The 121896-nt window shown below is 42.3% G+C and overlaps 2 protein-coding genes across 6 annotated transcripts; both read left to right on the forward strand.

The window, feature by feature from the left end:
* Nucleotides 1-10654: 10654 nt before the first annotated feature.
* LOC125466832 (Na(+)/H(+) exchange regulatory cofactor NHE-RF3-like) lies at nucleotides 10655-54577 on the forward strand. Of its 5 annotated transcripts, none has more exons than XM_048561911.2 (12): nucleotides 10655-11020; nucleotides 20520-20547; nucleotides 25509-25670; nucleotides 28183-28247; nucleotides 30819-31030; nucleotides 36407-36608; nucleotides 38338-38474; nucleotides 42298-42502; nucleotides 44143-44339; nucleotides 48806-49042; nucleotides 50643-50970; nucleotides 53556-54577. In XM_048561911.2, the coding sequence occupies exons 1-11, from the start codon at nucleotides 11005-11007 to the stop codon at nucleotides 50928-50930; spliced, it is 1749 nt and encodes a 582-aa protein (XP_048417868.1). In that variant the 5' UTR covers nucleotides 10655-11004; the 3' UTR covers nucleotides 50931-50970; nucleotides 53556-54577. The 5 variants fall into 5 exon arrangements, with proteins under 5 accessions (XP_048417868.1, XP_048417869.1, XP_048417872.1 ...); XM_048561914.2 differs by lacking the exon at nucleotides 10655-11020 and adding an exon at nucleotides 11526-11882; XM_048561912.2 differs by lacking the exon at nucleotides 25509-25670.
* A 5467-nt stretch (nucleotides 54578-60044) lies between these two features.
* On the forward strand, nucleotides 60045-120401 carry ube4a (ubiquitination factor E4A (UFD2 homolog, yeast)). Its single transcript, XM_059638909.1, has 20 exons — nucleotides 60045-60157; nucleotides 69073-69234; nucleotides 75317-75499; nucleotides 76376-76488; nucleotides 83441-83593; nucleotides 83739-83898; nucleotides 84966-85168; nucleotides 86729-86920; nucleotides 88166-88499; nucleotides 90301-90427; nucleotides 91171-91478; nucleotides 92955-93087; nucleotides 102318-102502; nucleotides 103971-104071; nucleotides 107087-107200; nucleotides 107889-108063; nucleotides 112101-112281; nucleotides 113191-113338; nucleotides 114374-114531; nucleotides 114902-120401. The coding sequence occupies exons 2-20, from the start codon at nucleotides 69111-69113 to the stop codon at nucleotides 115038-115040; spliced, it is 3231 nt and encodes a 1076-aa protein (XP_059494892.1). The 5' UTR covers nucleotides 60045-60157; nucleotides 69073-69110; the 3' UTR covers nucleotides 115041-120401.
* The last annotated feature ends 1495 nt before the right edge of the window (nucleotides 120402-121896 follow it).

The raw sequence follows: 121896 nt of genomic DNA on the forward strand, positions 1-121896 counted from the left end.
CCATAGGTACTTGGGTCTCCTTGTTCCCAAGTTATGAAATCTAGCATCACAGGTGCAGAAAGCTATCAGGAAGGCAAATAGTCTGTAGGCCTACATTATGATTTAAATACAGGAGTAAAGGGGTCTTGCTGCGGTTGTACAATGCCTCAGTGAGGCCACACCCTGACAATGTGTAATAGTAGATAATAAGGTGTGGAGCTGGATAAGCACAGCAGACCAAGCAGCATCAGAGGAGCAGGAAAGCTGACATTTTGGGTCTGGACCCTTCTTCCGAAATGGGGGAGGGGAAGAGGGTTCTGAAATAAATAGGGAGAGGTGGGAGGCGGATAGAACATGGATAAGGGAGAAGATTGGTGGAGAGGAGACAGACAGGTCAAAGAATCGGGGATGGAGCCAATAGAGGTGAGTGTAGGTGGGGAGATAGGGCGAGGATAGGTCAGCTCAGGGAGGATGGCCAGGTCAAGGGGGCGGGATGAGGTTAGTAGGTGGGAGATGGGGGTGGGGCTTGGGGTGGGAGGAGGGTATAGGTGGGAGGAAAGACAGGTTAGAGAGGCAGGGATGAGTTGGGCTGGTTTTGGGATGCAGTAGGGGGAGGGGAGATTTTGAAGCTTGTGAAATCCACATTGATACCATTGTGCCGCAGGGTTCCCAAGCAGAATATGAGTTGCTGTTCCTGTAACTTTCGGGTAGCATAGTTGTGGACATGTCATCTGCGGAATAGGGTGGGGAGTTGAAATGGTTCGTGACTGGGACGTGCAGTTGTTTAGTGTAAACTGAGCGTAGGTGTTCTGCAAAGCGTTCCCCAAGCCTCTGCTTGGTTTCCCCGATGAAGGGGAGGCCACAATGGGAACAGCAGATGCAGTATACCATGTTGGCAGATGTGCAGGTGAACATCTGCTTGATGTGGAAAGTCTTCTGGGGGCCATGGATGGGGGTGAGGGGGGAGGTGTAGGAGCAAGTGTAGCACTTTGCACATCTCTTTAAAAAAAGTTCCAAAATTACCTTAACCATTTCTGTTGATAAATGCTATTGTAAACATAGGTATCAACAACTCTTCTCAGCAGTAACATTAAAACAACAGTCCCCTTTCCGATGTAAGGGGTGAACTAACCTCTTGGATATAAATTCCTGGCTCATCCGTGATGCAGTAAATTTGAAATCCATACCCTGACGAGCCCTTCACCAAATGGCAAAGCCTTGCTTTGGGGCCAGTAGCTTGTTGAGCTGTTGGGTGGCATGGACGAGGGGATGCTTGCTCAGCTGGCAGGCAACTTTCAGTTGTCTGATTCGATTCCATTTGTTCTTCAACATAATCATCTTTCATACAAATTAGAGGAGACAAACCCAACTGCATTGGACAAATTAAAGGGTTTGTTAGCTGACATTATGTTCACTAGTCTCCTAGTACTCACCAATATAAAAAATAAGTACCATAATGATAGTATCTTAGTATGGTACACAAAACCAAACAGGATGCATACTGATAAAGGCAAAACACTGCAGATGTTGGAAATCTGAAATAAAAACTGAAATTTCTGGAGAAACTCGGCAGGTCTGGCAGCATCTACGGAGAGAGAAACAGAGTTATTGTCTCAAGTCATGGGGATGACTTCAGCAAAACTGGTTCACTTGCAAACTCCGCTATTGTGTTCACTTCCCTCATCCAAGTCATTAATAAATATTTTAAATAATTGTGGCCCTGGCTCTGATCCCACAGTTACATGTCACCAACTTGAAAATGCCCCCTTACCCCAACTCTCTGTTTTCTATTTGTTGGTTGATCCTCTATCCGTATTAAAACACTGCCTCAACAACATGGGCTGTCATCTTATTATGTGCCATACCTCATGAATGCTTTTTGAAGTCTAAATATATGACCTTTACCGATTTTCCACTCCTGCGTTAGCAACTGAAATCTTCATCCATGCCTTTGTCACCTTTCAGTTTGACAATTCCAACATGCCCCTAGCTGGCCTCCTACCCTGAATTTGAGTTCATCCAAACTTCCGCTGTCCATGTCCTAACTTAAACCAAACTCTGGGATCTTTCTGTCGGCAGGATAGGTGACCCAAAGCTTAGATAAAGTGATACATTTTTAAGACTAAAAGGAGGGAAAAAAAAGCTTTACAGTGGAAATTCCAGAAGATTGCAGGCCAGGCAGCTGAAGGCATATCCCAGTGGGGTACAGCAAAGACACACAGGATGCACAAGAGGTTAGAATGATCAGTTGGCTAATAACTACTGCATCAGAAAGGTACAGAAGGACTACACTTGATTATCTATTCACACCCAAATTACAACACATTCATGAAAGATGTGGAGAAACCGAGAAAGAAAGACCAATGTGCATTTATTAAGGGTAATGTGGCTTTCATTATTTGTTAGCTGTTTGCGTTAGTTAATCAGCACAGTTCAACATTTTCGCAGTTTACTCAACCACTTTCTAACTGAAAAAGCCTCAAAGTCTTCTGAGATTGTTACCAGTGTCTGAAGGGGGAATTGCTGTCTGTGTCCTTCTAGGTGGTAGGAATTGCAGTTTTGGAAGGTGCTGTCGAAGGAACCTTGGTGAGTTGCTGCAGTGCATCTTGTAGATGGGACACACTGTGGCGCTGTATGTTAGTGGTGGAAGGAGTGGATGTTGAATGGTTCCTCATTGGCTGCAATAAAAATACTCATTTGGTGTAAATGACCACAGTGAGCATAAATACTTTACGGAGATTGTCTACAACATGAGGGAGCAATCTCATTTCAAACTCTAGAATTTAAGGCATGTTTTGATCTATGGGTCAAGCAATTCTATAATGTCAATTTTTCTAATTCTTCAATGTTCTGGTAGCTGTGGTAAACAGGAAGCTGCTAGTAACACAACAGGAAATGCAGAACTCCTGTACATTAACAGGAAATGTCTGCTTTGATAGATTGCAGTGGGACAGTATCACAGTATGGTTACAGAGCAAAAGGAGGCCATTCACCCCATTTTGAATTCTTTATCATTATCTCGCTTCTTCATTTGTTTATTCCCGATGAATTAAACTCTATAGCTTTGTACACTGTAGACATTTACAGAATTTCGCAGCATGAAATCAATCAATGAAGATCTGCAGCAGCAACTTTGTTCGATAGCAGTGTTCAAAAAACTGGTACAAACAAATATCGCCTAAGGAAGGGAAGGATGGAGATAAAAATTATGAGCCAGCTTGCACTGAGTATGTTAAAATTGATAGCAGACCAAATGAAGCTTGCAAATTTCTGTGCAAACCTTAGGCATTGATATGGTATTCTGAGGGGCACTCATCATCATTAGGCCATATCCAGGAACTCCCTTCCTAACACGAAGGGCAGCATCCCCACCAACACTGCAATGATTCACAAGAGGGTTCACCACTATCTTCTCAGAGACAACTCCGGAGTGAATGAAAAATGACAGCTTTGCCAGGGATACCCCCCGACCCTGGGAAAGAATTGTTGGATTTTTTTCTTTGTCTGCTCAAGAAATCCTTCATCATCCACACAGGACTACATAGAATTTTTTTCATTCATTCATGGACTGTAGACAACACTACCTAGGCCAGCATTTATTGCCTGTCCTCTTAAATCACTGCATCTATTTTCTGTGCGCAAACCCACAATGGCCTTAGGGAGCAAGTTCCAGGATTTTGATCCAGTGACACTGAAGGAAGGGCAATATATTTCCAAGAGAGGCTGGTGAGTGGCTTGGAGAGAAACTTGGAGGTGGTAGTGTTCCTATGTATCTGCTGTCCTTGTCCTTCTAGATGGAAGTGGTCATGAATTCAGAAGGTGGTGCCTAAAGAGACTGCTTCTGTATCCAAGGAGTCATGAATGGTGCTGAACGTTGTGCGAACATACCCACTATGGCCTCATGATGGGGGAAAGATCATTGAAGAAGCTGAAGACGGTTAGCCCCAGAACACTACCTTAAAGAATTCCTGCAGAGATGACCCGGAGTTAAGATGACTGACCTCCATCAACCATAACCACCTTCCTGTATGCCAGGTATGACTGTGACCACGGGAGCATTTGCCCCCTGTTACCCATTGATTCCAGTTTTGCTCAGGCTCCTTGATGCCATGCTCAGTCAAATGTGGCCTTGATATCAAGGGCTGTCACTCTCACCTCACCTCTGGAATTCAGCTGTTTTGTCCATGTTTGAACCAAGGCTGTAATGAGGTCAGGAGCTGAGTGGCCCTGGCAGAACCCAAACTGGGCGTAGCTGAGCAGGTGCTGCTTGATAGCACCCCGATAATATCTTCCATCACTTTACTGATGATTGATAGTAGACTGATGGAGCTGTATCTGGCTGGTTTAATTTGTCCTGCTTTTTGTATGTAGGACATATCTGGGGAATTTTCCACATTGTTGGGTAGATGCCAGTGTTGTAACTGCATCTTAAATACATTGACTTCCAAATTAATTGATGACGAGGTATGGTAGGTCAGGGTAGATCTGATTGTCCAGAGGGCCTCTTCTATGCTGTATGAGTATAAGGTAATGCTGGAAAGCATGCTTACTGAAACCAATGAGGATTGGTTAGGAGTGTTGGGTGGAGTTGAGGAGATATAACAACAGAACTTCCTTGTTCATCAGCTCTTGGATTTTAATCTCCATAAGTGATTAGAAATTATTCTGAATTTTTATTAAGCCTCTTGCAGACTGGGTGGATCTGAAAGAGTTGGCGTTGGACAGGATGGGTAGGGTTGTTTATCATAGATCATGGAATCCCTACAGTGTGGAAACAGGCCCTTTGGCCCAACAAATCCACACTGACCCTCAAAGCATCCCACCCAGACCCATCCTCCCCTAACCCCCCTACCTAAAATACACACTCCTGAACACTACGGGCAATTTAGCATGGCCAATCCACCCTGGCCTGCACACCTTTGGACTATGGAAGGAAACTGGAGCACCTGGAGGAAAGCTACATAGACACGGGGAGAATGTGCAAACTCCACACAGATAGTCGCCGGAGGGTGGGATCGAACCTGGGTTCCTGGCGCTGTGAGGCAGCTGTGCTAACCACTGAGCCACCGTGCCACCCTACCGATCTGATAAAGAGATCTATAAGATCCTGTGCGAACTGGATCAGGTGAAGCTCAGACAATGGTTTGTTCTGTGGAGGAGGCTAGAACCAGACGATGTCATTTAAAACTAAGATGTCATTCTTTTAAGATAAAGGTGAGCAGAAACAGGGGATTGTTAAAGTGTGAAATTCTTCAGATAGCAATGGAGTCCAGGTTATCAAACTGATTCAAGACTGAGTTCGATAGATTTTTGATAGACAAGGGAATCCAAGGTTTTAAGTGGAGCTGAGAGCATAATCAGGAGAATCATGTTAAATGGTTGCTGTGACCTAGCTGCTCAATCTTCAAGGTTTAATTTCTGCTTCAAAGAATCCAGTGAAAAGATCAGCTTTAAAAATTCTAATTGTTTACCCCCACCCCAGTCTCACACTTCCAATCTGTGGGCCCCAGTGGTGGGCAGATTAAAATCAAAGATGTGCCAGCCAGGTAGAAAGGAGAGCATTCCAAAATCTGAGAAGATTGTGGGACGTGAATTTCTGACTCTGAGCTAAGAGTCTGATCCAGTGACCCAGGGCTGAAATGATTTCCAGTTGTACAGTACTTTCTCTTTATTGAAAAGCTGTGCACTTATTGAACTACAGTGACGTGTGAATGACACTTACAACAAACATAGATGAGCTCAGCAGCAAACTCTCTGTACAAGTAACCTCTTCTCCCCCAAGGAAACATGTTAAATATTAACCACAGCACTGGCAACAAAAAAGGAGGAATTCCTCCGCTTCTATCTGATCAGGTAGGCTGCTGTTAGACTTGTCTGACCCAGACCACGAGACAATACCAACACAAATGAGTGCTCCTATTCATCGAACCTTGGACAGCACCGAAAGTGGTAACATGTGGTCATTGAAACAAACATCTCAAGCAGGAATAAGGCATCTTCACTATGCATCTAAGCTCAATTTCATTTACACCCATATCCTTCTGGTTGAGAATGGAGTGCACAGGGAGGTAAAAGTGACCACAGTGACGCACTTAGCCCATCCCTCATTGACCTCCCACCACCCATTATTATTACAGGCACTCTCAGACCAGACTGGGCGATCCTTGCACTTAGCAGCTGTCAAGTTACCAACTCTGTTACTGAGATAGTAGGAACTGCTGATGCTGGAGATTCTGAGATCACGAAGTGTGGAGCTGGATGAACACAGCAGGCCAAGCAGCATCAGAGGAGCAAGAAAGCTGATGTTTCAGGTCAAGACCCTACTTCAGAAGTGTGGGAGGGGAAGGGGATTCTGAAATAAATAGGGAGAGAGGGGGAGGTAGTTTCCCCGATGTAGAGGAGGCCACAACAGGAACAGTGGATACAGTTTACCACATTAGCAGATGGGCAGGTGAACATCTGTTTGATGTGGAAAGTCTGCTTAGGGCCTGGGATGGGTGTGAGGGGGGAGGTGTAGGGGTGGTGGGGTCAGATTGCAGATGGCAGAAGTGTCATTTCGTACAACCAAAACAGAATCCCTGCCCTCACGTACCACCACACCAATATGTCGGCATCATCCTCCGACACTTCCGCCATCTGCAATCTGACGCCACCAGCCAAGACATTTTCCCTCCCCACCCTTATCGGCGTTCCAGAGGGACCACTCTCTCCATGACTCCCTTGTCCACTCCACACTCCCCTCCAGCCCCACCACACCCGGTACCTTCCCCTGCAACTGCAGGAAGTGCTATACTTGCCCCCAAACCTCCTCCCTCACCCCCATCCCAGGCCCCAAGATGACTTTCCACATCAAGCAGATGTTCACTTGCACATCTGCTAATGTGGTATACTGTACCCGCTGTTCCCGTTGTGACCTCCTCTACATTGGGGAAACCAAGTGAAGGCTTGGGGACCGCTTTGAGGAACACCTACGCTTGGTTCACAGCAAACAACTGCACCTCCCAGTCACAAACCATTTCAACTCCCCTTCCCATTCCATTGACGACCTGGCCTCCTGCAGTGCCACAACTATGCTACCCGAAGGTTGCAGGAACAGCATCTCATAGTTCCATCGGGAACCCTGCAGCCCAAGGGTATTAATGTGGATTTCACAAGCTTCAAAATCTCCCCCTCTCCCAACGGCATCCCAAAACTAGCCCAGCTCGTCCCACCACTGCAAGCCCCACCCCCATCTCCTACCTACTAGCCTCATCCCGCCCCCTTGGCCTGTCCGTCCTCCCTGGACTGGCCTATCCCCTCCCTATCTCCCCATCTACACTCACCTCTACTGGTTCCAATCCTTCCTCTTTGACCTGTCTATCTCCTCTCCACCTGTCTTCTCCTCTATCCCTCTTCTATTCGCCTCCCCCTCTCTCCCCAGTTATTTCAGAACCCTCTCCCCCTCCCCCTTTTCTGATGAAGGGTCTCGGCCCGAAATGTCAGCTTTTGTGCTCCTGAGATGCTGCTTGGCCTGCTGTGTTCATCCAGCTTCACACTTTGTTATCCCAAATAACGTTGAAGCCTGGTTTGGGTGGAACACTATGTAGCATCTGTTTAGTTCAGACCCAAGAGATGAAACGGCTCAGGTTTCATGTTATTGATGTGATGTGAGTTTGACACTCATGGCTCAACTCATGGCCCTGACCCTGAAAATAATGTCCCTCCACACTGATCTCACCTCTATCCCTCATGAAACAGCAGGCTGCAATGAGTCAAGTGCGACTCCCATGAGAACTGCAATCTTGGAAAACATCAGAATTAACAAATTCACCAACAGTTAACGTTCATAATGTGAGTCAATTGGACAGTTATCTACCACCTGACCCTTTGATGTATACAGTATACAATAAAATAAAGTCACCATAATCCCACTGGAACACAGAGTTGTTCTCTCATTAGAGAGAAATGACTAATGGTGATTTAAGCTGAGGATCACCACACCTCAGGTAAAGGGGTGAAGTTGTGATGGGTGAATCCTTCGTGGTAACCTCAGTCAGTTTGGGAAGTGAACCCAGGCCACAATCGTCAGACTGCATTGCGAACCAGCTGTCCAGCCAACAGAGTTAATCAGTTGCCTCAGCAGAAAGTATAAGGCACTAGAAATGGTGCTTTTAATACATCTGAAGATGTCGAGAAAAGAAATATATCAGATGTGCTATACTTATTCCTAAAAGGATCTCCACCAAAATGTGATGATTGTGGTAGTAATGAACTGCCGTGTGCAAACTTCCCAGCAAAGAGCAGATGGTACATGCAGAGTGCACACACTCCAGTCCAAGAAACAAAATACACTTTTTTAAAAAACATTCATTTCAGCACCTTTCTCATTTCTTGACATTTTCTCCAAGTTTTTATTCTTTTCTCCAAAAGCTGTCCAACTTGCAATTGTGAAACGCTACACGCAATGGTTTAGCAGAAAAGCAAATACTCAAACAATGAAGTCACCAATAGCGGGAGTTTATTCTAATGCATAAACATAATTTATTCACTAATTAATCCTTTTAGGAATTTGGGAGCAGCTTCTTTACCCAGAAAGTGGTGTAAATGCAGACTTTGCCACCTCAGGAGATGAATGACGTAACTTATAAACATATGAAATAGGAGCAGAACTAGGCCTTTCAGTCCCTTGATCTATTTCACAGGAGATATTAAACTGAAGCCCCTCTGACCTGCTCAGGGGATGGGAAAAATCCCATAGTACTATTTTGAAGAAGAGCAGGGTTTATCCCCAATGCCCTGGTTAAAATTTATTCTTATTCAATATTACAAAACCATGAATTTCTAGTGATTGTCACATTGCTTTTTGTGGAGTTTACTTTGTGCCATTTGATTTCCATGTTTCCAATATTACTTCAGAGACTACACATTTAAAAAATCTCCTTTGCTGTAAAGTATTTTGATTGTTATGTAAATCACAGTATGAATGCGAGTCTTCCCCTTTACTCTCATTGGTGTATTGAAGGAGAAGCTGGATAAAGACAATGGGTAGAACGAAATCTTACTGAAAATAGAGACATGTTGCTGAAGATTTTTATCTTGCCATCATCAGGACAAACACAAGAATGCCAAATTTCCAACTGTCACAACAATCTTTACTGCAGGTCAAAGAGTGCCAAGTGGTTAGTAAGTCAACTGTCATTGGTCAAGGTGTTGTCATGAAGCAAACAATGAGGAATACTCAGCTCCACACACACATACCTACACACACCCACATACACAACACACACCACCCATACACACACACACACACACACACCCCACTCACATACGCGCACACACACATACACACACACCCCACTCACATACACACACACTCCACTCACACACACCCCACACACACGGACACACGTACACCCCAACCCCGGCTCCAGGGTAACTCTAAACGCTGTGTTTATTGTACATGGAGCAAGGAACCTGCACAGGAATGCAACATTACACTGACATGTCAACCACCTGCCTCAACACTAGTGCTGCTGCAATGGTCAAGTGGCATTATCACTGGACTGTTAGCCCAGAGACCCAGATAATGTTCTGGGGAGCTGGGTTCTAATCCCGCCTGGGCAGATGGTGGAATTTGTATTCAATGAATATCTGGAAATAAATGTCTAATGATGACCGTGAATCCATTGTCGATTGTTGGGGAAAATCCCATCTGGTTCACTAATGTCCTTTAGGGAAGAAAACTGCCATCCTTACCTGGACTAGCCTACATGTAACTCCAGATTCACTGAAATTTGACTCTTAACTACCCTCTGGGCAATTAGGGATGGAAAATAAATGCTGGCTGAGCTAGCGATGTACACATCCCATGAACGAATAAAAGACAATCATTCTGTGAGTGCACTCACTGAGATCTCAGCTCATGGAGGCTTCCCCTCCTCCTGAGAGGCAGCTGTCTCCCACAGGGAACGAAATAGATCACACGGAACACACCAGCCCTGTCAGCCTGAACTCAATCGGTAGGACACAGTAACGTGGGAGGCACATGTACAGATCCCTTGTGAAGTCTGTCATGGTTAGTCCAGTTGGTTGAAAGGTTAGACTGCAATGAGGGGTGATGCCAACAGTGTGGGTTCAGTTCCTGTGCTTACCACTCAGTTCCTGCTTTCTCACAGACTACAGCTGTGCCATAGTGACCGTCGGGTTAAACCAACCCCAGTCAGTGCAGGACGATAACAGCCTCACCGTGTGCTTATTTTAAGCATCGACTGCAGCCACACACCGCCCACCCCCCGACTAATGCAAAGAAGTGAGACGGTGGAAAAGAAACGCTTGCATTTGTATAGCACCGTCCTTGACCTCAGGTCGTCACAAATCTCTTCACATCCAAGGAGGTCCTTTTCAGGTGTCTCTTGGGCACAGCTCCCACAAACTGCAGCTGTGTGGAGGCCCAGAGAGTCTACAGTCTGTGGCGTGAGATGAGGGGTGAATGTTGGCCAGGAGACAGCAGAGAATTCCTCTCCGGGAGGGGGGAGAGGGTGTGCGCTGCGTCCGAAAGGGAAGCGGTACCTGCGACAGTGTAGCTCGCCCCCTGTGGGCTTGGGGGGGGGGGGGCTGCCGTGGGACCGGAACCCCTGGACTGAGCCTTGGCTGACACTTGCCGCTGGAAGGCGGAGTCCCTGTGGGATCAGCAAACGGCTGGTTCACGGCAGGAGGCTGCAGACAGACATCCAGAGAGGGGTCTGAGCTCAGCGCCACCTCCCTGGTCTGCGAGCAACTTTACAAATCCCTGTGTTGGTGGGTGGAATGAAGGAACCGAGGGGCCAGGCTCACAGGCACAGACTTATCCAGCCCTTAGCAAGAGGAAGCCGAGCAGCGTAAGGTGTAGCAGAGGGAGCCTGTGTAATCTGACGGTGTTTAAACATTAAACATCCCGCATTGGAGCATCAAACTTCGCTCCGTTCATGTGATAAGAGGTTGCTTTATAACCACGCTGTACCTTCAACCTTCCGGATCTATAAACATCTCAGACAGCAGAGGTCCAACATGAAGGAACAGAGCGGTATGTACAGAGACTCTCATTTAATAAAACACTGCAGCTCCTGAGAAAGCACTTTCTTTCTAAATGAGATTTGTGAATACTTACCGTGCCGCTGTGTGAGTCAGCAGCGACTGGAAAAGACACGCTGTTTTGTTTTTCTAATCTGCCCCTAGAATGTAGGGCTCTTCTCATCCCGCCCTGTTCTAGGATTTCAGCCGAACAATTTTATATTAATAATTAACAGGAGCGCAAATTGCCAGAAAAAGCATTTTGGTTCCAAGCAGGTCTCAAGTGTCCTTCTCTGCCGATATACCAAATGCCCAGAGGAAATGGTGACCGGGCTTCTGTAGGTAACAGACCCCTGCCTTCCATCTGCACTGGGATCATTCTGTGTACGTGGAAACGGAGGGCAGAGCCCACTGTTAACTTTGGATAAGGATCTTAGAGTTGGGGACTTTAGACTCATGTTTCCCTCCTGGGGAAGAATCCAAAGTTTAAGGTTGAGTGAAGCCAAGTCAGTGATGTTAACCATTTATTTGAGGTTCCTTTACTGACATGTCTTAGAATCTTTTACGTCTGTCCTTCAGAAAGGTGTGAAGGTGTCAGAGAATGTGCAGGAAAAATAATTGGCAGATGTGGTCACAGGGATGAGGAATTTCAGCCAGGTGGACAGATGAAAACGTTCGGACTGTTTACCCTCGAGAGGAAAAGGTTGAGAGATGATTTGATTAAGTTGTTCACAATCTAGAGGGGTCTGGATAGAATAGATGTGAAGAAGGATCGAGAGCCAGAGGGCACAGATTGAAGTTACAAAGGAAATCCATTACATCCAATGGTTCATTGTGCTGCAATTTACTTACTGCACAGGAGGCTTACAAAAGAGGTACATCTTAATTTAATTCTTCATTTTGTTAGCTCAAAGCAGGAGAAACTAAGAGTTTCCTGTTAGTGCTGCTCAGCTGTATCACATTTTCACTTTCTGTGTCCTGGTTATTAACAGGTTTCCACTTCCATTAGCAAAGGCAAGATGAGGAAGAATGTTTTGACACCATGAGTGTTTAGGATCTGGAACACATTGCTAAGAATGTGGTGGAGGCAGATTTAGGCAAATTTAACTCAGGTACTCAAAAGGGAATCAGATCTTTTGACAGGCCAATAAGAAAAGCCAAGGGAGTGATACTGAGTGAACTGCTTATTCAAAGGGCCAGCACAGATTCTGTAGGCCAAATGGCCTCCTCTGTGCTGTAACTATTACGCGATTGCATGAGTTTTAAATTATTTTTATACAATATGTTGCACATTTAATGGGGAACGAGAAACATGAGCTGTTATTGCAGGATCCTGTGTCATTAATATGGAACCAAGTGCTGGGTGAGTCTGTAAAATAAATTAAATTAAAATTATGGTTACTTTTCAGTGAGTTGATGGGGCAATGAAGAGTCTTCTTCTGCCCACTGTTCAAAAGTCTCAATTGTTCTTTTAAAATACACATTCAACACAGAAGCTTACTCACACACCATACACACAGACACCACACAAATACAACACACAGATGTAAAAGCAACTGCAAGCAGAACACACATGTAATCACATGCACATTCTATATGAACATAGATATGTTAATACATATACATTATCACATATGTGATATGTTATTACATAGTCTGCCATTACACACTACCTATTGTTATCAATAATAGTCTCCATTAACAGCTATTTATCCTCCTAGCCATATTGTTATCAATGTCTTTGTCTGACTAACTGCACTTCCCACAGTTTGGGGTCTATCCCCACCTGTTGTTTACTCCTAACCACCCTCCCCCCACTCTATTTCTGCGTACAAGCCATCATTTCCTAGCTACCATCAGTTCTGATGGAAGGTCACCGGACCCGAAATATTAACTCCAATTTCTGCCCAGGGATGCTGCCAGATCTGCTGAGCTTTACCATCAAATTTCTGTTTTTGTTTCTGTACGAACGTATCCTGAAACACACAAGCACCTCCACACACAGCTTGCATGCAAAATGACATACATATATCCATGGCTGTGTATATATAAACACACACAAGTAAATATACGTGTATACAAGAATACACACACTGTCGTAGCCAATTTTTCTGCTTGTGTGTATTTTTGTTTGTGAAATGTAATAATTGAGTCGAATTGTTTGAAGGAAGAATGTTTAGGTCAATCCAAGAAGTTTTGTCTTTCAATTTTTAATGTGACCGATTACATAGGTTCTGCAGCATATCCTACAAGCAGGAGACTTAAAATAGTAACAGATATATTGACTGCATTGGTACAGAGATCAGCAGTATTGGTGGAAAGGTTAACAGTTCAAACGGAGAGATTAACAGCATTACTGCAGAGATTAACAATGCTGGTAGAGAGCCTAGCAACACCATTGGAGGCTTTGGGACTTGTTTTCAGTTTTTGGGAGAAGTAATTTCAAGTCCTCTTACAGTGGACAGATAGTGATGGGAATGTCAGATGAAATAGTCAGTTTGATCTCCTGATACAGTGAGCTGAATGGCCTCTTCTCACTCTAGATTTCCCTGCAAGTGTAGAATAAGAACCTAAAAACTGTGGAAATTATCCTGCTGGTAGTTTTTGCACTGCTGTCAACAAAGTTTTAACTATTACACAATGAAGGGAAGTGAACAAACACATGACAAGGAGAATGGACTCAAAAATTCTATTTAGGCATCCTTCAGACAAGGCAACAGTTGTCAGGCAGGGAGAATGTACTTCCCTAAGGAGGTCAGGAAGGCATCTTGTGCCACATTTTATCCCCAAATAAAATGACCTGGCACAAGCACTTAACGCTTCCCCTATTCTTTCCCCGAGAGGTGTCGCGACAAATAAATGGGAATTGACACTATTTGTTCTAATAATTCATTGCCCAAGTCCATCAGGATAAAACCACATTGTCCACGTGCAAAATCAGAAACCACACACCATTGCATTTCCAATTTGTCACACCCAGGGCTCAACATTGAAATGATCCCATAGACATTGATAACTTTTAGAAAGATATCTTCAGAGACTGACCGGAAAAATCACAAAACAAATTTACAAGGTTTAAGACATTCACTGTCATAAATAAACTTTTAAAAATTGTCTAAGCACTATTCAGCAAGTGAATTATGGTCTAAACTACAGAAAATAACCCCCATTTAACTCATAATAACAAAAAATTTCCCCTTGCAGTTATAGATTCTTTTCCTGTTTATTTGGACACTTTATTCTTCAGGAACCAGTTCCAAGCTATCCTCAGCTCCTGATGGTTTGCTTTATTTTTCCCATTTCAGCTTGGTGACTTTGAATCAGCAAACTAACTTTCATGTTGAAGGATGGATTGGGAATGCCTCTTTCCAGCCAAGATAGGAATATTTTCCAATTTTATTTAAATCCTCACCAACTTGATCTCTTCAATCTGAGTGTGAACTCCCACCAGTGATTCACACTGGAACCAATGGGACCAGCATTTTGTCTGCTTAAGGCACAGCACCAGCTGCTCTATCTTTCTCCAAAATTCTCACTAATTGATGTGTCTGCGGTTCAGTCATATCTTAAGAAAATTCTGCAACTGCTATTACAATGGCTTCCTGTGGTATTGTCCTCTCTCAGAGCCAATTGCTCTGGCAGTCCGAACCATATGAGTCTTGTATCCAGGAAAAAATTTGGCCAAGAACATTCTAAATCCCCCGTTTTCTAGATTGCAAATGCTGTTTTGTCATAGAATTAAATCAACCTTTTAAAATATGGCCCTTTATAAAGCCTAAGTTGCTTACCACCTCCCCCTGAAACTTGGTGCTTGAAAGCATTGTCAACTGTCCACACCACTGCCTTGTTCATTGGTATTGCATGCCTTCTTCCCAGTAAGAAACCTATCCTCCACTTTTACCTTTATCAACCAAGCATTCTACCTTTTACTTTCAAGCTTGTTGTCAGCCAGAATTCAGAACAGATCACATGACCCCTTCACTCCTCTGTTTTACCTTAAGTTAAACAAAATTTAAAAATTTTGAACTTTGTATTTGTAACAACAGGTTTTCTCCACAGTGCAGCAGGCTTTCATCTTCTGAGTATTCATGGAGGGGAATTTTCTGATAAACGCTGACAAGCATTCCGAAATCAACAAAAGACACGAAAATATTTTAACAATGTGCATTTATACAGTACCTATGAGATAGTGGAATATCCTAAGACGTTTAGCAAAACTGGAAGTTTATAACTATCAAGAAACGTTGAGCAGTGGGGGAGGGGGGATAGCCATAAATAAATTTAATTGGAAATTTAGGAGCGAGCTCTTTACAAAGAGAGTAAAGAGAATGCGGAACTTGCTGCCACAATAACTGGATGATAGATGCATTTAAGGCAAAGCAAAATAAGGAAGTCAGGAGTGCAGGAAAAGCAGGATGTGCTGATAGGGTGATATGAAGTAGGTTAGGAGGAGATTCATGTGAAGTGTATATACCATCTTGGACCAGAAAGTGCAGGGGAATCTTAGCAGGTCTGTGAAGAGAAAAATTCAAATTGAAAGTCCAATATGACTCTTCAGACTGTATTGGAATCATTTTGGATGCAGATATTAACTCTGTTTCTCTGTCCACAGACCTGCTGAGTTAACCCAGCTCTTACAGTTTTTATTTTAGATCTCCAGCACCTGCAGTATTTTGCTATCTTCATCATGGATCAGTTAAGGTGAATGGCCTGCTCCTGTGTGGTGAATTCTATGTGGTGGTACTATTGCTATTGGGCAGAATCTGAAGGATCCAGGGAGTTTAGACTATGGCCATCTGGCTTGTCCCTAGACCCAGAGATCATGGTGTGTGCAAGAAAAGGTGTAAATTCAAAACTAATCTGTGGGAATGTTGAACTGAATCTTCCCAGTAGAGGAGCTAAATCAGGAGCTGACCTTATCCTGGCAATAGTGGAGCTCTGAAGCAGCCATTTATTTGTGGGACAATGGTGTTAAAACAGATTAATCATGACCTAGTTGAAGCGTAGAGCAGCTTCATGAAGGCTGAACGGTCTACTCCTATTTCATTTGTCCTTTTTGGGCAATGTCCAAATTTAGATCGACAAAGTGGCAAGTAACATTCATGCCACACAAATACTAGGGCAATGACCATCTTCAAGAGACAGTGTAACCATCACTTCTTGACTTTTAATGGCATCACCATCACAGAGCACGATTCCCCTTTCTCAAAACTTACCCTCCTCCACAAATTCCTAGGGGTTACCATTGACTAGAAATACAACTGTACTTGCCATATAAATACAGTGTCTATAACAGCAGATCAGAGATTCTATGGCGAATAACTTACCTCCTGACTCCCCAAAACCTGTCCACCATCTACATGCTGCAAGTTAGGAGTGTGACGGAATATTCCTGATGAGTGTAACTCCAACATCACTCAAGAAGTTTGACACCATCCAGGACAAAGGAGCCCACTTGATTGTCATCACATCTACAAACATCCACTCCCTCCACCACTGATGCTCAGTAATGGCTATGTGTTCAATCTACAAGATGCACTGCAGAAATTCACCAAGACCCCTCAGGCAGCACCTTCCAAACCCATGACCACTTCCATCTAAAAGGACAATGGCATCAGACGTATGGGAACACCACCCCCTCCAAGTTCCTCTCCAAGTCACTCACCATCCTGACTTGGAAATATATTTCTCTTCCTTCACTGTCACTGGGTCAAAATCCTAGAATTCACTCCCTAACAGCATTGTGGGTGTATCTATAGCACATGGACTGCAGCAGCTCAAGAAGACAGCTCACTACCACCTTCCCAAGGGCAACTTGTGACTGCTGACCCAGCCAGCAACATCCATTTCTCCTGAATGGATAAAAGAATAAATTCCTGCATCACCATCTTCCCAATTAAGAGATTGCCTCAGGGATCTCTAGCCTTTTCTGAATGGCCGTCAGTACTGTCAACCCTGTGGGAGGACACAGCAGCACCCTCTTTAGAGGTGGTCACTGCTGAGCCTGTAGGTAGAAGGAACTGGCATCTGCAATCCTCAAAAGACAGTGAACGTGTGAAACTCTTTACTACAGAGGGCTGTCGTGGCTAAGTCATTAAGTATAATCAAGGCTGAGATAAACAGATTTTTAGTTAGCAAGTGAATCAAGGTTATAGGGAAAAGGCAGGAAACTGGACTTGCAGATTATAAGATCAGCCATGAACTCATGAAGCAAACTCAACTGTTTGAACAGCTTACTTATGCTTTGCCATCTTATGTTCTTATTGTGGCACATTTGGTAAAGTTTTCTCTTTAACCATACATGAACCAGGCAATCTGGGCAGCGTCAACACAGCTGTCTTTCCACCATTGGTGCTCTTGAGTCTTGAGTGCAGCCAGTGCTGTGTGTTACCATGGAGCTGGTAGGGCAGATCCTTGCTGCGTCATGGAAACCGTAAAGGAGGGCCACCCTTTCCACCCCAGAACCCGCTAAGTGGCTGTTAGTGTTATCTGGCCATCTCCTCACATTGCAGACGTCCCTCTCAGCACCAGTAAAATGTCAGCCATTGTCTGAGCTGGCCTATTAATGGGCTCTCAAGCTCTGAGTTTCCCACTGCTGCTAAAACATCATGACCACAGGAAAACATTGAGCTACTCTCCCACTTCCCAGCCCATCTTCATAGGCGTGGTAAAATCCATCTTGATATTCCAGGGAGTGAGAGATCAATCTACAGAGGGGATACCCAGGGAAATAGTGGGAGCTTTTAGTAGTGGCTCATTCATCTCCAGATCAGAGCGATTTGATTTGGGAAAATAATACCTTAGGATCCAGAATGCACGTAACATAACACGTGACAAGTCATGAATGTAATATTTTTGAGAGGGACCATTGAATTATTTTTAATCTATGAGCCAAAACTCCATCACTGGGAGGTTTTCCTCATGTCATGTCTGAATCCCTTATGCACTCATTGAAAGAGGTTTGTCGCTGTGTTTAGTCAACAGCTCCTCTATTATTGCAGAGAGAACTATTTGGACCTTGGTCCTTTTCTGTGCACTTTTGCCACAATTAACACACAACCCCTTCAGTGAAGGAGGAGTGGAGAGAAACTTGCCAAGTCAAATGCAAACAACCTTAACATTTTGTTCCAATAAGTGGTGATAGTTTGTGGGGTCCTTGCCTTGTTTCGTCCTTCTTTCCTTTACCATGTGTTTCTCTATCTCTGTGTTTAGTTTTAGATTGGTATGTGCCCTTCTGTCATTGTGCCTTGTTCACAGGGATAGTGTTGATAAGTCGATTGATGGCTTTCCCTTCATTTTGTGGCTGGGATGACCGTACAGAGGGTCTGTTGATTACAAAATAACCCAGGAGTGACACGGTACAAACTGTCTCAGCTCTGCTGCCTATAGAGACTGCCATTCACTTGACAAAGGGCTTGAGATGCATTTTCGTGGCCGGAGATACTCCCTATCTTTCAGGCAGCCAGTGAAATGAGTGTCTGAGCTGCCTGATGGGTGACAGACAGATGCTCAATCCTCTGGAACAGGGACAAATACAGGATGTTAGCTTCTGAGTCTAAACGTTGTTTGTTCTAGTCCCACCCAAGGCACTTGAGCTCAAAATTGAGGCAAATGCTAAGTGGCACTATGGGAGTTCTACATTTTCAGAGGTGGTGCCTTTCACATGAGATGTTAAACTGACTCTCATGTATTCCCTTAGCCCTCAGGACTATCGTGACAACACTCAAGTCTGTTTTGGCCTCAACTACTTTCTATGGCAGAGAATTCTACAGGCTACACTCTGGGTGAAAACACTTCTCCTTGTCCCAGTTTGAAATGGCATATATCATTAAACCGTGACTTCTTGCTCTGGACTTGGTCATCAGGAATATCCTTCCTGCATTGACCCTGTCTGGTCCTGTTAGGATTTTCCAGGTTTCTATGAAATTTCCCTCTCATCCTTCTAAAGTCCAGTGAATAGAGTCCTAACTGATTTAGTATCTCTTCATGGCATCTTAATTCCACAAAATTACTTCTAAGAAAAACAGAGGTGTTCTCCCTGATGACCAATAGCTTTCCATCAATACTTTAGAAGTTGGCTAAGAGGCTCTGTGGGATGATGTCAGAATGTGAAAGGTGCTATAAAATGCCAGGCCCTCCTTCATTTTCAGCCTATCACATAAATATGTTCTCTGTGTCAAGAGATCAAATCTGACCTCTTCCTTACACAGGACCCAACATTTCAATATCAGCCTCGTAACTGAGTGATTGAAATTGACTGGAAGAGCTGCTGTAAGTCAGAAATAGAATCAGGAATTGCTGGAAAATCTCAGCAAGCCTGGCAGCATTTGTGGAGAGAAATCAGAGTTGACATTTTGGGTCGAGTGACCCTTAACATTATTCAAGGAGCACTGTGCAAATCAAGCCTGCCCGCGCGCCCCCACCCCCCCCACCCCGGCCTTGCTTTAAATCCAAGGGCATTTTATTTGATTTACAGTCAATATTGTAATACACAATATCCTCGCACACTCGCACTATGTGTCCTTGTTTCAGTAAATGTAAATTCTAGCAGTGCAGTATGAACATCCGGTTTGTTTTTTAAGGACTGAGCACCTTTTGTACTTTGTACCAGGTCAGGAACACAATTCATTTGACATTTATTCATGTCGGTGAATCTCAGCCAAGCAGTTAGAGGTGGGGCAGGCCCAGCAGTGCCCAGAGAAATTGCAGAATTTTCACAAGAGTTTGTGATCCAACCCAACAGACCTTACATCCACCCCTGAACCAACTTTCTCACCAAATTTCCTTCAGCTCGGGCCTGTTTACCATTTTGTATGTTGCTCCACCATCAGTGACCATGCTGTCAGCTGTATGGGCCCTAAGCTCTGGAATTCCATCCCTCAACCTGTCTGCCCTTCACTCATCCTTTAAGACACTTTGTAAAAATAATTTGATTGACTGAGCTTTTGGTCACCAACCTAATGTCCCTATCAGCTTCTCCTGAAAAACATTTGCAACATGTAACTGAATAAAAAGTACTACAGAAATAAACTTTGTCATTGTCGGTTTTTGACATTATCTGGACCAAAGCATGTATCTGGTTAAAACTAATCAGGTCAGCTTTAGCCTTGCTGTCTGTGCAGGTGACAGTCAAAAGTCTGTCAATTCCGGGAAGTTTTGAGGGGTATCAATGACTTGAACGATTATAACCACTGACTCTTATAGTTTCTCCCTGAGGAGGAGAATTAAAATTGCTCCCAGAGCTGAGGAACTGGGAGACACGTCCCAGGGTGTTGGAAGAGATTAACAGTGTCCGACAAAGGAGCAACTTCTATTAACTTCAGCTTCTGGTAACTTCTATTACCTCAACAGAGAATTTGTGTTCACTGAGGGGGTGCTGTAGCATTATAGGAACAGGAAAAGACCATTCAGCCCATCAATCCTGTTCTGTCACAAAAATGCATGCTAAAGGAGTGACATTTGCAGGTAAGGTGCTTCAGAGCTTGCTTAATTTCTTTGCCTTCTATTTGCAGGTATTGAGGATACAAAGGCATTGTCTCCGTAAGTATTTGTTTCTTATTCATGAGAATGCCCACTCAGAGCTTTGTGGCACCAAGTCTCGAGTCAGTGACTGCCTCTCAGTGTGGTATCCTGAAGTCAGCCATCTCTTGTACATTTGTCATTCTCTTGGAAGTTTAGAAGAAAACAGGTGATCTCACTAAAAATTCACAGAATCATGGGAAGTTTAATGCACAGAGGAGGCCGTTTGGCCCATCATGTCTGGGCTGTGAAACAGGAGCCATCCAGACAGATCTTATTTTCCATTATTTGGTCCCCAGCCTTGCAGGTTACAGCTCTTGAGCTACAGATCTAGACACCTTTCAATGAGTTGAGGGTTTCTACTACCCTGGTAAGGTAGTGTGGTGTGGTATTTGACAGAGGGGATGCTGTTTCGCATATTCAGAAAGTCTAAGACTAAAGGGTCACACCTTCAGGTGAGGAGGGCTATGGATCACTGGGATTCTCCAATCCAGAAAGTCAAGACTACTCAGTCACTGACTGGGTCAAGATTGATATCAATATATACGTGGACACTAAGGGAATGAAGGGATATGATGGAAGGGAGGAATTCAAGCAGTGGATCGGTCATGATGTTATGAATGGGGAAAGAGGCTCAAAGGGATAAGTACACTCTTCCTGCCCTTATATCTGATTTTATGTTATCAGAAAGGACCATTGACCTTGCTCGTCCTCGTTCACAAACTCCTACCTCTACTCAATCACGCCAAGTCTCTTTGTGAGATTTTCGTTGTTGGGGATATATCCGTACTGATTTTCAATGTAATGATGTGTCAAACAGGATTGGATAGGCAGTGTTGGCTCTCCAACATCAAATCAACAGTCAGCATTCAGAACCCAGACTCAGGTCTGTTCAATGACTAGGCCACAAGGGGCTGCACCTTCAAGATTCGAATGTTTGAAAGACCAAAGAACAACTCTTCTGCTTCTGGCTGCCTTCATTACCTATGCACACAGGTATGCCAGCTATGTACTCCTGGCTAACCTCTCGTCTTTCACCCTCCCTTATCTCGAGTTCATCCAAAAATCTTCTGCCCAAGTCATAACTCACATTAGCTCCCATTAACCTTTCATCCACTGTGCTCACTAACCTAAATTTTGTCCCAATTCAGCAATAGCTTGATTTTAAAATATTTATCCTCATTTTAAATCCCCTCCGCCCTCATCATTTCCTCCTTCTAAAATTTCTCCAGCCATATCGTCTTCTGTGTCTGTTGCCATTCCAAAATTTTGTACATTTCCAATTTTTATCACACTGAAATTGTGGCTATGCACTCAGCTTCCTTGCCCTAAGCTCTTGAATTCCCTTTCTAAACCTCTGCACCTCCCTAATTTTCACTCTTTGCTTAACATGCATCTTGAAACCTAATTCTTAGACTAAGGTTTTGGTCATCTGTCTTAATATCTCTTTGTGTGGCTCATTGTCAAGCACTATTTGATAACAAACGCAGAGAATGCTGGAAAAATGCAGCACGTCTGGCAGAAACTGTGGAAAGAGAAACCGATAATGTTTTGCGTCCAGACTGAATCTTCAGGTCTCTGAAAAAATCTCAAATCAGACTCGAAGTGTTAACTCTGTTTCTCTCTCCACAGTTACTGCCAGACCATAGGACTATAAGGAATAGGAACAGGAGCAGGCCATTCAGCCCCTTGTGCCTGCTTAACCAATCATAGGATCATGGCTGACGTGACACTCCTCATGTTCACTTTCCTGCACTTTCCCTGTAATCCTTAACTCTCCCACTGATCAAGAATGTATCTCTCTCAGTCTTAAAAGTACTCAAGCACCCTACCCCTGGAGCTCCCTGTGGCAAGGTCTCACAAGCCTCTGAGAGAAGAAATTTCTCATCAGCTTAGTCTTAAATTGCCCCCCACTTTATTCTGAGACTATGCCCCCTGATTCTAGACTCTCCACTGAGGGCAAACATTTACCCTGATTAAGACCCTTAAGAATCCTATATGTTTCAAGGAGATCACCTCCCATTCTTCTTAACTCTAGTGCGCAGAGTCCCAATGTGTTTAGTCTTTGATCATTAGACAATCCCTCCATACCAGGGATCTCACAAGTAAACCTTCTCTAAACTACCTCCAATGGAATGATCACTTTCCTTAAATAAGGCAACCAAAACTGTCCACAGTACTCTGGGTAGTCTCTCGCCAACACCTTGTACAGTTGCAGTAAGACTTCCCAACTTTTATACTCCAACCCTTTTGAAATAAAGGCCAACACTCCATCAGCCTTCCTGAATACCTGCTGCGTCTATGTGCTAGCTTTCTGTGTTTCGTGCATAAGGATCCCCAAGTCTCAGTGTTGCAGTTTTCTGTAGTTTTTCTCCATTAAATAATACTGTTCTTTTGTTCTTCATTCCAAAATGAACTTCACATTTTCCCATATTATACTCCATTTGAGTTCAATTTTGCTCAATTACTTAATCTGTCAATATCTCTCCATAAACTGCTTGTATCATTCTTGCAACTTGCCTTTCCACCTATTTTTCTGTTGTTTCAACTTCAGTTACTGCACCTTCACTTCCTTCCTCCAAATCATTAATATATGTTGTAAACAGCTGCTGTCTCAGCACTGATTCCTGTGGAACCTCATTGATCACAGGTTCCCTGCTCATTTCCTCCAGCATTTTCTGTATTTATTTCGGATTTCCAGGGTCTTCCATATTTTGCTTTTATTTATTCAATGACACCCTTGTGAAGCACCTTGGGACATTCAGCATGTTAAAGGTGATATATATATCTGCAAGTTGTTGTTGGCTTGCTTAGCAAGTAAACCTGATCTCCATTGCCTTCTCATTAGAAATGGGTTTGGGTTGGATTCTGAGCGCTGATTGAACTATAACACTTCCATCTGTTCACTGTGGATATGATGACATGCTCTGTCATTATCTCCCATCCTGTTAGCAACACAACTGAATCTGAGCCGAAATCTAATTGAATATCATTAGTTGCTTACTTGGTTGGCTGTAAATTGACTGTGTAATCACATCATCCTCTTGGCCAACTGCATAGGAAAATACAAATCTGTCATTAAACATGATAGTGAGGTTCCGTTGGAGATGAAGCAGAAGCTGCAAGGTAATGGAATTGATTTTAATCTTTGGGATGAATCAGATCCAGAGTGAAGATCCACCTTGGTCTTGATCCAAATCAAATGGAGCCAGTGAATGTGATGGCAGCATGAGGCTCATGCTGTAGCCTTGTGGAAATTGGAATTGATAGTTAAAACTTACAGCCAAACTGTGAAAATGTAGAAATATACTTGGTTTCGCACAAATGAAAGGAGTTGGGTGATGGTGGTGATGGTGGTGGGGACAGGGGGGTGGGGGGGTATGCTATGGGTAGGGGAAGGGGAGGGTGGGTGTTCTGTGGGTAGGGTAAGGGAAGGGTGTTGTTGACAGTGGAAAGAATAATAGGACAAAATGTTTGGGATAGGATCCTGAAGACTTGAGGTCCAGTAGTTTTCCAATCACCCTTTTTCCCTGGAAACAGCGATTGTTTTATGCTTGTAGTAATGTAGGAATAGGCCATGCAGCACATCAAGCATTTCGGTATATCCCTTCCTGCCATGTCTTCAACTACCTTTTGGAAATTTTCAAAGTTTTCCACCACAAAGATGAACACAAAGGGTTGGATTGTGTCAACTCTTGAACAATGTGGGCAAAAGCGCGTCAATCAGGAAAATACAGCGAGATCAGAAAAATCAGATTCGCGATATCGAGAAAAAAGCTCTGATTTTGCACCCAGATGGTGTGATGAGAATCGAGAATCTCAGTAGTGAGCAGTGAGACAGTTATTCTCGAGTATTTACATTTCGTTATTACCTATTTTCACCTCATTTAGATGCAATTTTCCATTCTCCCATGTGGAGGATAAGAAATAGATGATGACAATTCCCAACATAAACATTCATGTGGGTAGCTGGCAGCTTCAGCCTGCTGCCTGCTCCTCCAGGCCTCTTACTGGCCTGCAGTGCCTAGTGCCTCTGAACACTCTCTGAGGGTCAGGGCCACTTGGAACTGCACTCCTCCCCACCTCCATCCACAGATGCAGGCATTGACCATACACCAGCCTCACTACACCAGCACAGCACATCTCGGCTTCATTTGAAAGACAGGCCTCCATTGCAGTGCAGAGCGTACTGACACCTTGCAGTGACATGCTACTGCCAAGCACCTTGTACCAATTCTCCCGGATCGCAGCAGGCTACACCTCAGGGCTCCTTACTTCCCCTCTAACCTCCCCTGGTGGATAATGAGGAAAGTTACTGTTTGAGGCTGTGCTCCAGCAATGTCCCACCTACAGCACGTGTCTGCAGCTAATGCGGTGAACACACTGCAGGTGCTTCAGCCCAATGGCTGTGTCTGAAAGTCTAAAGGGACTAGTCCTCAGTTAAGTCAGGGGGTACCACACAGTTGGTCAACAGCATTGTCCAGTATCATTCCAGGAACTTGGATGTGGTCAGTCGGGTGCTTACCCAGTCATGGTCAGCAGGTTATATATCATCACAGTCCAGGAGGGCGGGCCATGGTCAATGCTGCAGGTCCATTAAATCAGACAGGGGATGAGTGGGATGTCAGTCAGGAGCTGCACAGAGAACACTCAGGGATTTGATTGCTTGTTGGTTCTTCCAAGTCAATGAGAAGGGTGGACCATGGTCAGTCCTGAACGATGACAAGATATCATACTCCACCGGTGTTAGGGAGAAAGCAACAGCCCTCCTTTCGAAGAGATTCAAACATGACATGAAGGATAGGAATGCTGTGTAGCTTCGTCGTTGTAGCTGCTGTTACTATCACAGTTATTCAGACAAGTGATGATGTAAAGTGGCAGTACATTTAAAATGTGAGCTTCTGTTTCCAATCAAGTGTCACCCATGCCACTCGTGTACCCTCAGAATCTTTATATTTTTCATTTCCCTCCCACTACAAAAGGACTACTCCTGCCTGGCAGAGATTGACCTGGTGCACAGCTGAATATGAATCCAGGGCACAAATTCCACAAGGTCTCAGCAGTGGTGAGTACTCCCACCACTGGCAAACACAAGATAGTGACACAGGAATGGTGCCAAAGGGACATGGTACATCTGTAATCAGGTGAGCAGCAGAGAAATGCATGAAAAACGTACGAGAGCACACAGACCAATCCCTTCCATGAAATACTCTGAAATTGCCAGCCAATTTTTGGTAAAGTTCAGCCCAAAATACCTGTTCAAAACTCTCAACATTTCTTGGCTTATCATCATTAATTGTCCAAATATACACCTTGGAGGATCAACGTGAGTGTTAGTTACTGTTTTTGTTTGAAATGCTTGTAGAAACTCTTATTATCTATTTTTATATTACTAGCAAGCCTTCTCTCATACACTGCTTTCCATTTCTTTAAATCTTTTGTGATTCTTTGCTGGTTCTTATAGGATGTCCAATCCTCTAACCTACCAGTAATCTTTTCAGACTTTTACAATTTTTTTTCAATTTAATATGATTCTTAGCTTCTTTGTTCAGCCACAGATGATGCCTTGTTTCCAAAGAGTCTTTCTATCTCATTGAGTAAATCTTTACTGAAAGTCATTAATCAGTTCCTTAAAAGTTTGCCACTGCGACGCTCCTGACCAACCTTTTATTCTTGTTTCTCAGTTTACCTTTGTCAACTTTGCCTTTGTACCCTCAGAGTCATTTTTATGGCTGTGTTAATTGTCAATGCACCTTGTACATACACAGAACATAGAGCTACAGCTGTATATGTCAACTGCCTGTCTCAAAGATGGCGCTCTGCATATATTCACAGGCACTGCTCAGCCTTTTGCATGATGTCTTTGTGTTGGTTTTCTGTGTATACCTGAGCTCTGTGAAAAGGTCTGGGCACCTTGACACTTTCACATCTGTCTGCAGAGTTTGTACACCTACCAAAATGACTGGCCTTTAGAATACAGTACTCTTGTTGCAAACATCTCTGCTGATCAAACCCTTGAGACAAGTCGGAAATCCACATGCCAATGCAGGTTAAATGGATGGAACATGATTGGGAGGTGCATGCAAAATCCAAAATATGCTGCTTACTATCCTACATAATATCAGTCAACAATACATTGTCTTGTGCTGGGGAGATGGCTGTTCATCGTTGTAGACATGCATAACAGATGACTTCACCAACTTTATGACATCAGCTGTGCATGTGCATCTGCATCCTGGAAATACATGCATAGTTGTAGCTGATTGTAGCCAGGGGGATATCTCCATTTGCACAGGCTCTCGGTGGCCATCTTTAGGCATTGGGAACACAGAGTCTGTACTTTTATTTAGGTTTAAAACACGAGTCGTGGACCCACAAACTGAACGTAAGATTCACATGTTGTGATTCTTGTTGCCTAGAGGCTCCTACACCATGAATCCATCAGTCCCATTCCACCCTCAGTCTATATGTCCCACTTCACCTGATTCTGTGTTGGTAGTTGACGCTCGTCTCTCTCTGCCCCATCTCTTAGCACAACACCATAGGGAGCATTTCAAGATGATGCCTTTCTGCTGTGAAGCCTCTGGCAGTTTTTATTGATCAGATGGTTACGTGTAACCCACAATGCTTGTCTTTGGTGTAGTGGTTGCAATGAAGTCAGCCAGGTGCACCTCAAAGAATATAAGATCCCTGACTGGAGCTATTAATCTGATACGGGAGTCAGGAGTTCTGCTCATTCTGAGAGCTGGACTAATGTCAAGTACTATGCACATGTAAATAAAGAGTGACTTGGTGATGTGATCGCAGCCTCTGTGGAGTTATTTCACCTAGCATTTTTTTGTCCTTTATTCATTCATGGAATGAGGGCGTCACTGGCTAGACAGCATTTATTGCCCATCCCTAATTGCTCAGAGGATAGTTAAGAGTCAACCACTTTGCCATGGTTCTGGAGTCATATGTAGGTCAGACCATGCAGTTTCCTTCCCTAATGGACGTTAGTGAACCAGATGGTTTTTTCCTGACAATCGGCAATGGATTCCTGGTCATCATTAGATTCTTAATTCCAGATATTTAGTGAATTCAAATTCCATCATCTGCCGTGGTGGGATTTGAACCCAGGTCCCCAAAATATTGTCTGGGTCTCTGGATTAACAGTCCAGCGATAAATCTACTAGGCCTTCGCCTTCCCTGTGTTAATGCCTGAATTAATCTAGGTGCAGCTCAGTCGCTCATTATCCCTGTATCATTTCTTAGCTCATCCTTAGTCAGCGGGTCAAAATTAAGAAAGATTTTAATAGCATAATTAAGGAGAAACTGTTTCCAGTGCTACAAGTGTCAGAACATTGAGGTCGCAGATTTCAGGAAATTAGTAAAAGAACTAGAAGAAAGTTGAGAAGGATTTATTCTCCACAGTGATTGTTGTGATATGAAATACATTGATTAAAAGTTGGAGGTGGAAGCACACTCAGTGGTACCTTTCCAAGAGGAATTCAAATAAATGAAAGGAAAGTTTTGCAAATATATGGGAATAGAGCAGGGAAGAGGACAGATCTAGGCAGACCGACGATGGGCCGAGTGGACTCCACTGTTCTAAAAGATCGAGGGGTCCAATCTTATCAATGTAAACTTTATTTTAAGCTTCTCATTATTTTCCAGGAAATTTACTTTTAATCCAAAGGAAGGGATCGATAATCCTGCCTTGGTCATTTGTGACGATGCAGGTAAATTAAACGTAATGCATTTTATTGTTTTTATGTGGTATCATAAATAGCAGGGGTGAGCTAAATATTAACCTTTATCATTGTCATAGTGGAGTGTATCACTTAATGGTCCCCAAAGCAATGTAACACTGCCCTGGGAGATAAGATAAGATCTATCACTAAGGCAGAAGCCGCAAGACTGGATCTGAAAACAAACACAAAAAAAAATTTAATTTCTGTTCCGGAGGATCGGATCAAAGTTTAACATTTCCATGGTGAATCCAAGCCATATGACATGTTGTCCTTGCTTATTGCCATCAGTGGTGACAGTAGCAGAAATATAATAAAGTGTAGACGGTTGGGACAGAGCTGTTTTGGAGCATTAACATCAGTGGTAACCTGTCAGGCTGAATGACCTGTTTCTGTGCTGTAAACTGACTTTAATGCAGAGTAACTGTGTAAGAATGCCAGGGCACATAGTTTGCAGTTTTCATTGTAAATTTGAGGGAACCACAGAAAGCCATCAAATTTGGATTTCAAGCCACTTGATAAGAGCATCAGAAATAGGAGCCGGAGTGGGCTGTTTGGCTCTTTGAGCCTGCTCCTCCCTTCAGTAAGAGCATGGTCAACCTCCCCTGCTCTTCCTAATTCCCACGGTGTCTCAATATTCCTTAATTCTCTGAGTGTCCAAAACACTACCAACTTCAGTCTTGAATATAATTCGTCATGATCCACTTAGGAAAGCATGCTGATACTCCAGTCCCACTACCCCCAGAACCATCAGAAAAGGTAACGATTTAATCAAAACACCCACTTTTCCTGTCTGATGAGCTTAGGTTAACAGAACACTCTGACTAGGTTTCTATACTTATTAATAAACTATTATTTATTACAATTAAACCAGTTCTGGCCCCAAAAATATGAATGATCAGTTTATAACTTTAATTTAAACTTTACTCCCTCTTAAGCCCCTACATGCACATGCAGACAAACGTTGATTAACAGTTCATTATGGACACATTATGGGTGGAGTTCATTAGTACTACTCCACAGGATTCAATGAGGCTTTTGCTTCTTGCATGTCATTCTGATCTTCAAACTTTCTTATTCTAAATCTCCCCAGTTCTTTGCTGAAGACACTGGTCATTTCTCACACTAATTGTTCAGTCTCTTAGTCACCGGTTTGAGGTAGCAAATTCTAAGCCAATGGTTAATAAGGAAAGTTAACTATCTTCCAAATCTTCCTAATGTCACTTCCTGGAACTATCTTCCAAATCTTCCTAATGTCCATGGAGAGAGTGTATGCTGTCTTTCGAAGAGTCTGCAGGAATACCACCACTATTATTTATCCACAGGCAGTCTACCTGCCGAGGAGTTTCTCAACGAGTTGTCATACTGGTGACTCCTGACCCACATAACTGGGCCTGATTGAAAAGCTAATCAGTAGGCTGTCAATGGGCAAAACATGCCCTGTACATGCAGTCACAGTCCAAATTAATCCAAAAATTCTCCACCGCTGCATCAGTTTAGCAACATGCAAATATAGCTCACATGGTTGAAAACTGCAATTGTCTCCTTCCACAGTTTCCTTAGTTTAAAGCAGACCCTTTCCCATTTTGGTCCTTAATCCAAAAATAAATAAAAATAGAAAGATGTGATCTCTACAATTGACTGACTAAGAATCTAGGAAAGAGGAATTCCATAATATCTGAGTGAAGGTAGTTCTTCCAGTAGAGTCATACAGCACAGAAACAGACCCTTCAGTCCAAATTGTCCATGCCGACCGAATTTCCGAAACTAAACTTGTCACAATAGCCTGAATTTGGCCCATGTCCCTCTAAAACCTTCCTATTTCTGTACCTGCCCAATTGCTATTTAAATATTGTAACTGTAACTTCATCTACCACTTCCTTTGGCAATTTAATCCCCCGTGAGAAAAAGTTACTCCTCAGGTCAATTTTAAATCTTTCTCCTCTCATCTTAAAAACATACCCTCTTGTTTTGACGTTCCCAACCGTAGTAAAAAGACCCTTACTATTCACCTTAACTTTGCTCCTCATGATTTTGTAAACTCTATAAGGACAACCTTAGTCCCAGCCTATCCAGCCTCTTTTTATAACTCAACCAGTCCCTGTGACACCTCTGTAAATCTTTTCTGCACCATCTCCAATTTAATAATCACCTTCCAGTAGCAGGGCAACCAGAACTGTACACAGTACTCCTAAAGTGGCCTCATTAATGCCCTGTATGACCACAACATGATGCCCCAAATCCTACATGCAGGGGTCTGAGCAATGAAGGCAAATGTTTCAGACACCTTCTTAACCACCCTGTCTATCTGTGATAGAATGAATCTCTAGCCAATGGCAAACTCCTTGTTCTGAGATTGTGACACCTGTTTCTAGATTCCTCAGTCAGTGAAAGCACGTTCTCAGCATCTACCCCGAAAAGTCCCTCAAGAGTTTCACTTTTCAATTCAAACAGCTTCAGATTTCAAGCGTCTGCACAGTTCTGTTATGTTCATTTTGCCCGATCTGAATCAACGAACCACTCTCAAGCAGGAAGCTTAATAGTGTACATTCATTTCTTCAGAATTGCCAATCTTGCTGAAGCCCAGAGTCTGTGTCTTGGATAAGAAAGATAACGAAGTGTTCGGTTTCTACTTGCGAGGGGAGAAGGGAAAGCTGGGACATATCATCAGGCACGTGAAACCAGGCAGCTATGCTCAGTACGCTGGCCTCTTTGATGCTGACAGGGTGATAGCGGTAAACGGGGAGTATGTGGACAGCACCGAACATTCCAAGGTGAGAGCTGTTCTATTATTTCAGTTCATTTGTCACCCTCCCCCCAAGCTGTAACATCAGCCATAAGCTCAACCACAGAAACTTCAGCCCGTATGGTTAGCTGATATGTCAATTGAAAACTGAAGGTGTGCCATACTGTCAGTGGGGTCTTCTTTTGGAGGAGACTTTAAGCCAAAGTCGCACCTGACCTTTCAGGTGGATGTTTGAAATCCCACAGTACTATCCAAAGAAGAGTTGGAGAATCCCCAGTGTTCTGGCTATCCCTCAACCAACCCCTGAAAACAGGTGACTGGTCATTTATTTCATTTCTATTTGTGACAGCTTGCTGTGCACAATTTCTTATTTAATGTGTAACTGCAATTTATTGGTTAAAGAGCACTTCTGGCAGATCTCAGATTGTAAAAGCCACAATACGTCTGGCATTTTGCTTTTGATTGCTAATTGAACAACACAGAGATGGCAAATATCTCTTCCCCATGCAAAGGTTTCAGTCAGGCATTGAATTTTCCTTTCACATCCGACACCAATGTTGATATTAGCAGTCCCAGCAGGTCTGGCCGCATCAGTGGAAAGAAAACAGAGTCAGTCCTGAAGAAGATAACAAAGTGTGAAGCTGGATTGACACAGCAGGCCAAGCAGCATCTCAGGAGCACAAAAGCTGACGTTTCGGGCCTAGACCCTTCATCAGAGAGGGGGATGGGGTGAGGGTTCTGGAATAAATAGCGAGAGAGGGGGAGGCGGACCGAAGATGGATACAAGAGAGTTGCAGTGGGAGAGAGATTCCCTGAGGTAGGTCCAGAGGGAGGAGGGTAACTTCTTCAGTTTAGGCATCCCTGGAAGAGGCTTCACAGTGAGGTTAAAATTGAGATCAGAGATAATGTGATCTGCAGTTCACATTATCTCAGTCCTGAAGAAGGATCACCTGGACTCGAAACGTTAACTCAGTTTCTCTCTCCACAGATAATGCCAGACCTGCTGAGATTCTCCAGCAACTTCTGTTTTGTTTCAGATTTCAACACCCACAGTTCACAGAATCCCTACAGTGTGGAAAGAGGCCATTCGACCCATCGTTTATGCACCAACCCCCTGAAGAGCATCCCACCCAAATCCACCTTATCCCCGTAACCCCACATTTCCCATGGCTAATCCACCTAGCCTACACATCCCCAGACACCTTGGAGCAATTTAATGCATCCAATCCACCTAAACTGCACATCTTTGGACTGTGAGAGGAAATCACAGTGCCCGGAGGAAACCTACGCTGACACAGTGAGCATGTGCAAACTCAAGGCTGGAGTTGAACTCGTGTCCCTGGCGCTATGAAGCAACAGAGCTAACCACTATGCCACCATGCTGCCCTGAGTCATGTAAGAACCTAACCAATAAGAATAGGAGAAGGCCATTTGGGCTCTCAAGCATATTTCACCCTTCAATAAGATCTGAACTGTTTATGACCTAACACCATTTTCTTGAATGTCCTACCCCATTACTCTCAACCTCCCATCAATCTAATGTCTATCTAAAATGAGCCTCAACTATATTGTACAATGCGGTCTCCACTGCTTGTTGAGAAAAGAACTGCAAACACAAAGGTCCATCTGAGAGAAGAAATTCCTCCTCATTTCCTCATTTGGGAGACACTAACTATTGAAACTGTGTCCCCTGACTCTGGATTCTCACTCAAGGGAAAATAACCACTTACTATTGACACTGTCAAGCCTCTGCAGAATCTTAAATGGTTCAATAAGATCCCTCTGATCCTTCTAAATTCCAACAAGTTTAGATCCAACCTACTTAACCTTTCCCACACAAGGTAAATATAAAGTCACTATTGTCTTACCAGGCCTGAGGGCTGCTCTGACATTAGAGCGGCACAGTGGCTCAGTGGTGAGCACTGCTGCCTCACGGCACGAGGAACCCAGGTTCGATTCCACCTTCGGGTGACTGTCTGTGTGGAGTTTGCACATTCTCCCCGTGTCTGCGTGGGTTTCCTCCCACACTCCAAAGATGTGCAGGCGAGTTGGATTGGCCATGCTAAATTGTCTATAGTGTTCAGGGATGTAAGGCTTAGGTGTATTAGCCATGGAAAATGCTATGTTAAAGGGAGAGGGTAGGGGGATCGGTCTGGGCAGGATGTTCTTTGGAGGGTCAGTGTGGAAATGTTGGGTCAAAGGGCCTGTTTTCACACTGTAGGGTTTCTGTGATTCTAGTGAGAGATGACTGATGGTGGGTTAACCTGAGGGTCACCATGTCTCAGGCAATGGGAGAGGCTGAGAAGCAGAGTCCTTCAGGTAACTAAATTCCTGGTCAAAGTGGTGGGCAACGTCAGAAAATCGGGAGGGAGAGATAAAGAAGTAGAAACATTATGTGGGAGTATTCTGGAGATGACAGCCCATCAGCTAAAGGTCATAATTTGGGGAATAATTAAATTAAGTAACAAAAACAGGAATTGCTGGAAAAGCTCAGCAGGTCTGGCAGCATCTGTGGAGAGAAATCAGAGTTAATGTTTTGGGTTGAATGACCCTTCAGAATTAAAAGCAGTATTGTGCAAGAGACCAAAACCGGAGGGGTACGGTGACCTTAGAGAGGTGGAAGAAAGTTACACTGATAGGAAAGGGCAAAGAGATGAAAGCAAAAGAAAACATACTAAGATTTTAAAAACTGAGACAGTGCTGTGTACGGGACATTCCAGATCAGAGTATGTAACAGGGAGGTTTGTGAAGTAGATTAGAGGCGGATATAGGAAACAGAGATTTGGATGTCTGCAGCCCTTGAACCCGGGTCCTCTGGCTCAGAGGTAGGAATGCTACCACTGCACCATGAGAACCAACTTTCTATGTATATAGCCTGGGAAAGTTTTACACCATTGCTAAAACCAACCAAAAAGGTTTTGGAAATTATGAGATATAACGTTAGCCACATAACATCTTGAAACATGAGCTATCTAAGGAAATAATTGTTGTAGCTTTAAATCTAATTTGATATTGTATTACAGAACATTTGATTGATGATAACCAGCAGCAGAAGGAGTGTAATAAAAATAATAATCGTCACTTCATGTGTCAACTATTGCATTGAAACAACTCAAGATGTTCGACTAACATAGTCAGATATTTGAGGGTGTGGTGATTGCTGTCAGCTCAAGGTTAAGCACCTGTAATATAGGGTTAGAATGGATGATGAATTGTTGACAATGTTGAGCTTTTTAGAAAGAAACAAGAAGAATGAAAGAGAAACAAGAGAAATAGAGATGGACGGAAAGAAAGAAATAAAGAGAGAGAAAGAAAGGCAGAAATAAAGAGAGCGAGAGAGACAAATTTAATTTGATTTAAGCTTTATTGTGACGTGTACTCAAGTACAAAAGTACAAGGTATGGCGAAAACTGTATAATGACACCACACTTTAGGTACAAGGTACCGAGGTGCAAAACTTAAGTACAAATAGTAACACAGGGAAACAAAGTTTAAAAAAAGCACTACCATCGTTCTTAGTATAAGTAGAAAAATAAAGAAAGAAAGTGAAACATTACCTTTACAGTCGTCCCTTGTATTAAGTGGAAAAATAAAGAAATAAGGACAAAAGTTCAACTGATGGAGGTTGGTATGTAGGTAGATAGATAATGTCTTATCCTCAGTATGTCCCAGCGCATGTTACAGCCAGTAAAGTACATGTGAAGTAGTCACTATTATAACACAGGAAACATGGCTGTCAATTTGGGCACAGCAAACTCCCATAAATTATTATATCATAGCAACTCAAAATATATCTTTTTGTGGTATTAGATAAATAATGATTATTAAGCAATGGAGAACTATTTTACACTTTCATGTCCAACAGTAACGATAAGTAGGCCTGGAAACTAAGGTCATTTTCCGTAAAGTAAAATTGCATTTCTCTTGGTTTAGTTTTATTGTGTCATTGGCTCCTGAGCTTTGAGCTTAGGTTTGAACTGTGGTGTGTATGCAATTGATGGTTGGGCATTATCTACAGCACTCCCATCATGTTCTGTCAGGGGAATTTCTGAGCTTCAAACCTACCAAACCCTTTAGAATCTTGTGTATTTCAATGAGATCACCTCTTCTTGTTTTCGATACCAGGGAATACACACCTAATTTACTCACCCTCCGCAGAGATTAGATTTTAGATTAGATTAGAGTAGATTACCTACAGTGTGGAAACAGGCCCTTTGGCCCAACAAGTCCACACCGCCCCTTGAAGCATCCTACTCAGACCCATCCCCCTATAACCCACACACCCCTGAACACTACAGGCAATTTTAACATGGCCAATCCACCTAACCTGCACATCTTTGGACTGGGAGGAAACCAGAGCGCCCGGAGGAAACCCACGCACTCACGGGGAGAATGTGCAAACTCCACACAGACAGTGGCCTGAAGCTGGAATTGAACCCAGGTCCCTGGTGCTGTGAGGCTGCAGTGCTAACCACTGAGCAACTTCCATCCCAGAATTAATTTAGTGTACTTTACTGGACCACTACCAATGCAAGATTATCCTTCCTTTATATATAGAAAAGCAAAACTGAACACAGTAGCTGGGCTGAGGAAAATGGCAAGGCAGGGGATGTGGAGGCCCTTTTGATCTTAATGGCAGGACCTCATCTCAATAATGGTCTGCAGGCCCCTCTCTAATAGGCAGCAGGGTCAGGGACTGAACGGTGAACTGGAGAGAACAGGTGTCAGGAAACCATAGCTAGTCACCTACTGTAGCAGTTCCTTGTCAACGCATGGAGTAGGGGAGAACATGCAGAGAGTGGAGAGCTTAAGGCAACAGACAACATGGGGTGAGAACAAATGTAATGCAAGAGGAGATGGCAGCTCAGAGAGACAGACAGTGCAGGGTGGGAACAGCACCTGGGGATGGAAAGTATGGGTAGAAACAATGCACTGTGATGGGAGCACAGAATAGGAACAATGTGAGGAGGGAGCGGTATAAGGGAACAGACAGCATGGCACTGTGCCATTGACGTGCATCCAATTCCATACGTAATCCAACCAGCAACTCACAGCACAACAACTTGGAGCAAACAATGCATTGCCTCTTCACACTGCCCTTTAACTCAATAGTCTTCAGAGGGTAGAGTTTCTGTTGAGTAGATGCTCAGTGATTAAATATGCACAAGTTTGAGATGAACAGATTTTTGGAAAATCAGGGAAACGGAGGTGGGTGGGAAAGAAGAGGTGGGATGGAAGATGGGTCTTAATGCATGATGGAGCAGCCTGAAAGGTCAAATACTTTCCACATGCTCACTTGCTTTGCACTCTTATGTTCTTAAGGAAATGTCTTTAAGCTAAAGAGAATATCTTTCAATAAATAAGCATGGTGTTCCTAATACATTTCCTTTCCTCCTCATGGAAGGTTGTAGAGAAAATAAGGTTGAGTGGGAACAAGGTCACCTTTCTTGTTGTTGATGGGTCTGCCTACGAAGATGCAAAAATGAGGAATCTGAATATTGCAGAGCTCATACAGTCTGATATCCAGGCCCTGTGTGATAAACCACGAATGTGTTACGTGGAAAGAGGCCCAAATGGCTTCGGCTTTGAGCTGTGCTCTCTCAAAGGTAATTTTTCGCCTTGGTTTTTCTCTTTGTGTCTCACAAACCTCTTCCCCTTTTGCTGAATCTCCCACCAGTTTATTCCACGTGCATTTCAGAATCTGACTGATTGTGTTGGTTTCACTGTTTTAGCTGAACTAGATGCCCCTAACCACTCCATCACCAATGTGGCACATTTCCACCCCGTATAACATCACTCAGCTCATCCTCTGCTAAAACCCTAACCTTTGTGATCTCCAAATTCAATCATTCTGTTCTACTCCTCAGCATCCATTATCCCTGCCTCTATAAACATGAGAATGTCTAAAATGCTGCTGCCCAGATGTTAAGATGCATCTCATCCTGTTCAAGCTCCAACCTCTGCTTGCTGACCTAAATTAAAATTGTCTCCTTTGTTTTCTAATTGCCTGCCTGTCCCTATCTCTGTAACCTGCAGCAACCCAACACCCCTCTGAAATCTTCTTGCTCCTCCAAATCTTGCTCATCCCTGCTTTTAATTGTGCCACCAGTGCCATGTGTACACTCCCCACACCTCACACCCTCTTTCCTCCTTAAGATCACTCCTTAAACTGATCTCTTTGAGGCTGCATTCTATTAATAGCTTCTTATGTGATTTGGTGTCAACTTTTATCTAATCATGTGCCTATTTAGTGCTTTGAGACTGTGTTAAAAGCATTAAATAAATACAAGTTGTTGTTATTGTAATTGAATACTTGCCCCCACCTTCTACAGTGCTGATTATTGCTAGGTATAGGGACCATTGGCCACCTACAGCTTACCTACAGCTCCTCCATGTTTGTGCCTGTACTATGACTATTAATTGCCTAGTTATCCCTTTAATCTTGAGAGGCCAGTTGTCGCATCTCAACAAAAACTGATTCAGCGTTCACATTCTTGCAGTGGGACCAGGGAGTGACTGAGCGACAATATCAAATTCCGGCTGGCATCTTCTCTCCTCTGGGCAAACAGTACGGTGGATTATTTAGCACAGTGCTGGACTTAAGCTAACTACTAAGCACTGGGCATTTACTCTCCTGACTGTTCATCTGACACTGGGTGGAATTCTATTGAAATATGATATCAGAGTCAGAAACCTAATGTTGTCCCTTGCTGGTGTTTCTCAATATCTTCCTGTGATTGGAAGGTGAAAATTAATGACATTTACTGACATTTAATAGCAAACAAGGTTATTGTAACTGAGGATGATGGTGTAAGCTGGGCAATAGGACATCCATCAACCAACCTGTCCAAGCTTTAATCATTGACTTCAATCGAGAAAAAATTTGAAAACTAATGCCAGTAATAAACTTAATCATTTATTGTACTTTATAAGAGGGGGGGAATAAAAGGAGGACTGGGATATTTAAAATACATAAAGGGGATTTGCACATGGAGGAAAGGCCAAAGCTGAGGAGCTAAATTAGTACATTGCATCTGCTGTTACCAAGGAAGAAGATGCTGCCAGGGCCTTAATGAAAGAGGGAGGAGCTAAGGCACCAGATGAGCTTGAAATTGATAAAGAGGAGGCATTATTGGAAGGTCATATGGGGCTGGCTGAATAACACTAACAGAGGGACTGTTGGGACATGACAAGCCAAATAATTTCCTAATGTGTTGTGACCATTCGATAACTCTATAAAAATAAAATTTGATGTTGTCCCACTTTAAATTATTTCCCCAAATTAACAGAACTTACTTACAGATTATGATCTTGTATTCATTTGAATGAACAAAGGTGCCAAGGATCCATTTACATTGAGTGTCCATTCTGAAGGACCTGCAGAGAAAGGTGGAGTGTGTTCAGAGGACACACTCATTGAAATTAATGGTATCAATGTGGAGGACTGCACCTATCTACAAGTCAAAAAACAGGTAAGGAGCCTTCACAGAGTCTGTACCATTTCATATGTGCTTCTTATTGTATCTTGGAAGTCATATACTGCAAACACTGTCACAAATGAAGGAAGTCCCAGCTTCTTCAGAAATACACAGTGGGCCTTAAATTTCCAGTCTTACTCAGTGGGGTAGCTTTGTCACCTCTTAGTCCGGTGATCATGAGCGAAAAAAAACAAAGAAGTCCAGATACTGGAAAGTTCTGAAGAAGATCAGCTGGACTGCTGTCACTGGACAGCACTTACTCTGCTGTGAGTGCCTCTATGACTCTGCAACTCTGGCCCGCAACATTAACTCCGCTTTCTCTCCATAGACGCTGCTGGATCTGCTGAGTTTTACCAGAAATTTCTGTTTTTGATTATGAGCTTAAATTTAATATTTGAGCACCTAATACACGATGAGAAGGCAGTGCAGCACTGAGAGAGTGCTGCTCTTTTGGAGCTCCAGTCTTTTGAAAGAAGCTTTAACAGAGGCCTGTGTCTGCTTTCTCAGGTGAATGCCAGGGTTTTCATGGAATGTTTCAAAGAAATGCAGGGGAACTAAGTGATGGTGTAAGACATTAGCTAGGGCTCATCATGAGAACTGTGCACGGTTATCGATTACTTTTGAGAAAACTTTTCGTGCACCTGAGCACAAACTGAAATTTTGAATCCTTTCCCTCTCTCCCAATGAGTAACTTTACATCAAATAAAATTCAGTGTTACTATTCATGGTTCAAGCCACACCATGTCTTCGAGAGTACCCCCTTCCATTTTCCATCTTTGGAGCCAAGGAATGATGGTAATCCTACATAATAGAAACCTAATTTTGGGGTAAGAACATATGATTTAGGAGCAGGAAGAGGCAATTTGCCCCTTAAAACCTGCTCTGGTAGATCCCATTATTCCAAATTCATGTCTATTACTGACAGCCTTTTCTAAATGCTCTTGCTTATCAGGAATCTGTCTACCTCTGACTTATTCAAACACTATATCTACTGCCATTTTGGCCCCAGACCCACAATAGTGTAGATGGTTCTTAATGTGCTTGCCATCTGAAAGGTGCTGCAAGCAATTCCATTGTATTCGAAAAGGCAGTTCACCATTTACAAGGATGGTGCCAGGGTTGGAGGGTTTGAGCTAAAGAGAGAGGCTGAATAGGTTGGGGCTATTTTCCATGGAGCATTTGAGGCTGAGGAGTGACCTTATAGAGGTTTTTAAAATCATGAGGAGCATGGATAGCGTGAGTAGACAAGGTCCTTTCCCTAGGGTGGGGGAGTCCAAAACTAGAGAGCATAGGTTTACAATGAGAGAGGAAAGATTTAAAAGGACCTAAGGGACAACATTTTCACACAGATGGTGGTACAAACATGGAATGAGCTGCCAGAGGAAGTGGTGGAGGCTGGTACACTTACAATATTTAAAAGGCATCTGTATGGGTATATGAATAGGAAGTGTTTAGAGGGATATAAGACCATAAGACATAGGAGTGGAGGTAATGCCATTCGGCCCATCAAGTCCATTCCGCCATTTAATCATGGCTGATGGGCATTTCAACTCCACTTACCCGTACTCTCCCCAATATGTGCCGAATGCTGGGAAATGGGACTAGATTAATTTTGGATATTAGTCAGCATGGACGAGTTGGACTGAAGGGTCTGTTTCCATGCTGTTTATTTATATGAATCTGCGAATCATCTTCTCAAGGGAAGTTCAGAAATGGGCAATAAATAGTCTGGCCCATGCCACAAATTTTCAATGAATGAGAAACAATGAGGATGGGTGAGTTTTAAAAGTTAGAGTCAGAGAAGTCTGGCAATATTTTTGCGTTCAGTTTTTCAACACTGTGGCGAAGCTTACCAGGGAAAGCTTAGATGGACAATGTAAATATGTTCAAGGAGCTTCTCTGAAGACAGATGGGCCCTCAGGCTTTGGCCACAAAGTGAAGCGTAATCCAAAATTATTTTGTTTCTTATATGTTGTTTTTTTTTAACCTTGTCTCCAAAGGAATATTGTCAAAGCCAGCTGCAGTTGAGGGAGTCAGCGGGTCTAGGGATAGGCTGAAATGTAGAGACCACAGTGAGATCTGCCATGATCTTATTGATGGTGGAGAAGGATGGAGGGGCTGAATGGCCTACTCCTGTTCGCATGTTTGTTTGTCAGCACAGGATGGCCACACCCAAACTCATGTAACTTTGTAAAAACCGAAAGAACTGCAGATGCTCGAAATCAGAAACAAAAACAGCAATTACTGGAAAAGCTCAGCAGGCCTGGCAGCATCTGTGGAGAAAAATCAGTTAATTTGTCAGATTAGTGACCCTTCCTCAGAACGTTCTGAGGAATGGGGTTCTGAGGAAAGGTCACTAGACCTGAAACGTTAACTCTGATTTCTCTCCACAGATGTTGCCAGAGCTGCTGAGCTTTTCCAGCAATTTCTGTTTTAGCGAGTTTTGAGAAGATTTGTAGCTCGGGTTGAGGTTCTGGATGTGAGTTTGCTCGCTGAGCTGGAAGGTTCGTTTTCAGACGTTTCGTCACCATTCTAGGTAACATCATCAGTGAGCCTCCGACAAAGCGCTGGTGTTATGTCCCGCTTTCTATTTATCTGGTTAGGTTTCCTTGGGTTGGTGATGTCATTTCCTGCGTTGGTGATGTCATTTCCTGTTCTTTTTCTCAGGGGATGGTAGATTGGCTCCAAATCAATGTGTTTGTTGATGGAGTTCTGGTTGGAATGCCATGCTTCTAGGAATTTTACAAATCAATGTGTTTGTTGATGGAGTTCTGGTTGGAATGCCATGCTTCTAGGAATTTTGCAAATCAATGTGTTTGTTGATGGAGTTCCGGTTGGAATGCCATGCTTCCAGGAATTTTCCAAATCAATGTGTTTGTTGATGGAGTTCTGGTTGGAATGCCATGCTTCTAGGAATTTTGCAAATCAATGTGTTTGTTGATGGAGTTCCGGTTGGAATGCCATGCTTCCAGGAATTTTCCAAATCAATGTGTTTGTTGATGGAGTTCTGGTTGGAATGCCATGCTTCTAGGAATTTTGCAAATCAATGTGTTTGTTGATGGAGTTCCGGTTGGAATGCCATGCTTCTAGAATTCCTAGAAGCATGGCATTCCAACCGGAACTCCATCAACAAACACATTGCTTCTAGGAATTTTCCAAATCAATGTGTTTGTTGATGGAGTTCCGGTTGGAATGCCTTGCTTCTAGAATTCCTAGAAGCATGGCATTCCAACCGGAACTCCATCAACAAACACATTGATTTGGAGCCAATCTACCATTCCCTGAGAAAAAGAACAGGAAATGACATCACCAACGCAGGAAATGACATCACCAACCCAAGGAAACCTAACCAGATAAATAGAAAGCGGGACATAACACCAGCGCTTTGTCGGAGGATCACTGATTATGTTACCTAGAATGGTGAGAAATGTCTGAAAACGAACCTTCCAGCTCAGCGAGCAAACTCACATCCAGGATTTCTGTTTTTGTTTCTGATGTAACTTTGTAGCTGCAATGGAAGACACATCTTTACAAATACTGATCAGAAAGGTATTATGGATACATTATTTGATGCTGCGAAAGTCTTATCTTGTCATTTGAACCTTGAAAGAGCAGCTTCTCTCAATATGCAGCTAGCTGGGTAAAATGCCAGCCTTACTCAACAAATTCATATGGTCTCCTCAAAAAAAACAAGTGAGAAAGTTAGTAAAAGGTCACATCAAAATGCACACATAGCAGCTACAGTAAAATAAGTATCAGAAAATATTTAATTTGTGTTATATTGACTGATGTAAGCAATGTTCATGTTTGCTAATAGATTAAACAAAGTGGAGATTCAGTAACTTTATTGGTGGCTGATCAGAGGACACATGCTTACTACCGAGCCAAAGGCATCAGGATCATTCCAGCTATGGCCTGCTTCAAGCACTTGCCATTCAAGCCACGAAAACTGTACTTGGTGAAAGGAAGTTGTGGCTATGGATTCCTGTTGAAAACCGAGAGAAAAATTTCAGGGACGTACGGTAAGGGGCTGATTGTAGACAGGAAACTGTTAATGAGTCTCACAGGATTGGGCCGTGATGAGTTGAAGGTGAATTACATGCATTTCTCCCTCTGCCTCCTACACTCCCCTCCTTTGGAACTCCATCAACAAACACATTGATTTGGAAAATTCCTAGAAGCAATGTGTTTGTTGATGGAGTTCCGGTTGGAATGCCATGCTTCTAGGAATTCTAGAAGCATGGCATTCCAACCGGAACTCCATCAACATACACATTGATTTGCAAAATTCCTAGAAGCATGGCATTCCAACCATGTTGTCGCTCATTCATCCAACAATCCTTGTTTTAGGAGCCACCTTCCTGTCCTCTCTAGAATCCATCCAGAATCAGGCTGCAATCTTAACACTATTGCTAAGCCTATTAGGCGTGAAGCGAGGAAACACTTCCACAAAAGGAGTGGTGGAGATCTGGAACTGTCTCATTCCACTTGGTTTTTGTATGCTGGGGGATCAATTGTACACCTGTCTGTGTACATGTTCTATTGAAATTTTCAAGAACGAAATCAATGGCTTATGGTTGGGGATGAGTAAGTCTCCTTCTGCACTCTGCTGTCAGACATTCTCATGGTGGGTACTGCACAGGTAAAGTAGTGAGACAAACTACCTTCATATCTCCCCATGAACAAAAACCATAACAACAATAAATGATAATAATCTTAAAGGTTAAAAAAGTTGTTGGTCAGATATTTGATTTGTCAAATTACTTGAATTTTTTATTATAAATTGATAGATTAGATAAGATTTCCTACAGTGTGGAAACAAGCCCCTTGGCTCACAAGTCCACACCGCCCCTTGAAGCATCCAACCCCAGACCCATCCCCCTATAACCCACACACCCCTGGACACTACGGGCAATTTAGCATGGCCGATCCACCCAGTCAGCACATCTTTGGACTGTTGGGGAGGAAACCGGAGCAAACCCTTGCAGACACAGGGAGAATGTGCAAACTCCACACAGACAGTCGCCTGAGGCTGGAAGTGAACCTGGGCCCCTGGCGCTGTGAGGCTGCAGTGCTAACCACTGAGCCACCGTGCCGTCAGTGCATTGTGCTTTTTAAATTGACATTTAGAATAATTGAAGCTATGTTGTTTGCAATTGTTTGAGGCTCCGTTCACTTTGCAGTCAATGTTCAATGGAAACACAGCAAGAAGTATACTGACTGGTTTGAAGCATAGCTTAGAAGAGTATCCTCAACAGAAGATATGTGAACCTTCCATTTTCACAATAGCTATTCTGTGTGGCCTCTTTGATTAATTTGCTCATCTTATGACCAAGCATCAGACAGGGAAGCAGTTCCAGACAAACAATTTGTAAAGCTCTCCATTACTGGGGGCCTCTTTTGCTTCATATCTGGGTCTGTTGTAGATTCATTGTGAATAGTCAACAATTCTATTATCATTGTATCATGCCAAGACTAGGGTGGTTGAAGCGAAATCAATTAGACCTTGGTCTTCTATCATCTAACAGTTTTCTTTGTCCCTTCCTGTTATAATTTTTGGAAGAAAAATTAATGGAAAACAGCCAAAGCCGATTTCTTGCGAATCCCTGATGACCATTGTTTTGTCTTGGTCACACTATGCTTTGGCTGACTTATATTCCAGGTCAGTTTTTGTGCGAATTGGATGCTGGAAGTCCAGCGGAGAGATGTGGGATGAAGGAGGGAGACCGTCTGCTGGCTGTAAACAGGGAAAGCATTGAGGGACTACATCATGATGCTGTGGTGAAGAAGATCAGGGAAAGTGGCAATCAAACCACATTCATAGTCATCAGTTCTGAAGGAGATAACTATTTCACAGCTGTGAGTATTTCTTCTCTTTAAACCTTTCACCATTCTGTTGCTATCTAAGGAAAGAAAGAGGTGCCACGTATTCTCTGTAGCGTGCAAAAGGCACAATTTCCAGTAAAGATTTTCTACCTTGATAATGCAGTCTATAAAGACCAACTACAGCTGTTGATAGAGATTCCAGCCTAGCAATGTTCTGATGAGAAATGTTGAGGAGCTTCGCTCAGGATCCGACCAACACTGTACCTCCTCTGGAAGAGTTTGGTGGGAACGGTGTAGAGGGCTGTCGAACATATAAAAGATAGGAAGTTGTGGTAAGATAGATACTTTCAGGATGGCAAACTGTGACTGGTGGACCTTTTCCACTGGAGCGTAGGAAGTTGAAAGGTGACTTTATAGAGGTTTATAAAAACATGAGCAGTATAGATTGGTTCAGTAGTAGGCATCTTTTCCCTAGAATGGGGGATTTCAAGACTGGGGGCATATTTTTAGGATGAGAGGACAAAGATTTAAAAAGGACATGAGGGGCAAATTTTTTGCACAGAGTGTGGTTTGCGTGTTGAATGAACATTCTGCTTAAGTGGTGGCTGTAGGCACAGTTACAATGTTTAAAAGGTACTTAGCTAAGTGCATGAATAGGAAAGGTTTGGAGGAATACAGGCCAAAGGCAGGCAGGTGGCAGTAGTTTAGTCTAGGATTATGATCGGCATGGACTGGTTGGACCAAATGGTCTGTTTCCATACTGTATGACTCAGTGAGTACTACAGGGATCAGTGCTGGGGCCACAACTGTTTACAACAAATATTATTGACTTGGATGAAAGAAAATGAATGTATGATCATCAGGTTTGCAGATGACATAATAACAGGTGGGAAGGCAAATGCTGAGGATGATACAGAGTTTTCAGAGAGATAAAGAGAGGCTAGTGAATGGGCACTTTCTTTTGTTATACATTTTAACAGGAAGAATAGAAGAAATGGAAAAAAATGGCAGAAAACCATAGCATTGAGAGATTTGGGAGACTTCGTGCATGAATCAGAAAAGCTAGCATTCAACTTCAGCACCTAATATGGAAGGCTAACAAAATGTTGGCCTTTATTTCAAAGGAAGTGGTATTTAAAATTAGGAAACACTGTGGATGGTAGAAATCTGAAAAAAAAAGACCCTGAAAATGCTGGTGGAATACAGAGGGTCTGGCTGCATCTGTGAAGAGAAAACATAATTAACATTTTGAGTCCAGCCTGATTCCATGAATGTTAACTCTGTTTCGCTCTCCATTAAAAAAAGGGATGTCTTGTTAAAACTATACTCAGGCATGTGTCAGGCCACAGCTGTGCTGCAAAGAATTTTGGTCTCCTTATCTAAGATACACTGGCATTGGAGGCAGTCAGGAGAAGATTCACCAGGTTGATCCTGAGCATGGAGGGGTTTTCTTCTGAGGAGGCATTGAGTGGATAGAGCTTGTATTCATTGGATTTTAGAAGAATGAGCAGTAACTTGATTGAAACATATAAGTTTCTTAAGAGATCTGGTAGTGTCTGTGGAGAGAAATCAAAGTTAATGTTTCAGGTCAAGTGACCCTTCCTCAGAACTTTCTGAGGAAGGATCACTAGATCTGAAACATTAACCCTGATTTCTCCCTACAGAGGCTACCAAACCTGCTGAACTTTTCCAGCAACTTCTGTTTTTGTTCCTGATTTACAGCATCCGCCTTTCTTTTGGTTTTTAAGATTCTCAAGGGGCATGACAGGCGAAATGCCAAGAGCATTGTTTTCCCTGTGAGACAGTCTATGACAATCTCACAGTAAGGGGAGGAATTCCTTCTCTCAAAGAAAAGAGAATCATTCAAATTGTTTACCACAGAGTGGTTGTCAAGGCTGGGTCATTAAATATATTTAAGACTGAGACAGATTTTTCATTAGTAAGAGGAATCGAGGGTTATGGGAGAAGGCAGGAAAGTGGAATTGAGGATTATCAGATCAGCCATGATCTCATTGAATGGCAGAGCAGATTCAATGGACTGAATGGCCTCCTTCTAACCTACATTCTGGTCTGTGGGAGTTTAACTCTGTATTTAACTTTTCTCTGTGCCTGCCCTGCGAGTGTTTGATGATAACAGTATAGCAGAATCTTTACCTAGTATCTAACTTGATATTTACCCAAGGGACCTCATTTTAAGCCAAAACCACTCCTCCATCAAAATTTTAAATTTTGGATGAAATAAATGACTATAGAGGAGTGGAGAACTGCATTTCACCCTCAATCCCATGCCTCTGTATTTTCTGCAATAGCCTACCATAGGTAACGTTATCAAACGCTTTACTGAAATTCCATATACACCACATCAACCGCTTTACCCTCATCCACCTGTTTGGTCACCTTCTTAGTTCTTTGAGAAGGTGACCAATCAGGTGGATGAGGGTAAAGCGGTTGATGTGGTGTATATGGATTTCAGTAAAGTGTTTCATAAGGTTCCCCATGGTAGGCTATTGCAGAAAATGTGGAGTCATGGGATTGAAGGTGATTTAGTGGTTTGGATCAGAAATTGGCTAGTTGGAAGAAGACAGAGGGTGATGGTTGATGGGAAATGTTCATCTTGGAGTTCAGTTACTAGTGGTGTACCGCAAGGATCTGTTGGGGCAACTGCTGTTTGTCATTTTTATAAATGACCTGGATGAGGGCGTAGAAGGATGGGTTAGTAAATTTGTGGATGACACTAAAGTCAGTGGAGTTATGGATAGTGCGGAAGGATGTTGCAGGTTACAGAGGGACATAGATAAGCTGCAGAGCTGGGCTGAGCAGTGGCAAATGGAGTTTAATGTGGAAGAGTGTGAGGTGATTCACTTTGGAAGGAGTAACAGGAATACAGAGGAGTGGGCTAATGGTAAGGTTCTTGGTAGTGTGGATGAGCAGAGAGATCTCGGTGTCGATGTGCATAGATCCCTGAAAGTTGCCACCCAGGTTGATGGGGTTGTTAAGAATGTGTACGGTGTGTTAGATTTTATTGGTATAGGGATTGAGTTTCGGAGCCAGGAGGTCATGTTGCAGCTGTACAAAACTCTGGTGCAGCCGCACTTGGAGCTTTGCGTGCAGTTCTGGTCGCTGCATTACAGGAATGATGTGGAAGCATTGGAAAGGTTGCAGAGGAGATTTACCAGGATGTTGCCTAGTATGGAGGGAAGGTCTTATAAGGAAAGGCTGAGGGACTTGAGGCTGTTTTTGTTAGAGAGAAGAAGGTTAAGAGGCGACTTAATAGAGACATACAAGATGATCAGAGGTTTAGATAGGGTGGACAGTGAGAGCCTTTTTCCTCGGATGGTGATGGCTTGCATGAGGGGACATAGCTTTAAATTAAGCGGTGATAGATATAGGACAGATGTCAGAGGTAGGTTCTTTACTCAGAGAGTAGTAAGAGCGTGGAATGCCCTGCCTGCAGCAGTAGTAGACTCGACAACTTTAAGGGCATTTAAATGGTCATTGGGTAAACATATGGATGATAATGGAATAGTGTAGGTTAGATGGGCTTCAAATAGGCTTCAGGTCAGCGCAACATCGAGGGCCGAAGGGCCTGTACTGCGCTGTAATGTTCTATGTTCTATGTTCTACTAATCTGGTCTCCCCGGAGTGGGACAAATTTAAGGCAAGTATTGGTGAGCACAGAACTCAACTGTACCGTGAAATATTGAGACAAGGAAGAGCAGGGATTGGATCAGTAATCATAGGAACAAGAACGGGCCATTCAGCTCCTTGATCCTGTTCTACCATTCACTGAGAGGATCTATTCACCTCTTCTTTAAGAATATTAAAAGAATGAAGCCAGATAACATCAATATTTTTGAATCGTACGCAAAAATAAGTACAAGATTCAGGCAGGAAAAATCCTGCGGATCCTTTACACCGAACCCATGCCATTATTGCTGGTGCATTGCAAGTTAACCGTCACTCCCTTTCCTGTGCTGTCTGCTCTTTCCTGTCTTCACTACCTCACTTTCTCCCCATCCCCTTCTCCTTCCATTTCCACCCACTTCCATCCCTCACTTCTAACCCCACCACTCCAGGGTGTACTCAATCACTTTATCAAAAACATGCCGCTAATCTGAGAGAAAAAAAACACATTTTACAAAACATTTGAGAAATACTCAGTGAAATTAATATCAGTTGAGAATGAGCTAGAGAAACCCAATAGGTACGGCATCTCTCATTGATCCAGTTCCAAAGAAAACTCATAGAGGACTCAAAATATCAACTTTGTTGCTCTCTCTAGAGATGCTGCCAGGCCTACTGAGTTTCTCCAGAAATTTCAGTTTTTATTTCAGATTTCCAACATCTGCAGTGTTTTGCCTTTATCAGTATGCATCCTGTTTGGTTTTGTGTACCATACTAAGATACTATCATTATGGTACTTTTTTTTATATTGGTGAGTACTAGGAGACTAGTGAACATAATGTCAGCTAACAAACCCTTTAATTTGTCCAATGCAGTTGGGTTTGTCTCCTCTAATTTGTATGAAAGATGATTATGTTGAAGAACAAATGGAATCGAATCAGACAACTGAAAGCTGCCTGCCAGCTGAGCAAGCATCCCCTCGTCCATGCCACCCAACAGCTCAACAAGCTACTGGCCCCAAAGCAAGGCTTTGCCATTTGGTGAAGGGCTCGTCAGGGTATGGATTTCAAATTTACTGCATCACGGATGAGCCAGGAATTTATATCCAAGAGGTTAGTTCACCCCTTACATCGGAAAGGGGACTGTTGTTTTAATGTTACTGCTGAGAAGAGTTGTTGATACCTATGTTTACAATGGCATTTATCAACAGAAATGATTAAGGTAATTTTGGAACTGTTTTGTAAGAGATGTGGGCATTGCTGGCTAGGCCGGCATTAATTGCCCATCTCTAATTGTCCCTTGTGGAAGTGATGGTGGCCTTCCTGAACCACTCAGGCTCCTGTGGTGGAGGTGCTCCCTTGTTACTTCGGAAGTATAGGATTTGGATCCAACAACAGTGAAGGAATGGAGATAAATGCCCAGGACTTTACTATTCATACCCTAATTCACAACAGGTTCTGTTCAACTATTATCTCTGTATTCACTAACTTATACTGACCTCTGGACCAGAGACACCCAAATTTTAAAATTCTTATCTTTGTTTTCAAAAGTAATCTTGATTTGTGGTGCATTCCTGGATTTTTTTTTCTCTCTACCATCTCCTAACTCCCATTTCCCATAATACTCATTTCCTCTAGTATCTTGACACTATTTTTTTGTAATGCCCCATTTGATTTCTTGCCCCTACTATTTAGTTAAAATCCCTCTATACTTTCCTGCTTATGTGGTTCACAAATACTTTGGCCACATCACAGTTCAGGTGTTAACTATCCTGATGGTACAGCCTTATTTTCCCTCAGCACTAGTGCCAGTGGCCCACAAACTGGAACTTACTTCTCCGACACCAGTCTTTCAACCATGTATTGTGAACAAAGAATAAGAGTCAGCCACTCAAGTCTGCTTCACCATTCAACAACATACTGGCTGATCTGATTTTAACTCAATTCTACATTCCTACATATTCCTGGTAACATTTATTCTCAGTAATATTTTATTTGACCATTTGGATGGACCTGTCAATCACTATACGGCTCACTACTTCTCCTCCATTCCTCATTGCTACTCTCACTAATGTGATTTCCTATCCTATGGTGACAAGGTTAGTTATCCATCCACCCTGAGTCCTTTGCTCTCATACAAGTTAGCCAAGAAAACCTTAAACCTATTGGACAGTCCTGGATTCCTGCCCTCTGGGTCCCCTCACCTACCTCGCTCAGTCATACCTTCCCATGCCTGATCACTGGGTAAATCAGAAGACTCAATTCTGAATGGTGTGACCAACACTTGGAACAAGAAATTTGGGTAACTCACCTGCTCCCTGGTGCATCTTGTGTCTGTAGCCCAGCCTCCAGCTCATAAACTCTGAGCCACACAGTTAAATCAATTTAAAACACCTATTATAGATATGCTTGCCCTGGATCACAATATTATCCAGGAGTTCCCACATGCTCAGCCACGACACATCACCTGCCCTGCTGTCCTTAATAAGCTTTAATTAATTGCTTAATTATGTTATTCATTTTTAAGTTTTACTTACTATCCTGTTATATTTCACTGTAGAATAATTGCTCCTACATCCCAATAAGGAGACTTCAGAATAGAGGCTAGTATAACTAGCAATTAGACCTTAGAATATTTCACTTTGTTTAACAGTGCTTTATGAATGCTAGTTTTTGTCACTGTTGATTTCTGCTTTGGTGAGGATGTTTATAGGTTATACCTGGAGATGTTGCATACAAAGCAGGAATCAGGGATGGTGACATGCTGATCGAGGTAAATGGCATGAACATAGAGAAGGTCTGCTATGAGGATGTGCTCGAGAAGATAAAAGAGAAACAGCATAAGGTGATTCTTCTTGTCATGAATAAAAAAGAATATTGGTACTGCAAGGATAATGACATCCCAATTAGCAGAGAATCAGAAGACAACGAAGCCAGCAAAGCTGAGAGTATGGAGAAAGAGACTGGCTCCGGCACTGGCACCAGGAAAATAAACAAATAAAACCACCAAACAAGACAGCAATGCTCATGGTGTTAACAAGGTAACTTCAAACAACTTCACTACATCTATCAAAAAATTTATTTCAGGGGATACATATTGGTCAGGGTCCCAAGAAAGGGCTCTATTGTTCTTCAGAATAGTTCCGAGAAATCCTTTCCATTCATCTAGGTAAAAGAGGACTTATTGGGTCAGGAGAGAAAGCGAGCTAACATTTCGAGCCCAGATGACTTGAAATGTTATATTGCTTACTCCCCATGGATACTGCCTGACTCGCTGAGATCTCCAGCATTTTCTGTTTTCAGTACAGGTTCCAGCATCTGCACTAATTTGCTCCTAAAAGAAATCTTAGTTTAATATCTCAGCAATATGATGGTGCAGTACGCCCTCATCTCTGACAATCGAGCAGATGGAATGAGCCTCCCTGATGTGAAGTCCTTATCTCAGCCACAGTGCTAAAGAACCAAATGCTTTATTACATTGAGCAGCTGAGGTAAAGGACTAAAGAAAAGCAAGGGGCCTGGGGGCTGGGGTGGTGGTTGGTGGGATGCAGATTCACATTAAAGATACATGGACTTGGAGGGTTAAATGATCACATTGCACAGAACTGGGCCTGCAAAGTCACAAAATAGTTATAGGACAGAAGGAGGCCATTCAGCCCCGCATATCCATGCCACTTCTTTTCAGTTCCACAGGAATGGAGGAATTAGGAGTGGGAGTAGGTAATTTAGCTCTTTGAGCCCACTTCACTATTTAACATGATCGTAGCTGATCTTATTCTGGTCTCAACTCCAATCTCCAGGCTGCTCCCCATTGTTCGTCATCCTGCTTTTCATCAGAAACCTATCTATTTCTTTCTTGAATCTGTTGATTGATTTAACCTCCACTGCATTCTGGGGCAGTGAGATCTACAGATTCACAACTCTCTGAGAGAAGTAGTTTCTCCTCATCTCGGTTTTGAACCTACTTCCTCCCACTTTATGTCTATGAGTTGTTGTTCAACACTATCTCACAAGTGGGATCATCTGTCTAACATCCACCTTATCAATCCCCTTTAGCATTTTATATGCTTCAATCAGATTCCCCCTCATTCTCCTGAATTCCAGCAAGTACCAGCCCAAGCTATTCAACCGCACCTCATACTACAGCCCTTTCATCCCTGGAATCAATCTGGTGAACCTCCCCTGAGCTGCCTCCAGTGCCGCCACATCTTTCCTCGAGTAACAAGACTGGACACAATATTCCAGGTGGGGTCTCACCAATGCCTTATATAACTGTAACAGCACTTCTTTACTTTTACAGTCCAGTTCGTTTGCAATAAATGCCAGGATTCCGTTTGCCTTTCTTATTCTATGCTGCACCTGTATACTTCACGCTCTGTGATTCATGCACAAGGACACCCAGATCCCTCTGCAATGATGCACTTTGAATCTGTTCAAATAATAATTTGCCTTTTTGCTTTGTGGCCAAAATGGACAAGCTCACACTTAACTACATTAAACTCCATCTACCGGATTCTGGTCCATTCTCCCCGATTATCAATATCCATCTGTAAACTTTCTATTGCCTCATCACTGCCTGTTTTTTCATCTATTTTAGTATCATCATGAATTTTGCTGTGTTATACTCTGTCTTTGCTTGCAGATCATTTTTGTAGATTGTAAATAGTTACATCCAAGAACTGAATCCTGTGACACCCCACTAGTAAAAGTTTGTCATCCACAGAAGAACACATCTATCCCGACCCTCTGCTTTCTATAAGTCAGCCAATCTTCTCTACAAGCCATCACTCTATCCTTAACCCCCTAGGATCTAACCTTCTAGATCAGTCTTTTATGTTGCACCTTGTCAGATACCTTCTGGAAGTCCAGATATGCCACATCCACCAGATCCCCATTATCTACTTTGCTGATTACATCCTCAAAGAACTCCATCAAGTTTGCCAAGCATGACTTGCCCTCATTACCCTGGTGAATTGAGCTGTGTTCCAAAGAAGAACCATACTGGACTTGAACCATTAACCCTGCTTCTCTCTCCACAGATGCTGCCAGACCTGCTGAGATTTTCTGTTCCTATTTCAGATTCTCAGCATTCATTATACTTTCCTTTTACTTGAGAACTAATAGAATTTTGTCAGGTTAGGTGCAGAGAACCTAATGGCTGGTCGGTCTAGAACCCAGTCATAAATTTAATATACTTGCTAATAAATCGAACGGGGAGTTCAATGGAAATTCCAGAACAAGGAACTCATTGCCACAGAGTTCTTGAATAGCATCAGTGCATGGAAAACTTGTCAAATACACCAGGGAGAAAGGAAATAGAAGGATGTGTTGATAGATTTAGATAAAGAAAGGTGTGAGAATTCTTGGATAACAAGGTATAGAGCTGGATGAACACAGCAGGCCAAGCAGCATCAGAGGAGCAGGAAGGCTGATGTTTCGGGCCTAGACCCTTCTTCAGGAAGTCTTGGTCAGACTGGTATAGACCTGTTGGTCTGAATGGCCTGTTTCAATGGAGTAAACGCTAAGTAATACCCATTCTACAATTTAAAAATCCAGTTTATATTGCAGTATTCTTTCCTCACCAAATTGTTCCTTAAGTTATTTTTATTTACATTTCTGCTGCCAGGTTTCACAGCTGAAGGACAGCAGTTCATTTTGCTGAAGCTTCGCCTGTCAAACTCACCATTTCAAGAAACTCTTACCTGCTAAAACAGACAAAGACACTGGAGAATGGAAAAGGGAGAACTCTGTGCACTTGATTAATCCCTGGATTATCAAGATGGAAGGATGCTGAACAGCCAGGGTTCATGCAGTTTAAATCAACTCACTTTAAAAAATTTTTAGAACACCTTCTTTCAAAGGATCACAGATCATCACACTTCAAATTCAAGGTTTCATTTTGAAAAGAGTTATCCGGGGTCAGTTTGGAAGAACAATTTGCAGTGCGTGTCTTAAGAGTGACTGCGCACCTATAGAACAATGAGAACAGGATGTGCCAACTGGCATCTGAGGGAGCAGACAGGTGTTTCATGTTCAGATCCTGACACTCTGTTTTCCTGATTGCTGAGGAATCAGCAGTGGTATGATGCCGTCTGACTTTCTTCTCTCTGGTGGGTGTACCCCATTGCTTGTTTGATGCTGTACCTGAACACACAGCCCAAATTTCCATCCAGCAGAACGTGTGCATCTGGGCTATTTTAATAGTGGAGCAACACGCTTTAATATAAGGTACTCCAATTATAAATAATTCAACAACACTTTATAATCACTTTGCATCTCATGAAATTGAGCTGGCTGGTATTTGACAAACAGGTATCAAATTGAGGGAGGAGGGAATGTTCAGTTGCTGGCACTTTTATCATTAAAGAGGCTTACAGAAAAGGCTCAAGCCATTCTGTTTATCAAGCCGATTCTGGTTCTTAGGAAGAATGATCCAAATTATTCAAATCCACCCAGCCCATAATGACTGTTCATCAACAGAATAGAAATGACAAAACATTCCAATGTGACATTAATCCACCACCCTCAGGTTGTTAAAAGCACAATACAGGAAACACATGTCTCCCAAAAGATTCTATCACAGATCAGACTGAAGAAAGAAAGGCCACTCACAGCAAAACTTATCCTAAAGACTTGTCACTTTGAGAACCTGTATTACTATGAAATTGTATGATATTTCAATAAAATGTTTAAAGTTTGAAAATATACTTTGGACCAAATGCCTTTATTTGTCAAAATTATGTAAGGAAATTTGCCAATATTGGCTCACAGCGTTTAGTTATTTTTGAGTGCTGTATTTAGTCATGTAAGGCACAGTGCAGACTTTTCACAATCGCTTTTTATTTAATTTTACAGCTGACTGCAAGTTTGCAGATGTCTTTATTTAACTCATTCTACATGCTTCTGTAGATGGGTTAGCATAGCCTGGGCCTACCAGATGATCCTGAATCGCAAATAAACTCTAACTTAAGAATATGTGGCATGTTCACTGCACTCCTCTATCAGTAGGCAATGTCACAACAGCACTTGACCATTATGCACATGCTAAATTTGTTGTTTAGATGTTTATAAAGGTAAAAAATGTGCACATAAGTTGAAAGACTGGTAAGTAAGTGCAATGATCAAATTTATACAGTACTTTACACAACTGAGTAAGTTTATCCATAACTATAGTGTCTGTTACAAATAAGGATGTCTCTTAGAAAGTTATTTACATGTTAGCACACTGCCAGGTTAGTTGGTTAGATAGCTAGGCTAATGCTCACATTTCATGAATCAAATCGCACTGTGTTGTCTGGAGGGTCTTGGAAATCAAATTCAAATAAAAACAACTGGAATAAAAATCTAAGATCAGTTATGGTGAGTACAAAACTACTAGATCACATTAAAAACCCAGCTGGTTCACTTACATCCTTTACGAAAATAAAATTGTTGTTTTATTGGTCTGGTGCAAGTGGGAGGTGATGGCCTAGTAGTATTATCACTGGTCTATTAGTCGAGAGACCCAGATAATGATGTGGGGACCTGGGTTTGAATCCTGCCACGGCAGATGGTGGAATTTAATGACCATGAATCCATTGTTGATTGTCAGGAAAAACCCATCTGGTTCACTAAAGACATTTAGAGAAGGACATGCTGCCTACCCAACAATGCCATCATTCTGTGAATGAATAAAGGAAAAAAAAAATGTGCCTGCCCAGAAATGTGGTTGACTCTTACTGCCTCAGAAATAGCCTAACAAGCTGCTTAAACACATTATAAGAAGTGTCATAGCCAGTTAGGGAATGGCAAAACATATTAGCCTTAACAGTGTTGGCCGCATTCTGTTAATTAATAATGAAAAAAAATCATTCTTAGGCACACCAATTGCCCCTTTTACATAGAGAAGGTAGAGTCATAGTTTCATAGAGTCATACAGCTTGGAAATAGACTCTTCGCTCCAACCAGTCCATGCCGAACATAATCCCAAACTAAACTAATCCCACGTGCCTGCTCCTGGCCCATATCCATCCAAACCTTTCCTACTCGTATATCTATCCACAATCTTTTAAACATTGTAATTGTTCCTGCATTTACCACTTCCTCAGGACCTTCATCCACTTTCTGTGTAAAAACTTTGCCTCTTATGTCTTTTTTAAAATCTCTCTCCTTTTGCCTTAAAAATGTGTCCCCTAGTCTTGAAATTCCCCATCTTAGGGAAAAGACAACTACCACTAACTCATTACCTTTCATTATTTTATAAACTTCTATCAGGCTGCCTCGCCACCTCCTACGCTCCAGTGAAAAAAGTCCCTGCCTATCCAACATTTCCTTACACTTCAAACCTTCCATACCCGGCAACAACCTGGTAAATCTCTTCTGAACCCTCTCCAGCTTGATAATATCTTTCCTATAACTGAGCGACCAGAACTTGACACAGTATTCCAGACGAGACCTCACCAATGTCCTGTACAATCTCAACATAACATCCCAAATCCTTTTAACAAAGGACTCAGCAATGAAGGCAAGCGTGCCAAATGCCTTTTTAACCTTGTCTATTGTGACACAAACTTTAGAGAATTACGTACATGTACCCCTAGGTTCCTTTGTTCTACAACGCTACCCAAGGCCCTGCCATTAATTGAATAAGCACCCCCTTGTTTGTTGTACCAAAATGCAATACCTTGTATTTAACCAGAATGAACTTCATTTGCTCAGGGATAATGGGAACTGCAGATGCTGGAAAATCCGAGATAACAAAGTGTGGAGCTGGATGAACACAGCAGGCCAAGCAGCATCTTAGGGGCGCAAAAGCTTTTGTGCTCCTAAGATGCTGCTTGGCCTGCTGTGTTCTTCCAGCTCCACACTTTGTTGTCTCTGAGCTTCATCCGCTGTTTTTCAGTTCATGGACCCATTTGATCAAGATCCCTATATAATCTTAGAAAACTTTCTTCACTGTCTACAATACCACCAATTTTGGTGTCATCCGCAAACTTACGAACCATGCCTTCTATATTCTCTATATGCTAAACAGCCAGAAGGCTGAAGATCACAAAAAAATGAGCAATGTTGGTGAAATTCCAGCAGTAGTCTTTGCATTTTTTGTGTTTGGTTGCTTTTATTGTACCTGAGGAGCCTCAGTTTTAAAATTCCATTCAAAAGATGATAAAGATATAAAAATAGAGCTAACATTTCAAATCCAATACGATGCCAATTCTCCAGCACTTACTGTTTTTATTCCTGTTGAGCATTGCACGTCCTTGATTTATTTCAAATTTTGACAGACTTGTAACTTGATCCTCTGGTTCTGAACATGTAAAATTGAGAATTAATGATAAAACATCTTTTTTAAAATTCACTCGTGGGAAATGGGTGTTGCTGGCTGGCCCCGTTTTATTGCCCATCCCTAGTTTCCTTTGAGAAGGTGGTGGTGAGCTGCCTTCTGGAACTGCTGCAGTCCACATGCTGTAGGTTGACCCACAATACCCTTAGGAAGGGAATTCCAGGAGTTTGACCCAGCGGCAGTGAAGGAATGGAGATATTTTTCCAAGTCAGAATGGTGAGTGGCTTGGAGGGGAACGTGGAGGCGGTGCCGTTCCTATGTATTTGCTGCCCTTGTGTTTCCAGATGGAAGTGGTTGTAGATTTGCACGGTGCTGTCTAAGGATCTTTGGTGAATTTCTGCAGCGCATCTTGTAGATAGTACACACTGCTGCTACTGAGCATCAGTGGTGAAGGGAATGGATGTTTGCGGATGTGGCACCAATTCAGCGGGCTGCTTTGTCCTGGATGGTGTCAAGCTTCTTGAATGTTGTAGTACCTGGGCTTATCCAGGCGAGTGGAGATATTCCATCACATTCCTGACCTGTGCCTTGTAGATGGTGGACAGGTTTTGAGTAGTCAAGAGGCAAGTTACACTCTGCAGTTTTCCTGGTTTCTAACCTGCTCTTTTAGTCACTGTGTTTATGTGATCAGTCCAGTTGAGTTTCTGGTCAATGGTAACCCCAATGATGTTGATAGTGGGGGATTCAGTGATGGTAACACCATTGATTATCAAGGGGCAGCGGTTAGATTGTCTCTTATTAGAGATTGTCATAGCCTGGCATTTGTGTGGCATGAATGTTACTTGCCACTTGTCAGCCTAAGCCTGGATATTGTCCAGATCTTGCTGCATTTGAATATGGACTGTTTCAGTATCTGAGGAGTCATAAATAGTGCTGAACAATGTGCAACCCTCATTGATCATTCCCACTTCTGACCTTATGACGGATAAAAGGTCATTGATGAAGCAGCTGAAGATGATTCAGCCTAGGACACTACCTTGAGAAACTCCTATAAAGATGTCCTGGAGCTGGGATGATCGATCTCCAACAACCCCAGCTATCTTCAATGTGCCAGGTATGTCTCCAATCAGTGGAGACTTTTTCCCCGATACCTATTAATTCCAGCTTTGCTAGGGATCCTTGTTGCCACACTTGGTCAAATGAGGCTTCAATATCAAGTGCTGCCACTCTCACCTCACCTCTGGAGTTCAGCTCTTTTGTCCATGTTTGAACCAAGGCTGTAATGAGGTCAGGAGTTGAGTTGCCCTGGTGGGACACAAACTGGGAGTCACTGAGCAGGTTATTACTGAACAGCTTCTGCTTGGGAGCACTCCTGATGACAACTTCCATCACTTTTACTGATGATCTAGAATAGACTGACGGGCTGGTAACCGGGTGGATTGAATTTGTCCTATTTTTTGTGTACAGGACGTACCGGGGCAATTTTCAACATTATCAAGTAGATGCCAGTGTTGTAACTGTATTGGAAGAGTTTGGCTGCAGGAATGGCAAGTTCTGGGGCACAAGTCTTCCATACTATTGCCAGAATGTTGTCAGGGCCCGCAGCCTTTGCAGTATCTAGTGCTTCCAATTGTTTCTTGATATCATGTGCAGTGAATCTGAATGGCTGAAGACTGGTATCGGTGATACTGGGGACAACTGGAGAGGCTGAGATAGATCATCCACCACATTCTTCTGGCTGAAGTTTGCTGTGAATGCTTCATCCTTGTCTTTTGCACCTATTTGTGGGGGTCTTCCATCATGGAGGAAGGGGATATTTGTGGAGCCTCCTCCTTCATGGAGTTGTTTCGTTGTCCACCACTGTTCATGATTGGGTATGGCAGCACTGCAGAGCTTAGATCTGAACTGTTGGATGTGGGCTCACTTAGCTGCTTTTGTATGACTGGATGTTTATGCTGTTTGTGCGAGTAGTCCTGTTTGGTTGATTCACCAGGTTGACACCTCATTTTCAGATGTGCCAGGTGCCGCTCCTGGCATACCCTTGTGCATTCTCCATTGAACTGGAGTTGATGACAACAGTGGAGTGAGGGTCATGTGGGGAATGAGGTTACAGATTGTTGATTATAGAACACTGGCTTTGACTGAGGTCATAGGTGTCTGTTGAGGAAACAGAATTCAAATGTTTTTCTTTATCCCGTGTGAAATGAGATAAAGATAGGAAGCAAGGTAAGAGGTCACAGTCACTGTGAAGAATCCATGAATTTACACATAAGCCTGTTCATTCAGTCAGTCATGGAAAGTCATGTTTATATTACGACTGCAGATCTCTTGGCAGGAGTCTGCTACAAACAGGGATCAAATGCAGGGGAGGTTGGGGAAATACTCATGTAAGTTACTGACACAAAAACAGAAAGTGCGAGAGAAAATGTGTCTAATCCAATATGACTCTTCCTCTTCATGAGTATAGAACCATGGTGTTTTACAGCATGCAAATAGGCCCTTCAGCCCATTGGAGCCGTACCAGTTGTCAAACATCCATGACACTGGCCCAATTTTCCAGCACCTACAAATAGTTTTAATCAACCTGCTTTCAAACACTCTCAAGAATAAGCCTTCTTAATTTCAGTTCATCCTAAAAGTTGTTGTTGTATAGGTGAATGGGCGGGCCAAGGGGAGGCGGAGCCGAGCTGAGCTGAGGTGAGAGAGACAGCGCCTGCGTGAAGTCGTTCCGCCGAAGCGCTACCTGAGTGCCCGGGGACGAGCACGCAGGCTGCCAGGGCGCGCACGCTGTGAGTCCGGGGACAAGCACTCCGGCGGCCAGAGCGCGCTCGCTGAGAGCCAGGGGGGCGAGCACGCTGGCTGGCCGGGGCGCGCGCGCTGAGTGCCAGGGTGGCGAGCACGCTGGGAGCCCGGGCCTCCCTGACGGACAGACGGAGCCGCCACTATCAGCAGCAGCGGATGCCCAGGTAAGGGCGGCTCGAGCGGGGACCGTTTCTCCCTTCCATTCCCCCTCAGTCTTGGCCACTCGGTCACTGTGAATGTTTATAAAACATTTTAATTTGTCAATAAAAATTCTTCCCTCAGTGACGGGGAAAATCTCCCACTGGCTTTCCACATCTGGGATCCCTGGGCCTGCTCTCCTTCAGTTAAATTATTTATTTAATCACTCAGTATTTCTATATGTGCTCGTCCCAGTTCCCAACTCTTCCCAGTCCTCTGAGGTTAGAAACTGGCCCTGTGTTTTGTTCTTTTGATGGAATGTGGTAGCTCATTACTGTGAATATTTTAATATCTGGTATAAAAGCTTAATTTTCAAAAAGATTCCCCCCTCTCTTACTCTCTCTGTCCTTTACTGTTTGTTGCTTTGCAGGCCCCAGGTTTCAGGCAATTTTTACTTCTTTCTCTGAGTTAGTTGTCTTGACTCAGGCTTTCTTCACTTGCTGAAAATTCGTTTTTTTTGTATACTGGAGAGTAAAATACATTTTGACTCAAGAGCTCTCTCTGATTTTCTCTTCACCCCTCTCTTTGTAAAGTTGTTTTCGCAGGTCTGCAAAGTGAGACCAGTTCACTGACCTCTCTCAGTTTGTGCTGCTGCCTGAATTAAAACCTATTAAGTTTTTATTGATGTACAATACACAGTGTGGAGATGGAGGAACACAGCAGGCTAGGCAGCATCAGGGGAGCAGGATGCTGCCTGGCCTACTGTGTTCCTCCAGCTGCACACTGTGTTATCTCTGACTCCAGCACTGGCAGTTCTTATTCTGTCTGGGTTTTTATTGACGGTTCTTTTAAGTTGGTTGGAAAACTTTTCACGGTCATTGGACTTTTACAACAGTATAAAGAGTTCTCCGCCCCCAGCTTTATTAAATAACTCAAAGTCAGAATATGTTGATCAGAATTATTATTATTTCTGTTCCAATTAGTAAAAGTGGGATGTAGGATTACAAGGTTCTGTTGTATAAATTGAGAGGTGATTTGAAAACCGTTTTTCGGATTCTAAAGGGACTGTGGATAATGTACCTGATGAGCAGCTTTTCTTGTTCAGAAGAGCACGGCCGAAAGATAGTGCTGGCTCAAGGAGAGATTAAACTCAGAGTTAATGTGGGATAGCGTTTTATTTCACTGACTATTAGACTCCCTTGGAATTCAGCAGGGCAGTTAGTGCTAATTCATTCAGTTACTAATTAGGTAGAGTTAGTTCTGAAAATAATATTTTGGAATATAGTAAGTAATTTGAGGCATGCATGGTAAATGTGTTGTGGTTAGAGAGCAGAAATAACTTTGGACTTCAGTGGGTTAGTGAGCTTGCCTAAGTCACAAGATTTGTGTCCCTTTTCAGAGACTTAAAATTTAAGATGACAGTTCATTGCTGAGAGTGTACTGGACAGACTTTAAGATGTAACATAAAACTAAAACTTCATCTGCCCCCGCAGAAGGATGTTAAAGATCCTGCAGCACTGTTTGGAAGAAGAACAAAAGTTCTTCCAGTGTTCTGGCCAATGTTTATTGTTTAACAAACATCACAAAAACAGAATATCTGCACAATTCACATTGCTGTTGTGGGAGTTTGTTGTGTGCATATTTGCTGCTGCAGCGGGTTTTCTGCATTGGAACTGTGACTACATTGAAAGTATATCATTGGCTGTAAAGGCTGTGAGACATCCAGAATGCTTTGTAAATGCAAGACTAAGTTTCAGTGCCTCCCATGACTCCCCTCACTTAGCAGTATATCGAAAACAATTATGGGTTGATTAATATCTGATAGTTATTGGCATTATTGGTCAATCAACTCCATTATTGTAGTTTGAGATTACGAGACTAGTGGAAAGTGAATAAGGTGGAGTTTGGTCGTTTTTTTTTGTCTAATAATCCTTACAATCCCGTATCTCTATTAAGTGTCATGCACTTGATTTATTGCAACCTTTGAGAGACTTGTAACTCACTCCTTCTGTTCCTTCAAATACAATATTGAGAATTAGTGCCATACCATATGTTAGATCACTGGCTTAAATGAGGGCATAGGTCTCACAGTTTGGAGAATTTGAATGTTTTTCCCTGTCCTCGTCAAAATGAGATTAAGATTGGACAGGGATAAAGAAACTAAGCTCCATTCATCATCCTGGCACAATTACTTCATATTTCATTGCAGAGTGTCGGGTGGACAGAGAATGGGGTGCCACTTACTCGCCTATGATTTCTATACAGATAGCATATAGCATGGCAGAATTGCAAATTGATATACGATGCTTCATCTGTGGTTATGAGGGGCGTCAATTTTGACTGGGCCAGTTGTTTAAATCTGTGTAAAAATTGAGTTTCTCAGGCCAAATTTTTAAGACAAATAGTAAGAAGTCAACTTTTATACAAGTGACATGCAGGAGAGGTTAAAATCCCAACTTTTCTCATCGTCTCGTTGTCACAAAGCAAAGTTGATAATTGTTCATGCCAACCCTGATTGTAAGACTTGTGCAAGAGAACCAAAACCTGTACAAGTACCACAGGCTAGACAGCCACCTTTGACAGTTTGCTATTTTATGATTCTATCAAGTAGGTTTGCACCATTCCGAATTTGCCTTCAGCGTTTGAGTTTTATGGCCAAAACATGCTTGATACTAATGCAAGGTCAACTGTTACTTGAGAATATAGAATATTGAGGAACTTTTTAACAACATCACCTGCCAGTTTGAACCACGTCAGCAGAGTTGCTGGATATCCTTCACATCCAACTCTGATTACCTGATTGGATTGTCCCTGACTATTGGTTAAACAATCTCTTTCCTACCTCTAATTTTTTTATAAAAAAACCAAAAGAACTGTGGATGCTGTAAATTAGGAACAAAAACAAAGTTGTGGAAAAGCTCAGCAGGTCTGGCAGCATCTGTGAAGGAAAAAATAGAGTTAACGTTTCAGGTCTGGTGACCCTTCCTCAGAACTGAAATGTTTTATAGCTAATGTACAAATGTATTAGAGCAAAAGGAAGTTGGGGGAAGTAACTACCATCTTTAATGTCTCCATGAATTTCTTTGATTCCCGGTGCTCAGAGTGTGTGTGTGACTCACCTTTACTTCCTAGAACAGGGTCTCCCAAAGTGGGTGTCGGGGGCCCCAGATGATTCCTTGAGTTCCAAGGCAGCACTTGCCCATATCAAATTCTAGCAGAGTTGTAACAGTGGTGCTCCAATTCTAACAGGTCTCCACTTTGACAGTCTGACTTGTACTCTCACAGGTCTCTTTCCTGTGGCACAGTACACACTTAGGCTAATGGCAGTTTTCAAGAATCAATTGTGGTCACAGTGGGAAAAAGTTTGAGAAACATTATCTAGAGGTTCTGTTTTGACTATCATTCAGTGCCCAATCCCTAGTTACCCTTGACAAGGTAATGGTGAGTTGCCTTCTTGAACCTCTGAAGTCTGTACACTGTAGGTAGATTGGTAATGCCCATAGGGAGGGAATTCCAGAGTTTTGATTCAGTGACAGTGAAAGAGCAGTGATATATTTCCAAGTCAGGATGGTGAGTGGCTTGGAACAGAACTTGCGTGGTGTTCCCGTGTATCTGCTGTCCTTGTCCTCCTAGATGAAATTGGTTGTGAGTTAGAAGGTGCTGTGTGAGGATCTTTGGTGAATTTCTGCAGTGTATCTTGTAGGTAGTTTTTTTTATTCATTCACAGGACGAGGGTGTTGCTGGCTCGGCTAGCACTTATTGCCCATCTGTAGTTGTCCGGGGGCAGTTAAGAGTCAACTACATTGCTGTGGGTCTGCAGTCGCATGTAGGCCAGACCAGGTAAGGATAGCAGTTTTGTTCTCTAAAGGACATTGGTGAATCATGTGGGCTTTTCTGACAGTTGACAATGGACTCATGGTCACCATGAGACTCCCAAATCTTACACCATGCTAGTTTTATGCGCGCATCCTCAGCAATGCCCACATCCAGCGATCAGATAGAAACAAAAGTACTAATGACTTCTCCTGATCAGCATTAGGTGTGACCTGTGGGGATCTGTCATTCTGTTCGAATATTTAATTTCAGATGCTGAGAGATTGCCAACAACATGCATTATTTCTGCTTTCTGAATATGGGCTGTACACTTTCCCCGTTGGGATCCACCTCTCAACTAAACCCAGAAAGCCTTGCTATACATTGATAGAAAATAGATGTAGGGAGCACATTGCTCCTGTTCTCTTGCCATAGCACTAATATGCACTATAACTGACTTTTCCCCCTACCTCCACTCTCTGAAGTTTTTATACACAGGACCTTAAGGCAGGTGAGACCTGTTAATGATACAATAGCCTTTTTGTCTGTTTGCACAGATGTAATGTCTGTGTATCTAAATTATCGATGTTAGAGAGGTATAGAATCATCTTTCTGAAAAACAGCAACGTTTGAATTTGCAACACAGCTAAAGCAGCTAAGTAATCTTCGAACTCAGTAGAACAAGTGGAGCTGTAGAAATGCAATTTGTTGATGACCAGACCTCAGGCCTACTGTAGCTCTTCACAATGAGACTGAAGTAAAGAATTTATATGACTTTGTCTTCTGCAGTGACCAAACATAGGATGGGAAGTGGAGATTCAATCATGTTGACATAAATAAATTTGAATAATTGGAACATTGATTGCTGTGTCAATGGCACACTGTGTAGTATTTGTTCCTAACCTCACTTTGGTGTCTTGTATTACCACACAAGGTTAATTGTTCTCAGTTTACACCGCATGGTTTCTGTTCAAGCTGCTTTGTTCTATCGTGCAGAAATACTGTTTGGTTAGCGGTATTGCAATGTATAAACAAACTGTGCACCGACTCAATTGTTTATTCTGGTTGTTCTCCAAATTTGTACAGAAACTAAATTTGGAAATAATGTGCTTCAAATGTAACATATTTCTTCTAATTGTGGCTATAAATGTAGAACTTCCCAAAGTGGAGATCTGGATGCCAAATGAGTTCTTGAGTTGAAATGTTGCAGTTGCAAGTTCTGAAGCAGTGATGGCTGACGGCTCCATCCTTTTGCTGTAATAGGTCTCGTCTCCTTCCCACTACTCACTGCTGGGTTGTAAATATTTTCAAACTTTGAAATAGGCCCTCAATGGGAAAATGTTTGGGAAGCACTGTATAAGTTAAATTAACATGAATTTGTTTAAAACTTTCCTGGTTTGAAATTTGAGAGTCTGTATCCAATTTGTCATGTTTCAATATCCAGTAATCACTGTTAACAGCTTTATGTTATTTTAACCTGTTCATGGAAAACACGGATCTTGTTCTTTAACTTTTTTTATTACTACAAAGAAGAAAAATCTACAGTGATCAAGAATTAATTTACTTAGTTAATTTGTATGCTGCCTGCTGAACCAGTGCAAACCAGCCAGTTATCTGTCAGGTTCAATTCCTGAACTGACGTCTTTGCTTAAAATGATGAAACTCAGCCAGAATTCTTTCTCGTGATCCATTATGTAGTCACAGTTACTAATAAAAGTATTAAAGTTAACGGAAACCAGGAAGGTGATCTTGTCAGTGTCCTCGTGTTTGTTAGCATGCACAGTGGCAGAGGTGAGAAAATCGGACTTTTTTTTTAAACAATTCAGTGAATTATGAAATTCACACTTTCCTGTCTCTTATCAATGTCTTGTGTCCTTCCTTTTAGAATTATTAATAAATAAATTGAAGCATTTCTGAAAAGTTGAAAAATGCAGTATAGAATATCACCAACAGTGAGATTTTATGTGGGCACAAGAGATTAACATGCGGGAATGCTTTAAAGGAGGTTCTTTTTCATACTTTGGATTTATATGACAATGGTATTTTAGTTTCTATTGGAAAGAAAGATTTGCATTTCTGTGGTGACATCCATGACTTCAGATAATTGCTTGTAAATTCTTTGAAACTAACTGGTTTGATGTATAGAAATTGTTATTTGGAAAATAGCGTGATATGTCCAGAACTGGACGTGCATTTTGCATTTTGCATTTTGTACTGGTACAACTACAGCACTGACCTCTTCTACCTAACAATGGAGAAAATTGCCAGGTGCGGTCTGTACACAAAATGCAGATCAAATCCAATTTGGCCAATTACTAGAACATTAGTCAACTCCGACAACAGCAAAAGATAGAAGATGACAACAACAATTTAATCCAGTGGCACTTAATCATAACTTGCTCAGCAAAACTTAGTTTGAGTTCAGCCAGAACCACTTTGTTCCAATAGTGTTTTGTTCCAAACATGATCAAGAAGATGATTTCAAAGAATGGGGTGAGAATGATTTTCCTTTACATCAGAGCAGTATTTGACCAAGAGTGACATCAAGGAACTGTGATGAAATTAGAATTGGAAGGAAGACAATGAAAGGCTTACATTTATGTAGTACTTTATGCAACCATTAGGCATCCAGTGCTTTACTGCCAAGGAAGTACTGTTTGAAATGTAGTCAATGCCATTATGTTGGACATATGACAGCCAATATGCACACACAAACTCTGTCAAACAGCATTCTGTTTGATAACTTGTTTATTTGATATTGGTTAAAGGATAAGTATTGGGAGACTGGTGTCAACTCTCCTGCTGTTCTTTGAATTAGCACAGGGAAATTGCTTACATCTTCTCACCCAGGCAGATGGGAACTTCAGTTTAATGTCTGAATTGAAATATTGCAACTCCTACAGTGCAGTACTCTTTTAGTACTGCGTTAGAGTGTCAGCTTTGATTTTCGTACCCAAGCCCTACAGTGGGGCTTGAACCTAGCAGCTAGTTACTCAGAGTCACAGGAAATCATTGGATATCAGGGAAAATACTTTTCACAGACTGGAGTCATAACTTATAACAAAAGAAGATAGTTGAGATTATGGAAGCCAATAATCTCATTGACAAGATATTATGGCAGGAGGTCAGCAGGATGTTGTCTTTTGACTCCACTGTTGGACCAAGCTTGGTTACTCTATCAAAGACTTTTGCATTGAGGTCAGAAATGGTGATTTTTGCTTATTTTTACATAGCATTCACTTGTGCTCCCAGCTTTCAGAAGCTGAAGTAGTCTGTGCCCCATTTGTACAGGACCTGGACAGTGTTCAGATTTGGGCTGATAAAGGGCAAGTAGTAACATTCAGTCCATACAATTGTTAGGGAATGACCATCTTCAACAAGAGAGAATTTAATTACTGCTTCCTAAATGTTTTTCTACTATGACTCCATTTCAAATCTTGAAACTGTTTTAACTCTTTCGAAAGTGATAGGGGGGGAGGAGACTTATGAGAGTAGTTGGAAGGGTGGGGACTGTTTGGCCATTGCTATCTTGGAGCTCGTGACCCCAAACGTTTCATCTTGTGACTCCATTTAATGTCCTGATCCCCACTTTGGGATGGCCCTGATTTAATTAGCGTCTCTTGCATCTTTTAAAAACTTTCTTTTGAAATTTGCTCAAGAACTGTTTTGTATAAGCTAGTGTCAACAGTAAATGATATTGATATTTAGTCATTTTGAATTATTTAAATTTGGGTTGCTCAAAATGACGATACATAGAACATTACAGCACAGAACAGGCCCTTTGGCCCTCAATGATGTGCCGACCTGTGAACTAATCTAAGCCCCTCCCCCTATACTATCCCATCATTATCCATATGCTTGTCCAAGGACTATTTAAATGCCCCTAATGTGGCTGAGTTAACTACATAGGCAGGCAGGGCGTTCCACGCCCTTACCACTCTCGGAGTAAAGAAGCTGCCTCTGACATCTGTCTTAAATCTATCACCCCCTCAATTTGTAGCTATGCCCCCTTGTACAAGCTGAAGTTATCATCCTTGGAAAAAGACTCTCACTGTCCACCCTATCTAATCCTCTGATCATCTTGTATGTCTCTATTAAATCCCCTCTTGGTCTCCTTCTCTCCAATGAGAACAGACCCAAGTCCCTCAGCCGTTCTTCATAGAGCCTGCGCTCCAGACCAGGCAACATCCTGGTAAATCTCCTCTGCACCTTTTCCAATGCTTCCACATCCTTCCTGTAATGGGGCGACCAGAACTGCACGCAATATTCCAAATGAGGCCGCGCTAGCGTTTTGTACAGTTGCAGCATGACATCACGGCTCCGGAACTCAATCGCTCTACCAATAAAACCTAACACACCGTAAGCCTTCTAACCAGAACTATCAACCTGGGTGGCAACTTTCAGGGATCTATGTACACGGACACCAAGATCCCTCTGCACATCCACACAGCCAAGAATCTTTCCATTGACCCAGTATTCTGCCTTCCTATTACTCCTTCCAAAGTGAATCACCTCACATTTATCAGTATTAAACTCCATTTGCCTATGAAGTATTAAACTTCATATTGTATTGCTTTTTTTTTGTGATAACTTATTTTATGTTCTATGACTTGAAATGTACCAAAACATTATTGTTCAATAGATTGAGAAATATTGTTGGTGCAAAAATATTATAAAAGAATCAATTTTCTAAACCTTTGCCCAATTGCACTGATTGGTGGCAGATTTTATGTTTCTATGAATAACCTTTTGGGGAGAAGGGCAAATAACACTTGAGGAAACCAGTGCAATTTTCAGTCAATTGCGGATTGCCTCTAAGTGCATTTTCTTGGCCAGAGTATTCTGTTTGGCTCCCTGTAGGCTGTAGGCAGAGGTGATTATGGATTAGCTGTTAGCAGGTTATTTCAGCAAAGACTTGTTTACTGAAAGTAGAGTAATGTGGATGATTGACTGTAATAGATTATTACTTTGTATTCAAATCTTTCTAGTGAATGAACACATTTGTCCAATTTAGAATATTATAGTGCAATTGTGTATATATATTGTGACATGCTGAAATAGTCTTAAGTGTGGCACGCTCTAGCAGCCGTGGGTGATTCATCTGTATTTTATATTGTCTTCCTGTCAGCCTGCTTTGGAGCTGAATGGAGTGTGCTTTGAAGAGAAATGACTGACCAAGAGAACAACAATAACATATCTAGCAACCCCTTTGCAGCTCTCTTCAGTTCTGTGGCCGATGCGAAGCAGTTTGCCTCTGTCCAGAAACAGCAGCTTCCTACAGGCACATCAGGTAAGCATACTTAAGAGTTTCCAAGGTTGTCTGTTTCCTTTTAACTAAGAGGATCATTGACAGCCAGTTTTACAAACGCTAAATGTCTACCTTGTGAACCATTGGACAGCATGGTGGCTCAGTGGCTAACACTGCTGCCTATCCACACCAGGGACCCAGATTTGATTCCACCCTCAGGCAACTGTCTGTGTGGAATTTGCACATTTGCCCCATGTCTTTCCATCGGGTACTCCGGTTTCCCCTCTCAGTCCGAAGATGTGTGGTTTAGGTGGATTGGCAATGCAGAATTGCCCATAGTGCCCAGGGGTGTGTAGGTTAGGTGCATTAGTCATGGAAAATGCAGTGTTACAGGGAAAGGGTAGGGGGCTGGGTTTGGGTGCGATGTTCTTCAGAGGGTTGGTGTGGTCTTGTTGGGCCAAATGGCCTGTTTCTACTATATAGCATTCTATAAAGAAAAGTAGAGCTAAAATATTTTGGAAGAGAACAGATTACATTGTTTCCGTTTTCAGTTCAATATTATGAAAATTTGTCTTGTAACTGTTTGCACCAGGTAAGGCTCCAACATGTTCTAAACAGGACTCCTGAGTTCTTTGTGGTTTAAAGTTTGCTAATATGTATTTACCTCAAAATCCAAACACTTATTTTTTCCAGAGATAATGGGAATTGCAGATGCTGGAGAATCCGAGATAACAAAGTGTGAAGCTGGATGAACACAGCAGGCCAAGCAGCATCTCAGGAGCACAGAAGCTGACATTTTGGGCCTAGACCCTTCATCAGAGAGGGGGATGGGGAGAGGGTTCTGAAATAAATAGGGAGAGAGGGGAGGCGGACTGAAGATGGATAGAGGAGAAGATAGGTGGAGAGGAGAGGTCAATCCGGGGAGGATGGACAGGTCAAGGAGGTGGGATGAGGTTAGTAGGTGGGAAATGGAGGTGCAGCTTGAGGTGGAGGAGGGGATAGGTGAGAGGAAGAACAGGTTAGGGAGGCAGGGACGAGCTGGGCTGGTTTTGGGATGCGTGCAGGGCGGGGACGAGCTGGTCTGGTTTTGGGATGCGGTGGGGGAGGGGGAGATTTTGAAGCTTGTGAAGTCCACATTGATACCATTGGGCTGCAGGGTTCCCAAGCGGAATATGAGTTGCTGTTCTTGCAACCTTCAGGTGGCATCATTGTGGCACTGCAGGAGGCCCATGATGGACATTTCGTCTAAGGAATGGGAGGGGGAGTTAAAATGGTTCGCGACTGGGAAGTGCAGTCGTTTATTGCGAACTGAGCAGAGGTGTTCTGCAAAGTGGTCCCCAAGCCTCCGCTTGGTTTCCCCAATGTAGAGGAAGCCACACCGGGTACAGTGGATACAGTATATTACATTGGCAGATGTGCAGGTGAGCATCTGCTTAATATGGAAAGTCATCTTGGAGCCTGGGATGGGGGTGAGGGAGGAGGTGTGTGGGCAAGTGTAGCACTTCCTGCGGTTGCAGTGGAAGGTGCCGGGTGTGGTGGGGTTGGAGGGGACTGTGGAGCGGACAAGGGAGTCCCAGAGAGAGTGGTCTCTGCGGAAGGCAGACAAGGGGTCGGATTGTAGATGGCAGAAGTGTTGGAGGATGATGCGTTGTATCCGGACGTTGGTGGGGTGGTATGTGAGAACAAGGGGGATCCTCTTAGGGCAGTTGTGGCGGGGGCAGGGTGTGAGGGATGTGTTGCGGGAAATGCACGAGACACAGTCAAGGGTGTTCTCGACCATTGCGGGGGGGAAGTTGCGGTCCTTGAAGAACGCGGCTATCTGGGATGTGCGGGAGTAGAATGCCTCATCCTGGCAGCAGATGAGGCGGAGGCAAAGGAATTGGGAATAGGGGTTGGAATTTTTGCAGGGGGCTGGGTGGGAGGAGGTGTATTCTAGGTAGCTGTGGGAGTCAGTGGGCTTGAAATGGACATCAGTTTCTAGCTGGTTGCCTGACATGGAGACAGAGAGGTCCAGGAAGGTGAGAGCTGTGTTGGAGATGGCCCAGGTGAACTTGAGGTTGGGGTGGAAGGTGTTGGTGAAGTGGATGAACTGTTCGAGCTCCTCTTGGGTGCGAGAGGCAATCCACAAACCCGCCTGCCCTGGCCGACCTATTGTCTCCGCCTGCTCCTGCCCCACCGAACTCCTCTCCACCTGTCTGGACTCTGTTTTCTCCCCCTTGGTCCAGGAACTCCCCACCTACGTCCGTGACACCACCCACGCCCTCCATCTCCTCTAGAACTTCCAATTCCCTGGCCTCCCCAACACCTCATTTTCACCATGGACGCCCAGTCCCTATACACCTGCATTCCTCATGCAGATGGCCTTAAGGCCCTCCACTTCTTCCTGTCCCGCAGGCCCGACCAGTCCCCCTCCACCGACACCCTCATCCGCCTAGCCAAACTCGTCCTCACCCTCAACAACTTCTCTTTCGATTCTTCCCACTTCCTATAGACAAAGGGGGTAGCCATGGGTACCTGCATGGGCCCACGCTATGACTGCCTCTTTGTAGGTTACATGGAACTGTCCCTCTTCCACACCTACACCGGCCCCAAACCCAACCTCTTCCTCCGTTACATTGATGACTGTATTAGTGCTGCCTCGTGCTCCCAAGAGGAGCTCAAACAGTTCATCCACTTCACCAACACCTTCCACCTGGGCCATCTCCAACACATCCCTCACCTTCCTGGACCTCGCTGTCTCCATCTCAGGCAACCAGCTAGAAACTGATGTCCATTTCAAGCCCACTGACTCCCACAGCTACCTAGAATACACCACCTCCCGCCCAGCCCCCTGCAAAAATTCTATCCCCTATTCCCAATTCCTTCGCTTCGCCGCATCTGCTCCCAGGATGAGGCATTCCACTCCCGCACATCCCAGATGGCCGCTTTCTTCAAGGACTGCAACTTCCCCCCCCCCCCCCCACAGTGGTCGAGAACGCCCTTGACAGTGTCTCACCCATTTCCCGCAACACATCCCTCACACCCTGCCCCCTCAATAACCGCCCTAGGAGAATCCCCCTCGTCCTCACATACCACCCCACCAACGTCCGGATACAACGCAGCATCCTTCGACACTTCCGCCATCTGCAATCCGACCCCACCACCCAAGACATTTTTCCATCCACACCCTTGTCTGCCTTCCAGATAGACCACTGTCCCCGTGACTCCGTTGTCCACTCCACACTCCCCTCCAACGCCACCACACCCGACACCCGCAGGAGGTGCTACTCTTGCCCCCATACCACATCCCTCACCCCCATCCCAGGCCCCAAGATGACTTTCCATATTAAGCAGATGTTCACCTGCACATCTGCCAATGTAGTATACTGTATCCACTGTACCCAGTGTGGCTTCCTCTACATTGGGGAAACCAAGCGGAGGCTTGGGGACCGCTTTCTAGAACACCTCCGCTCTGTTTGTAATAAACAACTGCACCTCCCAGTCGCGAACCATTTTAACTCCCCCTCCCATTCCTTAGACGACGTGTCCATCATGCGCCTCCTGCAGTGCCACAATGATGCCACCTGAAGGTTGCAGGAACAGCAACTCATTCTGCTTGGGAACCCTGCAGCCCAATGGTATCAATGTGGACTTCACAAGCTTCAAAATCTCCCCCTTCCCCACTGCATCCCAAAACCAGCCCAGCTCGTCCCTGACTTCCTAACCTGTTCTCCCTCTCACCTATCCCCTCCTCCACCTCAAGCCGCACCTCCATTTCCCACCTACTAACCTTATCCCGCCTCCTTGACCTGTCCATCCTCCTTGGACTGACCTATCCCCTCCCCACCTCTACTTTCCTCTCCACCTATCTTCTCCTCTATCCTTCTTCAGTCCGCCTCCCCCTCTCTCCCTATATATTTCAGAATCCTCTCCCCATCCCCCTCTCTGATGAAGGGCCTAGGCCCAAAACGTCTGCTTTTGTGCTCCTGAGATGCTGCTTGGCCTGCTGTGTTCATCCAGCTTCACACTTCTGGGTGTGAGTTTGCTCGCTGAGCTGGAAGTTTAGTTTTTAGACGTTTCGTCACCATTCTAGGTAACATCATCAGTGAGCCTCCGACGAAGCGCCGGTGTTATGTCCCGCTTTCTATTTATCTGTTTAGGTTTCCTTGGATTGCTGATGTCATTTCCTGTGTTGGTGATGTCACTTCCTGTTATTTTTCTCAGCGGATGGTAGATTGGCTCCAAATCAACACATCCATCCTAGGACAAGCCAAACAGAGACACTCACGAGAATTCCTAGAAGCAAGCCATTCCAACCAGAACTCCATCAACAAACATATTGATTTGGAGCCAATCTACCATACTCTGAGAAAAGGAACAGGAAATGACATCACCAATGCAGGAAATGACATCAGCAACCTAAGGAAACCTAAACAGATAAATAGAAAGCGGGACATAACGCCAGCGCTTCGTCGGAGGCTCACTGATGATGTTACCTAGAATGGTGACGAAACGTCTGAAAACTAACCTTCCAGCTCAGTGAGCAAACTCACATCCAGAACCTCAACCTGAGCTACAAATCTTCTCAAAACTCGTTAGCTTCACACTTATTTTTTCCAATTGTGCTCTCTCTTATTGTTAACAATTTGTTTTCATAGCATCGTAGACACGTACAAAACAGAACAAAGCTATTTGTTCCATTGATCTATGCTGGCATTTATAAGGAAGAATGCAGTTGGTCCCACTCCCTCCTTTTCCCCATGGCTGTGCGGTTTTTGTATGTTTTCTGTATTTTTGTTTGTGAGCCAAAATGGAAAAAGGACAGTTTTAACAAACAGTTATGAAAAGGATTGCTGTACTTTTCTTTAATGCAAGCGGCTGGCGCCTAGTGTAAGTGTTGTTTACATTGTTACTTGTTCAACCAGTGGACGATATCTGGTTGCAAATGGAAAGTCTCAAGAGTGTGTACAAAAAGTGATTTCTCAAGCAACAAGTAGCTGATTGGTCTGTGGAGTGGTGACTGGTAGTCACTGACAATAGCCTTCTGAATCCAAGGTTATTGGGAATGTCCTTCCTTCATTTATACTGGCTAGTCATAGTAGAATTTTATAGATTTCTATGAAATTCCCCCTTCATTCTTGTAATTATTACAGCTCTTTTCATGAAGCATCATGTTTTGAGCAATTAGGATGTGTTCCCAATAATTTGTAATTTATAGATGGAGAGCCTGTGCTTTAGATGGGTCAGAGTGAAATTCTAAATTTGTCTCTGTTTTATAACACTTTAACTCAGCCATTCAAAGCTAAAGTTTTTTTGTTCAGTGGAGAAATCCAAATGTTACTACTAGCTATTGACAGAATGAGGGTACTTGATAGTTATTAGTCAGGTTGAAAGCTTGCATGCTGATGGTATGCCAAATTTTAAATATCATTTGCAGATTCAAAGGAATTTAACATGTAGTGTGTGACCGGAGTGAAATGTATTTACACAACTGAGAAAGGGAGAGGGTCCCTGGTGCCTCTAATAAGGGTATTTGTAAATAATGTCTCTATGATTAATAGCAATAAATATTTTACTGCAAATTTAGTTTAATAGTATAAGAAAAGGTGACCCCGTTCCTTCAGAAATCAGAGAACCAAGATTTCAAACTTTCAGACAGTAGCAGTTAAATGCGTGTGCTTCTGCTTTTTCATCATTGTAGAAGAGAAATTCTATCAGAAACTGAAACTGATATTGAGAAATTCAATGGGCCTGATAGTCTTTCTCATATACTCTCTCCCTCTCTTTCTCTCTACACCCGCCTTCCCTACAAACACCCCCACCTCGGTGCGCGCCCCCCCCCCCCCCCCCCCCCCCCCATTTAAAAACAAAACTGGGGTCTGACCTGTGATTACCAGTTATCTGCTGACTTGTTTTCTGGAAGGGGCCACTCAGCAAGAATCTGGCTGATTTTTCCCCTCTACATTTCAGTGTGCTAAGACCAATTGTTATGCCTAAAAGCCTGGCAAGATTAAAGTCAGCTAGTCAAACACAAAAATAAACTTAGGGAAGATGTAAACTATTATTTTAATGCTGTATATTTACCTTGTAGTGAATATCAAGTATTTGTGTGATTTCATAGTGTTGTTCATGTGTTCCTATCCAGAATGTCCATTATCTACAGAAGATGTTTATGACAGTGAAGATTCAGATGTCAGTAGTTTGGAGAGCATTGACAATGATTCGATTACAGACCTCAGCCGTGCATTTCGCTCTCAAAAGGAAATATGTGAACAACTGAATATCAATCACATGCTTCAGCGCATCTTTCTTATTACACTTGACAACAGTGAGTATCTAGTGGATTTCTTTTTCTGTGAATTTTATGGTCCCCAAGATGAAGGACGTTAGTCCTGAGGCATGGAACAATTTCAATTTCATGCACTAGTGGAAATATCAAAGGTTAGTCGGCTAGATATCTCTTGGGTTAAGTGTAAGGTAAGGCTCTTCCACTAACTCCCAGTAATATGCCTCAGTTTCAGTCCTCATTATTGCATTGGCGTTACGTTTTCCATTTCTCACATTTGCCAATTTGAGCACTTGTAGGATCTAACTCTGACTATAGCGCAGAGTTAAGGACCCTTCTGTGTTATTGTTTTGTCAGACAGTTTGGGTGGACGCAAATCGTGTTTTACCCAAAGAGGAGAATCCATGTCCTGTGGTGTCTTGACTATCTTGCTAGGTAAGTAAAGTTGCCATTGTTTTGCCAGGGCATAGAGCTGCTATCTCATTAGAGAATCATGGAGGTATGACTAGTCTGTTTTAACTTGAGGGTCACTATGCCTCAGGTGAAGGGAGTGATTGGGAAGAAGATTCTTTCGTGGTAACCTCAGCTGGTGCGGGGAATTTAACCCATCCTGTTGACATCACACTGCACGGCAAACCAGCTGTTCAGCCAACTAAGCTAAACTGAGTCCAGAGCCTGGAGTAATTTGTTTTCTGCTGCATTTCAGCTACTTAATCCTTCTATTTTTCATTTATTGTATTTATGTCAATGTTTTTCATTCTGTCACTGCAGCCCACTACTTTCTACTTTTCCTTGTTTTTACCCATTTTGCAATCTGAGTGATGTTCTCCTCGGATGGTTATTTTAGGCTTGTAACTCTGCCTAGGATTCTGAAGAGTGATATTTATCTTAAAATATTTTGGATGGTGTGTGTTTTAGGTGACCCCAGTCTGAAGGGAGGGAATGGGATCCCACCACGCTGTGTCTATTTGGAGGATATGGCCACTGACCTGGATGGGCAAGATTGGCTTGACATGAACAATGTTGAACAGGTATGAATGTTACCAAACAGTTAACATTCCTTCTGTTGCTTGGGAGGTATGTTTTTGATATCGGTGGCAAAGTTTTTCTCTGTCTACCAAAGTGCACTAAACAATTAATACACTTTCTGAGATGATATTAGACGAGTTCAATCCAGAAAAGTTCATGTTTGTGGCACATAAACATCTGTACCTAACTGACTGCTATAGTTGTAGGGAGATTGAAGAGTTTAATTCTACTAGCCTGAGTATCGTGGTCCAGCACTGGCATGATTGATCAGCTAGCATTCTTGTCTGCCAATTTTATGTATCTTAGTCAATTGAGCAGGAAAACTGCAATTTGCTTTTGTGTCCCTAGGCTAGAGGAAGAAATCAGGAGTCCCTTGCTCCTGTTAGTTACTTTGAAAGCGGACAACAGGATCTCACTTAGGTTTAGCATTTTCCACTAGCAGATAGCCTTTGAACATTTATTTGTGTTAAATGACAGCTCACGAAGTGTCAAAATGTGTCCATTCCCTGTGGAATGCTACAAAATATAAATTTTGGAAGAAAACTGGATTTGAAAACCCCTTGAGTATCCCTCTTCCATTACGTAAGTCTTTCAACTGAACAAAATATTGGCAGCCAAGAACTGTTCATTATCACACGTACTGATCACTGTCTCATTATTTGCTGGTTACGGAGGCATGATGAAGATCGGCACCACCTGGTGAATATGGCATCATCTGGGCAGATGCTTTCCTTGGCAAAGATAACAGCGAGCAGTAGCTTCCTAAGGAGCTTAAATACTCTTCATTGCTCTGGAATAGAAGTGTGTGACACCATCTTGCATGAACTAATTTTAATATAATGACAATGAATAAAATAACAAGAGAACTAGTCTTTTCACGTTTTAGTTAGCATCCTACCGAAGAGACGGGAAACTCTGAATCCAAACTTATGGCTTGGAGACCTCCGTGTTACCTCCCTAGTTTGTTGGGCCAGGACAGATGAATATCAGGCTTAAAAAATGGCGGGATTAGTCAGCATTAACTACTCTGCCTTAAAGCTCGATTGCACAGGCAGGAAAAATAAAATAAGTCCACCCAACTGCACATAGAACATAGAACAGTACAGCGCAGAACAGGCCCTTCGACCCTCGATGTTGTGCTGACCTGTGAACTAATCTAAGCCTCTCCCCCCACACTATCCCATCGTTATCCATGTGCTTATCCAAGGACTGTTTAAATGCCCCTAATGTGGCTGAGTTAACTACATTGGCAGGCAGGGCGTTCCACGCCCTTACCACTCTAAGGGCGTGGAACTCAACTCAACAAATAAGCCCTAAAGCATCGGGAAAGGGATGAAATTGGCAGGTGTAAGATGACATTGCAGCCCTGGTTCCAATACTGCTGAGGTGGCTGTTTATTTTGATGATGTCTTAGGGACAACATCACTCAATAGCATACTAAACAGCCAAGCAGTCTCTCTGAGGGACAGCATTACTTGTTCTTGAATTGGAGAGGGGCCAAGAAAGGGTGGCCTAAATAAATGCTCTTCTGTCCACTAGCTAGTTGGCTTATTGGAGTTAATGGAGATATTTTAATGCACCCAAACTGGCCTGCTGGAACGTGAGACACTGTTGATACTAGTCACTGCCAATGATGCTTCACCCTGGTGGACCATAAGCCGCTCAGTCTAGATATCAATGTTTCAGTCCTGAAAGAGGGTTGCTTCTTGGAGCCGAGCAGCCTCACAGAGCACTATTGCTTGGGTTGACCTCAAAATGAACATGCCTCCTTACAGTCAGCTTCATGGTGAAAAAGACTATTGCCATTAAACTTACAAGCTCAAAAATAGGTCAACAATCAACAGCATTGACACTCCAACTCTGAAGATTGACAGATACACCAATCTCTACAAACTCATCCAGCCTATCCCATCCAAATACAAAATTGTCGCCATTGGTTATTTTTAATGCCAGAGCTGGTCTTGATAGCCAGGCATGAAACATATTGTTCAGAAACCATGGAGTTGGAAGCTGCAATGGAAGTGGATATCTACTCTTGGAACTCTGCAGACAACCAATAGCACCTTTCAACTCAAGACCACATGGATGCATTTCCACTCTGAATACTGGCATCTGGCAGACTATGTATTAGTGCATCAATGACACCTAAAGGACACCCTGTATGTTAGAATTGTGCCTGGTGCTGACTGTCACACAGGCCACTGACTGTATTTCCATTTCAAGACCTGGAGGAAACCCATCAAAAAAATCGAGTCAACAACTTGCTAACCTCATCTTGCAGGGCTAAGTATTAAGTATCCTTGCAGACCAGTTTGAAACATGGTGCTCCCACTGCAGTTTTCACTCGAGCAACTCTGGGGCCAACAAAGTTGTAGTATTGGATACTTCTGTCAACGACATTGGACCCAGAAAAGAGGAGGAGGACAGGGATAGATTTAATGAAAATGACAAGGAAGCCTGCGCTCATCTAACAGTAGAGGTCAGCTTATTGGGGGCACCTCACTTAGCTAGCCATCCATCAGAAAAAAGACAACCTGCTATTAAGTATGCAGCAACCTTCAGTGTAAACTGAGGGTCACCCAAATCGATTGGTTGATTGCTTCTAGAAAGAAGTCAACTGCACACTGATACAGGTGGCATGAGTTTCTATGAAGCACTTCAATCTGTCACGGATCAACACATCAAACCCAGAACTCCCTGAGAAGCACCCATAACATGACGCTGCACATGAACAAGGAGTCAGCCTGGATCTCCGGTTGGAGTACTTGGGAAACATTTTCCATCACTAAGAGCGCAGGAGTGATACTGAAATCATCAGTATCAAATAACTGCCTGCTATGGAAGAATTGGGTGAAAGCCCAACTTCCAACACAACAGCTGGAGGAAATCATGACCATCATCAACCAGATGAAGAGCAGCAAAGTCCCTTTGTCGACCATGAGAATGCCACCAGAAGCCTTAAATCATGGTAGGCATGTCCTTTGAAACACACTCTGAGATTTGATGGTCTGCAGTGAATGGGGCAGGATGTCATGGGATATTGGCATTGCCACTATTGTCACGTTGTACAAAAACAAAGGAGAAAAGTAACATTACCCCAACTTCCGTGGGATCACCCTCCTTTCCTATTGCTGGAAAGATCCTGGCTAGAATATTTCTAAGCAGGCTTATGCATCACTGAAGAAAACTACCTAGAGGGCTAGAGCAGTTTCAGATAGAGCAGAAACACTGTAAACGTGGCATATTTACTCAGACAAACTTAAGAAAAATGATGACAGAAGAAAAGTTTGTGCATCACTTTTGTAGACCTCCCCAAGGCATTTGAAACTATGAGCAGATTCAGATTTTGGAGATTCTGTGAAAAACGTAGATGCCTGTCCAGGTTCCTGACTATGGTAAAGTAGTTATAAGAAAATCAATATGAGCAGGTTGAGCACAACAGCTTGAGTCCCTTTTGAATCATCAGAGGCATGAAGCAAGGATATGTACTGACTCTGACGTTTTTCACCAGCATGATGCTGCAACAGGCAACAGATGACCTTCAGGGAATTTGTGCTTGCTTCTGGGCCCCTGACAGCAACAGTCTTCAAGGTCCACAAAGACTGTGCTATTCTGGCCCACAGTCCTTCAGGTCTGCAAAATGTAACAAGGCAGCTGAACTTCTTTGGCTACAAATCCATTTAAAGAAAACTGAAGTCCAGCATCAGCCTGTACATCAAGTAGAATATAGACAATTGAGCTTTGTCATTCGAGGGAACCAAGCTGGATCCATCAAGCAATTTATCTAATTGGGGAGCATCAATTTGTTTTGATGCTGCTGTAAACGAAGAAGTGGACAATAGACTTTAAAAGCAGGTATTTGGTGCGCTGTACAAACTTCAATTTCTGAGTACAGGCTAAACTCAGTGTACAAAGCCATAGTCTCTCAACCCATTTGCACAATGCTGGGTCATGTATCCTGTATGTTTTCTAAGTACTTTCGTCACTGCTACCCCTCTGCAGCATCCTAAAGATCTGTTGCCAAGACTTCATTTCAGACATTGAAACCCTTGAAACTGCTCAACATCACCTACATCAAAATCATTCTCCTGCAAAGTCAATTGCGTTGGGCAGTCGCAAGCACAGATAGACAATATCCCTCCCTGTGTGCCATGTTGATCATCAGTGGGAAGCACAGGCTACAGGTTATGATGTCTGAAGTTGCCACACTACAGACTTCTAGTGAGACTGAGTGTAGAGGCAGCATGAAAGAGAGAATTGGGGGTGGGGATAGATCCAGTTCTCCCAGCAGTGACAACACCTTGACGTAGTCTTGCTATGGAAGAATCTGCTGCTCATGGATAGGCCTAACCACACACCAGTGCACCTGAAACAAATGAGTACAACTTCCCTAAAGTTCTTGACAATGTAGACATACCAAGAATTAAAATTGGAAATGATTTATTGCTATGCAATATTACTGTTCGTAGAAATGTTTTTATATGGGAAAATGGTAAGGTAAGCATCCTGTTTCAGAAGGTTTACATGCATCTTTTTGTAGATCGAACCTTAAATAGACTGAGATAATTACTTATTGCTAAGAGCATTCCATTAGTAAGTAATGCTTATTCCTGGGATTGAGGGATTCATGTGTAAAATGGGAAATCCTCATGTAAGCCAGATGGTGCAACAAAGCAGTAAGCCACAGAACAGTATTAGTATATTTTTAGTAACAGACCAGAAAGTGCCTAGTTCAAATCTTCACCTCTAATACATTGATTAACCTCACTCAGGGCAGCAATTATTTAAGAATCCTTATAATGTGGCAATGTTTTACAGAAATGCATTCACCCATTTAACCTATCATTCCAATAGTTTTCTTACTGTGATTCTGGGGCTAATATGTTGTATTCCCTATAACAACAGGAGATCCTTAAGTATTTTGTAAAGCTTGCTATTGTTTGTAATTCATCATTTATGCTGATAACTTGTTCCGCAGTTCTATTAACCTGTTAACAAAAAGGTTGGCTCTGTTTCCTCCTTCGTTTTGTTTGCCATACTTTTAAACTCCATCAGCAAGTTCTTGTATTCTCTAGATGAATTGATAAAATCAGATGAGATAAAGGTATTTAAATTCATAAAGGGTCTGGACACAATAGATGAGAGATTTGTTCCCATTGGCAGAAAAGTAAAGAATCAGAAGATACTGATATGAGGTGATTGGCAAAAAGAATAATGGCAACAAGAGGAAAAGCATTTTATGCAACAAGTGATTATGATCTGGAATGCACTGCCAAAGAATGTGGGTAAAGGTAGATTTAAATGGGTCCGTCAGACAACCGTTGGAAATGTATCGAAAGAGAAACGAGGAAAATGCAGGAATTAGAAATTGGTGAATCGGTGTAGAGCGCTGGTTTGGACACTATGGGTTGAATGACGACCTATGCTGTAACTATTCTCTAACTAAGTATCCATTTGAGTTTTTTTTCTCCTGGAATAAATACTGCTGAGCCTTGGTATGTCCCTTAAGTAGGAGTTCTCGGGCCAGATATCAATCTGACCTTTTCAGATGCATTGATCTCCTCTAGTCAAGTATTGAACCCAAAAATGGACTTATTCTCTTAAGTGCTGATGAGATATGAAGACTTGTAAGCCATCAAGCTGAGCTAGATCTCACCTTGATCTCAGCAATAGATAAATTGTTGACAATGTATTTGTGAACCAGTTTTTTAGAAAGTGTCATCTGGTTGCTGGATAAGTTACTTTTCTGTTTGGCATCTGGGAGACACCTGAAGCTGATTTTCTTCCTATCTTCTGCACAAGGTATTAAACCTTAGTTGATTGAGCAATAGGGAATCAAGATTTAGTGCCTCGACTGCTTGGCTGTCAGTACCAGGAGGTGCAATTATCTCAGGTCAATACTGTAATTTTCTTTCCAAACTAATGCCTCGCCTCTGCTTTAAGAACCTCTCTTTATGTCCTCATAATTCTCTCTTAGTCAAGATCGATAAGTTATGATAATTTGAAATTGCAGGTGCTATTTAAAGTTTGTGTGTTCAGTAACTCTGTTTTTCTAATTTATGTTTTCATATGTGTACTTTAACAATTGGCAGCCATTAAATGTCTGTAAGTACCGTGGTGCCTCTCCAAATTGAATTCCTGTTTGAAGAAACTGCTTGAAATGCACTTTTTACTTGTAGTGATTAAGTCTCAAAAACACATCTTAAATCTACAAATTCACAACATTTCAATTTAAAAAGCAATGACTTCATACTCTGATTAGGACCTGATGCATGAAGAGGAAGCCAGAAGGGGAAGTTCTGATTATTTTTATAATAGGTTTTCTTCCATTATAATTTGTTTCAGGAACATTATGATCCATATGACCTAGGTTTTGCTGTGAACTTCTGAGAAGTGTGAGAAGACACGATGTAAAAACAAATCATTTGTTTTAAAAATTTTTTTTAAAAATTCACAGGGTATCAGTATTCTTGGCAAGATAAGCATGATTTGCTTATCCCTAATGCCCTTGTGAAGCTGAAAGTGGAAGAACAAAGTTTTATGTTTAAAACTTGTTTTCAATCTATATTTTTCTTCTGTTTAATTGAAATAGATGAATGGTTAACTAGGCCAATGGTGCAGAGACTTGCAAGTTTGCTGTTTTTCTCTAAGGCTGCAACTTGTAAAATCCTTACTAAAGTATTAAATATTCTCTCGTTAGCAGTTAGTACAGTTCAGTTGTCTGTCTATTGCCAGCATGTTCTATAGTGATGGCACCTGTACAAACTATATTTAACATGTTGGATGTTGAGCAATGCCGTGAGCTTGGATCAGCATTTTGCCTTCATTGGTGAATAGGCAATTCAAAACAATGGGAGTGAATGAGAAATGATATTCGACGAAGAATTGTGTACTCAGATTGGTATCTGAATGATGCATGAAATCGATAATGATGAACATTGTCATCTTTAATAGGCTTTGTTCACTCGGATGCTGCTTCCAGAACCAGGGACTCGCTTGATCTGTATGACATCAGGGAATGTTATTAATATGTCAGCTGATCGAGATGCTGGAGAGAAGGAAGTTATTAAGTACCTGTTTGCTTGTTTTCAAAGAGCGAAAGGAGAGGTATGTACTTCTGAGAACCTGCCATTGCCTGGATTAGTATTTTGGATGATTTTATTTTTGAGTGTCCATTTTCTCCCTTTGTCCTGTGTTTGAGAATTGGGCTTTCTCTTTCCAACGACTTTGAAAATATAAATTCTCTCAACAGATTACAAAGGTCCCAGAAAACCTGTTGACTTACGCTCTTCGTTGTAAGGCTCTGACTGTGTCCAACACACGCACAGTCCTTCTCACACCTGAGATCTACATCAATCAGAATGTTTATGAACAAGTCGTTGATTTGCTTCTTGAAGGAGTAAGTGGACCACGTAAGTAAATAATTCTGGTATTTCTCTGAACTTGTGCATTGGAGTGCAAGATGCTGCATTGGCTTGAGTTATGTGTTCTGTCTCATCTTGAGGCGGGGAAATAAATACGTTTGTGTATTTTAAAAAAAAATAAAATGAGAGCTTGCAATTCAATGTCTCTCTCAAACTTGGGGTGCTGTCCAAAGGTATTTCATATTTAATTAAGTACTTTTGAAATGATCAATGGCTAATAGTATCAATCTAGTGATTGAATGATGTATTTCAAATTGACCATTTTATTACCCGACTCATTATCGTCAGCAAATAAAAACCCTGTAGTACATTTCTTTATGTAGCACATAGTTAGATAATGAAGTGCGTTGCTACATTGAAAGGTTTTGTGAAGCAACGTGTGAATTCTTTAAGGGAACATTATATAGTTGTTTAAAGCTGATGAAGTTATAGGGCTGTGAGGAGAGAGCATAGGAGTGTTTTGGTTTTGGACGTCTTTAAAAAGATGGAGCACATGACTTCTTGCACCACTTTAAGCTTCGCTGATTCTAACTTGGTGCATTTGGAAGCTGGGTTTAACAATAGTGATGTTTGATTAAATTAATCATGGGCGGAATTCTGACAAAACAATTCAAGTACTCAGTGAGTAGAGCCCTCTTTACATCCTATACTATCATTGTAATGAAAGGCTGTCCAAAGTTACATTGACAGTGTGGTACTATTTAAATATGACGAAGTAATAACATCTTAAAGGTCATGATAGATGTAGGTAGGGAAGACTAACTTGGTTCATCCATCTAGAATTAAGTTGTAGTCTCTTCCCTCCTGCCCCCGCCATCAATATCAAATTCTAACCATTTTGCAAATAATTCCAGAACTTTTGTTTCTGGTACTATATCCCAGTTATTCCATATGCTAATCATTCTTTGTATGAACAAAACTTCTGCTTTCAGTACCAAGAATGCCCTTTCCATTAAAATAGACCCGTGGTTAATATCCTATCGTTCCATGTTTACCATGTTCTTGATCGATTATACAGTGAAATGCGCAGTGTGATTATTCTGTTACTTACACAGATTTTGAAGATGTTACAGAATTTATGGATGATGTGATAGCTACCTTAAAGTCAGATGAAGAGGTCCGGACATTCAATGAAGTCATGTTTCCAGTGTTGGACATCTTATTGCGGCGCATCAAGGAGTTGGACCTTTGCCACATAATGCTATATGGTTACCTGGACATCCTTCTTTATGTTACCCGACAGCCTGAACTGGCACAAGTAAGAAATTTCTAAATTACTCTGGGTTTTATCTAGTTTGCTGCTCTTGATCAGCTTGGTACCTGCTGCGTATTGAGACCTATCCAAAGCAAGCTACAGAGGAACTTGCAGAGTTTCAATTGATGCAGTTGGATTGCGATGTTTGTGTGTCATTGTACATAGCAAAGTCCATAAAGCTCACACAGGTTACCAAATTTGGAGATAGCTAAGTGTTATTATGTGTACTGCTTATTGTATAAGTATACAAAACCCTACCTTTATTAAGGCAGCATATTTGTAAGCTTTCTAATCCACCCCCTTCCAATTTAAGTATTCCTTGAAGCATTATGTGATTGTTATGCGATTGACCCTCATAGCAGATTTACTGTCTCAAATGTTTATTTAACCAATCATCAACCATGCCCTGAGGAATAAGTGCCGGCTTGGATCAGGTATCAGAATAAGTGAGGATCAACTTGCTGTCAGTTTCCTGTCACATTGGAGACAGCTGAACTGCAAAGGAACCATCAGTTCCTTCATCTTTTCACCTCCCTCCCTAATGTAAAGGACAGTCACAAAACAACAGGTGTACATTGTGATGTGAGGTCTTTGATTCTTACAGAAAATGCCTTAGTTTCTCCTGCCAATGTATTGTGCTGCTTGGTTGTATAGGAAAAACATTCTGAAATAATAAGGCTGAAGTTAGCTGGATGATGTGGTTTCCCATTTAAACTTATCAGAAATCTGACCAAAGTGTGTCTGCTCTTGTGTTTTTAAATTATGTTTAATTTTGATAAGCTGTGAAACCTTGGGCTAGGAATTGCATTTCATTTTTGATAAAGGTAGAAAAAGTTCCTAGTATACTGTGTTCAGGGGTCAATAAATGATTTGTAATAGCTATTTGTAGGGTGTGATTTCGTGTTATTGTTGACTGGTAACTGGGACTGCAGATCATAAAGCTGGACACAAGTTGTGTACCGAACATTAGCTGTAATTAATGGAAAACTGTCTTCAGCATATACCCAAATGTCTGATTTGCCACATTGCAGACACCCAAGCTTGTACTGTAAAGTTTGGAAATGACCCCATAGTGCACTAACCATTCACTAGTGCCTCCACTTAAAAACAAGAGCCCTCTATGGGGATGAGGACTGCTCTAGAAGTGTACCTGAGCCGGCTTTCTGATTTGTTTTCTGTCTCTGTCCGACTCTCCAGAGCTGCTTGATTTCCAGTTGCCCCCTCATACTTTGTTCAGCTGACTTAGTTTGTTTCTGTCATATCTGAAACTGTATACTAGGTGTGTATCACCACTGATCGGAACCTTACCCTCACACAACATTTCCAAATGCAGCTTCCAGCAGGTCTACTGGATGGTAATCGAAAGTCTGATTATTGAAAATAATTCTTCTATTGTCTTCTATGTCTATGTGACATATGGATTAAGACCATTTACCTGTACTATGCATTTAAGAATTCCTCCTGTTAATGTGTGTTTCTGTGAAGTTGCTAATTATCTTCAATGTACAAAAATAAAATTAACATCATAAAGTTGAAATGATTGCAATTTATTTCCCTCAACAGGTTTTCTTGAAGCATATTGAGCCAAAGGATCCAAAGAACGGTAACCTATATCAGCAGACCCTGCTGGGGACTATCTTAAACATATCTTGTTTGCTGAAAACTCCAGGACTGGTGGAGAATCACTTGTACTTTTTGAATCCTTCGAGATCTAGTCCTCAGGAGATTAAAGTTCAAGAATCAAACATTCACCAGGTGGATTATTTTTATGGGCTGGGGTGTTGTGCAGTTTTTCTCTCCATCCAACCTATCTGGTCGTATGCTGTCTCATGCTCACTGGATGGGCTTTACTGTGACTTCTGCCAATATCAGTCTTGTTCCAGTTTGAAAGAGGTTCTCAAAAATTATAATGCTCATGAGAGAATGTTCAGAGCTATCCCATCAGTAAACGAATATTGTCTCTGGTTTCCCTCCTCTTATTTCCTTTTATCCTTTTCTCGACCAACCATAATTTGGCTGAAATCGTAGACCAGCAATTGGGTGTTGGATCCTTCAGAATTTTGTGTTTCTTTCCACTCTTGACCCCACCCAGGGGATATATGGCACCTTGCATTGCTGTTCTAATTTTACCTTTTAGTTTTTAGTGGATTAAATTTTATCTCCTCTTGAGCTCGCTACCTCTTCGTTCCACCTGTACTGATGGATAGTCACTGATTATTCTGATGCATTTCACTGCATTTCAGTTGTGCTGTCCTGCCTGCTGAGAATTTCTGCAGCTGTTTCAGTTGCTTAAAGTCAACTAATTTAGTGTTAACTTTCACTTGGATGTCAGCTGTGGCTGAATGGTAGTATTTTTACTTGCAGGTCAGGTATTTGTGGGTTCAAATCCACTATATACTTGAACTTATAATCTGTGCTGACATGTCAGTACTGAAGGACTGCTACATTGCTGAAGATTAACTTGAGGCCTGTCCCCGTCCACCTGCTTAGGTAGATATGGGCATAATTTGAAGAGGTGGCACCCTTGCAGTTTCCTAGACAACATCATGCCTCTCGTTCATTCGTTCTTCATGGGCCTCTGCTGTGTGCACTGCATAAACAATAACGCTTGCTTCTGGAACTGCAAAAAGTAAATCTCCGTTGTAAAGTTCTGTGGGACATCTCAAGGGGTATGATACTGCTCAAAATATATAACATTCTTTATTGCAGTACGTTACCAAGAACATGGAGTAGGTGATGCCTTAGTTTGTGGAATTTTACATATGTCAAGCTTGTTATCTACATGACTTAGATAGCTAAGTGTATTTTTGTTCTTAAACTTTGATTCCAATACTTTTGTTATCATCCCTTTTACACAAGAATTTGCAGTTAACTAAAATTGAGCAGATGTAGCTTTCCCACCAATCATGTGTTAGCTTATTGGCAGATTACTTCATGTGTTTTGTAACACCGTCTCGTATTTGGTAAGGTTACTCAGAATATTCTTGCTTTCATTTGCAGTTCATGACGCAATTGCATGATAAAATTCATCAGATTCTACGGAACCTCATCCAGCTTTCCCCGGATACTAAGCATTGTATCCTTTCCTGGCTCGGAAACTGCCTCCATGCCAACTCGGGACGGACAAAAATCTGGGCCAATCAGATGCCTGAGCTCTTCTTCCAAATGTATGCATCAGATGCCTTCTTCCTGAACCTTGCTGCTGCTTTGCTAAAACTCTGTCAACCCTTCTGCAAACCAAAGTCTTCTAAACTGCTGACTTTCAACCCTACTTATTGTAGCTTGAAAGACTTGAATGAAGAGGAGCGGAAAAGCAGAAATGTACATATCAAAGGTGTGGCTGAGCAATAAATTGATTACTTTTGCTTTTAGTTAACCAGCAGTATTTCAGCACAATGGGTGATATCAATATCTGTTATTTTGCACAAAATCTTGGTGTTAGGCACTGCTTTAGTCAGTAACATATATCTGGCTGTGTTTGTTGAAATCAAACTTGCAACAGAAGGTGTGGAAGCGAAAACTAGACCCAATACTAGATCCTGGTGGAGTGGCATGGCCCCACTTGATGCTGATAGCTCACAATGTGCTGTTTGCCAGAGGCATGTGTGAATTTTTATTTAAAGCTCAACCCTATATTTCTGTGGTTTTCAGACTTTTCCTAGTTAGGCGCATCCTCCATACATATTGATATACTCACACCAATGCATTTCCAAACTTTGGCACACTCCTCGGATCTTCCAGTGAAGATTTCATGTGCCACTCAAAAGAAGACAGTGCAGAAATGAGGTTGGAGGTAATTCAGCATATTCCAGCCTGATCTGAATTCTGGTTCCCTGTGTGCTGGCTAAGATTCATGTTTTGACCAAAGTTATCAATAATAAAGTGAAACTACCCATTTGTCTGATTTTGCAAGTTTTTTTTTAGATTCCCTTTGGCCCAACGAGTCCACACCACTACGTGAAGCATCCCACCCAGACCCATCCCCCTATAACCCACACACCCCTGAACACTATGGGCAATCTAGCATGACCGATCCACCTAGCCTGCACATCTTTGGACTGTGGGAGGAAACTGGAGGAAACCCACGCAGACACGGGGAGAATGTGCAAACTCCACACAGATTGTCACCCAAGGCTGGAATCGAACCCGGATCCCTGGCGCTGTGAGGCTGCAGTGCTTACCACTGAGCCACAGTGCCGCCCATAAAGTGTGCAAAATTGCTGCTGTACTGGTCAGCGCAACTTTCTGCACTGAATCAAGAATGAAAGTGTGTGAGAGAAGTTAAGGGATTGATTGAAAGAGAGGAGGAGCAGAGGGTTAGGAAATTGATTGTGAGATGGGGGTGTGGCAAAAAAGAAACAGGTCATGAGGGTGATTTCCAGGGGGAGGTGGGTCAAGACAGTGAAGTGGCAAGCGCAGGACAGGTAAATAGCTTGTGCTTTAATGTGGAGCAAAGAACCAAAGACCACATCAGCCTACCTGCCTCCAAACCCATAAATAACAAACTCCGTTAAAGGCGTGAAGCTGGATGAACACAGCAGGCCAAGCAGCATCAGAGGAGCAGGAAAGCTTGACGTTTCAGGTCAGGACCCTTCTTCAGAAATGATCCATTCTATTATCTGACTGTTATCACTGACCTCCCCCTCTATTTATTTGAGACCCTTTCCCCTCCCCCATTTCTGGAGGGGTCATGACCTGAAATGTCAAGCTCTCCTGCTCCTCTGATGCTGCTTGGTCTGCATCCGGCTTCACACCATGTTATTTCAGATTCTCCAGCATTGGCAGTTCCTACTACCTCTGTTAAAGGCAGTTCAGTTGGATCAAGGGCAAATCATAGAGATGGGAAGCCCTTTATTTGCATCCATTAATTCTTCGAGGTTCGGTTCCTAGACATCCGTTTTGACACCCAAACCAATATCATGCTACGTCCTTTTTGCACAGAATGTATGCATAGGTTTTGTGGCATTTTGGACACTTTGCCCAATTTACAGACATTAAAATTGGCATAGACTTACTGAATTCCTAAGCCATGATATGTTACCAGCAGAATATTTGTGTAAAAGCTGCAAACGGTTATGTTGGATATTTTAAATGGGAAATTTTTTTTGGTGAAAATCTTTTCTTTTACCTTTTAGGGTTGGACAAGGAGACCTGTTTGATCCCAATACCTCAGGGACTGGAATCTTCTTTTGCTCAAACATACAACCTGGTTACAGAGAATTTAATCCTGACTCAGTTTGCCTTACACCTAGGTTTTCACAGGTACTGAGAGTGTGTATGCAATTCATTGCATAAGAAGAAATAGTCAGAAAATGCAATAAAAGTAAAATTGGGTCATGTCTTTAACTGCTTAATTTTCCTTTCCTGGGACTATAGGAAAAGGTTTTCCCAATGATCCACTGGCTATGTACCAAGGAGAGGGTTTAAGGGCATGAACCTTATTGAGTGGCTGATAATGGTCAAGGTAGAAGTGAAGGAAGCTTCAATTATTACCCTGACACACCCGCTTCCTGCTAAGTCACAGATCAACCATGATCCCATTGGATGGTGGAGGGAGTGCGAGGGGATGAATGGCCTATTATTTTAAATCAACATAGATGTTTAAGCAAATCTTCACATGCGTGTGAAGTTTCAGTCACCAGCTCATGCAACATGTACAAGTGCTGGTGCATTTTGTGAAATCTTGCTGTTAGTGTTTTTCCTTTGTTGTCTTGAAGGAATTTTCTCCCATCTTACTCCTGGAGACATCAATCCATTGGTTAATTCCTAACAGAAGATGTAAAGTATCTGAGAAGACCAGATTAAGTTTAAAACAAAAAATGTTCTTTAAAATAAAAATGATGGGGAAGGGAATTGTTCATTTTTGATCCCTGGATAAATAGCCATGCCTTCTTGAGCTGCCCTGCTGACACAGGGTCACCCTTGACATCTTGGTTTTGTGGAGTCCCTCTTTCAATGTCCTGCCTCTTCCTTTGATGAGAAAGCCGTATTTTTCACTTTCACAGGTTACACGATCAAATGATAAAGATGAACCAAAGCCTACACCGACTGCAAGTTGCCTGGAGGGAGGCACAGCAGTCTTCCAGTCCAGCTGCAGAAAACCTACGTGAGCAATTTGAACGGCTGATGACAGTTTATTTATCGACGAAAGCAGCTGCCACAGAGCCGCAGATGCTCCAGAACTGTATGAATTTGCAGATTTCCACCACAACAATACTGGTGCAATTTTCTCTGGGCAATCGAGGGACAGAATACATGGAGGTGACCTTCCCACTTCTGGACTTGGAATACTGCATGCTTTCTCATGTTCCAGGTATTTAGCATGCCTTCATGAAGTTTGTGAATCTTGAAGATGATCGCTTTAGATTCTGTGTCGATAGCAATTTTCAAGACAGATCCATTAGTTTTTGTTAGGTAATGCCATCGAGGAATATGGAACGAAGGCAGGTACATGGATTTTGGGCCGAGATTAGTATCCTGGTCAATATTTATTCTTCAAGCAAGGATCCCTGAAAGAGATTATTTGGTGGTCATTAGATTTCTGTTTGTTGGACCTTGCTGTGAATGCACAACCTGACTGCAGCAATTTCTAAATTACAACAATGACTATGATTCACAAGTGCTTCATTAGTTATAAAATGCTTTGGGATGATATGGCGTTATGGAAGTGCAAAACATTATTGCCAAGTTGAATGGTGGAACAGGCTTGAGGACAAATGACCTTGTTCTTTTCCTATGATTTCAAGGATATGTTGACCTTTGGAAAGTGCAATACAGTGGAAATATTTGTATTTTGTTGCTTATCTTTATATAATTGTTAAATAACCTGTCAATGTATGACTTACTAAAGGAAGTGTCTGATCATCTATCTGTTGAGGTGTGGTATTGGTAAGGTTTCCACTTGAATTGTTTTGTTTTGTTATCATTTTTTTCCCATTTTTGGCTATTTCTTCATATTTTTGCTCTCTTCCATAGAAACATTTTTGTTTTTTATTGTATCTTTTTCTCTTTAATGTTTCTAATCCCATTTCCTTATTTGTGAGCAATTTCACAACAAGTCAACTAAAAATGTTTTATTTAGAAACAAATGATATTCTCATTTTATTTTACTACCAGAATGGTTCATCTGATATTAAAAGTAGCTATTGATCATTTCGCAGCCATTTGATATAGGGCCAGCATCTTGCAGCTGTGATGAAGGTTTAGTGCCCTGTGCTCATTATTCACCATGTCCTAGCAATCATCTGAGGTTACGTGTTCCTTTCAATTTCCTAATGTTGCCTTGAAGTACAGGCTCATGGTTAATATCTGTCCTGACTCCAGTGTTGAAATGTGTCTTGTCTGAGTTGCAGTGTACCCTGTAACCTCTATTTGTTTTTTTTTAAAGTTTGCAGGTTCAGTTTCATTACAATGCATCTCTAAACAATGCGCTTCAACAGGGGTGAGTTGGAGTTTGATGCTGAAGGACCAACTGTTCACTGGGGTTTATTTTGCTGTTTGGTGCAGTGGCTGCTGCAGTGATCTTTAGTGACAAGTTTAGTTTATACATTAGAAATGAACAAGGTTTCTTATCTTCTATGTGAAATGTTCCACTAAAATCCACATCCTCTTATGCTGGTGGGTGTTAACAATGGAATGGAATGCTTTAAAGTTTAGCCTCTTAGAAGGGTGAGGTCTATTTGGCAGAAGGCTCTTCAACTCAGTCTAACTGACTGAATCGTAATCCAATTTCAAGCTATTACTGTGTACTGATCCTTTTGATTCATTTCATTTCCTTTCCTTATCACAGAGTTCTTTGCTGACAATCTTGGAGATTTTTTCATCTTTCTACGAAGATTTGCAGATGACATTCTGGAAACTGCAGGAGATTCCCTAGAACAACCTTTACACTTTGTCACTGTGTTCATGGGTAACGTAGAGAGGTAATACTGAAAAACTCCATGACAGAATTCATTAGTGAATCTTTTATCACTCGCACCCAGTGTTTGAGGTTGCTGCAGTTTTTATGTGAGTTATATTGGTCAAAATTGAGAACAGGATTGACTGCCACGACGGGTCATAGTTTTAAGGTGTTAGGAGTAAGGTATAGAGGAGACGTCAGAGGGAGGTTCTTCACCCAGAGAGTTGTGAGCGCATGGAATAGTTTACCAGTGGTAGTAGTGGAAGCGGAGTCATTAGTGACATTTAAGCGACTGCTGGACATGCACATGGACAGCAGTGAATTGAGGGGTATTTAGGTTAGGTTACTTTATTTTTGGATTAGGATTATTCCACGGCACAACATCGTGGGCCAAAGGGCCTGTACTGTGCTGTACTTTTCTACTTTTCTATGTTCTATATTGCTGACAGTGTACTTTCTCATTTAGTAGTATCATAAACGAACAGTTTCCGAGAACTTCTAGCATGGGTAGATGCTGAGTTATTCTCCCTACTCTGATGCAAAAATATACTTTCATCTTCAGAATAGCCCTTTCTACGACATTACTTTGCCATTTTTATATATCGTCTGCATCAGTCTGTTTGCAGACTCATGCAGGTTTGCTATAGAGTTCTGCAGTAGATCTCTTCAGCCAGTCAGACTTCGACTGAGACTGCCCCAATTCATTTTACCTAAAACTGAAAAATCGGCCAAATGTAAGACTTTCATTTGTTACAACCCTCATGCAGCGCACTAACTATTAAAGAGATTTGAATTTCCAGTGACTGAGGAGAAGAATCACATGAAAGACTTCATGTTTTAATACATTTACTGTAACAAACTAAAATCAGCATTGACTCAGCATCACTTAGTAAGTGACTAAATCATTTGACTCAAGAAGAGATGACATGCCATGTCTGTTTGTTAAACTGCACTCAAGCCTCATATCTCTCCTGTGTTTCTACAGGTTCTCTTCTCATTACACCAGTGCGAGTCTTCCATTGTCTTTTTGAAAGTTGCTTCACACAAATGTTCTGAGTATTGTCAAATAGATTTTGAACAACATGGCATTGACTGACAGCTTGTTGGTCTCTGAATTTCTACAAGGTTTGTCCCTTCAAATGGAGAATCAGGTCTATCTAGCACTGTTTGTATAGCCATTAAATTCCTTGATAACACAATGTGAAGCTGGAGGAACACAGCAGGCCAGGCAGCATTAGTGGAACAGGAAAGCTGACCTTTCGGGTTGGGACCCCTCCAGAAATGCAGGAGGGGAAAGGGGCTCAAATAAATAGAGAGGGGGATCGGTGATAGCAGGCAGCTAGTGGAGTGGATAGATGGGAGAAAAGACAGACAGGCCAAGGAGGCGGGGATGAAAGCTAGTAAAAGTGGGTGTAGCTAGGTGGTGGTGGGGATCGATCAGGTGGGAGGAGCGGGTAGGTGGGAGAGAAGACGGACAGGTCAATGAGGTGGGGTTGGGGGTGTGCTGGCCTTGGGATGAGGTCGGGGGGTGGGAGATTTTGAAGATAGTCAAGTCCACATTGAGACCATTGGGTTGTAGGCTTTCAAGGCAGAATATGAGGTGCTGTTCTTCCAGTTGCCAGGTGGCATTGTTGTGACACTGGAGGAGGCCCAGTAGGGACATATCGTTCAGGGAGTGGGAGATGCAGTTGAAGTGGTTCACGACTGGGAGGCGTTGTCGTTTGTTGCGAACAGAGTGTAGGTGCTCGGTAAAGTGGTCTCCGAGCCTCTGCTTGGTCTCAACGACGTAGAGGAGGCCACATCGGGAACAGCGAATACAATAGACCACATTAGCAGATATGCAGGTGAACATCTGTTTGATGTGGTAGGTTTTTTTGGGGCCTGGGTAGCACCTCCTGCAGTTGCAGGGAAAGGTGTCGGGGGTGGTGAGGCTTGTGGAGAGTGTGGAGCGGACGAGGGAGTCATGGAGAAAGCGGTGCCTCTGGAAGGCAGATAAAGGTGAGGAGGGAAATATATCCTTCGTAGTGGGGTCCGATTGTAGGTGGCGGAAGTGACAGAGAATGATGCATTGAATCTGGCGGTTGATGGGGTGATACGTGAGGAGTACAGGAGTACTGTCTTTGTTTTTATTGCGGGGAAGGGTATGAGGGTTAAGGTGAGGGAAATACAAGAGGTGCGGTCGAGGGCTTTTTCGACCGCTGAGGTGGGGAAGTTGCAGCCCTTGAAGTATGAGGACGTCTGGGATGTTCAGGAGTGAAGCACCTCATCTTGAGAGCAGATGCGGCAGAGGCAAAGGAATTGGTAGTAGGGGATCGCATTCTTGTAAGAAGGTGGGTGAGAGGAGATGTAGTCCAAGTAGCTGTGGGTTTCTGTGGGCTTGAAATAGATATCAGTTTTGAGTGATCGCCAGAGATGGAGACAGAGAGGTCTAAGAAGGAGTGAGAGGTTGCAGAGAAGGTCCAGGTGAACTTGAGGTTGGAGTGGAAGGTTTTAGTAAAGTTATTGAACTGTTCGAGCTTCTTGTGGGAGCATGAGGTGGCGCCAGTGCAGTCATCGATGCAGTGGAGGAAGAGTTGGGAGATAGTGTCAGTGAAGCTGCAGAATAGTTTCCTTGTTCTTTTCACACCCAGCAACATCTCTCTCACTCTTCACTATACTTGGGTTTCAATAAGACTTGGCCCAGCCCACTAAATCCCACAGTCACCAGATCACAGCTGATTGTTGGTCACACACCATTGTTTATTACTCAGTTTTATCTTGAATTAAAGATACAGTTCAAGCCTTAAACATGGGAAGTGATGGCATAGTGGTATTAATGTTAGACTGTGAACTAAGAGAGTTAGGTAATATTCTGGGACCCAGGTTTGAATCCCACCAAGGAAAGATGATGAAACTTGAACTCAATAAAAACCTGAAATTAAGCATCTAATGATGAGCATGAAACTGTTGACAGTTTTTCCCTGAATTGACCTGATTTGCTAATGTCCTTCAGGAAGGGAAATCTGCCAGCCTTACCTGGTCTTGCCTGTCTATGATTCCAGACCTGCAGCAATTAGGTTGGCTTTAATTAGACTCTGGACAATTAGGGATGGTCAATAAATGGTCAGTGATATCCACATTCCATAAATTAATTAATTGAAAATCCCATTGATCTATGTTGGATTCAGATCTAGGTTTTGGTTGAAAGGTTGATGTTGTAACTTATCTGTTCCTTTTGAGCAAGGTTAATTAATAAAATAGCTGCTTTGCTATAGATGATCATTTTGAAACCCGAGGTCAGTTCTCAATCTAGATTCTTGCTCAAGCTTTCCCCGAGTTGTCAAATTTGCATTATTTACATATATCGTCGAGACTTTAATGGAAACCTTTTAGAGCCTGTATTGCTCAATTGTACCTCCTCGAAAATCAGTTAAGAAATACTGCTGGTGTAGTTATGTGTGAGTTACGTACTGTCTGGGGAAAGGGCAAGGGATTGGGACTAACTGTAAAACTTCACCAAATTAGCAGCCCTACCTCAGTTTAGCAAATGATCATTTCCTTTGCTGTTTCATTCTGTGATTCTTTGAAAGGTTAGGAAGTGGCAGGCTTTTAAGAATGAGATAACAAGAGTTGAGAGACAGTATGTTTCTGTTAGTCTGAAGGGCAAGGCTGGTAGGTGTAGGGAATGCTGGATGATTAGAGAAATTGAAGCTCTGGCCAAGAAAGTGAAGGAAGCATGTGTCAGATATAGATAGCTGGGAGTGAGTGAATCCCTAGAAAAGTGTAAGGACAATAGGAGTGTACTTAAGAAGGAAACCAGGAGGGTAAAAAGGGGACATGAGATAACTTTGGCAAATAGAGTTAAGAAGAATTCAAAGAGGTTCTTCAAAAATATTAAGGACAAAAGAAGAACTAGGGAAAGAATAGGACCCCTTAAAAATCACTGTGGCAGTTTATATCTGGAATCACAGGAAATGGGTGAGATGCTAAATGAATATTTTGTATCAGTATTTACTCTGGAGAAGGATTTGGAAGTCAGGGAACTTCGGGAAGTAAGTATTGATGTCTTGAAATGAGTTCATAGCACTGAAGAGGAGATGCTGGAGGTCTTAAAATGAATATAAGTAGGTAAATTTCTGGGACCTGATCAGGTGTTTCCCAGAACTTTGTGGGAATCTAGGAAAAAGATTGCTGGACCCCTTGCTGAGATACTTGTTTCATCAACAGCCATGGGTGAGGTGTGGTATAATTGGAGGTTGGATAATATAGTATCATTATTTAAGAAAGGCTGTAAGGAAAAGCCAGAGAACTAAAGGCTGGTGAGCCTTACACCAGTGGTGGCTAAATTGTTGGAGAGGATTTTGAGGGACAGTATTTACATGCATTTGGAAAGTAAAGGAATGTTCAGGGGTAGTCATCCTGACTTTATGCATGGGAAATCATGTCTCACTAACCTGATTGAGTTACATAGAACATTACAGTACAGTACAGGCCCTTTGGCCCTTGATGTTGTGCCGACCTGTCATACCGATCTCGAGCCCATCTAACCTGCACTATTCCATGTACGTCCATATGCTTGTCCAATGACGACTTAAATGTACCTAAAGTTGGCGAATCTACTACCGTTGCAGGCAAAGCGTTCCATTCCCTTTCTACTCTCTGAGTAAAGAAACTACCTCTGACATCTGTCCTATATCTTTCACCCCTCAATTTAAAGCTATGCCCCCTCGTGCTCGCCGTCACCATCCTAGGAAAAGGCTCTCCCCATCCAGCCTATCTAACCCTCTGATTATTTTAGATGTTTCAATTAAGTCACCTCTCAACCTTCTTGTCTCTAATGAAAACAGCCTCAAGTCCCTCAGCCTTTCCTCGTAAGACCTTCCCTCCATACCAGGCAACATCCTAGTAAATCTCCTCTGCACCCTTTCCAAAGCTTCCACATCCTTCTTATAATGCGGTGACCAGAACTGTACACAATACTCCAAGTGCGGCCGCACCAGAGTTTTGTACAGCTTCACCATAACCTCTTGGTTCCGGAACTCGATCCCTCTATTACTAAAAGCTGAAACACCGTATGCCTTCTTAACAGCCCTGTCAACCTGGGTGGCAACTTTCAAGGATCTGTGTACATGGACACTGAGATCTCTCTGCTCATCTACAATACCAAGAATCTTACCATTAGCCCTGTACTTTGCCTTCCGGTTACTCCTACCAAAGTGCATCACCTCACACTTGTCTGCATTAAACTCCATTTGCCACCTCTCAGCCCAGCTCTGCAGCTTATCTATGTCTCTCTGCAACCTACAGCATCTTTTGTCACTATCCACAACTCCACCGACCTTAGTGTCGTCTGCAAATTTACTAACCCATCCTTCTACGCCCTCATCCAGGTCATTTATAAAAATGACAAACAGCAGTGGACCCTTGTGGTACACCACTAGTAACTGGTCTCCAAGATGAACATTTCCCATCAACTACCACCCTATGTCTTCTTTCAGCAAGCCAATTTCTGATCCAAACTGCTATATCTCCCACAATTCCATTCCTCCGCATTTTGTACAATAGCCTATTGTAAAGAACCTTATCGAACACCTTGCTGAAAAGTTTTTTAAGAAGTGACAAGGAAGTTTAATGAAGGCAGAACGGTAGATGGCTGTATGGGTTTTCCTGCCTGGAGGCCTCTGACCAGTGGTGTGCCATGAGGATCGGTGCTGCGACCACTGCTTTTTATCATTTATTTAAATGATTTTAGATGTGAATATAGGTTGGTAAGTTCGCACCAAAATGGGTGGTATATTGGACGATGAAGAAGATTATCTCGGATTACGATTGGAACTTCATCAGATGGACTGATGAGTGGCAGATGGAGTTTAATTTAGATAAAGGTGAGGTGTTCCATTTTGGTAAGGCAAACCAGGGCAGCATGTATACACTTAATGGTAGAATCCTAGGGAGTGCTGGCAAACAAAGATATAGAGGATATTGGTGCGGCCACTTTTGGAATACTGCGTACAATTCTGCTCACCCTTCTATGATGTTGTTAAAAAAGGTCCAGATAGGATTTACGGAATGTTGCCAGTACTGGAGGGTTTGAGATATAGGGAGAGGTTGAATAGGCTGGATTTTTTTTTCCCTGGAGCGTCTGAGGCTGAGGGATGACCTTATAGAGGTTTATAAAATCATGAGGGGCATAGATAAGGTGCATGACTAATATATTTTTTTCCTAGGGTGGGAGAGACAAAAAGCTAGAGAGCATAGTTTTAAGGCGAGAGGGGAAAGATTTTAAAAAGGACCAGAGGGGCAACTTTTTCTTGCAGATGGTGGTGCCTGTATGGAATGAGTTTCTAGCGGAAGTGGTGGAAGCTGCTGCAAATACAATATTTAAAAGGCATCCAGTTTGGTATATGAAATAGGAAGGGTTTAGACGGATACGGGCCAAATGCAGGCAAATGGGACGAGGTCAGATTAGGATGTCTGGTCAGTGCGGACGAGTTAGACTGGAGAATCTATTTCCGTGCTATGACTCCATAACTAAGATTCAGTATGCAGTAGAAATCAGGTTGCAGGATCTGATCCTTTCCACTAGAGGAAGCTGTAGTTTTCCACTCGAGATTCAGCAGTAAAGCTGTCTCTGTTTTGTATCAGAGATAATGGGAACTGCAGATGCTGGAGAATCCGAGATAACAAAGTGTGGACCTAGATGAACACAGCAGGCCAAGCAGCATCTTAGGAGCACAAAAGCTGATGTTTCGGGCCTCGACCCTTAATGTGCTCCTAAGATGCTGCTTGGCCTGCTGTGTTCATCCAGCTCTACACTTTGTTACCTCTGTTACATTCTCGTAACAAAAACTTAAAGACAATGAAAGATGGGGTGGGGAGGGGGGGAGCGTGGCGGAGAGGGGGGCGAAGAAACCTGTGACCTGAATTATGGAAAAGTGAACACCCATTTGTTTGAAGCAATTGTTTATATTTCTGCTATAAATTCCATGAACTCACTGAAATTTTGATTTTATGTTGTTGTTATGAGAACTCTAATCTTGTCTACTCATATTTGAGGATTTTATTTTTTAAAAATTATTTTGCATTTAAATATTTTGTTGCTGTGTAATAATTACCCTAAAATAGGTGCAGATTTTCCTTAATCCAGTGTCTTTGGCTGAGCACATAGCACTCTCCAAAGGCATTCTTGTAAATATGTTTCTGAATCTATAACTCATGTTCTTCTGTGTATTTGTTTGCTACAGTTACACAAAATGAGATAATTACCAACCCCCATCTCAAAACGTCAACCCCAGGATGGCACTTTACTTTCAGTGATCTGCTGAGACCAGTGTTGTTTCTGTCTGAGGCACTAGAGGACACTGGCATTACAAATCAAGTCATTGAACTGGAATTGTGTACGCAGGCATGATCTTCTGGGTTATGTAAACATCAATTTGAAATTATTGGTAAAAGTCTCACTGAATTCAAGAAGCCAGCATAAATGGATGTGAGTTTGCTCACTGAGCTGGAAGGTTAGTTTTCAGACGTTTCGTCGCCATTCTAGTAACATCATCAGTGAGCCTCCAGTGAAGCGCTGGTGTTATGTTCCGCTTTCTATTTATCTGTTTAGGTTTCTTTGGTTTGCTGATGTCATTTCCTGTTCTTTTTCTCAGGGATGGTAGATTGATTTGGAGCCAATGTGTTTGTTGATGGAGTTCTGGTTGGAATGCCATGTTTCTAGGAATTCTCGTGCATGTCTCTGTTTGGCTTGTCCTAGGATGGATGTGTTGATTTGGAGCCAATCTACCATCCTCTGAGAAAAAGAACAGGAAATGACATCACCAATGCAAGAAATGACATCACCAACCTAAGGAAACCTAAACAGATAAATAGAAAGCGGGACATAACACCAGCGCTTCACCGGAGGCTCACTGATGATGTTACCTAGAATGGCGACGAAACGTCTGAAAACTAACCTTCCAGCTCAGCGAGCATACTCACATCCAGAAACTCAACCTGAGCTACAAATCTTCTCAAAACTCGCTCGCCAGCATAAATTTTGGCGCCAATAATTGTATCTGCACAAGTAATATCATTGCATATTGACTGCTTTAAGTGAGGAGAATAATCAAAAAATGAATTTTAATGCTCCATTTATACCAATGTTCCTAAAAAAAAGCAAAAACAGCGTACAAGAAAAGGCTTGGGGACCGCTTTGCAGAACACCTCCGCTCAGTTCGCAACAAACAACTGCACCTCCCAGTCGCAAACCATTTCCACTCCCCCTCCCATTCTCTTGATGACATGTCCATCATGGGCCTCCTGCACTGCCACAATGATGCCACCCGAAGGTTGCAGGAACAGCAACTCATATTCCGCCTGGGAACCCTGCAGCCATATGGTATCAATGTGGACTTCACCAGTTTCAAAATCTCCCCTTCCCCCACTGCATCCCTAAACCAGCCCAGTTCATCCCCTCCCCCCACTGCACCACACAACCAGCCCAGCTCTTCCCCCCCACCCACTGCATCCCAAAACCAGTCCAACCTGTCTCTGCCTCCCTAACCGGTTCTTCCTCTCACCCATCTCTTCCTCCCACCCCCAGCCGCACCCCCAGCTACCTACTAACCTCATCCCACCTCCTTGACCTGTCCGTCTTCCCTGGACTGACCTGTCCCCTCCCTACCTCCCCACCTACACCCTCTCCACCTATCTTCTTTGCTCTCCATCTTCGGTCCGCCTCCCCCTCTCTCCCTATTTATTCCAGTTCCCTCCCCCCATCCCCCTCTCTGATGAAGGGTCTAGGCCCGAAACGTCAGCTTTTGTGCTCCTGAGATGCTGCTTGGCCTGCTGTGTTCATCCAGCCTCACATTTTATTATCGTACAAGAAAAGTTGTTCTCTGCAGTAAAATTTAGAGCAATCCAAGTTGCTCAAAGATCTTTTAATCTACAGTATTGCTTCATATTGTTGCTAGATTTTCTGCTAAGTTTAAGGTTGCACTTTTGAAGTTGGGAGAACGGTGTAAGACAAGTATTAAAATCCCAAAGGCTTGTAACAGCTTAAGCTGAGTTGAACATATTATAGCAAGGCACAAGGGACAACTGAATTAAAATATTTTTCAATTTATTGTATTCAGTGTATTGAAGACACAACATCAAATAATTGAATATTTTGTGTGATTTTGTTCAATTTAATTTGTCTGTGCAGTCTGTCTGAATAACTGGATATGTTTGTGGCCTGATGAGAGAGGCTTTTTAAAAAATGTCTTCCCTCCTTATATTCTGTCTTAGGATGAAGAACCCTCATTTGCGAGCAAAGCTGGCTGAGGTCCTTGAGGCTGTGATGCCTCACATGGAGCAAGTGCAGAACCCAATGATCAGCATGTTCCATCGGCAGCGAGTCTTCAGCTCATATCAGCATGCACACTATCTTGCTGAAGCACTTATCAAAGTTTTTGTGGACATTGAATTTACAGGTAGATTTGAAAGCTAGCAGAATAAATGCTAGAGAATTGTAATGTTTACTAGACTATTCAAGTACTTCATTGGCTGCAAAGCACATTTGGAATGTCCTGACTTTGAGAGAGGCACAATATTACAAAACCCTTACTTTTTTAAGAGAGTACACAACCTTCCCACAAAGCTGTTGGAATTAAGTTATATTTCCATCGATTGTGTTGATTTCCCAGACAGGATGAAATTTGATTTTTATGCACACAGACTGTGACAGGGAAATTACTGAGCAAGAACAAAGTATTTTCATGCAAGATCATTGGAGTGGCTTTCGCTGGTGAATGGTATTGGATCACCAGAAATGCAGAGTGGCAGGCAGATTATATTAAAAGCATTAATAGAACCAAGGACAAATTTGTTCAGATCTTCTCATGAGGGCACAGAGCAATTAAGACCAAGAGCAGAGTCAAACCTGCAAGACTGAGTCATAAAGATGTACAGCATGGAAACAGACCGGGCGGTCCAATTTTTCCATGGTGACTAGATGTCCTAAATTAATCTAGTCCCATTTGCCAGCATTTGGCCTCTATCTCTCTTAAATCCTTATTCATATTTAAAAGGCATCTGGATGGGTGTATTGTAGTTCTTCCAGCCTCCATCATTTCCTCCGGCAGTTCATGTCATACCTGCTCCACCGTCTGTGTGAAAAAGTTGTCCCTTAGGCCCCTTGTTAAATCTTTCCCCTCTCACTTTAAATCTATGCTCTCTAGTTTTGGACTCACCTAACCTGGGGTAAAGACCTTGGCTATTCACCCTATCTGTCCCCTCGTGACCTTACGAAGTTTTATAAGTTCACCCCTCAGCCTGTGATTGCTTCAGAGAAAATAGCCCTAACCTATTCAACCTTTCTCTATCTGAGAATTGAGTAACAAAGAAAGATTCGAGGAAAGTTGGTTGTCAGGTGTGAAAAAGAATAACAGAAAAAAAAATCACATCTTCATAAAGTAGCCAAGGGTATAGAGAAGGCAAATCTAGAGTGCCATATAAACTCAATGATAACAGTAGGAGATATGGTTGCATGGTCAAGCTGTGGAAGGGCAAGGGAGGAATGAAGTTTGAATTCTTCATGAGTGTTTGCAGTTTTGAATACCTTGGGTATCAAAGAAAAGCCCAGGATTAGAAGAGTTGGATACTCTGGTCTGCAGAACGGATGAAGCTAAGTTATGGATAATGAGAAAAGATGGGCGGAATCTCATCTCTGCCTGAAATTTCAATAAGTAGGCAGCAGCATAAGCATCACATTACCACTGCTGCAGGTGCTAACACTGATGATCTGATGATGTTGCAAAGATCTGCCTTTTTCATCGTACCATATCCTTTATAAGTCAAGTTCCCACTCTGGCAACATCAACTGAAATCAGCTAACTCCTAAACAATGAGAGACTAGTTTTAATTCTGAAAATTATCACTGTTTGTTTCATCTGCTTCTAGGTGACCCACATCAGTTTGAACAGAAGTTTAACTACAGGCGGCCCATGTACCCTATCCTGAAATATATGTGGGGATATGATCACTACAGGCAAAGCATCAAGGTCTGTTTATTTTGATTATGTTTAAATTTATTTTCTTAGCCCATCATATTATGTACTAAGTATGCTTCTTTAATTTAATCTATTTGAACTAATTTAGTCATAATACCCTAGGTTTTAGGAACTACTTTACTTTTGGATATGTTAATCACCTTTTGAGGTATGTTATGAAACAACTGTGGTGCAAATTTGACCTGAACCTGTTTCAGAGGCATGGCTATAGACTCTGCACCACAAGCTCTACTTTGATTTTATTCTACTGTCAAGATCGAAATCAGGTGTAGTTTTACCCAGAACACTAAATAATTGATTTAATGATATTTAGCTTTCCCAACACAGGCTATATCACCTTTGCTCACATTTTGTGATCCAGTCAGAGCAAACATTTTTAAATAAAGTCAGTGGAAGAAGAGAGAATGAAGACGATATGGAAGTTACATGTATTGTTTCTAGCTGGGGATCTTCTGATTGGCTTCCTGGATCACAATCTGTACATTGAAGTGTGTGTGGCAAGTTTTAAAGCACAATACTGTTGCAAAACACTTGTCGAGTCATTTGCAGTGGCTGTTATATGTGGATCATACACAGAAAACTACCTGTCAAGTTTGATTTGAATTTGGAATTTGGTTTGGCTCATTGTCTAACTAGTTTGAAATTTGAACATCTCCCATTTTTCCATCCCCTCCCCTGTCAGCTTTCCGGAGAGACCACTCTCTCCGTGACTCCCTTGTTTGCTCCACACTGCCCTCCAACCCCACCACACCCGGCACCTTCCCCTGCAACCGCAGGAAATGCTACACCTGTCCCCACACCTCCTCCCTCACCCCCATCCCAGGCCCCAAGATGACATTCCACATTAAGCAGAGGTTCACCTGCACATCTGCCAATGTGGTATACTGCATCCACTGTACCCGGTGCGGCTTCCTCTACATTGGGGAAACCAAGTGGAGGCTTGGGGACCGCTTTGCAGAACACCTCCGCTCAGTTCGCAACAAACAACTGCACCTCCCAGTCGCAAACCATTTCCACTCCCCCTCCCATTCTCTAGATGACATGTCCATCATGGGCCTCCTGCAGTGCCACAATGATGCCACCCGAAGGTTGCAGGAACAGCAACTCATATTCCGCCTGGGAACCCTGCAGCCATATAGTATCAATGTGGACTTCATCAGTTTCAAAATCTCCCCTTCCCCTGCTGCATCCCTAAACCAGCCCAGTTCGTCCCCTCCCCCCACTGCACCACACAACCAGCCCAGCTCTCCCCCCCCCCCCCCCCCCCACCCACTGCATCCCAAAACCAGTCCAACCTGTCTCTGCCTCCCTAACCGGTTCTTCCTCTCACCCATCCCTTCCTCCCACCCCAAGCCGCACCCCCAGCTACCTACTAACCTCATCCCACCTCCTTGACCTGTCCGTCTTCCCTGGACCGACCTATCCCCTCCCTACCTCCCCACCTACACTCTCTCCACCTATCTTCTTTACTCTCCATCTTCGGTCCGCCTCCCCCTCTCTCCCTATTTATTCCAGTTCCCTCTCCCCATCCCCCTCTCTGATGAAGGGTCTAGGCCCGAAACGTCAGCTTTTGTGCTCCTGAGATGCTGCTTGGCCTGCTGTGTTCATCCAGCCTCACATTTTATTATCTTGGAATTCTCCAGCATCTGCAGTTCCCATTATCTCTGAAATTTGACCTGATGCTCTTGGTTTAGTATCCAAGTGTGAGACTATATGGCCAGTGTGGGGGAAATTGATTTAATGTCACGTTCATGCAGCAGGTAATTCTTTCTAATCATGGGATGCAAGGCCAATGTTGGATTGAGTATGATGAGCATAACTAATTTATGTTGTTGATTCTTTTGGAGTGCCAAAAGCAGCTGAGCCATGTCTGTCCTGGATAATGCATTCTCCAACGCCAATTTCACTCATCTTGAAAAAGACATAAGTTCCCCTTCCACAGGGAACATTCCCTCAAGGACACCTGAGCACACTCTTCCTTCACCCCCAACGGCACCTGCCCACCGCACCTCCCCCTGCAACCGGCAAAGGTGCGGCACCTGCCCATTTACCACCCCTCTCTACACTATCCAAGGGCCCAAACATAACTTCCAGGTAAAGCAACACTTCACCTGCACTTCCCAGAATCTAGTCTACTGCATTTGCTGCTGACAATGTGGTCTGCTCTACATTGGGGAAACGAAGTGTAGACTGGGTGACCGTTTTACAGAACGTCTGCATTCTGCTCACAAAAAGAACTCTGAGCTACCTGTTGCTTGTCACTTTAAAACACTACCCTGTTCGCTGGCCAACATTTGTGTCTCTAGCTCGCTGCAGCATTCCAGTGAATCTCAATGCAAGCAGGAAGAACGACACTTCATTTTCTGCATGGGGATCCTGCAGCCCTCTGCCTCAACATCGAGTTCAATAATTTTAGGACCTAAACCTTCCCACGTCCCACCCCCTACCCCATGCACTAGCCCTTGTTATCTCACAGCCTGCCATTACACACTATCTGTTGTTTGTCACTAACAGCCCTCATTAACAACTATTCACGCTCCGAGACTGGATGTTATCAACTCCTTTGCCTATCTAACTGCTGTTCGGGCTCTATCCTTTATCTTATTGTTTACTCCCTACTCAACACCTCCCGCCACTTTATTTTGAGCTATAAACCAACAGTTTCCCAGCTACCGACAATCCTGAGGAAGAGTCACTGGACCCAAAACGTTAACTCTGATTTTTTTCTTCACACATGCTGCCAGAACTGCTGAGCTTTTCCAATGACTTCTGTTTTTGTTCCTGATTTACAGCATCTGCAGTTCTTTTGGATTTTATTCATTTAAATTTAATAAATAGGTGCATTCACCTTTATGTGGTTGTGAAAGTCATCCTAGAAGTTCAGATCTACAATCTCAGCATTTTTTAAACATGCAATTCTCTCAACAACTTTAGTAATGCAATGGCCTAAGTTGTTATCAGACTTGCCACTTTGAATTATTTGTCCTGTTTGTGTTTACTTTACAGACTTTAGCTGACTATGCATTTGACAATTTGGAAGCAATGAACCCTCCTCTTTTTCTCCGATTTCTCAATTTGCTCATCAATGATGCCATCTTTCTGTTGGATGAAGCTATCCAGGTAGATTAGTGCTTTTATTCCAGTTTTAACATCAGTCTGGTGCACACTTGTCTCTCCTCACATTGAGAAAACAAAGTCAAGACGCAGAATTAGGAATTTAATAACATTGTATTACTTTCCATCTTTCTCCCCTCCTCTTTTCAACTCGTTATTGGGATGCAATTTCCCAAGGATCCCCTCTAAAATAGCAATTCTTAATTGAGTGGCACCAGACAGTTGGATTGATGAGAGCATCATATTTGAGCCTAGTCACACATCTGGATTTATCAGCTAAAATTCCCAAATGATTCGGGCAGGCTGACTTTGTTCTTCTCTTTCTTCCTTAGTCTTGATACGTTGGGGGTGGTGACGGTGCCTGGAGACGTGCCTTAGTTGAAATTGTCTGACAGCATAAATTATGGATTTACAGGTGTTGTTTTCCCCTTTGTAAAGTTTGGCACCGCACCACATGGCATATTTCTCCACTAAACCAGTGGGGCAACTGAAGTGGCGATAAACAGTTGCATATCTGATTGGTCTTATTAAAAAAAGAATCATTAGCAAGTAAGATAATTGCAGCAAAGTGGTATTACAGACTAAAGGTTAATACTGTTTTGATTCTGTCTCCATGAGCATTTTAAATTTGAAAGTTGTGTTGTAAGTGAGTGCAGTTTCTTACTTGAAGGTTTTTTTTTGTTAAAATTTGCAGTATTTAAGCAAGATTAAAATCCAACAGATTGAGAAGGACAGAGGTGACTGGGATAACTTGCCCCCCGAAGCTCGGAGGGAAAAGGAGGGCAACCTTCAGATGTTTGGGCAGCTGGCTCGTTTTCATAACATTATGTCTAATGAAACGATCGGTACTTTGGCATTCCTTACTTCAGGTCAGTACATTTGCAATGAAGAGAAAACAAATGGAGTGGAGCTTTGGGATTTGACATGAGCTTGAAAGGTTATGGCATTTGGGTTTTTGTAAACACCAGGCAGATTTGAATCTCCTGTTGTTTACTGGCTGAGTGCTTGATAAACCTGTAGGGGTTGTAAAATATAGCTTGTGTTTTTAAGCAATTAACAAGATTAAAATTTGATGTAATGAAGCTGAATTCACCAACATCTTGCAAATTGCTGCAGTCTAGAAGGCATGTTCTGAAAGAACAGTGGTAGCAGACTCAGTAGTAACATTCAAAAGGCGATTTGGTAAATGCTTGAAATGAGGCCAAGAAATTGTAGGTTTTCTGGTGAAAGAATGGGAGACAAAGATTAACCAGTTTGTTCATTCACCGAGCTAGCATGGGCAAGGTGAGTCGAATTCTTTCCTCCTGTAGGTTAAGACTTTACGAAATTTAAAGGCAAATTAACTTTAAAATATATAATAAAAACTGCAGATTTGGAAATCAGAAACAAAAACAGAAATTGCTGTGAAACCTCTGCAGATCTGGCAGCATCTGTGGAGAGAAATCTGAGTTAATGTTTTAGGTCTGGTGACTGAGTTCTGAGGAGGGATCGTGGACCTGAAACATTAACTCTGATTTCTCTCAGTTTAACTTAGATGAATGTGAGGTGCTGCATTTTGGAAAGCCAAATCAGGGCCGAAGTTATACACTTCAGGTCCAGGAGTGTTGCTGAATAAAGAGTGCAGGTTCTCGGTTCCTTGAAAGTGGAGTTGCAGGTGGAGTGAAGATGGCTTTTGGGATTTTGCCATTATTGATCAGCGTGTAGAGTATAGGAGTTGGGAGATTGTGTTTTGGCTGTACAGGATGTTGGTCAAGCCACTTTTGGAATAATGCGTTCAATTCTGGTGTCCCAGCAATAGGAAGGTTGTTGTGAAACTTCAGGGTTCAGAAAAAATTTTCAAGGATGTTGCCAGGGTTGGAGGAGTTGATCTCTAGAGAGAGGCTGATTCAGGCTGGGGCTGTTTTCCCTGGAAAGTCAGAGGCTGAGGGGTGATTAGGGTGAATAGCCAAGGTATTTTCCCCAGTGTAAGGGAGTATAAAGCTAGAGGGCAAAGGTTTAAGGTGAGAGGGGAATGATTTGAAAAGGACCTAAGGGCAACTTTTTCACAGGGTGGTGCGTGAGTGGAATGAGCAGCCAGAGAAAGTGGTGGAGGCTGATACCATTCCAACATTTAAAAGGCATCTGGATGAGTACATGAATAGGAGGTGTTTAGAGTGATGTGGGCCGAATGCTGGCAAATGGGCCCAGATTGATTTTGGATATCTGGTTGGCATAGATGAGTTGGACTGAAGGGTCTGTTTCTGACTCTAAGATGCTGCCAGACCCACTGAGCTTTTCCAGCAATTTCTGTTTGCATTTTTAAAATATAAGCCTATTTAGCTAGGGAAAAAATGGCTGAAATACTGATCTGAGTACAAATCAAGTATTTTAACAATGAAATTTAGCATGGCTGAAAAGCCCCAGGGAACTACGTAATTTTAAATTACAATCTATTCACTCATGCCATCATGCATCCTTCTAAAAGCTGAAGTTGTGATGCTTCCCAAAAGCTGTAGAAAAGTGTTTTGGTGTAGCATGACAGCTAGTTGAAACATGCATCTGCCCATCTTTTTCTGCAAGTCTCAGGCTATAAAAAATATAAAGGGCATAAATAGGTAAATTTAGGAAAGTTATCTGTTTTCGTTTCAGAGGAAACAGGGTTCATATTCGTGCCCACAACAAGAATCTGTAACTGGATGGATTTCAAGCCTCTTGAGATCAGAGCAGGTTATTTGAAGCTGCGATCCCAGTATGATACCTTGCTCAATTGGAGCATAAGTCTGAGATCAATGTGCTCCTGAAGAACCAATATCATCCCTACATGCAAGCACCTCAGCCCCCAACCACCCACACCCACCCCAAGTGCTACCTTGCTGAATTTTCCCCATTAAGTCTGAATATAAATGCAGGGATGTACTCCTGATGCTTTATAAGGCTCAGGTCAGGCCACATTTGGAGTACTGCGTGCAGTTTTGGGCCCTATATCTTTGGCCCGAGAGCGGGTTCGGAGGAGGTTTGCGAGAATGTTCCCAAGAATGAAAAGCTTAACGTATGAGGAATGTTTGAGGACTCTGGGATTATACTCATTGACGTTTAGAAGGATGAGGGGGGGGATCCAATGGAAACTTAGAGAATACTGAATGGCCTGGACAGAGTGGATGTTGGAAAGATGCATCCGTTGGTAGGAGAAACTAGGATCCGAGGGCACAGCCTTAGAGTAAAGGGAACACCTTTTTAGAATGGGGATAAGGAGAAACTTCTTCAGCCCGAGAGTGGTGAATCTATAGAATTCACTGCTACACAAGGCTGTGAAGGCCAGGTCATTGAATACATTTAAGACTGAGATAGATAGATAGGTTCTTGATTATCAAGGGGATCAAAGGTTATGGGAAGAAAGCAGGAGAATAGGGTTGAGGAGCTTATCAGCCATGATTGAATGGTGGAGTAGTCTCGATGGGACGAATGGCTTAATTTCTGCTCCTATGTCTTATGGTCATATGGTCTCAATTCTCCCATTTGTATAGCTGCTTTTTGATGCCCTAAATGGTATGTCCTAATTTTCAGTAAACAATCAGTTATGTTGACAATTCCAAGAATGTTCCACCTTGTAGGAGAAACTAGAACCAGAGCATAGTTGTTTAAAAATCCAGGGTCTCATTTAAGATGGAGATGAGGGAGAAATGTTTTGTCTGACTGAATCAGTAAAATTCTGCTCCCCTGATCATGGAGTAGGGATGACCATGAATATTTTTAAGTCACCATAGATTGATTCTCTTGTTAATCAGGAATTGAAGGTGTGGGAGTAGGCAGCAAAATAAAGTTGAGGCCACAATCACATCAGCCATGATCTTGTTGAATGATGGAGCACGCTGGATGAGCCAATAACCAAAACCTTCTAATTTGATGTTCATAAAGCTGATCCTTACTCTTAATGTCTGATTCCCACTGAATGCATAGGAAGCAGGAAGGCAAAAGGATTAGAGTGCTTGCTATGAAACATTATTCTGTAGTAGAGAAGCATTGCAAAGATGTTCTGCCAGGAAAGCAGTGAACATAAAGGCTGCTCCAGAACTAAAGACAGCAAATAATTTTTCCACGAGTGCTTAATAATAACCTTAATTCTGCAATATATTGTAAAGTGGGACTGTAGATAATGGTCTCCTGAAGAATATTCACTGCTTTTGCCCAAAGTGTACTGTTAATTTACTCCATTTTCTGAAGTAACTGCCGCTCAGGCAAGTTCGTGTTCCCATTTTGGGATCAGTCATGATCTGGCTCATTACTAATCTGCTACACATTACTGCTGTGCCACTTTAGTTTTTAGAACCATATTTGTGCAATGTTAAACTACTATGTTTATGCCCTACTAGACAATCAATTATCAGTAAGAGGCCATTCAGCCCTTTGAAACTTGCTTTGTCTTTCAGTTTGGTTGTGGCTAATCTATACCTCAACTCTATTTACTCCCCATAACTCCTTATCCTTAGTTCTCCTACCAATCAAAAATAAGTCCACAAACTAGACAGCCCAAAATTTGATTGTTAGACTGTGCTGAGTTAGCTGAATTCAACATGGCAGCAGATGGGATGTTGCTGCTGGCCTATGTGCCATGGGTTGGAACGGGGAAATTCTGACACATCATTTTGTTCCAAGCCACTGTTCATTGACCCTGGGCATTGAATGAAGACAGATCTGAGCTCAGCTGTGACTTTGTCATGAGTTAAGCCATGTGCCAGCAATTAGGCAAAAGGATAAATAATAGCCCATATGGGAATTGTTCTGCTGCATTATCACTGTACCTTGGAAATCTACTCTAGCAACGTTTGCCATGAACAGGAGAGGAGGGAAATTTGGAAGAAATATGCTTGTATATGAAAGCTAGCAAAAGACTAATATTTTAATTATCTATCATGATTCCCTCTAACAGAAATCAAGGCATTGTGTGTGCACCCCATCCTTGCTGAGCGGATCATCTCAATGCTGAACTACTTTCTCCAGCACTTAGTTGGACCTAAAATGGGTGCCCTGAAGGTGAAGGATTTCAGTGAGTTTGACTTTAAGCCACAACAGTTGGTGTCTGACATTTGCACCATCTATTTGAACCTGGGGTAAGTGACAACAGTTCAACAAAATACAAATTCCAACTTTTAACAAATTGCTAGACCCTGCTCTGGCTTGGAATATGGCAGGTTAATGCCTAATTACAAAAGACTGTAAGGAGGATTCTAAGAGCTGAGAATGCTGCAAAATGTATAACCTGTGGCCTGGCACTTTATCCTTGGAAATGTTAACTCTACATCAGAGTTATTACTGCAGTTAGGAGTTGCGATGGTAGAAAATATAACAAAATAACTTGCTCCCTCTCTTGCCTCCAATCCTTTCAATCTCTGCGTATATTCCCTTTCAATTGTTAGGTTGGTTTGCATGCCATCTTAACATGCTTTTAAATCATCACAGTAGTGATTACTTTAAATTGGATAAACAACGGTTTCTATTCATGCGAATATCCAGTGCATATGAAAATAATGTAGAGGAAATTAAAAGTCAAGCTACTGATGGCCTCTGAAGTTTCCTATCTCTGTGACCAGCTGGTAAAAGATATGTGAGAACAGAGCCAAATGAGTATCATTAAACAAACATATTAGAATATAAACAAAATACACGAGCTGCTGTAAATCTGAAATAAAAACACAGGAGGTACTGGAATACGAGGAGATTTTGCAGTGGAGAGAAATATTGTTGATATTTCAAGTTGAGTGCAATGCCTCAGAACTGAAGTTGAGTATCCTTTACCATTTTGATCCTGTGTTGGGATTGCTATTGTTTAAATGCACAAACTTGCAAAGCATAACATTCCATATCTGAATTTTGTTTTTAGTTACTGAGCAAGAATGCAAATGCACATAAACTTACTTGCCCTATCCTTGATATTTAAGAATGAAGTCAAGTAAAATATTTAGCAATAATCAGCTGCCTTCACTATTAATTCTAAACTCCTCCCTGTGTTCCCATATCAGAGTCAAAGAGAGTTTCTGTGCCACTGTGCCAAAGGATGGACGCTCCTATTCCCCGATGTTGTTTGCACAGACTGTGAGGGTGCTGAAGAAGATCAACAAGCCAGGCGACATGATCATGGCATTCAGTGACCTGGCTGATAAAGTAAAGGTATGTCATGGCAATGTTGTAAACAATAGTCCCTTTAAGAAGGAATCAGGACATCCTGCAAAACTAAAAGAACAGCTTGATGCTTATTGGATGCATATATCTAAGGCCTGATTTTAGAGCTGTTGTGATACAGTGCTGGTGTCCCTACCTCTGAGCCAGGAGATTCAGGTTCAAATCCTGCCTGCTCCTTAAGTGTGTATTACCGTAACTGAACAGGGTTGATTAGAAAATATTTAAGGGCTCGTTTTAGGGCTGCTGTGGCACAGTGGTAATGTTTGAGTTAGGAGATTGGGCTCAAGTCGTGCCTGCTCTAACATCTCTGATCCAGTTGATTAAAAAATATGTTGGGGCTGATTTTCTGTAATGAGGGAAGTTGATTAGGAAGGAGAGAGAACAGGCTGGTGGTGCTTGTGTTGAAATGAGCAATGTAAATAAACAGTTGTGGAAAACAGACTGACTCCTACTTTCCTGCCTTGGTAAATGGATAAATAGCACAATGTCATGGGTAATTCCTTGGCTTTACTGTCACTGAGCAACAGTGGCACAGAAACAGCAGGAGGGTGCAATACCTGGTGAATGACGGGGCCTTCTACAGGGTTCATTGACATTTTAGAAAAACTGTATTACCAGCCACAACATGCTATAGTTGCATCAGGAGTCAGCTTCGATTTTTTTTTACCCCACAAATTAATGTCTTACTTATCAGTACTTTATAACTGGATACAAGGGATCAAGCAGGCAATGTAAGCTGTGTTGTGAAGAAAAGGGGGGTGTTTAAGATGTACCCACTGTTTGTGTCAGGTGCTAATGGCATTTCAAAATAGCAACCCCTCATGCTTGATTCACTTTAGTTGGGATTTTTCGAGGTGTCAAAGTTGATGTATAGATCAATGTTTGTAGTAAGTCTTTCCTTTGTGTCTCTGAATCAGAGCTCCAAATGAGGTTGTCTTTGAGCAGAGCCTTAGTTCGTGACTATTGCCTACTGTTTAAGATGCTGTTCTTGACCACAGGTAACACTGATGCTCTGACAATCAGTCTTTTGCAGACCTGCAACAGCAGGAAGAGGAAACATTCGTCGATGCACCAGATGAATTCCTTGATCCAATAATGAGCACAGTGATGACTGATCCAGTTATACTGCCCTCTTCCCGGGTGACAGTTGACAGGTCAACCATTGCTAGGCATCTCCTCAGGTAAGGAATTTGTGTGCAAGGGGAAAAGTAAATTCCAGCACAGACTGTCTACAATTTACGTACATATGACTTACGAGCACTCATTCTTAGGAATGAGTCCCCTACAGGAGTGTATAAATATTAATTTTAAAGACCAGATGTCTGAATGTTTCCCAGTACTTATGAACAGCTACTTTGTACTGTATTGTGTTCCGACTTGTACAGATCAACTTACGAAAGTATTCAAGTGTGGAACCTTTTTGCAACCCAAATGGGTTTATCATCGATGGCAGTATTTGAAGGCAGTGAATTTCATTTGCATTGTTTACTGTCTTCGTATTTTAAATCCCCGCAAAGCACTAATTCTGATTTCTGTTCTGTTTTGCTTCAGTGATCAGACTGACCCATTCAATCGTAGTCCACTCACGATGGATCAGATCAAAGCAAACTCAGAAATGCGAGAGAAAATTCAGCAGTGGTTGGCAGAAAGGAAACGACAGAAGGATCAAAATGGGCAGACTTTCGAGTGAAAACCAGCAACGGCAAACAGAGAATATATGGGACATTCACTGCTGTCTCTATGTACCTCCTGTAGCAGACTATCCAGGGACTGTACCTTGATGGCATATCTTAATTCAACATTGCAACCCTTGTTCATTACCGAACAAAGTAATGGAATGCTATTGTCATAACTGTGCGGGAGGTTGGTCCAACACAGTCCCATTTTTGCTCTTAAGCAGCCAGCTGCCAACATTAGCACGTTTAATTCAGTACATTCTTATTAATGTAGCTGATTGACAGTCTGAAATAAGAAGACCTGTTAAAATAAGTCTACTGAGTGAGGGATTCACAACCAACTACATGCTTATTTTAAAGATGGTAAATATTTAGTGGTTTTGAAATTCTGTTGTCCGGTTTAAAACGCAAGCACTTCGTGTTTGGGCAAAATTCCATTTTGCTGCTGTTCTAGCGGATGCCTTAATGTGCTTAATTTAAATGGCTTAAAAACTCCACTTAAACAGCGGATAAAAAAAATTGGTACGCTACTCTAGCACAGCATAATTCCCAAGCCTGGGGTTTTTGTTCTAAAACTAATCAGAATCGCCTTTTGGAGGTACTGACTGGACAGTATTGCTGATTTAGCTATCTGGCTAGAATGACTTTAAAGAATCTGTGTAAAATCAGAAACAGCTAATAGTAATGCAGATGTGTTGGTGCGCAGAGTTTCTGTAATTATTATGCATGCACCAAGACCAGTACCTTTGTTATTGCAGTGACATTACTCTGCGAAGAGCACTAAACAGAAGAAAGGTAACTTTTGTTGTACCTATAATTCTGTATTGAATCTTGCATGCCAGAAGCTTCACTATGCTTCTGCAATGTCTGGTCCGTTAAGATTTCCGTAGGTGCTATTCATGACGCCAGTTGTGTGAGGGAGCCCTGCAAATGTTAATGTGTTCCAAGACATCTGCAAGTATTGCCACACCCTTAGGAACCAAGACCCCTTCTCTCATGTCTGTTAGTCTCATAAAGGAAATTAGAATATTCGAGGAGAGTTTTTATTTTAGTTTTACTTAATTACAATTGAACTGATGTACAAGTCAGTCCAAAAAACAGGTGTATAGAATACAGAATAGCATTCTTAGCAACAGCAACAAAAGCTGTTCTCCCACCCTCTCACAACACAGTGATTTTTAGAGAGCCCCTTGAATCTTGGATATCTAATGTGCTGAAACAGAAAAGCTTAAACAATGTGTTGGCTGTAGTTGCCTTACAAAATATATTATTTTTTTTGAATTCCCAAAGACTGCACCACAAAGAAAAAAGGCTTACAGAACTTCAACCCAATCTTACAGAAAGCACAGTCCATGTGCAGCAGTGTGATTATTGAAGAGCTTTCCTTTTTCTCTATCTTTCTCTTCCAACATAGTATAATCTGTTAGGTCAGTATCAGTCAGTACCTATCTGCATTTCTGAACCTTAGGTTTACTAGCAGCCTGCCTTTCCTGATGCAGATATTAGATGAGCATTGTGTGAACTGGGTGATCAAACAATACCTAAATTGTACAGGCTTGATGCAAAGTGTCATGGTAGGGATATGGACATCCAGGTTTATGGAAATTAGTAGTCATTTGATAATACAAAACTTTCTTAAAAAGGACACATTTGTCAAAGTTTTTCTCTTGTATTCGTTAGGACAATTTGCAAGATATTCCAAAGTAAAGGGAAAACAACACTTAAACTGTAAAATCAGAGAATGTTGATTGGTTGGAAAGTGAATTCTGATTTGTTAGGGTGTTGCTGTGAAGAATACAGCTGTTAATGATTGACATTTAATTGCTGTGCTTTGTTTAAGTTTTATACAAGGCAGTTTAGTTCTCATTAACTCAAGAAATGAATTAGAGAATGACTGTCACATATCTTATTGTATTGAAACAGGTGCAGTGTATGTTTGTGCACCTTTCAGTCTAAAAGAATTGGCTTCTCTTAATTACCAATTACAGGTTTTAGAATATGGAACTAGCCATACTCTGAGCCTAACGAGCTCAGTTCTTGACAGGTGAAAAGAACATCTACCCACACTGCTTCTGTTTCAAAGCAGCAAAGTATGTGACTGCCATTCTTTGGTTCATTTCTCAAGGCAATGCCTTACCAATCAGGGTCAACGTGCCTTGTTTAAAATTTAAATAAAACTTCGTTGGTAAAGTAGTGTCGGTCATCGTTATCTAGTACATTCTCCATGGTAATGCCTCAACCAATCAGCACTTTTCTCCCATACAGTATAGGTGTTTCCTGTTTCCTTTGGTATTTCTTGCCAATTGTCTTGATGAGTGCAAGATGAAAAGCTTTAACAAAATAAGCTTTCTTTTCAGCAGTACTTAAGTTTATGGAAACTAGTAAATGGTAGCAATTAGAAAGTATTTTAAAGCTGTGAGGATACCCTGTTGCATTTATTTTTTCAGATGGCAGTAACTCAGTGAATACTCCATGAGCACTGAACCTAAAGAAGTGGTGATGGTCATTTCATGTATGCAGTGTTCTTCTGTCTTCCGAGATATGCTGTAGTTTTATAACTCGGTGAGAGTGCGACCAAACAGTAGCACTTGCAACAAAACATTTCTTCTAATAAAATAAGTTTTTGAATAAACTGGTACTTGACTGGTGTCTAGTGCAGTTTGAGGCAGAGTAACATTTCTGATTTTTGGCAGGTTTCAATAACCTTTGGCCTGTCTTGCTCATTGTGCTTTCAAGTGAGGCCATTTGAATTAAGTTTAAGTTTGATTCCTTTGGAAATTGCCCATTCTTGAACAATCTTATGTTGGCACGTTTAAATCCAGTGCCTTGGCAATTGACCTCCGGTCCCATTTAGTTGGAACACACCACTCTCCAAATCTCAGGACCATGTAAGGAAAGTTATTGGGGATTTTCTTTCACTTCTTCCTTTTGTCTATCAAAATGTTTATGGGTTTTGACTCCTGATTTTTCTACAGGTATTTTACAGGAGAGATGCTAATTGTTAGAAATGGAAGAGGAATACAAATTAATTATTTAATTTGTTGCTATTTTCAGCTGCAGAGGAACTTAATGGTGAATTAAGAGATGACCTTTACTATTTTGTCAAAGTGAACAGCCACATTTCACTCTTTCCTAACTGGAGCAGCACTGCTGTAATATTGAAGCAATTTAGTTGAAATTAGCACTGACAATTTAATCAAAAAGCTAACTGGAAATGAAACCCTTTTTTCCATCTGCTTTTCAAAGCTTTGTGCTGTGTACTTCCATGGTGTCACACTGTGACAGTGGATTTTAAGCATTTTTAAAAAATGATCCATGAACATTGTATTGACTTCCTTGAATTGTACTGAAATGTTTGTGATTTCTCTTTGTTTGGAGCTGCAAGGCTTGAACAATTGTAAAGAAGTTTTAAAGGAAGTTTATTCACAAATTATAATAAGTTACTTATTTTGATGGTCTGAAATACATGGAGTTTGAGCTAAACACATTTTCAGCTCTTCCCTTTGTTAGCCATCCCGGCTGTCCTAGGGAGTGTGGCACCCCTATAGCCTTGACATTGTGCTGAGTGTCATGCATTTGAGAGGATTAAAACACCAAAGTATGACGTCAATTTACTTGGCTATATTGGTGTCAAGGTTTTGCTATCATATCTCTCCCATAAAGGCTGACAAGAACAGGTTGTATACAGGGGACTGGTAGGTGCCACCTTTATTATTCAAAAGAGAAAGCGCTATTGATTCAGCACCTCTGTAAATCTTAACAGTCTTGGTTCCTTTGCAAATGTTGGGACGCGTGCAAGATGATGTTTATATTTTGCTTCTGTACTTAGAAATAATCCATAAATTGAAGCCAGTGTACATTTAAAAAAAATTCAAGATTAAAAATATGGAGGAGATCAATATTCTTTTTTATATATTAAACAAAACTGGTTTTCTTTGTGCTTCTTTACTGAATCTTCTGCTCCTCACCCCAAGCACCACTCATCCCTATCACCTGTAAGATTGAATAGGAGCATGGCATTACTTTTGCTGGTTTTGAAATTGTCCTCTATTTTGTTACATTTTTACACTGTGTTCCTCCTCAATTGGGGAACCCATTCCGCAAGCAGATGGTTGAAACCTACAACAGCTGAAAGAGCTTCAAGCAGTTGAAATATAGTGTGCTTTCCGCCTCATCTGATTTCCTGGGGGAATATAACATTGGCTGTAGAGTGACTTACCTTCATGCTGGTCTAAGTTTCACAGGAACCCACCGTTATTTATTGTATTTTTTGAAGTCTTTTTAGTAGCTAGGTCCAACGTGGAGCAGTTCAAATTTCTTCAACGGTTCCTCAACCTTCAAGCAAGGTAAAACTGTTAGGATAGCTAGTTATTTATAACTGCATTTGTTGCTTTGCATTTCGTTGCTATTTTGTGTTAACTACACTGTTGATACTGCAGTGGTTGATCTTCAGGAAGAATACTTAACTACTTTTAAAACAAAAACGATTTTTGCAAAGTGAATAAATAACCTCATGCAAAGGGTGATCAGAATTCCTGACATATGGACATGCTGCAGCTGAAAAATGGCCAAATACGTTATTGACTGGTGTGGAAAAACTGGATGTACGGCAACACAATCCCTGCAGCTGATTCATTTTGGAGCTATGGTTGTGACTGAACTCACCCTGGTGTACTGGAATCAATTACAAGTGAGGTTGTAGACATGCTCGCTGAGCTGGTGGGTTTGGTTACAAACGTTTCGTCACCCTGCTAGGTAACATGGTGATTGCACTTCCAGTGAAGCATTGGTGCTCTGTCCCACTTGTTATTTATATGCCTCAGTCTTCTCAGCAAGCACGTCTACAACCTCACCCAGAACCTGAGCTACAGATCTTCTCAAACTTTAGTGACAGGTGACATCAACTTTGGTAGGATTAGGTGTTCACAAATTGCACAAGCTTCTCAGTCAATAGGAGGCGTTTTTGTATATATGCTTCTTTCTCATCTCTGCCCTCTTTCCATAAAAATGGGAACAGTGTTGCTGATTGAATGTTCCAACACCTCACCCCCACAAATACACACCTCCATACAGAGAACTTGAGGTCAGTTCATTCTGAATTTGTGGGGATTGAGAACAGGAGTGCCAATTTATCTGTGGTCACTTGTTTAAAATGTTGGACTAGGTGCATGTTGTCATCTTCTACAATCTCATTTCTGTTGTATTAAAATTGGGCGTACTGGTCAACTTGTCAATACTGTACATTTTACAAACTTGAAATATTATTTCTAGACTATTTAAATTGACTGAGCTGTCCTAAATGGTGCAATTATTTTTTTCCTGAGCCTCCCCAGGGAACAAGACAGGGTTTGTTGCTTAGAACAGATGGAGATGTGTGAACAAGTAGGGAATGATAGCCCTCAACTGCTTTAAGCTGGTGTAAAATTGGAGAGAAGCAGCATGTGGGCTCTGTTACTTAAGTTTATCATAATTTAGTCATTTCTGAAGCTACTCTTGAACTTTGATGCTTTGGGCATGTAGTCCTATACAACTCAAAGTACTATACCTGCTGCTGTGCCAAGTCCTGTTGATGATGAGACCAGAGAAAGTAATTGTTTGGAATTCCTTGTCTGCAAGTTCCTCTGGCAGAGTGCGGGAATACCCAAATGGTTAAAATGGGACAATGAGTGAGCAGATGAAGTTTCAGTGGAAACAGGTCCTACACAGAAAAAAATTCCATATTAAGAGGTATTACAAGTGTGTTATCCATAGATGAAATTCTGCTAAATTGTGTTGCTGCATGTAGCAGAGACAAAGGATTCTCCCAAAAATTGAGGACAAGCCAACTTGAGATCACTTGCATCTTATGGTAAATGCCTTGAAGTTGTTTGCTTATTATACATAAAAATCTTCCCAAGATACTTGCCCTTAAATGCCAGCGTATGACTGCAAAGTAACAAGTTTTCCTTCCTTGCATTCTCTCGCCTCTTAATCCTCCAATACCTGGAATCAACCATGCTGTTCTTTGTTTGGCACTGAACTCATTCCTTTTATTTAATGAGCTGGCAAGGCATGATACAATAGTATCTGAAGATAGTCCTGATGTTTATCAGGATCTGCAAGAGAGGAGACCTTAACAGAAAGCTATTTTTGCCTTCGTTTTAATAGTTATTCCGTTACTCTCCAATGGTCATGGTTGGATGATTAATGGTATGAGTGTAAAAATGATTTTTTTCTCCAGATGTACAAGACCAAGAAAACAGAAATGAAATACAAAATTCCAAATACAATTAGCATTCTATGTAGATTTCTAAGGTTTCATCTATTTAACAATCTGATATAACACCCCTGAAACACAGATAATCAATCTAGGCTTTGTTGTTTATTAAACTGTATTAAAGAATAAATAAATAATGTATTAAGTTCAAAGGTCTGATGTGTTTCTTAGATGTGGAGCTATGAATCAATCTGCTCTGGAAAGGCTAATCCTACCTTCTACAGAAGGCAGTGCTCGTGTGTATTTTAACTCGTGCCCTGTTGGAAGTTCATCATGAATGTCTATTTGGAACTACAGATCATTGACTCCCTACAGTGTGGAAACAGGCCCTTTGGCCCAGCAAGTCCACACCGAACCTCAGTGCATCCCACCCAGACCCATCCCCCTATAACCCACCTTAGCTGCACAGCCCTGAACACTATGGGCAATTTAGCATAGCCAATCCACCTATCCTGCACATCTTTGGACTGTGGGAAGAAGCTGGAGCAAACCCACACAGATACTGGGAGAATGTGCAAACTCCACACGGACAATTACCTGAGGCTGGAATTGAACCTGGGTCCCTGGTGCTGTGAGGCAGCAGTGCTTGCCACCGTGCCACAATCATGCAGTAT

This window comes from Stegostoma tigrinum, chromosome 32, assembly GCF_030684315.1.
Source record: "Stegostoma tigrinum isolate sSteTig4 chromosome 32, sSteTig4.hap1, whole genome shotgun sequence".
NCBI lineage: Eukaryota > Metazoa > Chordata > Chondrichthyes > Orectolobiformes > Stegostomatidae > Stegostoma > Stegostoma tigrinum.

Bases quoted from the DNA above. Each gene is read 5' to 3' on its own strand.
- ube4a (XM_059638909.1), top strand. From the start codon at position 69,111: ATGACTGACCAAGAGAACAACAATAACATATCTAGCAACCCCTTTGCA. The intron at 104,072-107,086 runs GTCTGTTTATTT...TTTACTTTACAG, and splicing joins ACTACAGGCAAAGCATCAAG to ACTTTAGCTGACTATGCATT. The intron at 108,064-112,100 runs GTCAGTACATTT...TCCCTCTAACAG, and splicing joins TTTGGCATTCCTTACTTCAG to AAATCAAGGCATTGTGTGTG.
- LOC125466832 (XM_048561911.2), top strand. The intron at 20,548-25,508 runs GTAAGTATTTGT...CCACTACAAAAG, and splicing joins GATACAAAGGCATTGTCTCC to GACTACTCCTGCCTGGCAGA. The intron at 31,031-36,406 runs GTGAGAGCTGTT...TCCTCATGGAAG, and splicing joins ACAGCACCGAACATTCCAAG to GTTGTAGAGAAAATAAGGTT.